Below are 144,179 nucleotides of genomic sequence, written 5' to 3' on the forward strand. Positions count from 1 at the left end.
ATACAATTGCACTCATCTCACACACAAGCAAAATAATGCTCAAAGTTCTCCAAGTCAGGCTTTGACAACACCTGAACCAAGAACTTCCACAGGTTCAAGCTGTATTTTAAAAAGGCAGAGGAACAAGAGATCAAATTGCCAATATCTGTGATCATAGAAAAAGCAAGAGAATTCTGCAAAAACATCCACTTCTCCTTCATTGACTATGCTAAAGCCTTTAACTGTGTGGATCACAACAAACTCTGGAAAATTCTTAAAAAATGGGAATGTCAGACCACCTTACCTGCCTCCTGAGAAACCTGTATGCAGGTCAAGAAGCAACAGTTAGAATTGGTCATGGCACAACGGACTGGTTCCAAATCAGGAAAGGAGTACATCAAAGCTGTATATCGTCACCCTGCTAATTTAACTTATATGCAGAGTAAGTAAGGCTGCTTAGAACCCAAAAGTCTCCAGTTCCTGGAGGAACCAGCCCCCCACCTCAAAAAAAAGGAAAACTGTTTCATTTTATTCACAGAGGGATAATTTACCAAATTGCTATAAGTCGTGAGTAACTTGAGGGGAAGGACTTCCCTATATCTGGAAAACAGATCAAAACCAATAACATTCCAGAAAAGAAAAAATAAATAAATAAATAAACATTATAACCACATTCACCAGTTTACTTGGTAATCAATACCTTTGTTAATTTCTTTAGAAGCCATCAAATTTTCCATTAGGATTTTTAATGTGGTACCAGTTCAGCAGTATCGTTTGAAATTTATAAGAGATGTGCACTTGTCAAAAAGCCCTATGAAGCTTCTTGAAGATGAAGCACTTTTTTGCTAAAGCATCAGAACTATCTATGAATAGCAGAGTTAAAAGGCACAGTTAAACACCTAATTATAATGTAATAACTAGAATTATGACTAGTAACATTTTATCAGGAGATACTCAAATTTTAGAACCTATATATAATTTCTGTTATGTTATATTTATATTTATATATTCATTAATTATATTTATCAATATTTATGCTTATATTAATATTTATATTGATTTATGTTTATATTAATATATTTATATTAATAATATTTTCCCATACTATATAATCTGAGGGGGTTAACATTCATCTGACAATGCTTCCTGTGTAATTTAACATACAAAGCGATCCTAGTTAAAATTTTTTTCTCTGAGATGGTTCAGAGGCTCTCTGAAGCAACCAAAAGTTAGCTGAAGTCAAAAGAACTTTGGAATTTGGTAGTAAGTTTGTAAAAAATATAAAAATGTTTTCAAAACATTTGGTCAGATAGAATCATAGTCCACTGTGCCCATCAATCCCACTACTGGATATGTACCCTGAGAAAACCATAACTGAAAAAGACACATGTATTCCAATGTTCATTGCAGCAGTCTTAACAATAGATAGGAAGTGGAAGCAACCTAAATGTCCATCGGCAGATGAATGGATAAAGAAGTTGTGGTACATATATGCAATGGAATATTACTCAGCCATAAAAAGGAACACATTTGAGGCTATTCTAATGAGGTGGATGAACCCAGAGCCTGTTATGTGGAGTGAAGTCAGAAGGAGGAAAACAAATATCATATTTTAATGCATATGTATATGGAATCTACAAAGATGGTACTGATGAACCTATTTGCAAGGCAGAAGTAGAGACACAGACATAGAGAACAAACTTGTGAACAAAGTGGGGGAAGGAGAGGATGGGACTAATTGAGAGAATAACATGGGAACAAATATATTACCACATGTAAAATAGATAACCAGTGGGAATTTACTGTATGACAACTCAGGGAGCTCAAACTGGTGCTCTGTGTCAACCTAGAGGGGTGGGATGCAGTGGGAGGTAGGAGAGAGGTTCAAGAGGAAGGAGACATATATATACCTATGGCTGATTCATGCTGATGTATGGCACAAACCAACATGATACTGTAAAGCAATTATCCTCCAATCAAAAGTAAATGATTTTTTTAAAAACAGAATCCTAGGTCACTGTGAATATTTACAAACAAATACAGATTGCTTAAAGGCAAGGAAGTTCACAAAATCTGTTATCAAAAGCAGTATTCTATGTAAAACTTATTTTCTTAGCAGAGTGGAAACAAGTCTCGTCCTGTACCAGCCTACTTTTAATAACAAAATCCACTTAATTAATTTTAACCTAACCTCAGCTCAACCATGTACAAAACTCCTTTTTCTACTCAAAATACATTACCTATTATATATTGAAATGTTTTTTTTATTATTTTTAGCAGCTTTAGTCACATATTTAAAATAGAATCCTCAACTCTTAAAAATCTTATTAATTCCTAGTGAAAACCAAGTGGCAAGTAATTGTGAACTGTTTGTCATACCAGCTCTTCCTGATTGGAAACCTATGGTTTAGTTTTCCTTTCCGAACAAGGCAAACAAAGGTAGGGAAACTTAGACCTGCCCAGCAACAAATGTTCCAATATTTTCTCCTATTTGAAATGGCACAGATAGTCAATGAATTCTTATCATTCAACATTAGTTTCAGGTTATCAAAATCTGGAGAGATTTGAGATGACAGCTTCAAAACATAAGTATTGCTATAGAGTTTGCCTTTTATCATATCAAGTTATTTTTCTTGTTGACAAGTGCCTATGTTAATCAAACTAACAAGCTTAAGTTAGCTTCAATAGTACATGATTCAGAACTAAATTTTCCCCAGATCATATGAACCTGCAATATATTTGGCCAATGTTTTAAAGATCTGCAAGTAGTATTTAACTTGTAAGGGTTTACTTCTAAGTCAATTAAGTAGAGCTCATTTATGAATTAATTTTTACATAAGCATGGAACCAGAGATCTCAAGTTTTTCTGCTTGAATTTAAAAAGGCCTTTCTGTCAAAACTTCCCTGGTATCCCAGGGTTAAGAATATGCCTGCGAGTGCAGGAAACAGGGGTTTGAACTAAAAGCTGGTTTTTTGAAAAGGTAAAGCTAAAAGATGGTTTTTTTGAAAAGGTAAATAAAATTTACAGACTATTAGCCAGACTCATCAAGAAACAAAGGGAGAAGAACCAAATCAACAAAATTAGAAATGAAAATGGAGAGATCACAACAGACAACTCTGAAATACAAAGGATCATAAGAGACTACTACCAGCATCTATATGCCAATAAAATGGACAACTTGGAAGAAATGGACAAATTCTTAGAAAAGTATAACTTTCCAAAACTGAACCTGGAAGAGATAGAAGATTTTAACAGACCCATCACAAGCACAGAAATCGAAACTGTAATCAGAAATCTTCCAGCAACCAAAAGCCCAGGACCAGATGGCTTCACAGCTGAATTCTACCAAAAATTTAGAGAAGAGCTAACACCTATCTTACTCAAACTCTTCCAGAAAACTGCAGAAGACGGTAAACTTCCAAACTCATTCTAGGAGGCCACCATCACCCTAACACCAAAACCAGACAAAGATGCCACAATGTCACTCATTATTAGAGAAATGCAAATCAAAACCACAATGAGGTATCATTACACGCCAGTCAGGATGGCTGCTATCCAAAAGTCTACAAGCAATAAATGCTGGAGAGGGTGTGGAGAAAAGGGAACCCTCTTACACTGTTGGTGGGAATGCAAACTAGTACAACCGCTATGGAAAACAGTGTGGAGATTTCTTAAAAAACTGGAAATAGAACTACCATATGACCCAGCAATCCCACTTCTGGGCATACACACCGAGGAAACCAGATCTGAAAGAGACACATGTACCCCAATGTTCATCGCAGCACTGTTTATAATAGCCAGGACATGGAAGCAACCGAGATGCCCATCAGCAGATGAATGGATAAGGAAGCTGTGGTACATATACACCATGGAATATTACTCAGCCGTTAAAAAGAATTCATTTTAACCAGTCCTAATGAGATGGATGAAACTGGAGCCCCTTATACAGAGTGAAGTAAGCCAGAAAGATAAAGAACATTACAGCATACTAACACATATATATGGAATTTAGAAAGGTGATAACGATAACCCTATATGCAAAACAGAAAAAGAGACACAGAAATACAGAACAGACTTTTGAACTTTGTGGGAGAATGTGAGGGTGGAATATTTCAAAAGAACAGCATGTATACTATCTATGGTGAAACAGATCACCAGCCCAGGTGGGATGCATGAGACAAGTGCTCGGGCCTGGTGCACTGGGAAGACCCAGAGGAATCGGGTGGAGAGGGAGGTGGGAGGGGGAATCGGGATGGGGAATACGTGTGAATCTATGGCTGATTCATATCAATGTATGACAAAACCCACTGAAATGTTGTGAAGTAATTAGCCTCCAACTAATAAAAAAAAAAAGAAAAGAAAAAACTACAGGCCAATATCACTGATGAACATAGATGCAAAAATCCTTAACAAAATTCTAGCAAACAGAATCCAACAACATATTAAAAAGATCATACATCATGACCAAGTGGACTTTATCCCAGGAATATAACTATTCTTAAATATCTGCAAATCAATCAATATAATACACCACATTAACAAATTGAAAGATAAAAACCGTATGATTATCTCAATAGATGCAGAAAAAGCCTTTGACAAAATTCAACATGCATTTATGATAAAAATTCTCCAGAAAGCAGGTATCGAAGGAACAGACCTCAACATAATAAAAGCTATATATGACAAACCCACAGCAAACATTATCCTCAATGGTGAAAAATTGAAAACATTTCCCTTAAAGTCAGGAATAAGACAAGGTTGCCTACTCTCACCACTACTATTCAACATAGTTTTGGAAGTGTTGGCCACAGCAATAAGAGCAGAAAAAGAAATAAAAGGAATCCAGATAGGAAAAGAAGAAGTAAAACTCTCACTGTTTGCAGATGACATGATCCTCTACATAGAAAATCCTAAAGACTCTACCATAAAATTACTAGAGCTAATCAATGAATACAGTAATGTTGCAGGATATAAAATTAACACACAGAAATCCCTTGCATTCCTATACACTAACAATGAGAAAATAGAAAGAGAAATTAAGGAAACAATACCATTCACCATCGCAACAAAAAGAATAAAATACTTAGGAGTATATCTACCTAAAGAAACAAAAGACCTATACAGAGAAAGCTATAAAACACTGATGAAAGAAATCAAAGAGGACACAAACAGATGGAGAAATATACCTTGTTCATGGATTGGAAGAATCAATGTTGTGAAAGTGAGTATACTACCCAAAGCAATCTATAGATTCAATGCAATCTCTATCAAGCTACCAACGGTATTTTCCAGAGAACTAGAACAAATAATTTCACAATTTGTATGGGAATACAAAAAACCTGGAATAGCCAAAACAATCTTGAGAAAGAAAAATGGAACTGGAGAAATCAACCTGCCTGACTTCAGGCTCTACTACAAAGTCACAGTTATCAAGACAGTATGCTACTGACACAAAGACAGAAATATAGATCAATGGAACAGAATAGAAAACCCAGAGATAAATCCATGTACCTGTGGACACCTTATCTTCAACAAAGGAAGCAAGGATATACAATGGAAAAAAGACAAACTCTTTAACAAGTGGTGCTGGGAAAACTGGTCAACCACTTGTAAAAGAATGAAACTAGAACACTTTCTAACACCATACACAAAAATAAACTCAAAATGATTCAAATGAATTCTTTTTAATGGCTGAGTAATATTCCATAGTGTATAAGTACCACAGCTTCCTTATCCATTTGTCTGCTGATGGGCATCTAGGTTGGGAGGGGGGATCGGGATGGGGAACACATGTAAATCCATGGCTGATTCATGTCAATATATGGCAAAAACCACTACAATATTGTAAAGTAATTAGCCTCCAATGAATAAAAATACAAGGGAAAAAAAACCTTTAAAAAAATAAATTTTAAAAATTTTTAAAAATTAAAAAAAAAACTCAAAATGGATTAAAGGTCTAAATGTAAGACCAGAAACTATAAAACTCCTAGAGGAGAACAGAGGCAAAACACTCTCCGACATAAATCACAGCAGGATCCTTTATGACCCGCCTCCCAGAATATTGGAAATAAAAGCAAAAATAAACAAATGGGACCTAATGAAACTTAAAAGCTTTTGCACAGCAAAGGAAACTATAAGTAAGGTGAAAAGACAGCCCTCAGATTGGGAGAAAATAATAGCAAACGAAGCAACAGACAAAGGATTAATCTCAAAAATATACAAGCAACTCCTGAAGCTCAATTCCATAAAAATAAATGACCCAATCAAAAAATGGGCCACATCAGCAGATGAATGGATAAGGAAGCTGTGGTACATATACACCATGGAATATTACTCAGCCATTAAAAAGAATTCATTTGAACCAGTCCTAATGAGATGGATGAAGCTGGAGCCCATTATACAGAGTGAAGTAAGCCAGAAAGATAAAAGAACATTACAGCATACTAACACATATATATATTTAGAAAGGTGTAACGATAACCCTATATGCAAAACAGAAAAAGAGACACAGAAATACAGAACAGACTTTTGAACTCTGTGGGAGAATGTGAGGGTGGGATATTTCAAAAGAACAGCATGTATACTATCTATGGTGAAACAGATCACCAGCCCAGGTGGGATGCATGAGACAAGTGCTCGGGCCTGGTGCACTGGGAAGACCCAGAGGAATCGGGTGGAGAGGGAGGTGGGAGGGGGGATCGGGATTGGGAATACATGTAAATCCATGGCTGATTCATATCAATGTATGACAAAACCCACTGGAAAAAAAAATTTTAAAAAAAAAAAAAATGGGCCAATGGGGGGGGTGTTATGAAGTGAGAGGGAGGGGTTATATGCATAGCCATGACTGATTTGTGTTGTTGTACCCCAGAAACTAACACAACATTGTAAAGCAATTATCCTCCAGTGAAAAAATAAATAAACTTTTTTAAAAGCCCAAAAAATAAATAAATAAATAAATTTTTAAAATTGGCCAAAGAACTAAACAGACATTTTTCCAAAGAAGACATACAGATGCCTAGCAAACACATGAAAACCTAGATGCTCATCCGCAGACGAATGGATAAGGGAGCTATGGTACATATACACCATGGAATATTACTCAGCCATTAAAAAGAATTCATTTGAATCAGTTCTAATGAGATGGATAAAACTGGAGCCCATTATACAGAGTGAAGTAAGCCAGAAAGATAAAGAACATTACAGCATACTAACACATATATATGGAATTTAGAAAGATGGTAATGATAACCCTATATGCAAAACAGAAAAAGAGACATAGATGTACAGAAAAGACTTTGGACTCTGTGGGAGAAGGCGAGGGTGGGATGTCCTGAGAGAATAGCATTGAAACAAGTATACTATCAAGGGTGAAACAGATCACCAGCCCAGGTTGGATGCATGAGACAAGTGCTCAGGGCTGGTGCACTGGGACGACCCAGAGGGATGGGATGGGGAGGGAGGTGGGAGGAGGGATCGGGATGGGGAACACATGTAAATCCATGGCTGATTCATGTCAATGTATGGCAAAAACCACTACAATATTGTAAAGTAATTACCCTCCAACTAATAAAAATAATTGGGGGGAAGAAAAGAAGAGATATCTAAATATAAAAGGTCAGGGTAGCTTTATCTTAGCTCTGTTGCCAGCTGAATATATTAATTATACTAATTTTCCCTAAAACATCTTTCAGTAGGTTTGATGTGTATCATTTATTATAAAATTATATAACTCATTAAAACATGTGGTTTACACACTAAAAACAAATAAATAAATGAGAAAAAAAGAAAAAAGAAAAGAAACAGGTGTTTGATCCCTAGTCCAGGAACTAAGATCCCAAATGCTGTGGGGCAACAAAGCCTGAGCATCACAACTACTGAGCCTGACTGCCACAACAACTCGCATGCCCAAGAACCTGCCTTCCACAAGAGGAGAAGGCACCTCCATGAGAAGCCCATGCACCACAGCTCAAAAGCAGCCCCTGCTCACTGCAATTAAAGAAAGCTCACATGCAGCAACAAGGACCCAGCACAGCCAAATAAATAAATAAATATAAATATCTTGCTTAAAAAATATATTTTAAAGGACTTTCTCTATTCTTTTCCCCTTGAGAGCCCAAGTAGATTATTTACCTCTCAAGGTGAGGTAGAAATAGCTAGGCAATCAGTGTAGGTCTGAGACCTCGGTTCCATGTTTTAATTGCAACTCTCTCAAATAAACATCTCACTCCATTAACCTAAAGCTATACTTGTTGTTCCAATTTCCAGGCATCCAAAAGAATGCCACCTCAGTCTGGTTGGTCATGAAATATCCAGACCCAAGACAGGACAATCATTAACTGCTGTCTAATTTATCAAGAAGAAAAATATCAGGTGGACCATTAACTCTTAACCCATACATCTTGTCCTTAAACAGTGGCCTGGGGTCATGAGAAAGAATCACAGGAATGGCAACTCAATGTCTGAAAAAAAACTGAAAAACTGGGGATCAATAAAAACCATAAAGATGACAAACTGTACATAGCGGCCTTCAAACTGATTGGTCAGAGATTACATATGTCAGGGACACGAGCCAACCAAAAAGGAACAGATCAATACTAATAAAGACATAAACTGCTATAATTCTCACCTTTTTGGGCACTTCACCCACCCTCTATGTGTCTATGCTGGGGCTTTGTACTTCTCTTTACCTTAAAATAAATCCTGCTTGTTTGCTACCGTGAGTGTTTGCATGTTCATGAAGTTCATTCTTGGGCTCCATGAACAAGAACTTAGATTCCCATTTCAAAGGTACAGGGAGAAATACAAATTCCTTTTATTAATGGAAACTGAAGAGTTCCCAGCTTTGCAGAAATACCCGCTAGGGGGATTATAAGATAGAACAGAGCTTTGATCATCCATACTTAATTATCCCAGCTAGTGTTATTACTGGAGAAGGCAATGGCAACCCACTCCAGTACTCTTGCCTGGAAAATCCCATGGACGGAGGAGCCTGGTAGGCTGTAGTTCATGGGATCATGAAGAGTCGGACATGACTGAGCAACTTCGCTTTCACTTTTCACTTTCATGCATTGGAGAAGGAAATGGCAACCCACTCCAGTGTTCTCGCCTGGAGAATCCCAGGGATGGGGGAGCCTGGTGGGCTGCCGTCTATGGGGTCACACAGAGTCAGACACAACTAAAGCAACTTAGCAGCAGCAGTGTTATTACTATTAAATATCAAACAAACAATTCAAAGAGGTCTCTCAGGGTCACAGTTTCCTAGTCCAAAATTAGAAGTCCTCACCTTCCCATTTCCAAGCACATGCACTTTGAAACTCACAAACAGAACATGCTTGGAGAGTTCCCTCCCTGCTATTGCAGCAAAAATACCAGCCCAGGTTGGATGCATGAGACAAGTGCTCGGGCCTGGTGCACTGGGAAGACCCAGAGGGATCAGGTAGAGAGGGAGGTGGGAGGCGGGATCGGGATGGGGAATACATGTAAATCCATGGCTGATTCATGTCAATATATGACAAAACTCACTACAATATTGTAAAGTAATTAGCCGCCAACTAATAAAAATAAATGAAAAAAAAAAAAAAATAGAAACGAAGTTTTTCCTCTCCTGAAAACAAGGGAAGTAAGAAGAACAGTGAAGAGTCTAGGGAAGAAATATGGACAGGCCTGAAAGAGTTAATCACTTCTAGTTTTACTTTAACTGTTACTAACCTGTAGTGTAACCAGAAGCTAACCTATCACCCTCTAATACTAGGTAAATTACACCCTGCACTTGGTATTTGCTCTCCCTGACCTCTCTTACAGAAAACTACCCTTTACAGTTGTTTACATTTCAGAAAGAAGACTGAAGGCCAAAAATCAGAGACAAGTGGACCCCAGTTACCATGCTGCCTAATGCCAGCTGCGACTGTTTTGAAATAATGCAGTAAGAAAAAAATGCAAAAACTTCATTGTGCTGTGTATGTTCAGTCATGTCCAACTCTTTGCAAACCCATGGACTATGGCCCACCAGGCTCCACTGTCCACGGAGTTTTCCAGGCAGGAATGTGGAGTGGGTTTCTATTTCCTACTCTAGGGGATCTTCCTGACCCAGGGATCAAACCCACCTGTCTTGCATCTCCTGCATTGGTAGGTGAATTCTTTACCACTGCGCCACCTTGGAAGCCCAAAAACATCATTACTTTGAACTTTATCATTTACCCTAAGACCACAAGAGCCAAGCTATATAAAGTCTCTTGGTTCCCCGGGGTGGGGGTACATAGTTCTTGAGGCATTAGCCTGCTGTGTTCTCCCCTCTGCTGGCTGATTTTTAAAGCCATCTTTCTATTCCCTCCAAACTCTGTCTCCATATTTTTTTATTTGGCATCAGTAGGCAGAAAAAGCCAAGATTTTGACTGTAGCACTGCCTGAAGTTAAGGAGACAGTTGCCTACTTTGTTACCATTTAAGGTAACTGCATCCATATTCCTTCCTCTAGGCCCCTCTTTCCTTAAGGGCCACCAAATGACCCAGAGAGGCAGCTACACAAACTGAACACCACAATGGAAAAAAGCATAAGAACTCCCATCCCCTTAACACTAAGACCTGAGGGGCCATTATGTATACTTTGAGCTATAGACATCCCTTTCCTGATCAACTTGTAGCAAAATCAATAGAATACAAAAGCTAAAATAAAAGAAACAGGTCTAACATGGAATCCATCTTAGGCCAACAGGTCTAACATGGATCCCCCTGGGGTCCCCTAGGTGGTCCCATAAAAAGGAAATATCAGAATATGTAGGAAAGATGAGAAGATTGTGTTCTCAGCACAAAAAATCTAATAATTACCAAAGTGTGATCAAAGCCCAAAGGCTGAGACCCACCTAGTTAATAGCCTCAGCTACTAGATGGAAAACCTGAAGTTTCAGGGACTTCCCTGGTGGTTCAATGGTTAAGAGTCTGAACTTCCACTGCAGGGAGTGTGGGTTCAATCCCTGGTTGGGGAACTAAAATCCCAGCAGGCCCTACAGCATGGCCTAAGAGAGTGGGAGAAGAGTTTCACCTCTGAGCCCTTTTTCATCTATGTTTCCTCCCAGCTCAAGGACCTTCAGTGCTTTCAAGAACAAAGGACTCCCGGGCAGGACCATAATAGTGAAGAAAAAATTGGATTTCATGTTAGACCTGTTTCTTTTATTTTAGCTTTTGTATTCTATTGATTTTGCTACAAGCTGATCAGGAAAGGGATGTCTATAGTTCAAAGTATACATAATGGCCCCTCAAGTCTTAATGTTAAATTAAAATACCTCTGTTTAGCTCACAGGAAACATCCTGACCCAGACCATCTATGAATGGCTGCAGGACAAAAGATATTAACACATCCCCTCTCAGAGGAAACTAGGAGATATTTGCAGTAACTTAGGACCTTTGGGGGTTTCCCAGGTGGCTCAGTGATAAGGAAACCACCTGCCAATGCAGGAGATGTGGGTTTGATCCCTGGGTGGGGAAGATCCTGTGGAGAAGGAAATGGCAACCCTCACCAGTATTCCTGACTGGGAAATCACATGGACAGAGGATCCTGGCGGGCTACAGTCCATGGGGTTACAAAAGAGTCAGACATGACTTAGCAACTCAACAACAAATGGCCTTTCTACTTTACCTCCTCACTTCCCTCCTTTTTGTTCTATAAAAGAAACTAGTGTACAGATCTTGGTAAGATGGTTTTCTAGGACATTAATCTGCAGTCTACTCAGACTTCTGACTTTCCAAATAAAGTGACTAACCCTTGCCCAAACAACCCCTCTCCCAATTTACTGGCCTGTCCTGGGGCAAGGAGAAGGAGGTCTAACTAGGTAGCAGGACCACCTGCTTCAAGACCATGTACCACTTCCCTAAAGGCTAGAGGTAAGACCCCACAGGCTTCAGGGACCCCATCCCCAGAGTTGTCCTCAAAGGAGAAAGCAGAACTACTAGCAATTAAGGAAATGCTCAGTCGCTCAGTAGTGTCCGACTCTTTGCGACCCTGTGGACTGGAGCCTGACAGCCATGGACAGGCTTCTCTGTCCATGGGATTCCCCAGGCAAGAACACTGGAGTGGGTTGCCATTTCCTACTCCAAATTAAGAAAAGGGGCTGGCCAAATAGATTCTTCAGTCGGGGCTGTGTGTCCCAGGCAAAGGCAAAATGTGTTCAAGAATACTGTTTGCATTAATTAAATACAAAATAACTGTTTTTCACCCACATGAAATTTGCCACAACCAAATACCGGGATGTACAGTAACAGGTGTACCGGGAGAGAGGGAGACATGGTCATAGACACAGGGAAGAAGGGGCCGGGTGAAGTTGGAACTCAGCTGTCACCTAAGGAATATGGGGAAAGGCGGGGACATTATTGGAAGATAACAACAGTCCAGGGCCCTAATTAGATAAAGGAAGCTGTTCATAAGCTGCTTGCTTGGAGGGTAAACGAGTGCAACTTTAGTTCAGAACTGCGAACTCCGGAGCTCTAACTGGGGAAGCCGGCTAAGGATGGAGTGTGGGGATCCAGTCCTCCAGCTGGGCGCTGACTCTCCCAGGGCAGCGTCCCAGACTCCCGCTCCCGGGCACTGGAGGCCAGCGGGGCTTCGAGTGAAATGAGATGCGCCCCAGACACCAGGGCCTTGGCACCCTCCCCACCTCCGTCAGGTTCCCGCCCGCCGCGCTCGCCCAGGCGCAGGCAGAAATCACGCAGCCGGCGTGGGAGGGCTCCACCAAAAGCAAGAAGGCGGGCAGTAGGAGCGCCAGCGGAAAGCGCTCCCTCGTCCCGACCCCCGGTCACGGGAAAAGCGCCTGCAGCTCAGGCAGTGCGCTCACCAGAATACCAGGCGTGAGCAGAGGTTCGCGTGCTGCAGCGGGTTGGGCTTCCCCTCCGGGAACACCTGCAACATCTTGCTGGCCGAGGGTGCGGCTGCGGGTCGTGGCGGTCCTTGCAGTCGCTGCCGCTGTTCCTGTAGGGCCCGACAGAGACGTTGGAGACCTGGCCGCCTCGCGGGTCTGCTTGGCGCGAACTGAGAACCACCTGCGTCTTTGGGAGCGGAGTGCCAGCTGCCTGTCCGTCCCCGCCCTCGCTCCAGGTCGCCCGCTACGCGCCTCTGCCACAGCTGAGGAGTGCCCGGGGCGGAAGCCATGGGGGCGCCCCCCAACCCCCACGCCCAGGCTAGGGAGGACACTGCAAGGAGCCACGCAGGTGGAAGGCAAGGCCATGAGGGCAGCTGATAGAGGTGGGTAAGTGAATTACCCGCCACACTGGGTCCTCCCAGACGCCCCAACCTACTCACCTGACTTCAGACTCTAGCAAAGTGCTTGCTGTGAGCCCAGGCACCCACCGAGGAGGGAGCACCCACAGAGGGAGCATAGACTTCGCCACCCCTAATGCTTAGAAACGCCCCCTTCAGCTGTGGATAAGACCTAGAGAAAGCTGGTAAAAGGAGATAGCAGCCTGACCTCTGGGCAAGCTGCCCTCATCAGTACCAAAAAAGGGCACTGTGGGAGAACTGTAGTGGAGCAGCCCCTTTCCCAGGGTGTGTGCGCCTCCCCACGCCCTTTTCCTCTGCTGTCTCTTGTAGAAAAGCTTTACTTTCCCAGGCCTCCCCTGAGCCACAAAGGCCAACTCAGGATTAATGATTAAAATAATATGAACATATTATCAAAACATATTTAAACAGTAGATCAGCCATGTAACAGTCTATAGTTCCTCCCTGAAGAACCTAGTAACAGTGTCTGATGCATATCTTGAGTTGTTTTGCTAAAAACCCCACCAGATTCAGTTAACAGCAAAAACCCTGACCGGCAGGAGCCTAAGGATTGGTGATGCTAAACCCTGTGACACTGGCTTTGTTAAATTAAAGAACAGAGCAGTAGCTGATCACACAGCCTGGACTCTCCCCCTCACTGTGCTTTTAAAGAGCCTCCTCTGAAATCCATCAGAGAGTTCAGATCTTTTGAGCATGAGCTGCCTGTACTCCTTGCCTTGGCTGTTACAGTAAATCTTTCTCTGCTCTGAACTCCTATGATTTGGTTTGTTTGGCCTCTCTTTGCCTCCAGCTTAGTCAGTTGGGTTATACACAATTTATGGCCAAGCGTTTGACCTCAAACAACAGTAGGGTTTAACACAGTTTGTTTGTTGAGCTACAAACACCTAAGGAAAGGCAACAGAAGATTAGAAAAGCTCAAATGATTTTGGAAGATGAATTCATGCAGTTATTGGGAAAAACATTTGGCATCTCACATGTTGTATTGTGTGGGGGAGATCTCTGTGAGTTTTTGCTGCCCTCTTGGATTGGGAAAGGAGAACATGGGAAGAGAGAGGCTGCCTTATGACTTCTTTCATCATGAGCTCAGGGTCTGGCAGAATAAGAGTGGCATATGTTATAGAGCACAGGCCGTATGCTTTTCTGGGGGCCTTACCTCATTCTTAACTCTAACAATGCCCTATTCAAGAAAGTAGTATCATCACTACTTTACAGATGAGAAAAGTGAGGCTCCAGGACAAGGTCTTCAAATCAGTGAATGATGAATCCTGATTTAGACTCAAGTGAGATTCTAGCATGGTCTGTCTCACTGGTGGGTGGACAGTGTGTGTGAAAAGTGTCTAGAATATGCTGTTTGAATGAGTGACTGTGGCTGTCTTACTAGCTCAGCAGCTTCCCTTCCCTTTCACCCTAAATGAAGAAAGATCAAAGTGTGTGGTGCTTATAACCAGATCACGTTATTATTCTTTGATAATTGCCCATCTATCTTGGCTAAAACATTGCTATTAATAATGGCTTTTACAATAAATGCTGGAGAGGGTGTGGAGAAAAGGGAACCCTCTTACACTGTTGGTGGGAATGCAAACTAGTACAACTGCTATGGAAAACAGTGTGGAGATTTCTTAAAAAACTGGAAATAGAACTACCATATGACCCAGCAATCCCACTTCTGGGCATACACACTGAGGAAACCAGATCTGAAAGAGACACGTGCACCCCAATGTTCATTGCAGCACTGTTTATAATAGCCAGGACATGGAAGCAACCGAGATGCCCATCAGCAGATGAATGGATAAGGAAGCTGTGGTACATATACACCATGGAATATTACTCAGCTGTTAAAAAGAATTCATTTGAACCAGTCCTAATGAGATGGATGAAACTGGAGCCCCTTATACAGAGTGAAGTAAGCCAGAAAGATAAAGAACATTACAGCATACTAACACATATATATGGAATTTAGAAAGATGGTAACGATAACCCTATATGCAAAACAGAAAAAGAGACACAGAAATACAGAACAGACTTTTGAACTCTGTGGGAGAATGTTAGGGTGGGATATTTCAAAAGAACAGCATGTATACTATTTATGGTGAAACAGATCACCAGCCCAGGTGGGATGCATGAGACAAGTGCTCGGGCCTGGTGCACTGGGAAGACCCAGAGGAATCGGGTGGAGAGGGAGGTGGGAGGGGGGATCGGGTTGGGGAATACGTGTAAATCTATGGCTGATTCATATCAATGTATGACAAAACCCACTGAAATGTTGTGAAGTAATTAGCCTCCAACTAATAAAAAATTAAAAAAAAATAATAATAATGGCTTTTAGCTTCAGTCATTCAAAAATGAATAAGTTCTACAGAACTGATGTACAGGAGTTAACAATACAGTACTGCATGCTTTTAATTTTCCAAGAGAGTATATCTTAAGTATTTTCAACATAAAAGAGAAAAAAAGGGAAAACGGATAAAATGTAAAGTATGCTTACATTTCACAACATATACATATATCTAGTCATCAGACTACAACTTAACTATATACAATTTTTGACTCTCAGTTGTACCTCAATAAAGCTTGGAGGAAAATGGCTTTTGAGGAAGGCCTTAATGTATTCAAATACTTTTTAAGTCAAATGTATAAGAATGGCAAAATGTTGATAATTTTAAATTAATGGGCATGATAGGGGTTTACTATACTATTTTCTTGATATTTCGTGCATGTTTGAAATTTTCTGTTACAAAAAGGAAGACAATGAGAGCTGAAATTTGTAATTTTTCAATTACTTGCTTTCTAATGCTAGTTCTTTCTAAGATAACACAATCTACAATCTTCATAGTCAGTCCTCACCTCTGATTTACAGTTCTCTTTGATGTTCTCTTTGACATTGCCTACATTTTCCAGCCCTGTAAATGTTACTAGTTCTACTTCAAAGATGAAGAAATTTCTTGCTGAAGTTGGAAGTTTAGTGACTTCCCTTGTCATACTGCCCCAGACTGTTGTCTCCAGTCCCCACTACTATCTCAGGATCATAATTAGCCCTCTCCAAACTGCTAAATACACTCAGTCCATTCTCTTGTCTTTTTTTAAATTAAGATCTTTTGACATGTCTTAGCATTTTTTCTGAACATTAACTAATATGCTTTTTAGTAGAGATATTGAGAAACAGTGTTGAATTGTACAGAGAAGACTGGATATGAAGCCAGGGACCAGAGATCTTGATGTTTTGCTTGTTACCTAAATTTCTCAGGTCTGAAATGAGAAGCCCTTAGTTTTCCTACTTCCTACAGGGTTATTGTAAGCCTTAGAAATTGTGAATACACTTTGTAAAAAATGTTAGGTGTTAAGGCAATATACAAGAAAATGTTTGTTTTCTTTTTCATTCATTGAACAAATGAAACCCTTCTAGGTACATGACCACTAGGCCAGGCACAAGCTTATAAAACATGGGGACGATGTCATCAGGCCTCTATCTGAACTTGTTTACTGACGTTAATGGACCAACTCAATGGATATGAGTTGGAGCAAGCTCCGGGAGATGGTGAAGGGCAGGGAAGCCTAGTGTGATGGAGTCGCAAAGAGTCAGACATGACTGAGCAAATGAACAATGACTGATCTTAAATGGCTCAGTACTATCACTAAAAAGACAATAGCAAGTGGACAGGATGTAGAGAAAATGGAACCCTCATACATCGCTGGTAAGAATGTAAAATAGTACAGCCACAAAGGTACCATGTAACCTAGGAATACTACTCCTAGTTTTCTACCCAAGATAAATGAAAATGTATGTCTATACAAAAACCTTGATACAAAGTCATAATAGCATTATTCAAAAAGAGTCAAAAAGTTAAAAAAAAAAAAAGAGTCAAAAAGTATATCAGGGGTGTGCAGAACCATGTGTACATCAACTGATGAGTGGATAAATAAGATATGATAATACATTCAATGGAATATTATTTGACAAGATAGACATCCTGATGTATACTACAACATAGATGAACACTGAAAACATTATGCTGAGTTAGTTAAGGCAAACACTGACTCTAGTGAGGATGATGAGACAGCTTCTAAGGAGAGATTCAATCTTGTTGGACTTGATAATTCATTCCCAAACAAACTTCAGGGACATGTGATACAAATTTGTATCTGTGCAATCTATCAATTATTAAATGGTCTGAAGGATCCTATCAAAAAGGCAAAAAAGCATGTTAAATCTAGAGTCAGTTTACAGTTGTGTCCAACTCTTTGCAACTACATGGACTGTAGCCTGTCAGGCTCCTCTGTTCATGGGATTTTCCAGGCAAGAACACTGGAGTGGGTTGTCATTTCCTTCTCCAGGGGATCTTCCCAACCCATGGACTGAACCCCTATCTCCTAAGTCTCCTAAGAGTGGCAAGCAGACTCTTTACCACCAAGCCACCTAGAAAGCCCAGGTATAAGAGTGGTACTATTAACAAAATGTTTCAGTTAAGACAGTGCTGGTCCTCAAGCATTTTTCTTCCAAGGCACATAGGAGAGATGACATTCAGAATTTAAATATACTCCAGTGAATTTCCACAATTCTGAATATGGTAACAATTTCTTTGTTACTGCAACTTCTATCAATCTATCCACCTCTGTAAGCTCAGGAGTCAGCCCTCAAATCAAATATAGCCAATCATAATACACCATGTTCTTGTCCAGAGGGTTTGGCACAGAAATAACCTCATGGCCCACACCAGATTAACTTGCTTTCCTCCTTGAGAATCTTTCTTTCTTTTCCTGAAGTTAGAAAGGGAAAGGCCTCTCTTTAATTTCTAATGAGGGAGTTATCAGGATATGACCAAACGATGCTGGTAGCCATGTGCCCCATTTATGTGGAGATGCCTGAAAGAATAAAGCAGGTATTCAAGGGAAAGTCATACATTCATGGCTATTTATTAAACACCTATTGTGTGCCCAAAACTGTACCAGGAGCTAGGGATATATAAGTGAACAGCACCTGTGGTGTAGCAGAGAGTCTTGGTGGCATCAAGTCTCTGGGACTCCTGATGCTAAGGGGATTCCTTGTTGGCTGGTGTGACCTGGAGCAGAAGAAGAACTTGGAGTGGAAACTATCACTTTCCAGCTCGTGTCCTCTGAGATTCATTCAAAATTTAGGCAACTCACTGCTTATCTGCAGCTCTCTGCTGAAGAGCCTTTTTCTGACTGTGGGAGCACACTGGGGACATATGCAAGATAAGCCAAAACCCCTGGATTCAGCCCTGAAAAAATGATGGATGGAGAGTGGGTAGATAAACACCCCAATGCCTTTGCCTGTTGGAACAATTCTGTCTCCCAGGGTGACCCCGTAGGAAGGAGTCCAGTAACCCAAACAGTAACTTCCTTGTTAACACACTTTTTATTGATTTAATATCATTCTCTGTCTCACTTCTCCACTTCCTACAAATGTTTCCTGGGATCACTTCTAAATTAACTACACTTACTCAAATCCTTGTCTCAGAGTTTATGGAAGGCCTAATTAAGACACCTAACAGAAATGTTCTTCTAAGAGCTGAAGAATATGGTCCTTCGCTTGCACTTATAAAAATCCTAACTATAATATAATAATTTACATTTTAAAAACTTACAAAATCGATACAATATATAATAATATAATTTATATTTCATAACTTATTGAATGCATTTAGGATACAATAAACTCTGCTTTATGGAACACAGGAGCACTACTCACAATAGGATGCTGACCACTTGAAGTATGTCTAGTCAAAACTGAGATGTGCAATAATGGTAAAAACACAAAGAGCTTTTGAAGACAGTGTGCAACATTTCCTTATCTCAGTGACGTTTACATTGAATACATGGAAAATAATATAATTTTTCACATGTTGGTTTAAACACTATTAAGTTTAAATTTTGTTTTTTTGTGTTTGAATATAGGTATTAACAATTTTTAACTTTCAGGTGTGGTTCAATTTATTTTTCACTACAAAATTCTAAAATATACAATTCTAAGTATATATTAAGGTTCTAACAACAAAACGAGTGTACCAACATTAGACAAGAAGCACCTGGGAAGGGTAACTGGCCTTGGGTCCCAGCATAGTAGTTCTAGTCAGAAAGTCTCAGGTCAAACTTCATCAAAGGAGCTGTTCTATAATGATACATTTAACCCCATGTTATGTATCCATACATTGTTCAGAATCCAACAAGGTAGTATAGCTTGCTTGTATCCCACAAGAGATGCCACTCTCTAGATTCATACCAAATTCTGGACCAAAAGTTTGCTCCCCTCTCACAAACAATGATGTGTGTATATGCACATCACTTAGCATTTTTCAGCAGTCATGAAACTTAGGTCTTCACTTGTTAATCAAAACAGTCAGGGAGGCTATTTCTACCACACCTCTGTATGTCCTAAAGGACTATAACCGTTACTCTGCTATCTTGAAACCACTTTTCTTATTTCACATTTAGAATTTCATCCTTCAGCTATCAAGCATTGCCACCCATCTCTGCCCATCAGTCTACCTGGTCAGTTTCCAGAAAACAGCCGTCTCTGCTTACAGCGGCACTTCATGGTAGATTCATGTGGGTGTTTGAATACATTTTCCTGGTTTTCTTAAAATAAACGAATAGAAGATGGATAAAATTAATGTGATGATATTACTGACCATGCAATTAACACAAGATGGACAGAGCATGAACTAGAAGAAAGGAGGTGCCTGTTCAGTCTGATTTGGATGTCCATGGGAAGTAAGCCTGTTGACTATATGTTTAATTTTGAAGGGAAAGAAACAGTTTCTTTCTGTTGTTGTTGTTGTTTTTTTTAATCCATGGACTGCCGATAGCACGTTTAATCATATTGAACAAAATTTGAAAGTGACCAAGATGATAGCCAGTAAGTAAATGAAGAAATAAACTGATCTATCCAGATATGGACTATTATTCCACACTAAAAGGAAACAAGCTATGAAGTCAGAAAACCAACAGGAGGAAACTTAAATGCAATTATCAAGTGAAGGAAGCCCATTTGATACAGCCACGTGGTATATGTAATTCTATCCGTGTGACATCGTCAATAAGCAAAACTGTGGAGACAATGAAAGGATGCATAGTTGCCAGCAGGTAGTGGTGGGGCTGAGAGATGAATACGTGGAAGACAGAGGATCCTTCTTCCTCTGGGACAAAGAAAATGTTCTGTATAATACCAAAATTATGGTAATGTCACTGTACATTTGTCCAGCCTCATAGAATGCACAACACCAACAGTGAACCCTAATGTAAACCATGGTGTTTGGGGGACATTGACGAGTCAGTGTAGATTCACTGGATGGAGCCGATCTCTCACTCCGGTGGGGGACGCTGGTAATTGGTGGCTGTGGCGTGTGGGGACATGGATTAGGGGAAAACTCTGCACAAGGCCCTCAAAGAAAAGAACACACAAAAGAAGGAAAAGTGAAAAAACAATCTATGAAATGCTGGTAATATACTGGTGAAGTTTATATATCCGAAATGTGAAGTGTTACATTATAGGATATGGAGAAGAAATTTTCTTAAGTTATAGACTGAGGGTCTATATTAACAAAATATCCCCCCATCGACCCCTTAGAGAATTTCACGGGCTTGTACAAGATCTGATTAGAGCCACAGCTTTCTTCAACACAATCAAGAAAACTAGAGGGCCAAACTTAACCTTGCTCTTGTCAATTTTTAAAAAGAATTTATAAAACATGACCAAAATTATCCTCATAATCTCCTTTCCATCCCTTGCAAATCATCCTCTGTGGGCCATTTCTCCCTCATCAAACTCTATTTCTGGGTTTATTAAATGTGACTTCCATGGAGCTAGGAGAAACTGAAGTTGAGCTAAGAAATACACAATAAGATTAATTTGCAGATTTCCCTGGAGGCACGGTGGATAGAAATCTACTTACCAGTGCAGAGGACACAAGTTCAATACCCGGACTGGGAAAATTGTACATGCCATCAAGAACTGCACCCTGCACCCTGCACCACAACCACTAAGCCCTCACTCTTGAGCCCGTGAGCCACAACTGCTGAGCCTGGGTAGTGCCAGAACTGAAGTCTGCATGCCTCCAGCCTGTGCTGCCCAGCAAGAAAAGCAACAAGAAGAGCCCCTGCAATGAGAAGCCTACACAAGGCAGCAAAGAGTAGCCCCCGGTCCCCACACGCAGAAAAGAGCCAGCACAAAGAAACATAGGCCCACTGTGGCCAAAAGTTAATGAACAAAGTTTTGGTTTCAATTCACTGGCAGTGCTTGAATATTAATATTTAGTCTCTGTTTTGGATATGCATAGATGTCTTATAGAACATTAAGGTCTTTAAAAGCTGAAGCACTCTTTCTCAACATAAAGAAATTTAGGATTCTTTTTTGTTTTCTGAAAACAGACTACCCTTCATTCCGCTTAGACAGTTCACTTGCAACTGCACTCTCAGGGAAGCTGTAGGTACAAAAGTAGCAAACTGCATCTAAATGAAATGTATGTGTCCTAGCTTCACAGAGCTTACAATGTGAACTGGGTCTGCAATTCCCATCCTTGGAGTCACACTTTGACCAAAGGGTTTCATTATAATGTGGACAACAGAAATGAAGTCCACTATGTCTTAATATTAACACAAAACTTGTTGACTTTTTGCTTGGCTTTTTTCTAAAATGTGTGACTGATGTACCTCCATTCTTAGAGTATGAAGAACATGACAATTGTTGATTATTTGGTATCCTTACCATCATAATGTATTGCACCATTTGGAACAATATTCTTGTTGGGGTCCTTTAATGGACCGGAACCTGGTGATCCAGAGTCGACGATAACTAAGTGAAAGAAGGAAAGAGGCTAAAATTCCCTGGGTTATGCAACTGGCCTTTGCACCCCAGGGAATCGGCCAGAAATAGAGAGATAGAGAAAGAGAGAGAGAAAGAAGTACACAGGGACCCAAGTCTCTGGTGGAGCAAGGGTGCTTTATTGAATTCTGTAAGAATATATACCCTATTACAAAGTAGCTTCTTCAGATACAGATCAAAAGACCTGACTTAACAAGTTACCAAGGAAACAAGGAGCAATAGAGGCCATAAGGCCAAAAGGCAATCCATATCAAAAGAGGGTTGTAAATAATCCCTATCACCAGAAGGAAAAGCTAATGAAGGAGATCCTACACAAGCATCCCACCTCTATGATCTCAGTCCTGGGAGCAGCTTGACAGCTCCTCTTGCCCCGATAGGGACTGAAGGAACAGAGGACTCAAGAGAGATAGGAAACAGCACACAGGAATCCTACTGTTAGACATTCTCTGACATATTCTAACAGCCTAATGTAGCACAGGTATAAGATTTATGGATTTACTTATTTACATTTGGTGCTGTTGTTGTTCAGTGGCTAAGTTCTGTTTGACTGCTTGTGACCCCATGGACTGCAGCACCCCAGCCTTCCCTGTCCTTCGCTATCTGCTGCATTTTGCTCAAACTCATGTCCATTGAGCAATGACATCATCCAACCATCTCATCCTCTGTCGCCACCTTCTCCTCCTGCCCTCAATCTTTCCTAGCATCTTTTCCCATACATACACTTATAGCAACCATTTATCCTTTAACACTTTCATGTCTGTACATTTCTTCTCTGCTTTTCTGCCAGCATTTTACTTTTTACTATTTTTAAGATGCTCTGTAAGTTAAGAATTAATAGATTTTAAATAAGGATCTGAAGGCCTCTACTAGGAATAATAAGGATGAGTTTGGACATATGATTTAGGCAACTTAGATGCCTCTTCTCCTCAGCTGTCTTCTGTGAGATTGAACTTGCCCAAAGGATGACAGCCGAAGACATGAATGTTTCTGTCAGTAGGTGCTTTGGTTTGCTAATGTCTTTAGACCTGTTCCGAAATGATTAGTAAAATTTCCCTCTCCTTTTAACATGAGATATTTCAAGAATGCTAAAGAGAAATTTTTTAAGTCCTAACTAATACTGGATACTGTGGGTAGACCAATTTGTGGTTGCTTTGGTTCAGTTGCTAAGCCACGTCTGACTCTTTGTGACCCACAGACTGCCCCACTCCAGGTCCTCTGTCCTCCATTAGCTCCAGGAGTTTGCTCGAGTTCATGGCCACTGGGCTGGTGATGGTGCCCGACCATCTCATCCTCAGCTGCTCCATTCTCCTCCTGCCCTCAACCTTTCCCAGCATCAGGGTCTTTTCCAGTGAGTCAGCTTTTCCTATCAGGTGGCCAAAGTATTAGAGCTTCAGCTTCAGCATCAGTCCTTCCAGTGAATATAAAGGGTTGATAATCTTAGGATTGACTGGTCTGACCTCCTTGCAGTCCAACAGACCATCAAGAGTCTTCTCCAGCACCACAGTTGGAAAGCATCAGTTCTTTGGCACTCAGCCTTCTTTATAGTTCAGCTTTTACAGTAGCATGATCCACATGTGGGTTTTGAAACTTGAAATGCATTCAGGTCCAAATGAGATGTCTTGTATGTGTAAAAGACACAATGGATTTCAAAGACAGTACAAAATATTTGTTGGTCTCACTAATAATACTTTATATTTGATTATGTGCTTAAGTAATATTATTTGGACATGAAGGTTTAAAAGCATCTTCTTAATATCAATTCCACTAGTTCCTTTTTCATTTTTAACATGGTAATTATAAAATTTAAAATGAGACATAGGGTTGGCTTTATAGCTCTGTGGACAGAAGATCGGGTGGTAACTCTAGATAAGAAGCAAGTGGGAAAAGGCGGCTGGCCTTTGGCCCAAAGATGACGGTTTTGGTCAGAAATCCTGAGGTGCCACCTCTTCAAAGAGCTGCTCTGTACCGATACATTTAACCCCATGTATGTATCCATACACAGTTCAGAATCCAACAAAGTAGTATAGCTTGCTTGTATCCCACAAGAGATGCCACTCTCTCTAGATTCATACCAAATTCTGGACCAAAAGTTTGCACCCCTCTCAACAACAATGACGGAGAAGGCAATGGCACCCCACTCCAGTATTCTTGCCTGGAAAATCCCATGGATGGAGGAGCCTGGTAGGCTGCAGTCCATGGCGTCTCGAAGAGTCGGACATGACTGTGTGACTTCACTTTCACTTTTCACTTTCATGCATTGGAGAAGGAAATGGCAACCCACTCCAGTGTTCTTGCCTGGATAATCCCAGGGATGGTGGAGCCTGGTGTGCTGCCGTCTATGGGGTCGCACAGAGTCAGACACGACTGAAGCAACTTAGCAACAGCAGCAGCAGCACCAAAAATGATGTGTGTATGTGCACATCACTTAGCATTTTTCAGCAGTCATGAAACTTAGGTCTTCACTTGTTAATTAAAACAGCCAGGGAGGCTATTTCTACCACACCTCTGTATGTCCTACAGGACGGTAACCATTACTCTGCTATCCTGAAACCACTTTTCTTATTTCACATTTAGAATTTCATCCTTCGGCTATCAAGCATTGCCACCCATCTCTGCCCATCAGTCTACTTGGTCAGTTTCCAGAAAACAGCCGTCTCTGCTTACAGTGGCACTTCTTGGTAGATTCATTTAGGTGTTTTAATACATTTTCCTGGTTTTCTTAAAATAAATGAATAGAAGATGGATAAAATTAGCATGATGATATTACTGACCATGCAATTAACACAAGATGGACAGAGCATGAAGTAGAAGAAAGGAGATTCCTGTTCAGTTTGGTTTGGATGCTCATGGGAAGTAAGTCTGTTGATTATATGTTTAATTTTGAAGGGAAAGACATAGTTTCTTTTTAGCTAATGGAATACCTATAGTACATTTAGATAAGTTATTATTGTTGCTCCTTAGTAAGTCATGTCCAGCTCTTTTGTGACTCCGTGAACTTCAAACTGCCAGCCTCCTCTGTCCTTGGGATTTTTGAGGCAAGGATACTGGAGTGGGTTGCCATTTCATTCTCCAACATTTAATCATATTTCACAACATCTGGAGTTCACCAAGTGATCTTCAGTAAATGAATGGATAAATAAATTAGTCCATCCAGATGTGGAATATTATTTAGCACTAAAAAGTAATGAGCTACCAAGTTAGGATACCACATGCAAGAAACTTAAATGCTTATCACTGAGGGAAAGAAGCCAGTCTGAGAAGGCTACATAGTGTGTAAGTCTCACTACATTATATCATCGCACAGGCAAAATCATGAAGACAATGAAAAGATCAGTAGTTGCTAGCAGGTGGTAGAAAGGTTGAGGGATGAATAGCTGGAGCACAGAGGATTTTTAAGGAGAAAGAAAATACTATGTATGATACCAAAATGATGGAAATGTCATTGTACATTTGTCCAACCTCACAGAATGTACAACACCAAGAGTGAACCCTAAGGTAAACTATGGAGCTTGGTAGACATGATGTGTCAGTGTAGATTCATTAGATGTTGCCAACACATCCCTCTGGTGGGGAATGCTGGTAATTGGCAGATGTGGAGCATGTGGATATGAGTTAGGGGAAATCTCTGTACATGCCCTTCAAAAAACAAAGAGGAAGAAAGGAAGAAAAAGGGAGAAAAAAATCTATGAAATTCTGGTAACATATTAGTGAATTTTATATATCCAAAATGTGGAATGTTATAATACAGGAAATGGAGAGAGTTTTTTTTTTAAGTTATAGACTGCTGCTGCTGCTAAGTCGCTTCAGTCGTGTCCGACTCTTTGAGGCCCCATGGACTGCAGCCCCCCAGGCTCCTCCATCCATGGGATTCTCCAGGCAAAAGTACTGGAGTGGGTTGCCATTGCCTTCTCCGGTTATAGACTGAGGGTCTATATTAACAAAATATCCCCCCATCGACCCCTTAGAGAATTGCACAGGTTTATACACCATCTAATAGAGACACAGCTTTCTTCAACACAATCAAGAAAAGCAGAGGGCCAAACTTAACCTTTCTCTTGTAAATTTTTAGGAAGTAATTTATAAAGCATTACCAAACTTATCATAATCTCCTTTCCATCCCTTTCAAATAACCATCAGTGGGCCATTTCCCCTTCATCAAAATATTTCTAATGTGACTTCTGTCAAACTAAGTGAAACAGAATTTGAGGTAAGAAATACATTTATAAAATTCATTTGCATTGCTTGCTATTAACATTTAATGTGTTTTGCATATGCATAGGTGCATTATTTAACATTCAGAGCTTTAAAAGCTGAAGTACTCTTTCTGAAAATAAAGAACATTAGAACTCTTTTTTGTTTTCTAATAAGATATTTCCCTTCATTCCCTTTAGACAATCTACTTGCAACTGCACTCTCAGGGAAACTGTGGGTATAAAAGTGGCAAATTGCATCTAAATGAAATGTATATTTCCTATGCTAACAGAGCTTACAACCTGTACTATGTCTGCGGTTCCCATCCTTAAAGACACTTTTGCATAAAGGATTTCATTATAATGTGGACAACAGAAATAGTGTCTATTATGTTTTGATATTAAAACAAAAAATAATGTTGACTTGTCTTTAATGGGCTTTTTTCTAAAATGTGTTACTGATGCACCCCCATTCTTAGAGTATTTGGAACAATCATTATTGTTGACATGTATGATAACAATCGTTATTGATTATTTGGTATTATTACCATCATAGAGTATTGTGCCATTTGGAACAATACTCTCAGAGCCCCATGAAACAGAGGTATAAGAATTTGTGGATTTACTTATATACATTTAATAGAAACCATTTGTCTTTTAAAACTTTCATGTCTTTTTTTTTTTTTTTTACAATTTTCTTCTCTTTGTTCTTCTGACAATATTTTACTTTGTACTAGTTTTAACATACCTTGTAAAGTTAAGATTTAACAGTCTTTAAGTAAAGATCTGAGGGTCTCTGTTAGGAATAAAAATAATGAGTTTGGACCCATGATTTTGGCAACTTGGATGCCTCTTGTTCTCAGTTCTCCTCTTTGAGACTGAAGTTGCCTAAAGAATGAGAGCTGGAGACGTGAACGTTTTCAGAAGGTACTTTGGTTTGCTAATGGCTTTATCAGTGTTCCTAACTGGTTAGCAAAATTTTCTTTTTTAACATGAAATATTTGAAGAATGCAAAAAGTATTCACAAATTTTATTTTTTAAATGTATATCTATCCCAAACAGATTATAAAATGTTGACATGTTCCTATACTTAAGAATTTTAATTAAGGGTATAAGACACATATAAACAAACCAAAAGGGTGAGAGAGGGAGGGAAACACTAAAGACTCAGTCATGAGGCCCTCCACCATTGGCAGGTAGAGAACCCACCCCAGGAGACTGAGGTGGGAGAATTGTGCAGTCACAGAAGTGAAGACAGTGTTTCTAGAAGGAAGACCTGGAATCAGTGCTTCTGAGAGGCTGGTTGATGACAAGCGTAACAAGTGTTTTTGGCAAAATGGAGGGTTGTGGCAAATTAATAAAAGTAGTGTTTTAAAGAGAGAGTGATATAAGCCTTATAAAACATGTTGAGCGGAGAACAGTGTGTGAAGATGTGGAAACAGTGGTTGTACATAACTCCTGTGAGAAATTTTGCTATGAGGAGGAACAGAAGATAGGAAAAGAAGTTACTGCAGGAGCGTAAATCTTGAGGAGGTACTCATCCACACTGAGGACTCTTCTACAGTCAGCTTTTAATAACACGGGTGAGTTAATGTTGTCAGTGTCTGCCCATAAACCCCGGTTCCTTCCATGTCACACTAGCCTGACTTCCTTCAACTCTGCCTGAGGGCTATGTCTGCCACCAGAGTCAGCTCTGCTAAAGTACAAGGCAGCCAGGAGTGCTGGGGAATTTAATGTCTTCTCCTGCTCTCCTCCCCTGGCAGCCTTCAGTCAACAGACAGACAGGAGCTGGTGTATAAATACCCCAACTCACTCACTCAGGGAAGTTAACCTTGAAGCTTGTGCTTCACACTGTCTCCTAAATTTTCCCAGCAGGACTATATTCCATAGTGCATCCTGGGAACTTGCTTGATAATATAATCTTTCCTGCCTTCATTCACTTTCTTATCTTACTTCCCCATTAACTGTATTTTCTGGGACCACCTCCCAAATAACCTACTGCATTTTTTTTAATTCATGTCTTAGAATTTAGTTTCAGGGAACCCAAACTAAGACAACAGAAAATATGTGTGTAGTGACGTTAAACCATTATATCAATTACGTACAAGAATTTATGAAACAAGAAACATCAGAAGAAAATATTCCAAAGTGATAGCAATGATTATTTACTTCTGTTTTATGAGATTGTGGGTGATTTAAAACCCAAACAAACTTTGTTTCCTCAAAAAAAAAAGTTCTTTTTAAGACATGCTTTAATTACAGTATACAGATATACAGTATACAGATTATAGTATACAGTATGCAGATTAATAGAGGTTTTCTGAAATTCAGAAGATAGTTTTGAGCGAATAAAAACTGCTACTAAATGAAACCATGGCTGATATTAGCTTTCTCAGCAGCAAATAGCAAGTGAAATACCAATATTCACATGAAAAATGTACCAATAATACAACATTTCAAGGAATTTAGAGTCAGTCTAAAATTATGCTTCAGACCAAATGCTATATCATTTAAGGCAATTGTTTCATAAAACACAACAGCTTTTATTCAGTAACAATAGCTGCCCTTTACTGAATGTGTAAATATACCCTTTTGTTATCTCACTAAATACTTGCAATACTACTATAAGGTATGTATTACTACCTTTTTATAGACAATAAAGTTTAGAGAAAAGTAAAGTGAATTCTCCAAAATGGGAAAAGCATAAGATTTGTGCCCAGGTATTGGCCTCAAACCCCATGAACTTTCTGCCACTTGGGGCTACCTCTTTCTGAACCTTCGGATATTATTTTAAAGTCACCAATCAAAAGTCAAAGAGTAATCATTGTGTCAACATTTCTGATGTGCTTGATGAAAGTTAGAACCAGAAGGAAAGATGTGTATAGGACAGTTTGGTTGCCTCAGAGTAAGTTAAAGTGGGGTTACCAGGGTCATGATTGGAACTCTGTGCTCTCCAGACCCTGGAACCAGGGCCAGTATGATCACAACAGCAGAAAAATCAACCTGTGCACCAGAGACGTGTATTTTTTTTAATTGCCCAGGCCAAGAAAACACAATTGTAAAGTATATCTTATATGTAAAGGCTAAAAATGGCACTGATTATATGATTACCTATTGTAGAATAGATTTTTGGTCATAATTAGATTATTTGGTCACACTTTACATGAGAACAGCTCTTACCTACCTACCAGCAGTATTTCTGAGTATCTGCTAGATGCCAGTCACTCACTACTTAATTACAAATAAAATGTAGACTAATCTTTAGGAGACAAGAGAGAAGGAATCCTGTTAATTCTGTTTTCGGTTAAAAAAAAAAGAAAGAAAGTTAAGAGTTATTGCCGAATCTGCACTGGTTCACCACACCTGGACCATGGACTTCTTAAAGCAGATGGAGAAGGACTGCTCCCTGGGACTCAAGTGCCCACTCAACACCCTGTCCATAGGAGGTCTTAGGAAACACATGCCATGACAAGGATACCCACACCCTGCCAGAAAGAAGAGGACACTACAACTTCTGAAAACATTTACTGTGACTCAAAAAAGTTTCTCTGTGTCTGTGGGGAATATTCTTCCTCCACTGCCTGAGATGCACAGAGCTAGTGGCCAATACTGGCCAGTGGAGGTGACCATAAATGACTGGCCACTTAAATGACAACCCCAGACTCCCTAGTGTCTATTATACTGCCAGGAATCCTGTCTTGATAAGAGAGGGAAGGTGAAAAACCAAAGCACATTCTTCTCCTGGCATGAAGGACAGTTACTCAGCAGTCAACTTACTATTCACAGAGAAAACTGCTGGAGATAGAAATAAATGTTATTTTGTTTAACCCTCAAATAAATATTTTAAAATAAGCTAATAAATGAATATCAGTACAAGAAAGAAATAGTTTCAGACTTTTTCCTTATATATGAAACCAATCTGAATATATATGTCAAGATGTAACTGAAGAAAATAAGTGCATTCAAAAGTATTATTTCTGAAAGGAAGAAACAAAGTGTGGTATAAACATAAAAGTGAAATATCATTCAGCCTTAGAAAGGAAGGAAATTCTGACACATACTGTAGCATGGAAAAACCTTGAAGACTGTGTAGTTGTGAATTTATAATTAGAAACATATATTTGATTTTCATGTTATTCCTGACACATGCGTGGGTATGCTAAGTCGCTTCAGTCGTGTCTAACTCTTATGCAACCTATGGACCACAGCCCGCCAGGCTCCTCTGTCCGTGGGATTATCCAGGCAAGAATACTGGAGTGGGTTGCTATGCTCTTCTCCAGGGTATCTTCCCAACCCGGGAATACAAACCCAGGTCTCCTGCATTGCAGGTAGATTCTTTTCCACTGAGCCACTGGGGAAACAGCTCCAAGAGTGGAGTAATAAGGTGCCTTTTGTTTTTATAACAAACCCCTTTCAACCACACCTGAGTTCTTGTGAATGAGTCTGCTTGTCAGAGAAACTAAACACCTGATTAAAGGGATGGAACTTTCAGCCCCACCTCCAGCTCCAGGGAGAAGACAGGCATACCAAAGCCAATGCTTTATTTAACTATGCCTAAGTAATGATCCAGGCTTTCCCTGTGGCTCAGTGGTAAAGAATCCGCCAGCAATGCAGGAGACACAGGAGATGTAGGTTTGATCCCTGGGCCAGGAAGATACCCTGGGGCAGGGCATGGCAACCCACTCCAGCAGTCTTGCCTAGAGAATCCCATGGACAGCGGAGCTTGTTGGGCTACAGTTCATAGGGTCACAAAGAGTTGGACACAACTGAAGCAACTAACCAGGCATGCACTCACATATGCAATAATGACCCATGCTATTAAAGTATTGCACTCGATATGTCAGCAAATTTGGAAAACTCAGCAGTGGCCACAGGACTGGAAAAGGTCAGTTTTCATTCCAATCCCAAATAAGGGCAAAGCCAAAGAATGTTTAAACTATCATACATTTACACTCTTTTTATTTACTAGTAAGTTTGCTGCTGCTGCTAAGTCGCTTCAGTCGTGTCCGACTCTGTGTGACGCCATTGACGGCAGCCCACCAGGCTCCCCTGTCCCTGGGATTCTCCAGGCAAGAGTACTGGAGTGGGTTGCCATTTCCTCCTCCAATGCATGAAAGTGAAAAGTGAAAGTGAAGTCGCTCAGTCGTGTCCGACTCGTAGCGACCCCATGGACTGCAGTCCACCAGGCTCCTCCATCCATGGGATTTTCCAGGCAAGAGTACTGGAGTAGGGTGCCATTGCCTTATCCAACTAGTAAGGTTATTTATGCTCAAAATCCTTCAAGCTAGGCTTCAGCAGTATGTGAACCAAGAACTTCCAGATGTTCAAGCTGGGTTTATAAAAGGCAGAGGAAACAGAGATAAAATTGCTAACATTCATTGGATCATGGAGAAAGCAAGGAAATTCTAGAAAAACATCTACTTCTGCTTCATTGACTACACTAAAACCTTTGACTGTGTGGATCACAACAAACTGTGGAAAATTCTTGAAGAGATGGGAGTATAAGACCACTTCACCTGTCTCCTGAAAAACCTGTGTGTAGGTCAAGAAGCAACAGTTAGAACATGGACACTGAACAACTGACGGGGTCAAAATTGGAAAGGAGACCAACAAGGCTGTATATTGTCACCCTGCTTATTTAACTTCTATGCAGAGTACATCATGTGAAATGCCAGGCTGAATGAATCACAAGCTGGAATCAAGATTGCCATGAGAAATATCAACAACTTCAGATATGCAGATGACACCACCCTTATGGCAGAAAGCCAAGCGGAAGTCAAGAGCCTCTTGATGAGGGTGAAGGAGAAGAGTGGAAAAGTTGGCTTAAAACTCAGCATTCAAAAAACAAAGATCATGTCATCTGGTCCCATCACTTCATGTCACATAGAAGGGGGAAAAGTAAAAGCAGTGACAGATTTTATTTTCTCAGGCTACATAATCTCTGCAGATGGTGACAGCAGCCATGAAATTTAAAAAGACACTTTCTCCTTAGAAAGAAAGCTATGGCAAACCTAGCAAGACATCACTTTGCCAACAGAGGTCTGTATAGTCAAAGCTACTATTTTTCCAGTTGTCATGTATGGATGTGAGAGTTGCACCATAGAAAAGACTAAGCACTGATTAATTGCTTTCGAATTGTGGGGCTGGAAGAGACTTGAGACTCCCTTGGACAGCAAGGAGATCAAACCAGTCAATCCTAAAGGAAATCAACACTGAATATTCTTTGGAAGGACTGATGCTGAAGCTAAAGCTTCAATACTTTGGCTACCTGATGTGAACAACTGACTCACTTGAAAAGACCTGATGCCGGGAAAGACTGAAGGTAGGCCAAGAGGGTGGCAGAGGATGTGATGGTTGGATGGCATCACTGACTCAATGGACATGAAACCGAGCAAACTCCAGAAGATGGTAGAGGACAGAGGAGCATGGCATGCTGCAGTCCACGGGGTCACAAAGAGCCAGACACAACAACAAAGTAATAAAGCCTCCATAAAAAACCCAAAAGGGTGGGATTCAGAGTGCTTCCGGGTTGGTGAACATGTGGAGGGCCTGAGAGGGTGACTCACCAAGAGTCTTAGAAACACCATGCTTCTTCCCCCATATCTTGCTCTATGCATGTCTTCCAGCTGATTGTTCCTGAGTTGACTCCTTCTATAATAAACTGTTTTCCTGAACTCTGTGAACCACTCTAGAAAACCAAACCTGAGGAGGGAGTTGTGGGAATCTCCATTTATAAGTAGTCAATGAGAAGCACAGGTAAACCACCTAAACTCATGACTGGCTTCAGAAGTTGGGAAGGCGGGCAGTCTTGAAGGACTAAGTCCTTAACCTATGAAATCTGACACTAACTCCAAGTAGACAGTGTCAGAATTGTCTTAAATTGAGGACGTAGTTGGTGTCTGGAGAGCTGGAGAATTGGTTAGTGTGGGAGAAAAGCCCATACATTTGGTGTCCAATAGTTTTGAGTTACCAAAAGTCAAAAACTGTGATTCCAGTTATATGCAGTGCCTAGAGTAGTCAAGTTCATAGAAAATGAAAGTGGAATGGTGTTTGCCAGGAGATAGGGAGGGGGAGTTGTTTAATGGATGCAGAGTTTCAGCTGGGGAAGATGAAAAATTTATGGAGATGGATGGTACTCACCACTGTACAATAATGTGAATGTTACTTAAAGTGACAGAACAGTACACTAAAAAAATTATTTAAATGGTACATTTCCATTATGTATATGTTACTATGTAGGAGAGGGGAAAATTCCTTTTTCTTCTACCTTTCCAGACTCTCTGGCTGGGGCTGTGGAAATTCAACTTACATAAGACAGATGAACAAGAGAAAGAGTATATCAAGCTCTGCAGCAGGCACGTGTACTTAGAAGAATGTCTTTTCTCATTTATAAACACTTCCTGTTGTACTCACACTGTTTATGGGGTTCATAAGGCAAGAATACTGAAGTGACTTGCCTTTCCCTTCCCCAGTGGGCCACATTTTGTCAGAACTCCCCACCGTGACCCGTCCCTCTTGGGTGGCCCTGCATGGCATAGCTCATAGTAAAGGACAGGAAAGCCTAGCATGCAGCAGTCCATGAAGTTGCAAAGAGTCAGACATGACTTAGTGACTGAACAACAACTTGTTATACTGGGGCTTCCCTGGTGGCTCAGTGGTAAAAACTCGCCTGCCAATGCAGGAGACAGAAGTTCTATCTCCGGGTCAGGAAGATTCCCTGAAGGAGGAAATGGCAACCCTCTCCAGTATTCTTTTTTTTTTTTTTTTTTTTTTTCCATTTATTTTTATTAGTTGGAGGCTAATTACTTTGCAATATTGTAGTGGTTTTTGTCATACATTGACATGAATCAGCCATGGATTTACAAGTATTCCCCATCCCGATCCCCCCTCCCACCTCCCTCTCCACCTGATTCCTCTGAGTCTTCCCAGTGCACCAGGATTCTTGATGGGGAAACCCCATGGACAGAGGAGCCTGGCAGGCTATTGTCCATGAGGTCACAAAGAGTCAGAGATGACTTAGTGACTAAAGAACAAAACAACAACATTGTTGTACTTGGTTGTTTTTGCAAAAGTGCTTCATCTTCAAGAGAATTCATAGGAAAGACTTTTGACAAGTACAGATTTCTGGTAAGTTTCAGACCATACTACTGAACTAGGTAAGCAATTAAAATAATAATTCTTAAAAGTCCAGATCCCTTCCGTAGTTTGCTATAGTCGCCCCATCTCAAGAAGATGTTGGTCTTGGGGTAAATCTGGTGAGAACTAACTTTCGAGAGCAAGGTTTAGGGCCTGCCCTCCACAGAGGACTTGATTTTCAGAACAGAAAGGACATTCTAGTATTGTGTTAACTTGAATATAGATGGCAAGGATGACAAATGACAGAATTACTATGACATCTGCTGGAAAGAGCCATATATGCTGCCCATTAGAAATATAATACAGGCTAATTTCCTAAGATTGTTAACTTCTTTCTAGGAAATTACAAGATGTGAACTCCAGTGGAAGACCTAACTGAGCAAAAAAACAGTATCTTGTTTGGCCATAGCAGAACTCAATAAACATTTGCTGATTATATTTAATGGACAGAAAAGAAGAGGATTAACTACACAATTTGGGTTTTCTGCAATTGAAATATTTGCATTATTTAATATTGCATCGGTATATAAAAGTAAAATATTTGAATGAAAATGAAATATTAATTATTAATCAGTAGTTAGATATTTTTAGTAGTTTGTGTTCATTGCAGGGTAGGGGTGAAGGGAAAAAGGGAAGATCATTGGCAGAAAGACGGCAAACTGCACAGAAAACCATCACATTATGGGGTGATTTCATACTGAGATTTCAGTCTGCTGTTAGCTGAGGGGGGCCTTAAAGATTCCATGGAAATCTCAGATCCTGATTCCTTGTTCTTCAGAACACACTTAGACCAAGTTTGGAAAAGAAACTGTTTCATTCAGAGGTAGGAACACAATACAATTCAGACAGTACATTTGTAATGGGTATTTAACACGTAGATCAATTATACAAATAGATCCTATTTGCTTTGTTCTTAAGCAGAAGAATATAAAAAACATAATGGCCTCCATTATTTAACACTAAATATGTTGAGCTATGAAAAGTAATCCTCAATACAGAGACAGGGGCTTCCCATGTTCCTTTTTTAACAAATGGAAATTTGACATCAAAAATTTTTCTTTTAAATTGGAATGTAGAGAAGTTTTATACATGTTACACAGAGTAAACAGCTTATTTTCAATTTTTGTGTTCATATATTCACCTATAATTGCAAATTGCATACAAACGATATTTTCTATAACTGTCAAAGGGAGTTAGCAAAGGTAAAGATTATAGTGCCATCTATTGGTGAAATGTAATATGACGTTTATGGGGGTGCAAGCCACTGAGTACTCTGTGGACAGGGGAGGGATAAAAGGACAGATCGGGATACAGTGATTATATATTAAGACTGTGGTGAATTATCTTCTATGAAAATTAGAAATTTTAACACTGAAAAGGTACTTGATAATATAAAGTGTTACTACTAATTGTGTTTATGTGTGATGTTGGTATTGTGGCTATGTTAAAACATCCTTATATTTTAGAAATTTGGGGCCACGACTGGCCCACTGTTTTAGTATGGCATGCCAGCTAAGAACATTTTTTATATTTGTATTTATTTTTAATCTTTTTGACCACACCACCCAGCTTGCAAGATATTCTGCAGCCAGGGATTGAACCCAGACCCCTGCAGTGAAAGTGCCAAGTCCTAACCACTAGACCACCAGGGAATCCCCAATTTTTACATTTTTAAATAGTTGGAAGAATGCACAGAAGAAGAATACTTTTTTGTCATAGGATAATTAAATGAAATTCAAAATTCAGTGTCTAAAAATAAGATTTCATTGGAGCACAGCCATGCTCATTCATTGACGTTTATCTGTGGCCACATTTGTGTTTTGCCAGCAGAGCTGAGGGCTTTGAGGCCAGCAGAGACCATGAGGCCAGCATAGCCTGGAAATGGACTTCCTGGTCCTTTACAGGAAAACTCCGCCCACCTTCCCTAGGACTCTGCTGTTCTAAGTGTGGCCTGTGGCAGCACTATTGGCTTGCCTGGGAGGCTGTTAGGAACATGGAATCTTGTCTCTACCTGAGACCTACTGACTCAGAATCTCCAGATCCCAGGAGAGTTCTGCTCATGCTGCAGTTAGAGAAGCGCTGGTTTAGAGGCCCTGCTCGGGTCATTCTGTGGTTGCACCCTCCCCCAGTTGCAGGCAGCCAGAGAGGACCAGGGGGTGTGGCCACCTGGAGCCTCTCCCCCTCCAGGCCGTGCTCTGAGCACCTGGACCCTAGCATCCCTGCTCCCAGCGCCAATGCAGGTCTCCTCCTGGGGACCCTCTCCCAGCCGGACAGGTGGTCAAGATGCAGCTGTTTATGGGTGGGAAGAGGGTGGTCTGAGTTTGAACTTGAAGGCTGGGGGTGTTCTTGCTTGAGCAGCAGATTCCTCAGGGCACAAAGAGGGTCAGAGCCAGAGGTGGGGAGAGCAGGAGGAGGGCTGGGGGCTGGGGCGGCCCCTCCCTCTGCTGTCCTGCCTTCTGGCTCCAAACTCCAGGGTCCAGGAATCCCAGCCTGCCAGGTGGTTACGAAGCTGTACTTGACAGTGTGTTAGCTTGATTTACAACTTTTAAATATTTAAACATGGGCTTTTTTTATACCCTTGACCTGGGGTCACAGATGTGAGTGGCAGTTCTGTTAAATGCTTTTCAAAATGTATTCAGAGTACTCCCTGCATCAGAATGTGGTGGGTTGTTTGGTAAAAATTCAAATTTCCAGGTCCCACTTGAGTGACCCCCTGGATCAGAATCTTCAGGACTGGAGCCTAGGAATCTACACTCTAACCCCTCCCCTGGAGACTCTGATCCACAGCAGAGCTACAGGAGCACTCATACTGTTGGCGGGGGGGGCGCGGTGGTGCTTGGAGAGGAGCTGATTTGAGTGGCGGGAAGCATCAGGGAGAAGAGAGGGAGGTCCCAGGTCAGAGGAAGGTGCTGACCACGAGCTCACACCTTCCTGCTTCTCTTCTGATTCTCCTCACAACCTGGCCTGACCCCACCCCAGAAGTTGGCTGCAGGGAGAAGCTACCAGAACGGGGCAAGGGTGTCCTCCTGCTGACCGTGGGGCTCTCGGGGGCTGCCCTGCAGAAGGGAGGACCCAAGTCAGGAGCAAAGGGGCTACAGGCGCCTTGAGGAACCACACAGGCCCACCCAGGAGTCAGGCTAAAGCCGCTGAGCAGGTGTTGGACAGGAAGACCGCCCGGTCCTGCCAGGACACAGGAGGAGCTGGGACAGACCATGTGGTCCCACCAGGGCTCAGAGGCTGCGTCTGTCAGTTAGGAGTTGTATAACCTTGAGCAAGGTCCTTAAGCTCTGTAGACTTGTTTCCTTGTCTGTGAAATGTGTGTCCTAACACATACCCTCTAGGCATGTGTTACAGTTAGACATGGTAATTAAGTAAATATATATCTTTATTATACAGAACAGAATAAAGGGCAGCTGCTGTTTTCTATGAAGCTTGTCACTTTCCACCTCTGCACTTCTTGATGCTTGATATCACAGGCACTTGTCACTGGCTGATAAGACCAATTTCCTCAAACCCCAGGCATGGGAAGTCACAGGCATGTGCCAGACCCATGCTTGGCCAGTGACCTAGAGCTCCCTGAGCTTCCCTGTGCAGCAGCGACTCCTGAAATTACTGCTAAGCTGCTCGTCATGTATAGCTCCCAGGATTTCCCTCCCAGCAAGCCACACCTTGGGATTCCTGTTCATAGGTTTGTGATTAACTGAGGCTGCGACCATCTGGCTGCGACGTATGGCACAGATGCTTGGAGGTGAGGAGCTACCCCTCGCCCAAGATCAGGGGTAGTGACTGAGAGCACCAGGCTGCGACAGCACAGGGGCAGCAGCTGAGAGGAGCTTCCCCAAGTCTGAGGTAAGGGGCGGAGGCCGAGAGGAACTACCCCACCCTGGAGGTCAGGGGCCCCGCCCGAGAGGAGCTACCCCACCTCCAAGGAGCAGCTGCTGCACTGGCGCAGAAGGGCTGAGAGGAACTACTCCACGTTCAAGGTCAGGAGGGGCGGCCCTGAGAAGATACCCCTCATCCAAGGTAAGGAGCAGAGGCTGCGCTTTGCTGGAGCAGCTGTGAAGAGATAACCCACATCCAAGGTAAGAGAAACCCAAGTAAGATGGTAGGTGTTGCGAGAGGGCATCAGAGGGCAGACACACTAAAACCATAATCACAGAAAACTAGCCAATCTGATCATGGGACCACAGTCTTGTCTAACTCAATGAAGCTAAGCCATGCTGTGTGGGGCCACCCAAGATGGTCGGGTCATGGTGGAGAGGTCTGACAGAATGTGGTCCAGTGGAGAAGGGAATGGCAAACCACTTCAGTATTCTTGCCTTGAGAACCCCACGAACAGTATGAGAAGGCAAAATGATAGGATACTAAAAGAGGAACTCCCCAGGTGGGTAGGTGCCCAATATTTTATTGGATATAATGGAGAAATAACTCCAGAAAGAATGAAGGGATGGAGCCAAAGCAAAAACAATACCCAGTTGTGGATGGGACTGGTCATAGAAGCAAGGTACGATGCTGCAAAGAGCAATATTGCATAGGAACCTGGAATGTTAGGTCCATGAATCAAGGAAAATTGGAAGTGGTCAAACAGGAGATGGCAAGAGTGAATGTCAACATTCTAGGAATCAGTGAACTAAAATGGACTGGAATGGGTGAATTTAACTCAGATGACCATTATATCTACTACTGTGGGCAGGAATCCCTTAGAAGAAATGAAGTAGCCATCATAGTCAACAAAAGAGTCTGAAATGCAGTACTTGGATGCAATCTCAAAAACTACAGAATGATCTCTGTTTGTTTCCAAGGCAAACCATTTAATATCACGGTAATCCAAGCCTATGCCCCAACCAGTAATGCTGAAGAAGCTGAAGTTGAACGGTTCTGTGAAGACCTACAGTACCTTTTAGAACTAACACCAAAAAAGATGTCCTTTTCATTATAGGGGACTGAAATGCAAAAGTAGCAAGTCAAGAAACACCTGGAGTAACAGGCAAATTTGGCCTTGGAGTACGGAATAAAGAAGGACAAACGCTAATAGAGTTTTGCCAAGAGAACACACTGGTCATAGCAAACACCCACTTCCAACAATATAAGAGGAGACTCTACACATGGACATCATCAGATGGTCAACACCAAAATCAGATTGATTATATTCTTGGCAGCCAAAGATGGAGAAGCTCTATACAGTCAGCAAAAACAAGACCGGGAGTTGACTGTGGCTCAGATCATGAACTCCTTATTGCCAAATTCAGACTGATATTGCCAGATTCAGACTTAAACTGAAGAAAGTAGGGATAACCACTAGATCATTCAGGTATGACCTAAATCAAATCCCTTATGAATATACAGTGAAAGTGATAAATAGATTTCAAGGACTAGATCTGATAGAGAGCCTGATGAACTATGGACGGAGGTTCATGACATTGTACAGGAGACAGGGATCAAGACCATCCCCATGGAAAAGAAATGCAAAAAGGCAAAATGGTTGTCTGAGCAGGCCTTACAAATAGCTGTGAAATGAAGAGAAGCCAAAAGCAAAGGAGAAAAGGAAAGATATTCCCATTTGAATGCAGAGTTCCAAAGAATAGCCAGGAGAGATAAGAAAGCCTTCCTCAGTGATCAATGCAAAGAAATAAAGGAAAACAACAGAATGGGAAAGACTAGAGATCTCTTCAAGAAAACTAGAGATACCAAGGGAACATTTCATGCAAAAATGGGCTCAATAAAGGACAGAAATGGTATGGACCTAACAGAAGCAGAAGATATTAAGAAGAGGTGGCAAGAATACACAGAAGAACTGTACAAAAAAGACCTTCACAACACAGATAATCACAATGGTGTGATCACTCACCTAGAGCCAGACATCCTGGAATGTGAAGTCAAGTGGGGCTTAGAAAGCATCACTACAAACAAAGCTAGTGGAGGTGATGGAATTCCAGTTGAGCTATTTCAAATCCTGAAAGATGATGCTGTGAAAGTGGTGCACTCAATATGCCAGCAAATATGGAAAACTCAGCAGTGGCCAGAGGACTGGAAAAGGTAAGTTTTCATTCCAATCCCCAAGAAAGGCAATCCCAAAGAATGCTCAAACTACTGCACAATTGCACTCATCTCACACGCTAGTAAAGTAATGCTCAAAATTTTCCAAGCCAGGCTTCAGCAATATGTGAACCAAGAACTTCCAGATGTTCAAGCTGGTTTTAGAAAAGGCAGAGGAACCAGAGATCAAATTGCCAATATCCACTGGATCATTGAAAAAGCAAGAGAGTTCCAGAAAAACATCTATTTCTGCTTTACTGGCTATGCCAAAGCCTTTGACTGTGTGGCTCACAGCAAACTGTGGAAAATTCTGAAAGAGATGGGAATACCAGACCACCTGACCTGCCTCTTGAGAAACCTGTATGCAGGTCAGGAAGCAACAGTTAGAACTGGACATGGAACAACAGAATGGTTCCAAATAGAAAAGGAGTACGTCAAGGCTGTATATTGTCACCGTGCTTATTTAACTTATATGCAGAGTACATCATGAGAAACGCTGGGCTGGAGGAAGCACAAGCTGGAATCAAGATTGCCGGGAGAAATATCAATCACCTCAGATATGCAGATGACACCACCCTTATGGCAAAAAGTCAAGAGGAACTAAAAAGCCTCTTGATGAAAGTGAAAGAGGAGAGTGAAAAAGTTGGCTTAAAGCTCAACATTCAGAAAACTAAGATCATGGCATCTGGTCCCATCACTTCAAGGTAAATAGATGGGGAAACAGTGGAAACAGTGACTGACTTTATTTTGGGGGCTCCAAAAATCACTGCAGATGGTGACTGCAGCCATGAAATTAAAAGAAAGCTTACTCCTTGGAAGGAAAGTTATGACCAACATAGACAGCATATTAAAAAGCAGAGACATTACTTTGCCAACAAAGGTCTGTCTAGTCAAGGCTATGGTTTTTCCAGTGGTCATGTATGGATGTGAGAGTTGGACTGTGAAGAAAGCTGAGTGCCAAAAAATTGATACTTTTGAACTGTGATGTTGGAGAAGACTCTTGAGAGTCCCTTGGACTGCAAGGAGATCCAACCAGTCCATCCTAAAGGAGATCAGTCCCGGGTATTCATTGGAAGGACTGATGCTGAAGCTGAAACTCCAATACTTTGGCCACCTCATGCGAAGAGTAGACTCACTGGAAAAGACCCTGATGCTGGGAGGGATTGGGGGCAGGAGGAGAAGGGGACGACAGAGGATGAGATGGCTGGATGGCATCACCGACTCGATGGGCATGAGTTTGAGTAAACTCCAGGAGTTTGTGATAGACAGGGAGGGCTGGCGTGCTGCGATTCATTGGGTCCCAAAGAGTTGGACTCGACTGAGCGACTGAAGTGAACTGAACTGAAGGTGGAGCTTGAATGAAACCTCCAGAGACAGCTGTGCCATACTGAAAATCACCACCAGGGGGGCAGGAGAATCCAGGCGTCCAGGTGAGGAGAGTGGCCAGGCCATGGAATGAGCAACCAGGAAAGTCACACAGAGGACAAGAGGGGTGGAGGGCCTCCGCCTCACCTTCCTCATTCACCCCACTCTCCACACACAGAAACACACACTTTGGGTCCTGCTGAATCACCTGATCTGTTTACTCTGTTTCTTCGTCCAGGAACAGTCCTTTATATCTTAAACATGGCAAAGGCAGTGGTTTGTAAAATCACCAGGGAAGCTCTGTGAAATCCCAGTGCTGAAGCCTCATCGCAGTTAAATCCGTGTCTCGGGGAAGGGGAGGCAGGAGTCAACACTTTTTAAAACCCCACAGGTGATTCCACCCTGCAGTCAAGTGAGAATCACTGATGGAGGCAGAAGATCTCATTTCTTCCTGAATGGCAGCAGCTTTCCTTGCTGCAGGCCTCCTCCAAGAAGCCTTCCTGACTAGTCACACTTCTCCCATGAGTTTGTCTGTAGTTGGGACCAGCACTTTCCATATTTGTACGTGCCTGTGGGTCCCCTGGGGACAGTGTTAGCATGAGGGTCGGCATCACTAGGAAGCTCCCAGGTGCTGCCCTCTGCTGGTGCGAGGCCCCACGTGCAGAGTCTGCAGGAGAGCCTCCTCTGTCTGTGCAGGCGCGTTTGCGATTGTTCTTGGGATGTTTAGGTTCCTTTTCTGCCTTCCCTGCACACCGGGAGAGAGGTTGGTCTCCAGCTCTTTCCTGTCCTGCCTCTCATCACACTCCAATCCCCACCACACTGCCCACGGTGTGAACACAGAGCTGCGCGCGCACACACACACACACACACACACACACACACGCACACGGAAAGCTCTCCAATGACTGTTGGATGAATAAGTGAACAAATGTGCTGAGGATCTCTAGGGTGCTGTTTAACATACACAAAGGTCTCGGGAGTGCCTTCAGGAATCTCAGCGCCCCAGGAGCCCTGGGTGCTAAGCACCATGGTCGATGCGGTCAGGCTCCACTCTGTGGTCATGGTGCCGACCTTCTCATTCACAGATTAAAACATTTTATCAGAAACAAACAGCGCTTCCCTGGTGCCTCAGTGGTAAAGAGTCCACCTGCCAATACAGGAGACATGGTTCCATCTCTGATCTGGGAAGATTCCACAGGCCAGGGAGTAACTAAGCCCTTGCGCCACAACTCCGGAAATCCAAGCGCCTCGAGCCCATTCTCTGCAACAAGAGAAACCACTGCAATGAGAAGCCCCAGCACTGTAACTAGAGAGCAGCCGCCGCTGGTGGCAACTGGAGAAGGCCCTCCAGTAGCAAAGAAGACCCAGCGCCACCATAAATAAAATCTGAAAATAATAATAAAAACTAAAAATAAAATTAAATTAAAACCTACCAAAACCAAACTCATAGATACAGAAAACAGACTGGTGGTTCCCAGAGGCAGAAGGCTGGGGATGGCTGAAATTGAGGAAGATGGTCAAAAGGCCCAAACTTGCTGTTAGTAAGATAAATGAGTCCTGGGCATGTAATGTACAGCACGGGGAGTATAGTTAACCACACTATACTGTATACTTGAAAGTTGCCAAGAGAGTAGATCTTAAAAGTTCTTATCACACACACAAATTTGTAACTGTATAGTCATGAATATCAGCCCAATTAGGGAGTTTGGGATGGACATGCACACACTATATTTAAAATGGATAACTGAGGGACTTCCCTGGGGGTCCAATGGCTAAGACTCCACCCTCGCAACACAGGGGGCTTGGGTTCCATCCCTGATCAGGGAACTGGACCCACATGCCATAACTTAGAGTCTACATGCCACAACTATTCATGAGATCCCACAAGCCACAATGAAGATGCAATGCAGCCAAATAAATAAATAAAAATAAATATTTTGAAAAATGGATAATCGACAAGGACCTACTGTATAGCACACAGAACTCTGCTCGGTGTTTTGTGGCAGCCTGAATCGGAGGGGAGTTTGGGGAAGAATGGATATGTGTATGACTGAGTCCCTTCACTGTTCACCTGCAACTATCACATTTGTTAATTGGCTATACTCCAATACAAAACAAAGTGTTGTTTTTTTTTTTTTTAAAGAGTGGCTTTTAGCATAAACTAAGGCCTTGAGAAGTGTCCTTCCCTCTGGAAACTGGAGTCATCTTCAGAGATGAGGAGGTGACTAGGAACCAGATCTGCCATCAGATGCCAGGTTTAAGGTACAGTCCTCCTCCAATAGTGGGCAAAAGCATAACTGACAATGATAGAGGTGGACAGGAAATGGGTACAGTGAAAGGCTACCTGAAGACAGAGGAGCAGCTGTGGGATGATGACCACGTAAGAAAGGCTGGAAAAGGAAGTGGTTTGTGGGAGAACATGATGAGTTTGGTTTGGGATGTATTTATGACCTAGTAGGGTCTCCATGTGTCTTATATTTATGTGTATCATCTCCATCTTTCTCCTGTTCCCCCTTCTGCTTCAGTCTTCCCTTCAAGTTTAAATCTCTCTTGAATAGAAACAATAACTTGATTTCCTTTGATCTGTCCTCACAAAACAAGCAAAATGCCTTACACATAGAAGATGGTTAATAGACAATTGTTGAGTGGATTGATGGATGGGTGGGTGGATGGATGGATGGACAGATGGATGGATGGATAGATGGATGGGAATGAGTGAGTGGACTGGTGGATGGATGGATGGCAGGGGATGAGTGGATGGATGGATGGATAGATGGATGAATGGGAATGGGCAGGTGGATGGATGGATGGATGGATGGATAGATAAATGGATTGGAAGGGGTGAGTGGATGGGTGGATGGATGGATGGGAGAGGATGGGTGGATGGATGGGTGGATAGGTGGATGAATGGATGGACAGTTGGATGGATGGATGGATGAATAGTCAAATGTTCTTGAGCTGATGTTTTGCCTTTGCTTCTTGAAGTTCCTTAGAGCAAAGTGGGACAGGGTAGAAGAGCAGAGGTTGGAAAAAGTTGGGATCTGTGTGGGGACAACAAACAGACAGATGTAAAAGATCAGAAAGAAGCGTTGACAGAACCTAAAAAGAAGTTGCATTTCCAGAAATAAGGAAAGAGAGTAAAGACTGCTAGACTGCCTACTTGATGTGCAAATAGCAAATGTTGTTTTATATTTTAAAAGTGTGAAATTAAAGTTCACCCCCAAAATAAATAAATAAAGTTCACCCCCAAATGACACAGAATGATATCGCTCCTGACATCACATTAAATAAGTCGTCCCAGCTTAGTTGGCTCTGTCTCTCATAGGCCTGGTGCAGGCATTGTTATTGCTCTAGATGGCATCTGGTTATCAAAGCACAGACTTTCTGCTAAGTCATCTTGAAGTCCAACTTAACCTGCATAACACGTTGTCTTATAATTAAATTAAAATTTCGGGATGTTGGATTAGAGGAATCTTCCTTCAACCAGACCCGAGGTTAGTGAGGGAGTGTGACCTGTCCAGGGTAGAATTCCCTCATCCAAAAACACACAGAACATTTCACTGGATTAATTGGCAACTCACTGGGAGATTCGGGGTCCAATTTGCTAAAAGATTTTCTGTTTCCATCTTTCTTTTCAAGTCAAGTCAATATGCATTTATTCAGATCTCTTATTGAAAATAATATGAAAAGTATTACTGAGTCCAAAGAATAAAGAAAATAGAGATAAAATGCAAGGAAAGGAAGAAAAGTAATGGGTGAATAAATAAGTTCATTCATGAGTAAACAATTTATTCATGAATAAATAAGTTCATTCATCCAACAAATGAACTTACAGAGCTCTTATTTGTACCAGGCACTGAACGAGGTAAGTGCTGTGCAATAGAGAAATATGAGCCATTGGTTCTGTCCCCAGGAGTTTAGGATTTGCTTTATTTTTTATAAATAAAATTCCCATTTTATAGTTTAAATTCAGTTTATATTGGTGTTTTAACTCAATCAAAAACTTCACAAAGACATAACAACAAACAGTCTGCTTGGACCTTTAAGGAGATGTTGAACATTCTCTGAGGGAAAAGGCTAACAAAACCACACTGAACCACTGAATAAAATGTGGGTGTTTTGGTTGGATTGAATCCTAGGGCCCCTGGCCAGTAGGCTTCAGGAAGAGAATTTTTAAAATCTATTTTTCCACTACAGGCTATAGAAAATAATCCTTGGTACAGTGTATCAGGCATATTTTCTTCACTGAACAGTCCCATGAACCTCTGCAGGCTTTAAAAGGAATGACCTTTAGCAAAAACTAATTGGCAAGCAGGACCAAATATTCTTATAGTTTTGAAACATACTGAGAAAATGATCATGTAAGCCATCAATGCCTCAACCTTGGTTCCTTGTTGGTTAAACTCTATTCTTCAAAATTCAATGAAAGAAGGTACTGAAAGCAAGAGAGGACTTCCCTGATGGCCGCCTGCCAATGCGGGGGACACTGGTTCAATCCCTGGTCTGGGAAGATCCCACATGCCCCACGGCAACTAAGCCTGCCCTACAGCTACTGATCCCCCTTGCTGCAAATACTGAAGCCCTCGAGCCTAGAGCCATGCTCCAAAACAAGAAAAACCACAGCAATGAACAGCCCATTCCCCACAACTAGAGAGTAGCCGCCACTCACAGCAACTAGACCCAGTGCAGCTGAAAATAAATATTTTTTTAAGAAAAGAAAGAAGGAGGATAACCCTATATGCAAAACAGAAAAAGAGACACAGATGTACAGAACAGACTTTTGGACTCTGTGGGAGAAGGCGAGGGTGGGATGTTTCGAGAGAACAGCATCAAAACATGTATATTATCTATGGTGAAACAGATCACCAGCCCAGGTTGGATGTATGAGACAAGTGCTTGGGCCTGGTGCACTGGGAAGACCCAGAGGGATCAGGTAGAGAGGGAGGTGGGAGGGGAGATCGGGATGGGGAATACATGTAACTCCATGGCTGATTCATGTCAATGTATGACAAAACCCACTACAATATTGTAAAGTAATTAGCCTCCAACTAATAAAAATAAATGAAAAAAAAGAAAAGAAAAGAAAGAAGGAAAGCAGCAGAAATGCCATAATAGAATGTTACTAAAAAAGTTTAGAGAGATGAGGCTGACGAACATTCATCCAGAAAGGATAGTTATAACATACATGGGATCTGAGAGCTGTTCCCCAAGTCCCCATCAGTTTGGGATGCTATGATAAAATACCACAGACTGGGGGCTTTTTAAAAACAGGAACATATTTCTCACAGTTCTAACAGCTGGAAGTCTGAGATCAGGGTGCCAGCATGGTCGCATTCTGGTGAGGACCCTTTTCTGGGTGGCAGAGGGCCAAACCCCCACTGTGTCCCCATGTGATAGAAAAAGAGAGGGAGAGAGCTCTCTGGTATCCTTCTATAAAGAAACTAAAAGTGAAAGAAAGTGAAGTCTGACTCTTTGCGACCTCATAGACTGTAGCCTACCAGGCTCCTCCCATCCATGGGATTTTTCAGGCAAGAATACTGGAGCGGGTTGCCATTTTCTTCTCCAGGGGATCTTCCCAACCCAGGGATCAAGTTCCTGCATTGCAGGCAGATGCTTTATCGTCTGAGCCACCAGGGAAGCCCTTATAAAGAAACTAATCACCTCCCAAAGGCCCCATCTCCTACCACCATCACATATGAGGTTAGAATTTTAACATATGAATATGGGGGAGACATTCAGTCAATTGAACCCCCTCATTTCCTCCTGTTCCCACTAAAACCTAAGCTGCATGAGGGCAAGGACTTTGTTTGCTGTGTTTTCTGTTGTTTCTCCAGTGCTAAACAATGAATAGTACTAAACAATGAAGAGTCCATGGAGGGACTCCACTAGTGTCTGTAGACTGAATAAACATCAGCTTCTGCAGACCCCCCACAATGACACATCCTGAGGACACTCAGGAAAAGAAAACCCAGGACACTGGCCCCAGATAGCTGAGGTGCGTGTCAAGGGAATGACTTCAGGGAGTCCAAACTCCTGTATCTTCCCCATACACAGAAAAGCACTAAATTCCTTAACTTGAGATGTCTGGTTTTCTTTAATTAGCAGTAATCTTTTGATGTTCCAACAACTTGTCTTTGTTGCAAAAACTCCTGTATCTGCTGGCTCCTCCCTTTCTCTTCGGAGCACTCTCTCAGAGTTATCTGAGAAGTTGTATACTGGGCTTAAGTGCTTAGGTTTTAGCCTCACTGCATGGCCTGCTGGATCTTAGTTCCCTGACTGGGGACCAAACACTGGCACCCTTGGAAATGAAAGCACCAAGTCCTAACTACTGGACCATCAGGGAATTCCCAAGTCCTCAGTTTTGCCCACCAAATAAAATATAATTCTCAGCTTTTAGGTTGTATACTGTTGTTTTTAGTCGACAGGGTCAAGTTTTCTGAGAGGCACTAGGACCCTGACATCATCTCCAGACCCTCTCCCACCCTTCCCACCACACACACACCACCCACCCTGCTATCATCTCCCCTGAACCACTAAGATGAGGCCAGAATGTAGAAAGGACAGCACTTCCCTTCCCACGTGGTCATCAAGCCCATAAAAGGGTGGGGAGAGTGGGCGAGGAGCCCGAACAGTGGTGGGGGCTCAACATCAGCCTTCTTTTTAAATCATTGGAGAGGAGGGCCAGGTCTTGGTCCAATGTGGCACCAACACTAAAACCTGTCCTGCCTTGGCCATCCCGGCTGTGGTTTCTCTGTGGGAAACACCTGCCCATAAAGTGTCACCGTCTTGGGGCCCTGGGACAGGTGTGTCTGCAGTTGACATAGGGAGGGAAGGAGAAGAGGCCAGGTGGACGCAGAGGCCAGCAGTGGTGGAACATGACCTTGAGGAGCAATGCGGGCACTGGATTTCTAGGTGGGAGGAGCTTGTGCGCAGTGATGTCATTGAGAGACGTATGCCTGGGGTCTTTTCTAGAAGCCATGTTGCGTGGAAAGCATAGTTTTTCCTCTACTTTGTATTTATTTAGAGGAAAGGCTGACGGAGTCTGAGGTGGAGCAGTGGTGGTTGGTGGTGGGACTTGCACCCTACTCAGTAGTAGCTGAGTTCTCCCCTGAGACAAGAGCAAGTAGGAGTTGAGATCATTACAAGCAATGCCAACGAGCTTGGAGATATTTAGGGCAGGGGTCCCTGGAAAAGTCTAGAGCTTCTGTCTGGATTCCATTTGAATGGGGGCAGAAATGTAAAGATTTAGCATTTGTTCCCATAGACTGATTTAATGTAGAGCATAACTTTTACACACAGGAAAAAAAAACAAAGTATGAGATATAAGACAGGTTGAAATGTTTAAGAACCACAAGCCAATTAAGGGAAGAATCAAGATTTGTAAGTAGGAAGAGAAGACCTGCCAATTAAGTTAATAATCAAAGATAATTACAAATATTTTAATAAGCTAAGGAAGCACAGTTGAGTTGTGGGGTGTGTATAGTCAGAGAACAGGGTAATGAAGAGAAAATCCTGACAAGAAAAAAATTCAGGAAGGAAATAACTTATTGTTGGAAAATGATTTCCTCTCCTTATCTCAACCATTTGAGTTAAAGTAAGACCCGTGAAAGAACCACTATTTCCAGAGAAGTTGTCTTTAGACATGTTTTATAACACAGATAACCCGAGTGGTAGCAGGCTATCTTGAAGAGGTGACGGCTTGTAATTTGGTCTGCTTGCAGCGAACAGCATTTATGTTTACCCTGCACTTTTTACCCAGTTGCTTGTAACATGCAGAAAGTAACCCTCACAGAAAGGGCCCCACAGTCCAGCCCCTCTTAAGAATTCAGCAGATGGGGAGCTGGGAAGCTCTTTTTTCTGCTGACAGTGGTCACACATGGCTGGATGATTTGTAAGACCAAAAACCACATCCATATCTCAGAGTCACTAATTACCAAGAGAAGGACGCAGCCCACAACCACTCAGAGGATAGAAAGTTCTCAGAGAGTGACTCTGTCCAAATAATCAACGCCATTTTTTAAAAATCACATCCTGATTCGTGTTGAGGTTTGACAGAAAACAGCAAAATTCTGGAAAGCAATTATCCTTCAATAAAAAATTAATTAATTTTAAAAAATCACATTCTGATTTCTCAGCTACCCCTTTCAAATATAAACTGTTCCCTATGGCCTAAAGGAAACACTGTGAATGGCGCCTGAGACTTTTCATAATGTTAACACGTGGATGAAAGGACCAGATGTGATCTTAGAATGAAGGCAATGACCAGGGAGAAGGGCAGGGGTCAAGGAAATGCCCCAAATTTCAAAAGGGTACATTTCAGAAATGGCCATAGGTAAGTTTGCTAGCAAGCCCCAGATAAATCCTTAGAATAGACAAACAGATGGTTTTAGAGCTCTGAGTAAAGCAAGAAGCTCCCAGTAGGAGCCAGTATGATTCTCTAAGAGCAAGAAACACTGTATTAGATGAGTTTTTTTCTCTTCTGATGAGTTTACTAGGATGCTTTGAAACTTCTATCATGCTGTGCTGTTGGACAAGGAGGAGAAACATGTGTCTGGTTACCATCCACACAGCCTCTATGATAGTACCAAGGGTGGTAGATCAGGCCCTGTGGTCCCTTCCTTGCTCCCATTCATTCATCTCAACAAGAACCTCCCAAATTCAACATACACCTTCTAGAGCATGGACTTAATGGATTTTTATCTTCTAGGCAAGAGATAGAAATTGTTCAACCCATGTCCTCACAGGGCCTATAACCTAGTGGTGGACAATCAGTACACAAGTAACCATAATCAAAGCCAGAAAAACAAAGTCACAAGAAGAAAAGTACAGAGCTCTGTGGGCATCAAGGAGACAAAGGTGCCATCTGGTTAGAAGATTAAGAAGACTTTGCATGGGAGGTGGCCTTGGAGCTGGAGTTTAAGGAGAGAGATGGGGATGAGGAAGGAAGATATTTGCCCCACATGGTGTGAGCACAGACACAGACTAGGGAAGGAAAGATTAAGCACAAAGTCAGTGGAAGCAGGGGGACAAGAAAGGCAAGTCAGGACAGTTGGAACGCATCCCTCTTGCTGAGAACCAGCCTTGGCGAGTCCTTCAATTGAGTGTTTGGGTTTGCAAGTCACACGGTCTGGAATGAATCTTGCCATGACTGCCACCTTCACATGAAAGTGAGCAAGTTATGTAATTTCTCCAAGCTTTCGTTACCTCACCTGTAAGACAGGCGTGGCTATAGCACCCAATGCAGATGAACTTATTCCAAGACCGCTCATCCTCCTAGTTATTCTCCTCTCGAATCAATGAATGTGGTTTATCTACATGTCTTTTAAAATACAATGCCCAATACTAGCCCTGTGCAATTTGACTATGGGTTAAGCAGGGTTGAGGGTATCACCCTCCCAGTTCAGACATCTTTATCCTATTAATGGTACTTCAAATTGCGTTAACCTGTTGGTTTTTACTAAACATCTAAGAAGAAGTTTGTTTTTTTTTTTTTTAATTCAGCCAAATTTTCTCTATCATCCTGGCCAATGGATTTTTTCCCCAAAGATATAATTAACTTTATTTTTCTTTGTAATGTTTGACTCTCCTCATTAAAGGTTTTTTTTTTTTTTTCAAACTTTTTACTCTGTGTTGGCGTGTATATAGCTGCACTTCCCAGGTGGTGCTAGTGGTAAAGAACCTCCCTGCCAGTGCAGAAGACATAAAGAGATGAGGGTTCCATCCCTGGGTCCGGAAGATCCCCTAGATGAGGGGATGGCAGCCCACTCCAGTATTCTTGCTTGGAAAAATCCCATGGACTGAGGAGCCTGATGGGCTAGAGTCCATGGGGTCGCAAAGAGTCGGACACGACTGAAGTGACTTAGCATGCACACACGCACACACACATAGCTAATTAACAATCTTGTGACTGCTTCAGGTACACAGCGAAAGGATCCAACCACACATATACATGTATCCATTCTCCCCAAACACTCCTCCCACCCAGGCTAGTGTCCAGAGGATTTTTAAAGCCAGACATTAAATTGAGGATCTGATAGGTTGAGATCTTGGCATGTATTGGACATCACTGTCCTGGGAGAAGGAATGGAGCTTAGGTTGGGACCCGCTCTGAGGCCAGCCTCCTCTTCCACTGCCCACAAGTCTCTGGGCAAGAACCTCAGCACATCCATGACCCCTTCATCACTCATGAGTCACCAAGTTACTTGCCCTTATCCATCGCACATCTAAGCGATGTGCGATCTAACACCCTCCTTGGCGGTTCCCACTGCTGCCCTCATGGTTCAGGTTCTCACATGAAATACTGCAGGATCTTTCTGAAAGGCAAGTTCCCATCAGAAACTCTCTGCTCAGAATGTTTCAATGGCTTTCCAGCTCCTCTAAGACAAAGTCTAAATCCCCTAATGGAGCTTAAAGATCTCTTCGCAAGTTCCCCTCTCTCTGCACCTGCGCCCCGTCTGAACCTCCTCCTGCACGTCCACGTGTCAGCCTTGCCAGTGTGCTCGCTGGTCCCTGATGCACTTGGCTCCTCCTGCCTTGAGGTCTTTCCTGGTAGGTGCTTCAGGCCCTGCTCTGAATTCTCTGCACAAATCAACTCACTTCCTCCTCACCGCCACCCTCTAAAGCAGATAATATTACTTCCATTTTACAGACGGGGGAGCTCACATGTTAAGCATTTTGCCTGGAGTCACGCAGCTAATAAATTGTAGAGCTGGATAAGTCCCCTGACCTGAAATGCCCTTCCTTCCTTTCCCTGGGCCAACTTCTATCCATCTTTCAAGTCAATTCAAGCGCCCACTTTGCTGGGAAGTCTGCCTATGACCTGAACTTAACCCCAGACAGCAAGCTAATCATTTGCTACATGATCATCTCCTCTAAGCAGTATATCCGCAGAGGATAGGCCTGTGTCCTGTCCTCACTTAGTCCCCACATTCTACACCGGGAATCTAACGAATGGAAAGGAACTCATTAATGAATAAGTGAATTAACTATTTCCAGGGTTCCTTTTGTAGTTGTAATATGATACCATAGTCATTAGCCAAATTGTAAAATTTTGGTCGTTGGTTTTTCCCATAATGTGTACAGAAATTTGGCCAAAGCTTACTTGCAGACCAGTTGTCTCCTGAAAATCAGCTCAACTATCTCAGGTTTATTCAAGAGCATTACTGCTTTGTGAAGTGTTCTGGAATCATCTCAAAATGCACAGCGACAGGAAATTAAAGCTACCAATCCCAGCATGTTCTTTGCCCAGATGCCCTTTGAGTTCACCCACTTGAGGATGTGAGTTAGCCTGCAGGTGAGTCAGGGAATCAGAGCAGAGGAGACTCAGGGGTGCCAGCTGGCCCCACAAGGGCTCAGATGGGCAATGAGCAAGAGGGGAGCAGTGGACCTGGTGAGAAACACACTTGAACCTTTTCTACACAAAACGCGCACCACGAGAAAGCAAATACTGACAATCAGATAACCACGTTGCGATTGTTCAGTCAATAAGGCATGCCTGACTCTGCAACCTCATGGACTGCACACGCCAGGCTTCCCTGTCCTTCACTATCTCCTGGAGTTTACTCAAACTCATGTCCATTGAGTCAGTGATGCCATCCAACCATCTGATCCTCTGTCGCCCCCTTCTCCTTCTGCCCTCAATCTTTCTCAGCATCAGGGTCTTTTCCAATGAGTCAGCTCTTCACATCAGGTGACCAAAGTATTAGCATGAGAAGCCATAAAGAGGAGTTGGAATAGTGAAGCATTTGCCTTCCTGACCTGCCTACACAAATATCACCAAAGGGTCTCGTATTCATACTGTATTCATTGTATTTTCTTATATTCTGCATTCTCTGTGTTCTGGCATCTAGTGCTTTGCTGTGGCAGGTGAGGGGACGGGGAGACTGCCCTCCCAGGGCCAGCAGATTCTTAGAGATAACACACACGTGCAGCTTTCAGAGACAAATCAACTAGTCCAAGTTCACATCCCAGTGGCCTCATTTCTCAAGCTTTTACACTTCAAGCTGATATTCCTCCACCTGTATCAATCAGGGGCCAGGAATGATTCCCACCCTTTATGGTGAGCAAGGGCTTCCCTGGTGGCTCAGGTGGTAAAGAATCTGCCAATGCAGGAGACACAGGTTCAATCCCTGGGTCTAGAAGATCCCCTGGAGAGGAAAATGGCAATCCGATTCAGTATTCTTGCCTGGAAAATTCCATGGACAGAGGAGCCTGGCAGGCTGCAGACCACGGGGTCGCAAAGAGTCAGACACGACTGAACAACTAAACGACAATGGTGAGTGGCTCTGTGTCTGGAATTGGAAAAGGCACTCATTTCATCACCATCTCACAGGTAAGAAAAACAAAACAAGACAAGAGACAGAACCTAGAGTGGATATTGCATCTAAAGACAGTGAAGTGTTTTTGAAATTGAATCAGGAAGCTTTTGGGCCACAACGAGGACTGAATCGCACATGTCCCTATGGTGATCTCCTGAAACTGATTCCACAGAACTGTAGTTGAAGGGGGCCTGTATTTTTCACAATAGCAATACATGCTTCTTGTCCAAAGAGGTGCTGTGCTATACTCAGTCGCTCAGTCCTGTCCAACTCTTTGTGACCCCAGGAATTATAGCCCGCCAGGCTCCTCTGTCCATGGCGATTCTCCAGGCATCAATACTGGAGTGGGTTGCTGTTCCCTTCTCCAGGGGATCTTCCCGACCCAGGAATAGAACCGGGGTCTCCTGCATTGCAGGTGGATTCTTTACCATCTGAGCCACCAGGGAAGGCCAAGAATACTGGAGTGGGTTGCCATGCCTTCCTCCAGGGGATCTTGCCAACACAGGAATCAAACCAGGGTCTCCCACATCGCAGGCGGGTTCTTTACCAGCTGAGGTACCAGGTGCTAGATTACATAAAGTCATCAGAGGACATAGTCACTATTAATCTAAATGATTTCCTAAAAGCCCATGGCTATACTGGGGCATCTAAGAGGGTTAGCAACAAGAAAGTATAACTTTAACAATGAAGTTATGCAACCAGTGAGGGAAAAAAAAAAATCTGGCAACTTAAAAAGGTTCTCTGTTTTTCTTTCTTACAGGAGGCTTAATCTGGCCCAAGCCAAGAAGATATGTCTCCAATTGTCAATGTAGGCTTAAATCACTTATTATATTAAAATGTGATATAACCATTTTCGTTCCACTTTGGCTTGTGAGTTCTTTTCTCAATTTGGAATTACTGTGACGTTTGAGAGCCTATTGGCATACAAAGCTTTCCCAATGCCCCACTGTTGTGTTTTCAAATAAGAATAAAGGAAAAGCGACCAGCACCATCAGCAATGACTCCGTGTGAATGAGGAAATCCAAATTGGGGAGTGTTCATTTCCTTTGGAAATATGAATCAGTGTTCCTGATCTGGAATATAGATTTCTGTAGTAACTTGTATCTTTGATAAAGATTTTTATTCAGGGTGAAGAAAATGGAGATATGTTAAATGGACTTTACAAATTCTAATCGAAGCATTGTCAGTGGACAAAGTTTTCCAAATTACCTCTTATGTGCAGGGTACACAGCAGATGTAGAATACATTATTTTTACTGTTGAGAAGCAAAATCAAGAGGATAAAAGTTTAGGGAATTCCCTGGAGGTCCACAGGTTAGGGCTCTGTGCTTTCTCTGACAAAGGCATGGGTTCAATTCCTGGTGGAGGAACTAAGATCCCACAAGCCTCATAGTATGGGGAAAAAAAAAAAGAGGATAAAGTTTTAAGAGTGGAAGATTATTTGGACCACCATCAACCCTATTTAGAAACAAAATTCCTAGCTCCATGTTTTCTAAGATGCATCTGGGAAAATTCCTGTTGAAATCCTAACAGAAATCTACCTTGGCTCTTTATCCCACTTTGGAGCTAAGGTCGAATGCCCAGCTTTCACCGTAACTGGGCTTCATTAAGGAATATAGGATGAAGAATAATAACACAAAATGCACATATTTTTAAAGAATCAACCCTGTAAGGAACAAAAAACTACACTTACCGACATGAGATATCTTCTACTTGCTGCCCAGATCTGTGGGATGACAACCACGTCCCCCACAACACTCTCCTTTTACAGTTTTCCCTGCACCTGGGGAAACCTTCCACAGTAGAAGGAGCAGTTTTGAAATATCCCAAGATAAGTTTAGTAGTTGGGAGTGAAGAGAGATGAGCACTGATTCCTCTAATGGGAGCTTAGGAAAGCCCATGTTATTTGGAGGCCTGTGTCCAAGCTTGAACAGTTCCCCTGATTGTCATTAGAATCTCCTGGATTTAACTAAATATCCTCTCTTTATCCCTTGGCATGCACTGTGGACTAATGATGTGAATACTTGACACCAAATCTCAGAAAATATTATATTTTATAACTTCCTAGTTAAATAATATCATTTTCGTTATTGGAGCCAAGGGCCAGTTTTGATATTTGATTGTGAAATGTCTGTATGTTATAAAATACCAGGAGCAATTTTTAATATAGTAAACCCACAACTTGTGGCTGATTTGTGAACATGATTATCAAATAGGCAGAAAGCATAGGCAGATAGTGATTATTATAATGACATACAAGCAAACAGCCAATAATTGTGACCCTGGAGGTATCCTGAGGTATGAAAATGCCTTCCCAGGAGGAGCTAGTGGCAAAGAATGCGCCTCCCAGTGCAGGAGACCTAAGAGACACAAATTTGATCTCTGAGTTGCAAAGATCCCCTGGAGAAGGAAATGGCAACCCACTCCAATATTCTTGCCTAGAGAATTCCATGGACAGAGGAGCCTGGTGGGCTACAGTCCATGGGGTCACAAAGAGTAGGACATGACTGAAGCGACTTAGCACACACACATAAGTAATTTACAATATTATGTTAGTTTCACATGTACAACCTAATGATTCAATATTCTCATAGATTATGCTGAAAATGGGAGAAGGCAATGGCACCCCACTCCAGTATTCTTGCCTGGAAAATCCCATGGACGGAGGAGCCTGGTAGGCTGCAGTCCATGGGGTCGCAAAGAGTCAGACACAACTGAGCGACTTCACTTTCACTTTTCACTTTCATGCATTGAAGAAGGAAATGGCAACCCACTCCAGTGTTCTTGCCTGGAGAATCCCAGGGACGGCCCACTCCAGTGTTCTTGCCTGGAGAATCCCAGGGACGGGGGAGCCTGGTGGGCTGCCGTCTATGGGGTCGCACAGAGTCAGACATGACTGAAGCAACTTAGCAACAGCAGCAGCTGAAAATGACCTTAAAATTTTCCTTCTTCAAGATACATATGCTTGTAATATTTTCTAATATGTAAAGCATTGAAAGCTTGTCTACATATATATTTTTTAATAAGACTGAGTAACAGGGGCTTCCCTGTTGGTCCAGCAGTTGAGAGTCCACCTTGCAATGCAAAGGACACTGGTTCGATGCCTGGGCCAGAAAGATCCCACATGCCATGGGGCAGCTAAGCCACAAATACTGGTTCTGCACTCTGGAGCCCACAAGCCCCAACCAGTGAACCCACATGCCACAGCCACTGAAGCCCGCACACCCTAGAGCCTGTACTCCACAACAAGAGGAGCCACTGCAACAAAAGAGAAGCCCTCGCTCTCTGCAACTAGAAAAAGCTCGCAGCAACAGAGGGCCAGCTCAGCCAAAAATAAATGAATAAATAAACTGAATAACAACAAGGGAAAACTCATGGGCATTTTCTCCCACTTAATTTTTTTTTTCATGCTCTGCTATTTTACCACTAAATATGGTGATTTGTGACTGTGAGCTCATGTTCCTTGCAAGTGCATTCATGGAAACGAAAGGGAAGGAATGGAGGGAGAGGAAAAACGATAAACATAGATTAGCTTGGAAGAGCAGTGTATTAAGACTTCAAGGGAGGCTGAAGTGGTTCATAGGATGGAGTTCGGAATACAGTGAGCAGGGTAGGAGTGTGCCCTCTGCTGGTAGCTGCTGAGTGGTGCAGAGAACGGCACGTCCGGATGGAGCCTCCGGCAGCCTCCTTCAGCGCATTGTGCTGACTTTCCTCCTAGAACAAGAAGTTCCTTCTCTTTTGCAGGCAATGTGATGGCAAGATAGGGTAGAAACAGGAGCTGCTGGCCATCTGACAGATTACCGTTTGACTGTGGGGAATAGGAATTCACTGACTTTCCTCCACCCTCCTCGACCCCAACAAAAAGCTGAAAACCTGGAGCTATTTGTGTCCTGGGGGTGAGCGGATTCATAGAACACAGGCAGGACGTGGGTGCTAAAGCACTTCTGCTGCTGCTCCTGCTAAGTCGCTTCAGTCGTGTCCGACTCTGTACGACCCCATAGACGGCAGCCCACCAGGCTCCTCTGTCCCTGGGATTCTCCAGGCAGGAATACTGGAGTGGGTTGCCGTTTCCTTCTCCGACTAAAGCGCTTCAGGCGTGTCCAAACTCTCCGTGACCCTGTGGACTGTAGCCCGCCAGGCTCCGCTGTCTATGGGATTCTTCCGGCAAAAATACTAGAGAGGACTGTCCAAAGGGGATCTTATGAGGGGACCTTCCCGACCCAGGGATGGACCCTGCGTCTCTTAAGTCTCCTGCATTGGCAGGCGGGTTCTTTACCACTAGTGCCACTGGGGACACAGGACATTCAGTGCTAAAACTTGGACCTCTGAGCAAACCAGAAGTGTTCGTCCCCCTGTTCTCAGTGTCCTTGTCTTTCTGGGAATAAAGATAACAATAGATGACATTTATTTAGCACTTTCTTTGTGCTCTATATGTCTTATGTCATAATCCTCACACCAGCTTAGGAGGGAGGTATTTCTGAGAAAATAAAATTTATGAGCCTGGAAGCCTTCCCAGATTTCCGTCCCCCACCCCATCCCGCCCCACTAAAGAAAAGTCTATAAAGACAGGTCTACTCAAAGCACCCCGCTGCCATCCCTGTAGGTGAGTGTTCCATCATTTACACTGGCTATTTCTAATGTTTCTGTCTTTGCAAACTTAATGCTTCCCCCCCTTTTTTTTCTATGATTAATTACAATGGATTCCTCCCTCCACCCGTAACATTTGCCTTTTGAATTTCAGGAAGCCTTGCAAAAGTAACTTTCAAAATGTTATATCTCTTAGTAATTTTGACAATGAGATAGAGAACAAAGTTTGGAAGAATTCCTACAGAGAAATCAGCTCTTCTCCATCCCCCTCCCTCACCTGCTGCAGGGGTGAGAACAGGCTTCTGCCCCCAAACATTTGTAGACTCACCCAGATAGTGTTTCTCTCAGTTTTCTTTCTCATGTTCTAAGCTTTATGTCAGAAAGGAGACTTTAACATGTATTTACATCTGAAAAAAAAATCAAAATGCCTAAGATTCTGGCAGGCAAATTTAGATATAATAATTATTTATAGACAGAATTGTTTACTTAATTTTTATTGCTGGTTACTAAGTATTTGGAAGAATCTTTTGGGGGGAGGGGGGAGAATCTTTGACAACACTCTAATTAAGCCCTGGAATTGAGATATTTTCCAAAAGAGGTAGATATTGATGTCTTTAAGTTTAAAAAAAAATCCAGTTTAAAATTTCTTTGACTAATTATAAGAAGATAAGTTGTTCACTTTAAATTGCTGGGTTTTAGGGGGTGGTCGGAGGAAGGCTCAAAAGGGAGGGGATATATGTATAATAATGACAGATTCACATTGTTGTATGGCAGAAACCAACACAACACTGTAAAGCAATTATCCTCTAATTAAAAATAAATAAATATAATTAAAAAACAATTAATTGCTGGATTTCCTTTTTTGGGGGGCCTTATCCCAAGGCCTGTGGGATTTTAGTTCCCTGACCAGGGATTGAACTTGGGCCCACGGCAGTGAGAGAACCAAGTGCCAACCACTAGACCACCAGGGAATCCCCTGGGTTTCTGTTTTAAATGTAGAACCAGGCACGTCTTTTCTGAGAATCCAACTCACAGCTTGATGAAGAAAAATATAATGTACTAAGAAAGGAGGTTATCAGACAACTTTTTTTTTCTTTCAAGGAGAGCTCTTTCCCCCAAACACATAAAATTAACTTCCAAGTGAAACTGGATTTGAATTGAGATTGGGCCGCACAGAAGAACTTGCAGAAATCTGACATTCCAGGATGCCCCTCATTTGGGACAAATTCATTTATTGTTACTTTCCTCCCTCCCTCTCTCTTATTCTTTCCGTCTTCTTATCTGTTTTTTCTGCTCCTTTCTTGCTTTCATTTCTGAATTTAGGTGCAGAAGGTTGGGTTCATCACACACCTCGGTTTATGACATAACATCCCATTTGCCGTGGTGAAGCTGCTCTCTTGTCTAATTGATTCCTTTTACCCCTCATCTCCATTTCCATGTTCCTGTCTTCCATAAAGAAACCACTGTCCTCTAGTGTATACTGTGCCTTCTTTTGTTCTGTATTCTTTTAAAAAGATTCATTTGTTTGGTATGCAGCTTTTTTTTTTTGGGGGGGGGGGATGCAGCTTTTAATTGACTCACTAAAATGGTGTATAAAATAGCTTGTTCTGTTGTTTTTTGATTGTTGACACTTTTAAGACTCTTCCGTGTTGCTCAGAGCACAGCTAATGACTCTAACCTAAGTCACAGTGTCAAAATATGGACAACTTACTTTCAGATGGCTCAGAAAAAACAAACAAAGGTGAATCTGCACGAAGGTGTCTGTGTTTTCTTTGTACTATACACTCAGCTTCTCTGGTTTAAAATTTTCAAAATAAAATGGGGGAGAAGAAAGAGGAAATCATAGAAACATTAACAATTCACATGGAGATCTGAGTGTGAAAAGGCCTACTTGTCCTTAGAAACGACCGTCAGTCTCCCAGGGCAGGAGTGGAGATGGCATCTGGTGACTTATGAACCGTTGTGTTGGAGAAGACTCTTGAGAGTCCCTTGGACTGCAAGGAGATCCAATCTGTCCATCCTAAATAAAATCAGTCCTGAATATTCATTGGAAGGACTGATGCTGAAGCTGAAACTCCAATACTTTGGCCACCTGGTGGGAAGAACTGATTCATTGGAAAAGACCCTGATGCTGGGAAAGATTGAAGGTGGGAGGAGAAGGGGATGACGACAGAGGGTGAGATGGTTGGATGCCATCACCAATTCGATGGACATGAGTGTGAGTTAACTCTGGGAGTTGGGTGATGAACAGGGAGGCACGGCCTGCTGCAGTCCATGGGTCACAAAGAGTCGGACACAACTGAGCGACTGAACTGAATTGAACTGAACTGACCACCAGGGGGCAGTCTCCTGCTTTCCTGAGGTGAGCAGAGCCCTGTGCTGGCTCACTCTCCTGAGAGGCTTGGCTCTTTCTCCAGTGTCTTCCAGGGCTGTTTCCCTCACACTTAGGGTTCTCTCCAGGGACTGGGCAGAACTTGACCTGCCAGGTTTGCAGCTCCCAGGTGTGCACAGTGAAGAAACTCAAGTTCAGTGCCCCCACAGTTCTCCAAGCCAGGCTTCAACAGGACATGAACCGTGAACTTCCAAATGTTCAAGCTGGATTTAGAAAAGGCAGAGGAACCAGAGATCAAATTGCCAACATCTGCTGGATCATCGAAAAAGCAAGAGAGTTCCAGAAAAACATCTATTTCTGCTTTATCGACTATGCCAAAGCCTTTGACTGTGTGCATCACAACAAACTGTGGAAAACTCTTCAAGAGATGGGGATACCAGACCACCTGACCTGCCTCCTGAGGAATCTGTACGCAGGTCAGGAAGCAAGTTAGAACTGGACATGGAACAACAGACTGGTTCCAGATCGGTAAAGGAGTATGTCAAGGCTGTATATTGTCACCCAGTTTATTTAATTTATATGCAGAGTACATCATGAGAAACGCTGGGCTGGAGGAAGCACAAGCTGGAATCAAGATTGCCTAGAGAAATATCAATAACCTCAGACATGCAGATGACACCACCCTTATGGCAAAAAGTCAAGAGGAACTAAACAGCCTATTGATGAAAGTGAATGAGGAGAGTGAAAAAGTTGGCTTAAAGCTCAACATTCAGAAAACTAAGATCATGGCATCTGCTTCCCATCACTTCATGGCAAATAGGTGGGGAAACAGTGGAAACAGTGACAGACTTTATTTTTCTGGGCTCCAAAATCACTGCAGATGGTGACTGCAGCCATGAAATTAAAAAATGCTTACTCTTTGGGAGAAAAGTTATGACCAACCCAGGAAGCATATTAAAAAGCAGAGACATTACTTTGCCAACAAAGTTCCGTCTAGTCAAAGCTATGATTTTTCCAATAGTAATGTATGGATGTGAGAGTTGGACTATAAAGAAAGCTGAGCACCGAGGAATTGATGCTTTTGAACTGTGATGTTGGAGAAGACTCTTGAGAGTCCCTTGGACTACAAGGAGATCCAACCAGACCATCCTAAAGGAAATCAGTCCTGAATATTCATTGGAGGGACTGATGCTGAAGCTGAAATACCAATAATTTGACCACCTGATGCGAAGAACTGACTTATTGGAAAAGACCCTGATGCTGGGAAAGATTGAAGGCAGGAGGAGAAGGGGATGACAGAGGATGAGATGGTTGGATAGCATCACCGACTCAATGGACATGAGTTTGAGTAAACTCTAGGAGTTGGAGATGGACAGGGAGGTCTGGAGTGCTGTAGTCCATGGGGTCGCAAAGAGTCAGACATGATTGAGTAACTGAACTGAACTGAACATTTTAGTAAGTTTATCAATTCTTCACAACATCACAGTATAATAAAATTTTAGTGTTTTTAGGCATCAGTAAGATAAAGGGGACCAAGCACACGGAAAGAATGTAAATCTCTAGACATAAACTTTCACTTTTAGGTCACCTGAAAAGAGTTATTCTCGTGATTATGTTTGGACTTAGGGAAAAACTGATCTCTTAAACTCTTTGCCCAGGATTCCACAACCATCAGCTATCTTGAGTGAGGAGGTGAGATATAGTGAGAAATAGTGAGATATTGACACTTGGCAGATAAAGGGAAGTAAAGAGGTGTTTACTGTGTTCCCACATCTCCGTTAGAGAAAGTCGTCATCAACAATAACTACTTCTTGTTCAGCATCATTAAAAATCGGGTAAATCAGGAGATTTATTGCTGTCTCACATCTGTTTTTCTGATGCTATACTAATGTAATCCCAAACCATGGTTGTGGTTTTGATGTAGGAAATTATAAATGTAGTGCTTTGCCAAATGGGTTTTCACTTTAGTGCATTCATTTATAAGTGGGTTTCAAAGCAAATATAATGAAGGACTCATTAAAGGAGGTAAATTGAATGCAGGTTTGCTTAAGCAATCAGTGCTGGGATAAATTAACACAGCAACCCAACCCAGGATTGTGGCGGTCAAAAAACGAGGGTCGTTGAATGATTTGTCACTTTCATTCAACAAATAACTTGATGCTGGGTATGACACACATAGGAAGAACCAGAAAGTTCAGATTTATAGATTTCAACTGAATGTTCTAGAAAGGCATTGTCTGCACCCAGTTCTTACTTCTTACTTTGAAGTTGGTCAAAGTGGTAAACAATCTGCCTGCCAATGCAGAAGACATGGGTTTGACCCCTGAGTTGGGAAGATCCCCTGAAGGAGAGCATGGCAACCCACTCCAGTATTCTTGCCTGGAGAATCCCATGAACAGAGGAGCCTGGTGGGCTACAGTCCATGGGTTCGCAAAGAGAGGACATGTCTGAGCTTATGAGCACACACGCATACATACATCTGCCTTCTAACTCCAAGTGTGTTTCCAAATTTTTCTTCATGGATGTGTCAGTTATCTGGGCAGTCTGACTATTTTGCTATATGGGTCTGCAATTAACTTTTTTTAAAAGCACACTCCAGTTCTTTTTCCTCTTTAATTGCCATCAGTTACTAACTTCACGCAGACTCCCCAGCTCAACCGAATAGCATGGTAGCCAAGAAAGATTACTCCGGAGCCTGCTATGTAGTGTCAACACCTCCCAGGACAGATGGAGAGTCTGTCTAACTCACATAAACAATGTGAGTTACGGCCTGCATTGCTGCCGGCTTGCTAACTCACAGAAAACCTCCCTAGCTTCCCTTCAGAATCTTTTTCCTGAGTTCTTTAGGGAGATTAAAGATCTTTGAATGCAAATGATTATGCTGGTTCAATATTTTGTACCACTGGACAGCTTCTTTCAAAATGAATCCTCATCTCCCAATTACCTGTCAAAACCTCATCCTCTCTCTGTAAATCTTTCTGAATTAATATGAATTTCCATAAATTCTGGACAGGATGTTTGATGATAATTTCATGACCATACTATCATTTGGTGCTGGAACTGCTTTTTCTTGATTATTTTGTAATGATTCAAACTCAACCTAGAGTTTCCAAACATCAATCTATTTTATTTGGAGATGGGTTCACATTCAAAGCTGGTCCCATCATCAAACCACGTCCAGCAATGGACTCTGAGCAAGAGGCTTGGGGACAGAGGGGTGAAGAGGAAGAAACAACACATTCAACCTTGTAAGCCTCTTCTCCTATTCATTATGACAGACATGAACTTTTAGGAGCAGGGCCTTGTGGTGGCAAGGAATGGATAGGGCTTTGGAGGCCAGTGAAGCTAGGCTGGCCTCACACTTACTAGCAGATGTGATTTAAGGCAAGTTTATTTATGTTTAGCTTTCAAAGAAAAGTGTGGTAAAATATAACTAACATAAACTTTCCCATTTTAACATTCTTAAGTGTACCATTAAGTACTTTCACATTGTGTTACAATCGTCACCACTATCCATCTCCAGAATTTTTTCATCTTCCCAACTGATACTCTGCACCCATTAAACAAGAACTCACCATCATCCAGGCCCTAACAACCACCCTTCTCCTTTCTATCTTGAATCTGACTACTCTAGGACCTCATTGAAGTGACATACACAATATTCACCCTCTTGTGACTTGCTTGTTTCACTCAGCGTAATGTCCTCAAGGTTCATTCATGTTGCGGCAGGTGTCAGAGCTTCCTTCCCTTTTAAGGCCCAATAAATACTACATTGTATGTAGTAAACGAAACCACATTTTGTTTATCCATCCATCTGTCAGGGGACAGTTGGCTGCTTTCACATTTTGGCCACTGTGAATATAGCTGCTATGAACACAGGTGTACAAATATCTGCTGGAGTCCCTGCTTTCAGTTCTTTGGAGTGTATTCCCAGAAGTAGAATTGCTGGATCATATGGTAGTTCCATGTGTGTTTAATTTTTGAAGGAAATTTTTAGCTTTTTATTTATCTTAGTACATATAATGTACTATTAGAAAGTGGGCATAAGTGTACTGTTTGAGTTTTCACAAGCTAAACACCATGTAACTAGGACACAAGGGTTGTCAGGATGATTTGTTTACTCATTCAGCAGATATTTCTGAAGTGCTTACTTTGTGCAAGGTACTATGAACAAGACAGGTAAAACCTCTCCTGCAGTGAAATTAGTAAATATGTGTGAAAAGCAAGCACGGGCGCTTGGCTCATAAGTGGTACCCCATAACTGCTCACAGTTTGCTCTCTCCCTTCCCCAACCTACTCCTAGTCACTGCTATCATATAAGCAGCCTCATCTCTACCTTCTTCAAGTGAGACCCCATCTGGCTGGTAGATCAGAGAGGGCACCAGCGTCAGATGAACACAGAGCAACGCAGGCAACGTCTCCTCTGATAAGCGTCGGAGCCGCAGACCGGTAGCATACGAGTTAATATTATTCGGTTAGAAAAGGAAAGGAAAGAAACAACTAGAGATCTCTGTCGTCACCTTAAATAAAGCGCTGATGTGTCCCAAACTGGGCTTCCCTAGCGGCTCAGCAGTAAAGAATCGCAGTCTGACACAACTGTAAATACATGTAAATCCATGGCTGATTCATGTCAATGTATGACAAAAACCACTACAATATTGTAAAGTAATTAGCCTCCAACTAATAAAAATAAATGAAAAAAAAAAAAAGAAAGAATCGCAGTCTGACACAACTGAGCAATTGAGCATACAGTAGATGCAGTGTTGATCCCGACAGTTGCCTAGTTTGGCCACCAGGTGGCGCCATGCACCAGTAAGAGGCCACGGCTACCGCGGCACAGGCTCTGCGGCAGGCTGGGATCCCAGGAAGGGCGGGTGAGCCGGAGAAGGGACCCAGAAAGAGGAACCGTAGGAAGTGAGTGAAGGCTAAGAACGTGGAGGAAGTGCAAAGTAGAGGCAGGAAATGTAGACTCTGGGATCAAATGGCTTGCTTCGGAGTCCCTGCTCCCCCACCTTCCTAGCCCCTGGCCTTGGACATCTTAGTTTTAGATTCTCATTGAAAAAGTGAGAAGCCATTCAGTGAGAAGAAAAATGGAATAATGTTGTGGAGCACCAAGCACAGCGTCCAGAACTTACCGAGCACGCAGCACTCACCTGGGGCTGCAACATGATAGAAATTCAAGACGGTGTTATCGTTGTTAAGGGGAAAACACTAACGAGACTTTGCATACACAAAAGATTTTTATATCAGTTATCTCTAGTGTTTCTCATTTTGCAAAATGGGGAAACGGGAGCCTAATCCACTGAAAGGATACATGCACACTTAGTTGCTCAGTCATATCCAACTCTTTGCGACCCCATGGACTGTAGCCCACCAGGCTCCCCTGTCCATGGGATTCTCCAGGCAAGAATACTGGAGTGGGTAGCCGTTTCCTTCTCCAGGATATCTTCCCGACCAAGGGATCGATCCTGCATCTTCTGCATCTCCTGCATTGCAGGCAGATTCTTTTCTGAGAAGGGTGGACAGGATGAAATGGTTGGATGGCATCACCAACACCATGCACATGAGTCTGAGCAAACTCCAAGAGATAATGAAAGATAAGGAAGTCTGGCGTGCTGCAGTCCATGGGGTTGCAAAGAGTCAGACATGACTGAGCTACTGAACAAGAACAACACGCTCTTGAAAGTACCCCCTCCCCTCCTTCCTCTCTGTCTCCTTCCATCCTCAGCAACACAGCTGGGAAAGTGCTGCCAGGGTGGGGTGTTTTATTTCCCAGGAGCAGACCCCAGTTTCTGAAGGCTGGGTTTCACTCCCCTCTCCCCAACCAACATGCTACTGATTAATCTCTTTTTAAAAAGAGTAAAGAATTGGTGGGGTAGTGTCTTGGGTTATCTGTTTAATGATTTATTTCTTTTGAAGAAGAGGAAAGAAAAGAACTAATAAAGTTCATGACACAACACTATTTTTTCTTTTCTTTCCTTCTTTCTATATGTATATAAAAGCAAACACGCAATCGCCTGCACAGCATGGATCATTAATAGATCCCTTTCCCATTTTAAAATTAAGTTTTCAATGCTTTAGTGCACCATTAACAATGGAACAATTGGGCAGAGATAAAGATTTTTAAGGAAAGCTAATGGTTGGACATTCTGCTGTTATTCATTTTGAATTAAAGCTGTGGTTTTGGAAAGACCTTTTTGTTCCCTCAAAAATAAAAATGTAGGGGACTTTCCTAGTGGTTCAGTGGTTAAGACTCCACACTTCCACTTCTAGGGGCATGGGTTGATCCCTGGTCAGGAAATTAAGATCCCACATGCCTCGAGGTGTGGGCAAAAAAATAGAAAGAAACAATGTTTATATTTCAAGATGCTTATTCCAGGGTAAGTTCAGTTCAGTTGATCAGTCCTTGTCTTGCTTTTTGCGACCCCATGGACTGCAGCACGCCAGGCCTCCCTGTCCATCACCAACACCCGGAGTTTACTCAAACTCATGTCCATTGAGTCAGTGATGCCATCCAACCATCTCATCCTCTGTCGTCCCCCTCTCCTCCTGCCTTCAATCTTTCCCAGCATTAGGATCTTTTCAAATGAGTCAATTCTTCACATCAGGTGGCCAAAGTATTGGGATTCCAGGGTAAAGTGATGAATAAATGTTCTTGGAATCTTTTTTTACTCAGTTAGAAATACTGCAGTGCCAGCTTGGATGCTAGACACTTTCTGGTGTGTCTGGTGGAGCCAGTAGAAAAGGGGTATAAAATTACAGTAATTTAAATGGAAACGAAAATAAATCTTCCATTCCACACTTTGCCATCATCTCCAAGGGGGCTCCGGGTTTTGCCCAAGAATCACCTGGAGGTCAGGGCACAGGTGGATGACAAGCCCTCTGTTCTCTAGTTTGCCCTGCAGCCTGGGGGTCACCTGGAGCCAGAACCCCAAGGCCCCTTCTGGGGGAGGTGTGCCCCCCCCACCAGATCACCTGGTAAAACCCCAAACCACTTCCTCTCCTTCCAGTCCAGCACACTCAGAGTCGTCTCTCTTACAGAGTTGGTTCAATGAAAATCACACCAGTAACAGCCAGTTGTGTGTGTGTGTTTTTGTGTGTCTTAGTATGTGTGTGTGCACTCAAAATATGTTTTTAAAGGAGATTAACTGAGAACCCTTGAATAAAGGAAAACTGTATTTAATCCTTCCTTCCTTCAAATCACAAATTCCAAATAATGATATTATTGTAAGGGCTTCAAATTCTGGCCAAAACAAATCTCTTGGGGTTTTCAAAATCCTCTTTCACTGGTAAGGAAATAAGCCTGTTTACAGAAGGCTGTTGTAGTTCTGTGGGCAGAAGGTGGCTGCCTAGATGGGTGGAGGCAACAGACAGTCAAGAAACTGTGGGCAGAATGTTTGGCCTTGGAAACCGGCTGGAGGAGATGGGGGAGAGTGCAGGCGGTGTCATAATATTAATAATTACAGGGTTTGGGGAATGCGTATCTGGGCGTGCGGCAGTGCCCTTACTGATGAGAGGGAAACGGCAGGGAACGAGTTTCCGGGGGAATTCAAGGGCTCAGATGAGAACCAAAGTGAGGAGAAGAGAGTGTCTCAGTGGACCCTGTAGGCGGTGGCATCAGATGCCATGGAGAGGCCAACGCGTGAGGACTGAAAATGTCTCCTGGACGTAGAACAGGGAGGTTCCTGGTGATCTCTACAAGCTTGAGTTTTATGGCATCGTGGAGGTGCAGGCAGACCAAGACAGGTTACTGAATGATTATATGTTGGAGCAGAAAGAGTAAGAGGACAAGATTTTTTAAAGATGCTTTTCTTGGAAAAGAAACAAAGGGCAGAAACCAAAGAGGGTTGAGAGTTTAAAAGAATTTTTTTTAATTCTTTTTGTTTGTTTTGCTTTTTGTTGAGATATAGTTGACATATAACACTGTATTAGTTTCAGGGGCTTCACTGATGGCTCAGTGGGAGAACTGAGAACCCGCCTGCCAATGCAGGAGACAGAAGTTTGATCCCTGATCCAGGAAGATCCCACATTCCCCGGAGCAACTAAGCCCTTGGGCCTCAACTACTGAGCCTGTGCTCTAGAGCTCAGGAAACACAGCGATTGAGCCCTCATGCCTAGAGTCTGTGCTCCACAGCAAGAGAAGCCCGTGCACCAAAGCTGGAGGGTAGCCCCCGCTCTCCGCAACCACAGAAGAGCCCAAACAGCAATGAAGATGCAGCATAGCCAAATAAATAAATAAAATTATTTTTTTTTAAATAAAGAAAAAAACCATTAGTTTCTGGATGCAGCATAATGATGTAATGTGTCTATATAAGGAAATCAGTCCTGAATATTCATCAGAAGGACTGATGCTGAAGCTGAAACTCCAAAACTTTGGCCACCCGATACAAAGAACTGACTCATTGGGAAAGACCCTGATGCTGGGAAAGATTAAGGGCAAGAGGAAAAGGAGGTGACAGAGGATGAGATGGTTGGATGGCATCACCAACTCAATGGACATGAGTCTGAGTAAATTCCAGGAGTTGGTGATGGACAGGGAGGCCTGGCGTGTTGCACTCCCATGGGGTCGCAAAGAGTTGGACATGACTGAGTGACTGAACTGAACTGAACTAACATCCATCACCACATAACTTCAATACTGTTTTCTTGTAATGAGAATTTTCAAGACTAAATCTCTTAGCAACTGTCAAATACAGCAATACAGTATTGTTAACTATGATCACCTTAACCATGTTTATTATATCCCCAGGGCTTATATATCTTATAACTGCAAGTCTGTACCTTTTGACCACCTTCACACCTTTCACTGAATTCCCACCCTCTCACTCCCTGCCTCAGGCCACCACCAATCTGTCCTCGGTGTCTATGAGCTTGATTTTCTGTTTGTTTTTTAGATTTCATGTGTAAGTGAAATCATATGATATTTGTCTTTCTCTGTCTGACTTCTTTCACTTAGCATAATGCCCTCAAGGTCCATGTTTTTGTTTTGAAGATGAGAAAAGCAGCTGCATTTATGTTTAAATGCTGATGGGAAAGATTCAGTAAAAAGGAAGCGTTTGATGATGCAGAGAGAGATTGGGAAAACTGCAGAAGCCAAGCTTTGAAAAGGCTCAAAGGAATGAGAATCCCAGTGGGCGCATACGTGGAGCCATCAGCCTTTGTCAGGGAGTCTGGGGTGCACAATTTGGGCTCTTTGGCTGGACAAGGGGAGCTGTCAAAGAATCTACATGCCCCACAGCCTCACTGCAAAGTCAGGGTTAAACCAGCTTCAGCCAGAGATATTTCTTAGGCCCAGTTACCAGCATAGAAGACACACCACCGTTCATGCAGCCAGGTCTGCAGGCTCAACCCACTGCTGGTTCTCCAGCCTCACAGGGCTAGCAGGTTGTATCTGTGTCCATGTTCCCTGACCCTGACCCAGCAACCTGGCGCCTGGCCATAATGCCCGGGCCAATGAAAGGTGGAGCTGGAGAAGACTCTTGAGAGTCCCTTGGACTGCAAGGAGATCAAACCAGTCAATCTAATCAACCCCGAATACTCATTGGAAGGACTGATACTAAAGCTGAAACTCCAACACTTTGGCCACCGGATGTGAAGAGCTGACTCATTGGAAAAGACCCTGATGCTGGGAAAGATTGAAGGCAGAAGAAGGGGAAGACAGAGGATGAGATGGCTGGAAGGCATCACCGACTCAATGGATATGAACTTGGGCAAACTCCAGGAGATGGTGACAGACAGGGAGGCCTGGTGTGCTGCAGTCCATGGGGTCGCAAAGAGCAAGACAGGACTTGGCGACTGAACAACAACAGTGACAGGGGAGTGGAAGTAATGTGTGTCACTTCCAAGTAGAAGCTGTAAGATCCTCCCCCTTGGTCCTACCATCATTCTCTGCCCCCTGCCTTAAGACCAGCAAATCCCATGAGGGGCTGCACCCTCAGCCTCACGGGATGAAGAAGACCATGGAGCAGGGCCTTAGCCGACCTTCAGCCAACATGCCGGGGGAATCAGGACACTGTTTGTTATTGTAGCACAAACCAGCTAAGGCTGACTGATACACAGGATCTCCAGCCTACTTGTGTGTGTGTGTGCGCTAAGTCACCTCAGTCGTGTCCGATTCTTTGCAACCACATGGACTGTAGCCTGCCAGGCTCCTCCATCCATGGAATTCTCCAGGCAAGAATACTGGAGTGGGTTCCCACTCTATAAAGGATTCACTTGGACATCTTTCCCAAGACAACATTCTGCACCCTCTTTCTGATACCAGGTGGTCAGAAATTTCTCTAGGAGAAGGAAATGGCAACCCACTCCAGTATTCTTGACTGAGAAATCCCATGGACAGAGGAGCCTGGCAGGCTTTAGTCCATGGGGTCTCAAAAGAGTCAGACATGACTCTACGACTAAACAGCAACCATGGTATGTCTTCCATGAATTATGTTATTCGATGTCTTCAAGTCCTCGCTAAAAGGTACTGAGTCTAACTGTTCTGTAATATTGTTGCCTACTTTATCTGGATGAGGAATGGATCTGTAACTCTCCCCCTGGGTTTCACGCTCATAACTGTGAGAAACGTTTGAACCAAGTGGTAGATATCAAGAAACCCCAAAAAGATTGTCAGCATCTCTAGAGAGTTACTGAGCAGTTTTGCCAAATCCTGCTCTTTTCATTCTCACTGAGCTCCAGCCAGTTTGAGATAATGTCAGATTCATCCTGGCAGCTTTCCACGGCTTCAGCTGAATAAGCAAAGATATGTCAATGGCAATGAGCAACACATCTCAGCCTTTGTAACGGACTAAGTTTGTGTTTCCTAAAAAGATGTGTTGAAGTCCAAACACCCATTATCTCAGAATGTGACTTTATTTGGAAACAAGGTAGTTGTGGGTGTAATTAAGGGTAAGATGAGGTCATCTTGGGTTTCCCAGGTGGCACAGTGGTACAGAATCCACCTGCCAATGCAAGAGACGCAGGAGATGTGGGTTAGATCCCTGAGTGGGGAAGATCCCCTGGAGGAGAAAATGGCAACCCACTCTACTATTCCTGCTTGAAAATTCCATGGCCAGTGGAGACTGGAGGGCCATAGTCCATGCAGTCAGAAAGAGTCAGACATGACTGAGTGCACACACACACACACACACACACAGTCTCACACAAAGGTGGTCATGTTGGAATTGAAGTGGAGAGCTTAACCCAAAATGACTGGTTTCCTCAAAGAGAGGAAACGTGGACATACACAAGCACAGAGGGAAGGTGAGGTAGAGGAACACAGGAAGAAGGGACCCTGTGAAGATGGAGGAGGGACCAGAGTGATGCATCTGCAAGTCAAGGAGTGTGGCGCTGCCAGAAACCAGATGAGGCAAGAGAGGAGACTTCCCACCAGGCTTCGGAGGGCTCGGGGCCTTGCCGTCACCTAGATTCCAGACTTCCAGCCTCCAGGGCCAGAAGAAAATAAATTTCCATTCTTTCTAGCCATCTGAATTTTCCATACAATTTTCAAGCATGCCTAGGAAATTGATGCCACTATCATTTATCTGCGAAGACTTTTTGGTCTCTGCTCTCTGTCGTTCCCCTAAACCTTCAAATCAGTAGGAAGCCCACTCAGAGGGATGCACAGAGTGGAGAGAGAGAGGATGGGGAGGTCCAAGGGTGAAAATCCTCCAGGAGATGGATGGATCCACCATAAACCTCAGGGACCCAAGGGGGATGCGAAGGCTCTGGAGGGGCTTTGAGGTCCTGAGGCTGTGCCTCCTCCCAGGGTACAACACGGTTGTGTATCTGCATGTGTCCCTCTGTCCACCTCACCCCACCTTCCCATGCCCATCTTGCAAGAGGACATGTTGTTAACTGTATTTAGAATGAAAGCTGAAACAGATAGGCATACAACTAAGATCACGCTAATTACACTGAAGTTTTAAAAAGTGAATTGCAGACACCATGATTGGGTAGGCAGGGTTATGTGTGTGTCTTGGAGCCCTATATCAAGGTCATGGGTGTGGAGCTCTGTGCTAATGTTATAGGATAAAAATCTCTGGAACGGAGCCAGCCCCATAGTAACTGTTGCCATGAGCCTCATGATCTAAACCAGCCATCTTACCCATCTTACCCATATTAGGTAAGATACCCACGCTAGTATCCACCCTATAGCATCCTAAGTGTTAATTATTCAGTCATGTCCCACTCTTTGCAACCCCATGGACTGTAGCCCGCCATGTTTCTCTCTCCGTGGAATTTTCCAGGCAAGAATACTGGAGTAGGTTGCCATTTCCTTCTCCAGGGAATCTTCCTGACTCAAGGATCGAACCTGGGTATCCCACATTGCAGGCAGATTCTTTACCATCTGAGCCACCAGGGGAGCCCGGAGAATGCCACCATTCAAGTAGAAATTTTCTCTGTCTTGAGACTATAAAAATTGATTACTAGCCTGCAAAGGGGTTCTGCTGTCCCTTGAGCCAGGCCCCTGTTCTAACAGCGTCTCCCACTCCAATAAACTTTATTCTCCTCTCATTTTGCCTCATGTCTGGAAATTCTTTTCCAACCCATGCATGGACCACGACGTGTGTGTGTGCGCGCGCACGTGTGTGTGTTTGAAGACTTGAGGGGAGAAGAAAAGGCCTGAGGGAGTTATTTTACAGAGTGGGGAAATGACCTTGTTAGTAAGATTTCTTGCTCCTTAAAGTCTATGTGAAATTTGTGATCACATCTCTAATAAGGTCAGTCTGCCCAGGGGGGTGATTCCTCAAGAGTGCCCAGCAGCAGGTGTGGAGCAGGTGGGGCTGCCATGATCTAGGACTTGGTTTTTTCCAGATGTTACAGCTGACGGAAAGAGGCAGCTTTGCAGGTGTTTACCAGAATTTATAATTCTGGGTCGTGGAATTCTGGCTGGACATGCGATGATGGCATCTGTGGGGAGGGGTCTCCAGGAGGCTAAAGAGTTGTTCCCATGGGGATCCTGGAGCTAATAAGCAGGAAGGGTGGGGGATGGTTTGGAGAAGAGGGTGTCTGAATGTGAGATTCCAGAGGTGTCACTCTTGCTGGTGATGACAAGATCCAGGGGTTGGGATTGGAATTGGGTGGTTGAGATGGATGGAGTGGAGGAAATGGTTCTTGTGAATGGATGGTTATGGAAAGAAGAGGCCAGCATATAAATGCTGATGGAGTTATAGTTGAAACTTAATTGCTAAGTCCAACTCTTTTGAATATGGAGTGAAAAGACTTCCTCTTAAGTGACTACAGGGCAGGGAGTAGGAAGTTGCTTGAAAGCAGAAAAAAGCGGTTGTGTGACTGGGGAGAGTGGGGTGGTCTCATGGTCTGGGTATCAGGGGAGCTGGGATCATTTGTTGTTGTTCAGTCACTCAGGTGTGTCTGACTCTTTGTGACCCCATAGGCTGCAGCATGCCAGGTTTCCCTGTCCTCCACCATCTCCCGGAGGTTGCTCAAACTCATGTCCATTGAATCGGTGATGCCATCCAGCCATCTCATCCTCTTCTTGGCAAGAAGGAAAAGGACTAAGGTCTGGAAGGCAAGGAGAAAGGCACAGAACCCAACTTGGGATCTGAGATAAGTAGTGTGTGTGTGTGTGTGTGTGTGAAAATGAAGGGAAACTGCAGAAGCCATTGGGGGAAGCCCCTGTTAGGGAAAGGAGGTGGGAGAAGAGATGGGACCATAGGGAGCTTCTCTGGACACAGAGCGGGTGTTCCTGGGAACTCAATGGATGTCTGGAGCCGTGAGCATGAAGAGCTGGATCACATTAGAGCACATACCGGGCAGTTTGGGGATGACACCGGCACATCCTGCTCGAGGACCTGCTCTAGGCTCTAGGATTGAAGTCCTGACTTCTTTCTAACCTGGTTGTTCAAAAGATTTTCCTAGAGCCACGGTGGCATCGAGGGGCAGGGATTCCATGCCATCCCAGGGCAGGTGATGAGGAAGACTCCTCCGAGTTTTCTGGGCCACATGATGGCCAGTGTCCCCTCCAGGTGTAGGGAGAGGCCAGTTCGGACCCCATGTTGGAAACTGTTTCTTTGACTTGCTTTTCATTGCTTTTGTTACTATGATTATACTTAAATAGCTTGTTTCAGAAGACCCTGCCCCTCTGCCTGACTGTAAACTAAAGCACGCTTAGAGCTCTTAGAGAGATAATCTGACCAGCCCACCTGTGAATAGAAGAGGTTAACACTCCCCTTCCAAAGGCTGGCCATCCCCTTGAAGATGTTTTACAAGACTGAAGACCCTTTCATTTCACTTCCCCACTGCCTCTTCCTCTCTATTCTGCCTTTTGACTTTAGTTCCTCATTGCTTCTTTCTCTCTGACTCTACAAAAGAACCTGGCATTCAGACCCCAACAAGATGGTTGTTTTGAGGTGCTAGCCTGCCATCTTCTGGGTCAGCCAGCTCCACGAAACAAGTCCCTTCCTCATCTTAACCCCTCGTCTCTCAGATTTATTGACCTGCCTCATGGCAAACAGTGAGCCTGGGCTCGTAACGCTGTCCCCCCCAATTCTACTGCTTTGCTGCTTTCTCTCCTTCCCATGGCTGCTGTTGATTGATTGCCGGGAGCCAACACACGAGACCCTACCCATGACAAGGCTATAAGGGAGAAAACCTGATGGGCAAGGCGGATCAGGTTTTCAGGGGTTTTGAAAAGGTCAGCTCACGAGACCCTACCCCTAACAAGGCCATAAGGGAGAAAACCTGACGGGCAAGGCGGATCAGGTTTTCAAGGGTTTCGAAAAGGCCAGCTCACGAGATCCCACCCGTGACAAGGTCACGAGGAGAAAGCCTGACAGGCAAGGCAGATCAGGTTTTCAGGGATTTCGAAAAGCTGCCCCCGGCGCTCACCTTAAAGATGATATCTGTCTTTCTGATGCCTGCCTCAATGGACTACTCCCTAATTTCTGTGACACAGGCAGAAGGCCTTCCCCATCTCTTCCCAAATAAGAATCAATTTAGAACTTTAATCAATAAGTTTCCCAGGTGGTAGTATTTTATGAGATTATCCAGGGTGAAAGGAGTGTTTTAATTTAAACTCCTTTGCTGGTAGTTTGTTAGCCAAATGCATTTATGCCCTTGGTACTAATATGCATGATTGCTTATAATATCCTAATTATAAAATAGCATAAAGAACCTGATTATATAAAAGCCCTAATAGACATAGAGCCTTTTTAAGGGGTAAAGGAGTCCTATTAGAAAACATAAAAAAAATTATTCTATAGGTGGTTATTGGGTTGATGTTTGCTTGCTGTGTTTTTGATTTTAATGTGCTAAGGTTGTGTTATAGAAACCATTGTTAATATAGTTTAAGATCTAGAGAAATAAGGACTTAGCCCTAGTGTTGTAACAATGAAATGGTTGTTAATTGTCAGCCAGGAGTGCTAGGCAGAAGCTGCCTCACCAAAGTTGCAGAGTCAGTATGGGGTAAACTTCTTAGATAAATGCAACTGACAACTTTTGCAGAAGGATTAATTTTTGTATTAACAAAGATATAATTCTACTCTGTACTATTGCCCTATGAGACTGCTACCTTTCAGTTAAGGTCACCATAAAAAACAGAAAATAGGTTTACATTCACTTGACCTGCATAAAATGTTAATAGCCTCAAGGCCAGAAGATCATGTGCTAAGAATTACTATAGAATTAGAAAGCAAAAAACATCCTGCTTTTCCTAAAAAACAAAATGATGTAATACTAATCCTGTGTAATCATGAGTAAGCATCTTGTACCTTGAAAACGTTCTGAGAAAGGGTATAAAACCGGTTGTCAAAAAGTAAAACACAGACTTGGCCCTATCAATGCTGGTCTCACGTGTCTTCTCTCTCTCCCTCCCCCCGACGCCGTTCATCCTGAGGGTATCCCCTGGATCCTGCCGAGGCTGGACCCCGGCAATTGATTATACAACAATGTGAATGTACTTCACACAACTGAACTGTATGCTTAGAAATGGTGTCGATGGTAAATCTTATGTATGTTTTACCATTATTAAAAAGATTAAAAAAATCTGTGGAGTTTCTCTCCAAAGCCTGGATTGGGTGATTTACACATGGCAGAGAAAATACCAAATAGCAGGAAGAAAATAAGTTATAGACTGCTATTCTGTTCACTCAAATCACCTCCATGTCCCACTTGGTAGTTCCTGGATCTGAGATTATTCATTTTGAAGCTAGGACACCCACAAAGCCAAATTCTAAGCCCAGAAAGACCAACATTCAACAGCAAGTATATTTCAAAGAAGTTATTAAGAGCACTAGCTTTTTTTTTTTTTTTTTTTGTCTTTTGCAAAGATGTCTTCTCTCCCCCTCTTGTTTTTCAGATCAGGAAAGCTTGCCAAGACAAAATAATCAGGTAATTAAGAACTGGTGTTGTTAACCAGCCACTTCTGTTTTCATTCATAATAAGAGACCTTCCAATTTCCCTATGGAAAAGAGGTCTTGATCGCAATGATAAACCCAGAACACGGAAAGGATAGGATTCACTGAAGTCCCCCTTTGGCCTTTGTCCAGGTTGGCTCTGGGAAATTTGGCAAGGCATGGGACATCACTTGGAAAACTCAGATTAGACAAAAAGCCACAGAGGAGAGCTCCCTGGGGAAGTGGATCAAATGGATGAAGAACTTGGCCTACAGGGCAAAGGGGAAACTGCCAGGGACATTGCCTGCAGATGCTTCCCAGGCCTAGAATGGCGAGGAGAGACTCCCTCCAGACCTCTCTAGGGGCTGTGTTTAACCTTGGGGGGGCTCATCGCTGTGCATTCATTTACAACTATGCTTTTTAAACAGGGATGTAGCAAATTCTTCACTCACCTACCCAAGCAGAGCGGGTCTGAGGCCAAGAGAAGGCTTGTCGTCTCCATCCCCAGCCCCCTGACTGGTAAGTGAGCCTGTGACTGAGAGGTGGGGAGGAGGGTGAGATGAATGAGCGTCCATCGGCCCCATAGCCAGTCCTCTCCCTGCCCTGGCCCCACCACCTCCTCCCTTCTGTTCCCTCTACCCTTGTACATGCCCTTGGATTTTCCCTCCTATCCTTTCAGGTCTTCCCAGAGTCCTATCTCAGAGCTGAAATCTTCCTTAAGCCAATCTCTCTATTGTTTAAAACCTTATCTCTTGATATTTGAGTGGTTTTACTCAGAAAGACAAGCAGGTGAGGGTGATAAAGGCAGGAGGGCCTGAGGCATTGATTAATTCTCTCAGCTTCTAAACTGGGGTATGGGGCATATAATACACAGGAAAGGCAAATATCACAGCATTTTCACCAGGTCCCCTACAACTGTGATGGGGAGGAAAATGTACTCTTGTGGGTCGTGACCTCCATGAGGCAACCTCTCCCACCACTCTGACTGTGTTAGTCGCTCAGCTGTGTCCAACTCTGCAACCCAATGGACTTTAGCCCGCCAGGCTCCTCTGTCCACGGAATTCTCCAGGCAAGAATACTGGAGTGGGTAGCCATTCCCTTCTCCAGGGGATCTTCTCGACCAGCGATCAAACCTGGGTCTCTGGCATTGCATGCAGATTTTTCACCATCTGAGCCACTAGGGAGCCACTGGCACCCTGCCTCAGAATCATATTTCTGATTTTGGGTGTTGAATGGAAAATTATCTCACTAGCTTATTACATCAGTTCAGTTCAGTTCAATTTAGTCACTCAGTCATGTCTGACTCTTTGCAACCCCATGGAATGCAGCACACCAGGCTTCTCTATCCGTCACCAACTCCCGGAGCTTGCTCAAACTCATGTCCATCAAGTCGGTGATGCCATCCAACCATCTCATCCTCTGTTGTCCCTTTCTCCTCCTGCCTTCAATCTTTTCCAGCATCAGGGTCTTTTCCAGTGAGTCAGTTCTTCACATCAGGTGGCCAAAGCATTGGAGTTTCAGCTTCAGCATCTGTCCTTCCAATCAGCGCTTATTGCATAGTCAGTGCTTATTGCATAATAATGACAAAAGAAAAGGAGTGGTGTCAAAATAAGACTGAAGATCTTTATCTAATGTTTCAAAGGAAAGAAATGAATCATTCTGGAAACTGCCATCATGTAAAATTCCAAAGTGCAGTATTAAACCAATGGCTTGTGATGGTTTTGAAAAGGAAGCAGTGATCATTGACCCGACCTCTCAGGTTCAATAAAGAAATAGAATGCCAAAGTAAATGCATATGCTTATAAAGACTGATGAATCTGAAGAAAACTGTAGGGAGATCCTGTTAAAGATTTCAGCAGGCATCTGACAAAGTTTCTTAAGATGTCCTTGATACATAGACATATACAGACATACACCCACACACACACATATAGATATTTGATTTAGTTAAGGTGATTATGTTAGGCAAAGAACACTGAATGAAACCAACCACCCTGGCCAGGTACCATACTAACCATTTTCATGAATTATTTTATGACAGGAGGTCCTGGTAATGAACACAAAACTCAGAAGCCACCACCAATGGGAAGAATTCAGGAAAGGTCAAAAGGTGATCCATGTGTCCTACCACCTCCCAGAATCCTTCTCGTTGGCATCCATCTTGGCTGAGCAAACCATGCACCACCAGGAAGGACCTTAAGTCATAATGATTGGCCAAAGACAACGGAGAAACTCACCCGATCACCATAAAATCCAAGACTGTGAGCCACATGGCCGAGCAGTTCTCCTGGGTTCCCTTAGCCTACTGCTCTCCACCCGGGCAACACTTCCCAGGAAAGTCTCTTGTTATGTCAGCATGCATGTCTCCTTGGACACAATTCATTTCCGAGTGTTAGACAAGAGCCCACTCTCGGGCCCTGGAAGGGGTCCCCCTTCCAGTAACAGTTAGCTGACTCAGCTGGTAAAGAACCCTCCTGCCAATTCAGGAGACACAAGAGATGCGGATTCAAACCCTTGGTCAGGAAGAGCCCTGGAAAAGGAAATGGCAACCCACTCCAGTATTCTTACCTGGGAAATCCCATGGACAGAGGAGACCAGTAGGCTACAGACCATGGGTTAGAAAACAGTTGGGCACGAATGAGCGACTGAACTGAACTGAGCACATGGCACAATGGCACAAATAGCAATCTCATATAAGTGGAATCATGTAGTATTTGTCTTTTGGGGACTGGCTTCTTTAGCATAATGTCCTCAGATTCACCCATGTTATAGCATTTGTGCGTATGTGTTTTTGCCTAAGAAGGTGTCACTGTCCTTCATACATGTAAAGATCCGTTCACTCTCTCCTCAAAAACAAAATAAATTTCCAACAGTCCTCATCTCTCTCTAGTTTATGTTAATATTTACCTAATTCAGTCACAATCACTCTGGACTAATCTGTTGCCTAAAGAATAAATCATAAATTTAAATACCATTGAAAATCCTCACATAAATAGCATGTACGGAACAACAAAGTAGAAAACATGCATAACTGTTGTAAATTTTTTCCTACTACCCACTCCATCTTGCCTTTCACCTCAGCCAGAAACTCAGCAGATTGGGATTCTTTACCTACTGCTACTACTGCTAAATCACTTCAGTCGTGTCCACTATTGTGACCTAAATCTTCATCCCTGAAGGATCAGAATCCTGCCTTAATTGGATTCATACAGTCATTCTCTTAAGCTTTACTACTGGACTTAAGGGTATGAAGAGGCATTCGAGGGAGCCCCTGGTTTGACCTAGTCTTACCTGCCATCCCCGCTGCCGCCCATGTAGTAGCAACCCTATATCCTCTTATAATAGGAATCAATTACTCCAGTCTGTAATTTACCTTCTTCTTTGCATATTGATTTAGTGGGGCAAGGGAAGCCTCCAAAACCAGTTCACCTGGAACCACTGATGTGTCTCCTGGTAGATGCATTCTCCCCTCAGAAATGAAGAAAGCCCACTAAAACTGCAGGAGTTAAAAATGGGAAGCAAATTTTAGGTTTATGAGAGCAGCTATTATAACTTCTGCCACTTGAATCCTGGACCAGTGTCTGACTGTGGGAGAAACATTAATTTCATTTCTGAACTAAAGCATACACCTTATCTTTTAGAATAGCACTCCAACTTAACAAGGTGCTTTCAACCAGGGAAAGGAATCTCTCTGGACACAAAGAGGGGGAATCCACTTGTAATGGTGACTTAGGGACCTTTGGTGTTTCAAAATCATTTATTTGTTCAAATCCACACAAATGTCCCCATTTCAATTCTCAGCATCCTAGTGCTTAATTAAGGCCCTATGGTTTATGACAGAAAAGTAGAGAGACTGCTGAATCAGTCTCTCTCAGTTCTGTGTCTACGAAGGATTAGTGATTTTTCTAGGGCCATCATCAAAGTTCTTGGGTTCTCTGGTGACCTTAAACAGTATTTAATGTTCTGGGTTTGTTGTTTTCTTTTTTTAATGCTCTTTGGTATAGTCATGAGCCGTTATCCAACCTCACAGTCTTTGCACCATCATTCCCAAAGAAACGTTAAATACCACATTTACTCAATGTCCCAAAGGCTTGTCTGTGAAAAGCAGTTTATCCTACGCAATCACAGGCTATAACTCAAATACCTCCTTTGCCGGTTATGCCACACCCTCGTCCTAGTTTTCATTGGCCATATGGTTGTCACTATACTCCAGCCCCAACAATTTGATGACCAATCTCAGATTTCCATCTTGAGGATCTGGTGTGTGTGTGTGTGTGATCCAGTCCTAGCACCACATATTGCAACAACCAGTCTCTGGTCCAGAGAAATACGACTCTCAAAAGCATTCTTCTGCACTGAGGAAGACTGAGTGAGACCCACGTTTCATAAATACAGCTGGAAGGGGAGCATATGAAGATGCTCCAAGGAGAGAGGGAAACGCTGAATTTTTATGAATAAGGCATGTGCGTACTTGAGTGTTTTGTTGGAAAAATGAAAATGTGGTGATTGTGCTTGTATTTGGACTAGACGAAGCAGGTCATACTGAAGGGCTTACATGACCTCTTTCTTAAACTGAAGGTCAGGGACTTCCCTCATGGTCCAGTGGCTAAGATTTTTGAGCTCCCAATGGAAGGGGCTGGAGTTCAATCCTTGGTCAGGGAACTAGATCCCACATGCTGCAACTAAGACCCAGCACAGTCAAATAAAAAAATAGGGAAGACCAGAGAGATGGCTCCTTCATGTAAATTTCCCCTGCTCTTTCCATCTCTTCCAGCCTTTGGTGCTTCACACATGATTATCTTTCTATGAACATATCCTATCACCCCAGTGAGATTTCAAGCTCCAATGACACAACCAAAAATTATTTCCTTTCCTAGATGTGTAACCTTAAAACACAGTGATGCCTGAAGAGACAGGAAGAGTTGAACTCATTCACCCTGTTAGCCATCCATTTGATCTCAGAGAACTAAAATTATCTATTAAAAACATATTAAGTGCTCGCTTCGGCAGCACATATACTAAAATTGGAATGATACAGAGAAGATTAGCATGGCCCCTGCGCAAGGATGACACGCAAATTCGTGAAGCGTTCCATATTTTAAAAGAAAAAAAGAAAAAAAAATATTAAGTAACAGAGGTCACAAAATAGTAAATGATTAGCAGAAAGTCTTAAATGTATTGCCAAAATCAAACCAGTCAAGGTTTTTTGTTTGAAAAGTGAAGTCTCAATTTTCATGTATTTTTGTATTTACTCAGTTTCCCAATTAATATTGCACAGTTGGTCTTCATGTACCCAGTTTCTATTTGCTAAACCAATACAAACATAACTTAACTCCTGTAATGGCAGAAACAATAAAAATGTTAAATATTAGAGGTGAGGGTATAGGGGGTCAGTGTCAATTCATTTGAAGATTACAGAGTAATGATTTCATTATTAGGGGGAAGAATGCAGATTTTAAGTTCCAACCCCTTTACATTTTATTCTCAAAGCAATTTAACTGAGCAGATTTGTGTTTGTAGCTAGAGATAGGAAAAAATGAAACCAGAAACATCAAGTGATTTGGCCAAGGTTTCCTCTGCCCACGTGAGAGTCTCTGTGATGTTACCTGGAGTGATTGGAATATTTTGATAGATAGATGCAACCACAGGTGCTTTCTGGGTGGGGCTGGTGAGTGGGCGTGGGAAAAGTCTTCTACCTCTGAAATGCATATATTGGAGAAGAAAATGGCAATCCACTCCACTATTCTTGCCTGGAAAATTCTACGGCCAGAGGAGCCTGGTGGGCTGCCGGGAGCCAGCACATGAGATCCTACCCATGACAAGGTCATCAGGGAGAAAACCTGATGGGCAAGGCGGATCAGGTTTTCAAGGATTCCGAAAAGGCTAGCTCACGAGATCCCAAGATCCCACCCATGACAAGGTCATGGGGAGAAAGCCTGACGGGCAAGGCGGATCAGGTTTTCAGGGATTCTGAAAAGCTGCCCCAAAGCTGCCCCCGGCACTCACCTTAAAGATGGTATCTTTTCTTCTGATGCTTGCTTTAATAGACTACTCCCTAATTTCTGTAACATAGGCAGAAGGCCTTCCCAGATTTCTTTCCAAATAAGAATCAATTTAGAACTTTATAAGTTTTTTGGGTGGTGGTATTTTATGAGATTATTTAGGGTGAAAGGAGTGTTTTAATTTAAACTCCTTTGCTGGTAGTTTGTTAGCCAAATGCATTTATGCCCTTGGTACTAATATGCATGATTGCTTATAATATTTTAATCATAAAATAGCATAAAGAACCTGATTATATAAAAGCCCTAATAGACATAGAGCATTTTTGAGGGGTGAAGGAGTTTTATTAGAAAATATAAGAAAAAATTATTATAAAAGTGGTTATTGGGTTAACGTTTGTTTTTGCTTTTAGTGTGCTAAGGCTGTGCTATGGAAACCATTGTTAATATAGTTACAGATTTAGAAAAAGAAGAGCTTAGCCCTAGTATTGTAACAATGAAATAGTTGTTAATTATTAGCCAGGAGTGCTAGGCAGAGGCTGCCTTATTAGAGCCGCAGAGTCTGTATGGGGTAAAACTTTTAGATAAATTTAACTGACAACTTTTGCAGAAGAACTGATGTTGGTATTAACAGGGTCATATTTTTATTATGTCGTGACACGCTGTACTGTTGCCCTATGAGACTGTAACTCTTCTGTTAAGGTCACCACAGAAACAGAAAACAGGTTTACATTCACCTGACTTACATAAAATGTTAATAAGCCCTAAGGCCAAAAGATAATGTACAAGACCCTCATAAACAAAGAAGTATGCAGAAAACACCCTGGTTTCGTGAAGGACAAGCTGACGTAATGTTAAACTATCTTCCCCTTAGAAATGTACTAACTTAGGGTATAAAAGCTATGGTAAAAAATAAAGCATTGCCAGACTCTTCCAGACTCTCTGCACCCCCGTCTGGTCATTCTCTCTCTCCCTCTCTTTTTCTCTCTCTCTCCCTCGCAGACTTGGCCCTATCAAGGCTCGTCTCACGTGTCTATCTCTCGCCGACGCCGTTCATCCTGAGGGTACCCCCTGGATCCTGCCGAAGCTGGACCCCGGCAGTGGGGCAGTGGGCTATGCAGTTCGTGGTGTTGCAAAAGGGTCACAACTTACCGAATAAACTGAGTAAACAACATCAAACAAATGCATATGTGTGCAATCTAGAAAAAAAATGATACTGATGAATCTATTTGCAGGGCAGGCCTAGAGAAACAGATGTCTAGAACAAACTTGTGGATACAGAAAGGGAGGAGAGAGTGGACGAATTGAGAAATTAGCACTGACATATATACACTACTATGTGTAAAAAAGAGAGTTAGTGGGAAGCTGCTCTATAGCACAAGGAACGCTGTGGTCTGTGATTTCCAAGAGGGCATGAGATGAGGGCTGGTGGGAGGAGGGTGCATGAAGAAAGGGATATATGTATACATATAGCTGACTAATGTTGTACAGCAAAAACTAAAAGAACAGTGTAAACCAATTATACTACAATTTTAATTAATTAATTTTTAAAAAAGAAATTAATCCTGCCAATACCTTAAGTTTGGATTTCTGGCATCCAGAACTGAGTAAATCAATTTTTGCGATTTAAGCTACCTAGTCTTAGGGTATTTTTATTATGGCAGCCTTAGAAAACTAAGAGAAGGGTCAATTTTAATATCTTATTGTATAAAATGTCACAAAAAGCAACTTGAAGTCATGACTATATATCTTATCATTGCAGCAATCTACCTTTTATACCAATGTTTTAGCATATTTGTCTCCTAAATAAAAGTGTGTCTGTGCCTTAAATATCCACAAAGGAATTATATATGAAAGTCTAATTATCCTAACAACTTTTTACTATGATAAAAAGACTGGAAGTTTGTACTGAATGTGTTGTGTAATAAAGAATAAAACAGAGTAATTTTAAAACATTTTTAAAAGCAGCTATATGTTCCCTATAAGAAACAAAATGCACTTTACATATAAAGATGCATACAGAATAAAAGTAAAAATATTAAAAAGATATACCACGCTAGTACTAGTCAAAAGAAAGTTAGAGTGAGTAGCTTTTTTATGTTAGAGCAAAGGATGTTACCAGGGATAAAGGCAAGAAGGTCAACTAATCAGAAGTGTTACCAAGTCCAAGCTCCCTCTGTTGTCCACATGACAGGCCAATGAATCCCAGAGATGAGATGTTGAGGTAAGGAAAACGACTTTACTCAGAAAGCCCACTGACTTTGGCAGCCTAGCACCTCAAAATAACCATCTTATCAGGGTCTGGATACCAGGTTCTTTTATAGCTCAGAGATGGGAGAAGGTGAGGAAGCAAGGTAAAAAGGCCATTAAATCTTGCAAACATCTCGTAGAATGGCAAGCCTCAGGCAGGTAGGGGATGTGTTAATTTCTTTCTTCCTGCTGGGAAGGAAGGGGACCCAGGTGGACCAGGTTCTGAACAAAGGCACTTTAACAGTCAGGCAGAGGGGCAGGACTGTGTGGATCACCACAAACTGTGGAAAATTCTGAAAGAGATGGAAATACCAGACCACCTGACCTGCCTCCTGAGAAATCTATATGCAGGTCAGGAAGCAATAGTTAGAACTGGACAAAGAACAACAGACTGGTTCCAAATAGGGAAAGGAGTACATCAAAGCTGTATATTGTCACCCTGCTTATTTAACTTATATGCAGAGTACATCATGAGAAATGCTCGGCTGGATGAAGCACAAGCTGGAATCAAGATTGCCAGGAGAAATATCAATAACCTCAGATATGCAGGTGACACCACCCTTACGGCAGAAGGAAAGAAAAATTAAAGAGTCTCTTGATGAAAGTGAAAGAGTAGAGTGAAAAAGTTGGCTTAAAGCTCAAGAGTCAGAAAACTAAGATCATGGCATCTGGTCCCATCACTTCATGGGAAATAGATGGGGAAACAGTGGCTGACTTTATTTTTATGGGCTCCAAAGTCACTGCAGATGGTGATTGCACCCATAAAATTAAAAGACGCCTACTCCTTGGAAGGAAAGTTATGACCAACCTAGACAGCATATTGAAAAGCAGAGAAATTACTTTGTCAACAAAGGGCCATCTAGTCAAGGCTATGGTTTTTCCAGTGGTCATGTATGGATGTGAGAGTTGGACTATAAAGAAAGCTGAGCACAGAAAAATTGATGCTTTTGAACTGTGGTGTTGGAGAAGACTCTTGAGAGTCCCTTGGACTGCAAGGAGATCCAACCAGTCCATCCTAAAGGAGATCAGTCCTGGGTGTTCATTGGAAGGACTGGTGCTGAAACTGAAACTCTAATACTTTGGCCACCTGATGCAAAGAGCTGACTCATTTGAAAAGACCCTGATGCTGGGAAAGATTGAGGGCAGGAGGAGAAGGGGACAACAGAGGATGAGATGGTTGGATGGCATCACCGACTCAGTGGACATGTGTTTGGGTGGGCTCCAGGAGCTGGTGATGGACAGGGAGGCCTGGCGTGCTGTGGTTCATGGGGTTGCAAAGAGTCGGACACAACTGAGCGACTGAACTGAACTGATAGAACGTTAACCAAGATAGACCATAAAATAAGTCTCAGTAAATTCAAAAGGATTCAAGTCATATCAGAAATATTCTCTGGCCACGATGGAATTGAATTAGAAATCAGTAATAAAAAGATATCATGAAAATCTTTAAATATTTGGAAATAAAAGAATATACTTTTAAATAACCCTTGGATCAGAGAGGAAATCAAGAGGAAATTAGAAAATATTTTGAGCTGATTCAAAGTGAGAACAGAATATGTTGGAATTTGTAGAATGCCAGCAAAGCAGCTCTTGAGAAGTTACAGCACTATATTAGAAAGGAATAAAAGGCCCCAAATAATCAGCCTCAAATTTTCCCGTAAGAAACTAGAAAAGGGGCCTTCCCTAGTGGTTCAATGGTTAAGAATTTGTGCTTCCACTGCCAGGGGCATAGGTTTGATCCTATGGTCAGGGAAGTAAGATCCCCCAAGCTGCAAAGTACACTAAGAAAAAAAAAACTAGAAAAGATAAAGTAGTCAAAGCCAAATTAAGAAAGGAAATAATTAAGATCAAAGAATAAGTTGATGAAATAGCAAACAGCAAAACAAGTTTGAAAATGAATCCAAAGCTGGCTCTTTGAGAAGATAAAAAAATTGTTAAACGTTTAGTGAAACATTCTTGTGTACCATTTCCAATATCTCATAAATTGTTTTGAGGTCTAGTGAGATAATTTTGTGGAAAATAATAACAAAATATAACTATAGAGAATTTCCTGATAGTCCAGTGATTAAGAATAGTGCCTTCACTGGCATGGGAGACCAGGTTCAAGCCCTGGTCACAGAACTAGGATCCCATGCAGAGTAGCCAAAAACACAGATATCTAGAGACTTCCCTGGTGTTCCTGTGGTTAGGAATTGCCCTTCCGATGCAAGGAATAAGGGTTCAATTCCTGGTCAGGGACTTAACATCCCACATAACTTGGGACAACTAAGCCCATGAACTGAAGACCCAGTACAGCCAAAAAAAAAAAAGTATGACTATAAGATTATAGGGCTTCCCAGGTGGCGCTAGTGGTAAAGAACCCACCTGCCAATGCAGGAGACGTAAGAGATGTGGGCTCAATCCCTGGGTCAGGAAGATTCCTCTGGAGAAGGGCATGGCAACCCACTCCAGTATTCTTGCCGGGATAATCCCGTGGACGGAGGAGCCTGGCAGGCTACATAGAGTCCATAGGGTTACACAGAGTTGGATATAGTGAAGCTACTTAGCATAGTATATAGCACAGCATAAGATTATAAGATCATTTCTAAATGTCTATTAGCCTATAGTGCTGCATTTAATTCTATAAATTGCTTAATGATTTGAAATTATAGAAACTTGATAATTAAGGCAACATGCATTCATTGGTCAATTCTGTGAGAATTCATAGAACTCGTTCAACAAGTAGAAAAATGGGATGTTTGGCCCCAAAATATGTCCATCTTGTCTCTGATGCCCGATCACCTCTCTGGAGATTTCAGAGAAGTCTGTTGCTTCCCATCCCAGAAAACTACAAATGGCAAAGCTAAAGCAAATATCCTACAATCCAAAATGGGATGAGCATTAAACATATCTATTAAGCTCATACTGCATGACACCATGTGATTGATAGAACGGATTCTGAAACTAGAGTTCTGTGTTCAAAATCTAGCTCTGTTCTTTACTTGAAAAACTTTACTCAACCTTCAGTGCTTCAGTTTCATTATCTGAATAGTTTAGATAACACTGGATCACAATGCAAAATATATTTCTAACAATGGGTCCCAGTCAGTCCAATACGTTGAAAGCCATTGATGTAGTAGCTAAGAGCCTAAGATCTACAGTCAGGTCTTCCACCTACATCTGAATACTCCCTTTGCAGTTCATGCCATAAAAGTTTGGGGAATTTACTCAAGTTCTCCGTGCTCAATTTTTTAATCTGTATAAAGGGAAGAATCATAATAACTGACTCAAAGGTTGTGAGCTATATTTATAATACAAATTACTTTTTATTAATCTCTTAGGTCATTACCTGAGATAGAGTAAATAAGCTCTAACAGGAATTTTTTGGCCTTGGTTGATTGGTTGGTTGGTTTTAGTGGGTATTTACTTCTTTGAGGAAAGACTTGAGGATCACAGGGAGTATCCCATCAAAGCACTGATCAGCAAAAATATTTCAAACAAGCACACAAATTTTTTTTTTATTTTTAAGGCAATATATTCAATATCTATTCTATAGAAACTATATAGCTTTCCCCATCTTTATGTTTTGCCCAAAATACACAAGGATAACTTGCTGACAAGGATTAAATCTTATATTTGCTTTTATCTCTGTAGCTAGCATGAGGTTCGTATATAGACTGTTAGTTAAATCCAACTTCAAGAGCTTAAAATACAGGAGTGTCCAGGGAACAGGAAAAGAGTTGGATGTAAAGACTTGCAAGTGTCTGCCTCTTTGCGACCCCATGGACTGTATAGTCCATGGAATTCTCCAGGCCAGAATACTGAAGTGGGTAGCCTTTCCCTTCTCCAGGGGATCTTCCTGACCCAGGAAGACCGGGGGTCTCCTGCATTACAGGCAGATTCTTTACCAACTGAGTTATCAGGGAAGCCCAAACACTTGCAAAGGGGGAAATAAAAAGAGTACTTGCTTAACTAAATTAGGGAGAAGGGAGAAGCATATGTCAAAGATGACTTCTGTAGAATTAGGAGAGCAGCTCAGCAATGGATAGAAAAAGGGAGAGAGAGGAAGAGAGACAGAGGGAAGGAAAGGTAGAGGGAAAGAGAGGAGAGAAAGACAAAACAAGTTTTTTAAGAATGCCAGCAGGGACTTCCTGGCAGTCCAGTGGTTAAGACTCCCTGTTCCCAATGCCGGGGGCACGGGTTTGATCCCTGGTCAGGGAATTAAGATCCCTAATGCCACATGATGCAGCTAAAAATTGAAAAGAAAAAATTTTTTTAAGAAATGCCTGCAATACTAATGAGGACAGGCAATGCTACTCAGTACTCTGGAATGGTCTATATGGGGAAATGAATCTTAAAAAGAGTAGGTATATGTATACACATAACTGAATCACTTTGCTATACAACTAAAAATAGCATAGCATTATAAATCAACTATACTCCAATAAAAAATTAGAACATTTAAATAATTAAAAAGAATGGCCTGCATTTTTGTGGTAGGAAAACCAGTTCAAACGTTTAAGATGTCTACAACTGGGAGGGGTATGCCTGATTTTCTCCTCACAGTGTGAATTGTAAAGTTCAAAAGAAATGACACCTTCTAGCAAGTTAACCACATGGTCTTGCTCTCACAGTTAGGATTCTTACAGGTATCCTGGAGTTTAGAGATAAGCCATTGCCTGATGCCAGCACCTGCTTTGAAAGTATGTTCTCTTGTAAACTTCCGAGAACTTTGGTACTGGCTCCTCCAGCACCAAAGGCTGGGATCACTGGGCACCATTATAGAGACAGATAATGAAGCTACGAGACGGGAGAGGGTGCAGCGAACCCAAGGCTCACTTAGCTGAGTAAACTTTCCAGCCATGTTGACTCAGGGATAAAGTAAGAGCATGGAAACCTGGCAGCAGTGCCCAGCCCAGCCCCTAATTGTGAAATCAATGGAGCCTCCCCACGCCAAGTTTCAGCAGGTGCCCCTGGGCAGCCTCTCTTGCATTCATGAGCAGCCGTAGCTCTCTTCATGTGGTTAAGAGGTAAGCTGAAAACAACACACGTCTCTCAGGGGTGTGGTATTTGTTGTTCTTCCAGGACAACAGCTCTAGGGAAATCTCACTCAAGGGTGGGGAGAACCACTGTCCTGTCAGTGCACTGGGCACTGTGAGAAGTCACTCCAGAGGGGGTTTCCTGGTACTTCCAGGCAGTTCAGTTCAGTTCAGTTCAGTTGCTCAGTCCTGTCTGACTCTTTGCGACCCCACGCCAGGCAACCTGCCAGGCCTCCCTGTCCATCACCAGCTCCCAGAGTTTACTCAAACTCATGTCTATTGAGTCAGTGATGCCATCCAACCATCTCACCTTCTGTTGTCCCCTTCTCCTTCCGCCTTCAATCTTTCCCAGCATCAGGGTCTTTTTCAATGAGTCAACTCTTCGCATGAGGTGGCCAAAGTACTGGAGTTTCAGCTTCAACATCAGTCCTTCTAATGAACACCCAGGACTGATCTCCTTTAGGATGGACTGGTTGGATCTCCTTGCAGTCCAAGGGACTCTCAAGAGTCTTCTCCAATACCACAGTTCAAAAGCATCAATTCTTCGGCACTCAGCTTTCTTTATAGTCCAACTCTCACATCCATACATGACCACTGGAAAAACCATAGCCTTGACCAGATGGACCTTTGTTGCAGTGTGGCCCTCTGATTCCCGTGTCAGTGCAGCCTTCCAGGAACCAGACCAAGGTACTAATCATTGGGCTGGAGTACTTCCTGCACTTCACACCCCTCTCAAATTGCCTTCTTGTGAAGTCTTGGTGTTTCTGGGATGGTCCTTCATGTCACCAAGTAGAGGTGATAGAAAGGCAAACACATAACACAGCTAGGATGGCAGGTCTTTGAACCTTCCCACAGAAGGGTGAGGACTGGGGTCTTTTCAGTCAACAGGAGGAGTCAGGTTTACTCTGTGGCCCAAGGTTACTCCCAGCCCTGGAGACCTCTCCTGGGCCCCTTTAGTGACTCAGAAATACCTGGCTGTATTTCCAGGTATTTAAGAATTCACAGTTCATGGAACCTGTAAGACAGTCTTGCTAACATCTTAGCAATGCTGCTTGTAGTTTACATCCCTATTTATACACTTGATATCAGGCCACAGCTTGTTTTCTGCCTATACTTTGTAGAGGACACTGATTTAAATCTATAACTAAATCAGTAAATTTGCATCACTCGTACTAAAAAAAAAGAAGTTTCATCAAAACATTTTTGCTAAGTCATCCTTACCATTGAATTCTGAAAGGGAACACAAACCACATCTTGACTCAACTTGGTTGTTTCCAAATTCCAAGTCAGATGAGCTCCAGGGCAAAGTATGCACTCTTGTAGCTCAGGGAGTGACGGCTTGGCCCAGGCTAAAGCCTAACTATTGAGATTCCAATGTACATCTACAATGGTCACGGGCGCTATTCAATATACCCCTCTTAGCAAGATTTTGAGGCTTATCATTTAAAGTCAGACCTCCTTGTTTTTCTCAATTCAGTTTGCAGTCCAAGTTAATGATTGTGTCATATTATGCTGAGGACTAATGTGGTATATATAACAACTGGGATAGGAACTGGCTTGAAGGTTTCCCATGACTCTAAGAAATGCCCAAGTGACCTGACTAGACAAGAGAAATTGGGGCACTGGTCTCGAGCAGAGTTCCTGAAACTTGTGCTGTTCCCAGGTGGAGAGGGCTTGATTTCAGCAGCAACACCTAGAGTCGAGGATGTGCTAAAAGGCAATATCTGGAAGGAAACTGAAGTGGAAGACAGACAGTGCCAACCAAGATATCAATCAAAGGGAATAAGAGAAAAGCAGAAAGTGCAGGCTCAGTATGAGGTCAGAAGCATTCAGAATCAGGCTCAAATAAGAGAGTTCAGGGACTTCCCTGGCGGTCCAGCAGTTTCAACTAAAAAAAAAAAAAAAAACACCAAAATCAAAAACAGAGATAGAATGTAGACTGAGTGATGGTCCATGCCTTGCCTTGCATTGTTCCCATGGTATTGAGAACTACCCAGGCAGCTGCCTGTGCACAGCTATTAGAGTCTTTTTGGTAGATTCTATAGCTGCCAAAAGTTGTTAAAAAAAAAAAGGCTAACTATTCCCCAACAATTTTGCTATAGAATTTTTTTCTTGCTATAGAATTTTAATGAGAGCTGATTTCAGATGGAATTCTGCCACGAGTAGATTCAGTTATTAACAAACATTTATGAGCAAGCAAGGGATCCCGAGGTGGCACAGTGGAAAAGAATCCGCCTGCCAATGCAGGAGACACAAAAGACACAAATTCAATCCCCGGCTCAGGAAGGTCCTTTGGAGTAGGAAATGGTAACCCACTTCAGTATTTTTGCCTGGAGAATTCCATGGACAGAGAAGCCTGTGGGCTACAGTCATGAGGTCACAAAAAGTCACACATGACTGATTGACTGACCACACACACACACACGAGCATAAAAACAGTTCACATAACTTGTTCTGTAAACTCTGTGAAGTCCGGGCTCCCTGTCCTTATATGTGCTCTAACTACCCTTATGAGAGGTTTGATTTGAGACTGATATACAGTCTAGAGATAAGCAGTAGTTAACCCACTGGTAGTCAAAATTCTCTGAAGTCATAGCTGGGCACACAAGACCATTTTGGAAACATGCCTTGAGATCTAGTCCAAAAGAAGAGTGAGGGAAGTCTCTCAAAGTCTTATTTCTACCTTGTTCATGTAAGGTGTGGTTGACATGATGCTGTCTAAAATATTTTAGTATACTCATGTCATTTGAGTGCCACTGAATCACCAGTGAGGGTCTACTTCTGCACCCATAAGTTTATTATGAAACATTCATTTCACCAGTCCAGTAGTTAGAACTCAGTGCTTTCACTGAGGTGGGAACTAAGATCCCACAAGCCATTCTGCATGGCCAAAAAAATAAAATATAAGTATAATCAAGGTCATACTTGACTAGTGTGGGCCCTAAATCAATCACTGGTATCCTTAAAAGGAAACCTCTAATTGCTGTATATATTGCAGAGCTCTCCCTATTATCTGAAGTTATTGTTTGTTTTTTCACTTCTGTATATGTTGTCCTCTACTAAGCTGGAAAGGACCCTATTTATCTGTTTTTTTTCAACCCTGTATTCCTTTGTGTCTTTAAGAATGTTTGGTGAATGGTAGAGAGGACCAATAAATATTTCTGAAATCAATGAATGAATATGGCTATAGTTTCCTAGGGTTGTTATAATAAATTACCACAAACTGGGTGCAACAACCACACATATAAGAAATTAATTATTTCACAGTTCTGGAAGCTAGAAGCAGCAGCAGTTCTCAACATGGGGGGCAGGGGTAGAAATATAGATGGAGGTGCTCCCTTTAGGAAGAAGCAAAACCACCAAGTGAAAAAAAGTCTGTTCTGGTTGATGATGGAATAAAACTGGAAGAAAGTCCATATTGAGGAGGTCAGGACCCTGGGCTCATTAGACCTAATCTAGTGAAACTGATGTAGAGAATTTGCAGCCCCATAGCTCATGCAGAGGGCAATGGCACCCCACTCCAGTACTCTTGCCTGGAAAATCCCATGGACAGAGGAGCCTGGTAGGCTGTGGTCTATGGGGTCGCTAAGAGTCAGACACGACTGAGCGACTTCACTCCCAATTTTCACTTTCATGCATTGGAGAAGGAAATGGCAACCCACTCCAGTGTTCTTGCCTGGAGAATCCCAGGGATGCGGGAGCCTGATGGGCTGCCGTCTATGGGGTCACACAGAATTGGACATAACTGAAATGACTTAGCAGCAGCAACAGCAGCAGCTCATGCACATGGTTAAGTAACCTTGATCAGAATCAACTTTGGAGCAGAATGCATGACTTTGTAAAAGGCATTCAGTTAATGCCATAGATGGTGGGGCTGGCACTAACATGGCTCACAGGGAAACCAATTCCAAATTCAGAATGAGTCTATCCCACTACAGACAAGCTGCCCTAGCTACACTGGAAGGGCCCAAGACATCATATTCCAGGAGACAGCTCGGGTGGCTTTGTATCCTTTGGTGGTATTATTAGGTAGTTAGAATAGAAAAAAGGAGTCCAGAATGGCCATGGCTAAATAAGGAAGGGAAAAGCCCACAAAAATAGAACAAAGGAAGGTCCGAGGACCAGAGTAAGGACCTCAGGTAAAACAAACAGCACTCCTGGTTAGCCCAGTTTACATAGGGCAGGCCCAGGAGGAGGAGAAAAAAACATATAAAAAGAGAAGCCAAAAAAAAAAGAGAAGCCAAAATTGGGCTGGGGGCCTCTCTTCTCTTCATGTCTTTTGGGTCGGCATTCCCTTATGACTCGAGGAAGTATTTTCCTTTACTTTCTAAACAAAACTGAGTTGTAAGATGGAACTGTAACACTGGCCTGTCCAAGAGCTGTAACGCTGGTCCATCTGTCGCTTCAAATTTTTGTTGCGACGAGAAAGAACTAAGGAAATTACACACTCCCCTGACAGTATGGAATCATATTGAGGTTTTGGGGTTGGTTGCTACAGATGTGGGCAAACTGGACACTCCATAGTGATAGCAGCCAAGCTAACTTGACGAGAAGGAATCTGTGTTATGGAGTCTAGGCATGGCTTCCATCCCCAGCACCTGTGCCACTTTGTTCATGAGCTCGTTAAGCAGGTCTTAAGGAGATGGAGATCCAACCAGTCCATCCTAAAGGAGATCAGTCCTGGGTGTTCTTTGGAAGGACTGATGTTGAAGCTGAAATACCAATAATTTGACCATCTGATGCGAAGAGCTGACTCATTTGAAAAGACCCTGATGCTGGGAAAGATTGAGGGCAGGAGGAGAAGGGGACGACAGAGGATGAGATGGTTGGATGGCACCATCAACTGGATGGACATGGGTTTGGGTGGACTCCAGGAGATGGTGATGGACAGGGAGGCCTGGCGTGCTGCAGTCCATGGGATCGCAAAGAGTCAGACATGACTGAGTGACTGAACTGAACTGAAGGAGACTGAGCAAAGAGCCGTTGTAGAGTGGAAATACCTGATTTGAAAACACACTCAGCAGTGAGGGACTCCCAGTGAGCAATCACATGGGACAGTGTGATGATGTCATAGGTCCATCCATTCATTCATTCATATGTCTCTTCTCTTGAATTTGTTACAAATCTTCCAACCAGGGACTTCCCTGGTGGCTCAGTGGTAAAGAATCTGCCTGCCAATGCAGGACACATGGGTTTGATCTCTGGGGAAGATCCCACATATCACAGAGCAACTAAGCCTGTTTGCCACAATTATTGTGCTTGTTCTCTCAAGCCCAGAAACTGCAACTAGTGATCCCACGTGCTGCAACCACTGAAGCCCAAGCACCCTAGAGCTTGTGATCCAAAATAAGAGGAGTCACTGCAATGAGAAGTCCCCACTTACCACAACTAGAGAAAAGCCTGCACAGGAAGGAAGACTGCACACAGCCAAAAATAAATAAATAATTAAAAATCTTCCAACCATTAATTCCTACAATCTGGCTAAAACTGCAGCCATGATAGATGGATAGATAGATAGACAGATATGTTAGGTATTTAGAATAGGAAAAAGGAATCTATAATGGTGGTGGCTAAAAGACAAAGAAAGGGAAAGCCCTCAAAAATAGAACAAAGGAAGGTCAGAGGACTGGAGTAAGAACATCAGGTAAAGCAAACAGCTCTCCTGGCTAGCCCAGTTTACATAGGGCAGGCTCGGGGGGAGGAGAAAAAAACACATAAAAAGAGGAGCCAAAATTGAGCCCCTGGCCTCTCTTCTCTTCTTTCTTTTGGGTCACCCGCCCTCATGCCTGGAGGATATATTTTTCTTTGCTTGCCAAATAAAACAACTGTAACACTGGTCCGTCTGTTGCTTCAAATTTTTGCTGTAGCAAGACAGAACCAAGGAAATTATACACTCCCCCGACATATAGATAGATAGATAGACAGGAAGGAAGGAGGAAGGGAGGTTAGAAGGAAGGGAGGAAGGGGATATACATTCATGTCTGTTCATCTTTTTCAACCTATGCCTTCTAGGCAAGGTGGGTAATGAAGTGTACAGACCACTCAAAATTTTGCTAACAGGGAATATCTCACATCAACTTATATAGTTCTATCCCTGAATGTGGCTGATACACTACAGCAGGTCACTTCTCCCGAGATAAGCATTTGGTGCAAAGACTGCTACTTCCTACTCTGCAGGCGCTATCAACAGAGCCTTATCAAAGCAGTGGACCAGACTGCTACCCTCTGCAATAAGGAGGTGATAAAAGTCACTGCAGACTATTGTGGCAAAATGCCTTCTGTCATTTCATGTCATTCTACATCAAGATAAGTCAACTGCCTATTATGCTCCCTGTTTATTTGGTGAGAGCAAAGAAACTGTCCCCTCAATAGCTACATATCAGGTAGCAGGTGCTATGTCGATTTTCTCTAGGAAAGAATTTAATCTAGAACAGCAGCTATTATTAGAGCTACCATATGATTAATTTTTACTTCCCTGGTGGTTCAGATGGTAAAGAATCTGCCTGCATTGCAGGAGACCACGGTTCGATCCCTGGGTTGGGAATCTCCCCTGGAGAAGGAAATGGCAACCCACTTCAGTATTCTTGCCTGGAGAAACCCCATGGATAGAAGAGCCTGGCAGGCTACAGTCCACGGAGTCATAAAGAGTCAGATGCAACTGAATGACTAACACGTCACTTTCACTTTCTGATTAATTTTATAATAAGCCACTTGCTTTATTCTAGATCTATCTGACTTCTGCACTGTCTAAACTAGAGGAGTGATAAGATTTGCCACCTATAGAAGAGTTATTAATTTTCCAATGGTTGTTCTTCTCTTATTTCATAATAATAGAACTCTTGTTTCCAGCTTGGCACATGGCCCTTCCAGCTAAGAGTGGCCATGAGACTAAATCCCGGCTGATGGAATATAAGTGGAGTTCTGTGCTTATAAGATTTAAGGGTATTTGTTGGGGGACCTTATCTCGCCCTCCTTTATTGCTGCTGCCTAGAAAGTGTGTGTAATCACTGGTCTTCCTACAGCTGAGAGGCCGTGGGAGTGAATGAGATCATTGTGGGTGTCAGTACAGAGGATGAAAGGAAAAGTTAGGATGATGAAAAGAAATCAGAAGAGGTGACTAACTATAAGGGAGTCAGAGAACTGAAAGAGTTATGCCCCAGAGAGCAAAAGAAGAAAGTGATTCAAAGGCAGCTGTTCAACAATATTACATAATGCTTACAGGTTGAGTAAAACTTGGGATGAGAAATGGTCATTGAATGTGGCAACAGGAAGGTTCCTGGTGACTTTGGGGCTTGTCTACTGTCTTCTCATGATTAAATTCAGGTTATACATTTTTGGCAAGAACACCACAGAAATGATGTTGTGCCCTTCCAGAGAAAAAGAACTAACAGAAGATGAAATAAGATTCATATTTTTTGACAAGACAAGAAAAAAATTTTTTTTAATTTTTTTTTTTTAAGACAAGAAAAATTTTAATTTCTCTCTGCATGTTTGAGCCACCTCCTTCCCCTTTAGTGTGTATCATGCAGAACTCCTTAGGAGATAACCAGCCTTCTTAACCTTGTAAAGAGTCAGGATGACCCACAACTTTGTACCAGCAGATTTGAATTGTATAACTGTCAATATGTCGTCTGACAAATTGCCCTTCGCCTCAAAAACACACATAACTGTGCATTGATCTCTAATGCAACAGAAGAGTTCTCATTGCTTTCTAGAAAACTATCTTCTGGGGTTATAATACCCAAGTTGGCATCAATAGAATTTTCCAGTTCTTTCTTAAATCAACTACTGATCTATGTTTCATCAGCATATACCTATATGTATATAGACCCTTACAAAGAAGATTCATTATCAAGAGTTGGCTTACATGATTATGAGGGCTGAGAAGTCCCACTATCTGCCATCTGCAAACTGGAGACCCAAGAAAGCCAGTAGCGTGATTCAGTCCAAGTTCCAACAAGGCCTGAGAACCAGGGGAGGCAAAGGTGTAAATATCAGTCCAAGGACTGAGAAGATGAGATGAGACATCCACTCAAGTGGTGAGGCAGGAAAAAAAAAAGGGAGGGAATTCCTTTGTCTTCTGCCCTGCTTCTATTCAGGCCCTTAACAGGTTGGATAATGGCAACCCACACTGGGGAGGGTAATCTACTTTACAGAGTTCACTGATTCAAATGCTGATCATCCAGAAGTCCTTCACAGACTCACCCAGAAATGTGTTATTTGGGCACTCTGTAGCCAGTCGAGCTGACATCTTATTGGAGACACATGATATAGATGTTTCAACACGGTGATGTTAACTCGATCACAGGTTTCTCCACTGTAAATGTCCTATTTCCCTTTCAACTTTCTTAGGGTCTTGTGGGGCTGTGTTAATGCTTTAAGACTCTGCAGATATCCTGTTTCTCATCTGTTTTTTTGCCTATTAATTTTAGCATTTATTCTTACTTGTAACCATTATTACTGTGATGCTTACCACATGGTAATTTTTTAAATTTCTGCCAACCCATCTAATTTATTGTAATTAATATAATGTAATTTATTAATGTAATTAAAGAGTCTTCTGCTCACTTCTAAAGTGAGAATTGGTAGGACTGTGTCCTGACTTCCGGCTCTATGGTTTGTGGTGATAGTTCATGGTCTCCTTTGTCCAGGAGAAAAATTGGGGGGTAGAAGGAAAGGCACCAGCCTTCTGACCATGAAGAAAAGAATTGACTTTCAGTTCTTCATATTGTTCTCTAAATTTTATGTGATTATATTTTCATGAATTTAATAATCACACTTTACAGTAAAATACACCATAACATGACTGATTACCTTCTGGGTGACTACATTCATTAAGTCAGAAAGAAAAGAGTGGGAAGAGGGTAGAAATGAAATAAAAATTTCTCATTCAATTTCCTCTGCATGTGAGAAGCAGAGAAAGGACAGACTTCTCAAGCTCAGCATGAATGATATGATGACCTTTATGAACCCTGGATGCTTTAGATAATCTAACAAAGCCTTTTCATGGACTTGGCTGGAGGCTCAGGAGGCGCTATTGACTCAAGAAAAATACTTTGATTTGAAAGGGGTTTTGGTTTCTATTTTTCCTTACAAGAGCAGAAAACACAACCTTTCATCTCCTACAGAAAACTGTACTTTCTTGGTAGAAAAATCAGGGCAGGGTCTTTTATCAGATGAATTCCAAGTGTTTTAGGGTTGGCAACTCACCATTCCTCACAAAGCTTCCTTACAAACAGGCACAGGATAGAGAATTATTAGCCTTTGTGTAAAAACCAAGGGGAGGAGGACACTGCTGTAATAAAAAAGGACACACTGGCCTCTGCAGACAGGTGGGCTGATGGCTGAAACACTGGACAACTGCATCTCTCACTGCTGAGGTTTGCTGCCAGCGCCTCACGCAAGTTCATTTCAGAGTCCTCTCTCCACTGTCTCATGGTTTGCTCTCCAAATATCTAAACTCCCCTCATTCAGAATAAGCCTGGAAACGCCCTACCTTCCTGATCTTCAATCAATTCCTTGATCAGACTTTGACCCTACATAAGTCTTGTATCCACAAATGACAAAGGAGTGAAAATGAATTTTATATCTCACATGTTATCCTTTTGCCCTCTGACTATGAGTATTTCCCGACACAAACAAGACCAGATTCTGCGGGAGCCGGCCTGACTGCTCAGGCCCCTTCTCGGCCCTGAGAGAGATCTAAGAGGTCCCTCTCTGTCCCGCCACCCCTGATTTATTAAAGTGCAAATTGGCCTTTCTCACCTCCCTCAAGGAAATCGCTGCAGCCACCATTTGCCCATTTTCCTGACTGTGATAAGATTATCCGGCTCCTGTGAATGGTTTATGTCTAGGTAGTCTTTAAGTGATTGTAAGACGCTGGTGCCATGCTCTGCGAGAGTTAAGATAAAACTCCTGAGCTAAAACTAGTGTCTGCAGTTCTGCACGTATGCAAGTCTTTGATCTAAAATTTGGTGAATCCTGTTAGCATATATATGTATGTTACCCCTCAATAAAGTCGTCAGAATCAGTCACAAGCTGACTCCGTCCCTCTCAACCCCATCTTTCCGAGTCTTTTATTTCTCAGGTGCTCTGGTGATTGCGTCCTCGACCTGTTCCTTTTGCCGGCAGGCCCGGCAAGATTCTTTTCTCAGAGCAGCTAGAACGTTGAAGGAGGCAAATAGAGAGGAGATTGAGGACTAGTTCACTAAAAAAAAAGGCGGGGGCGGGGGGGTTTGAAGTCTGTCCACCCAAATACTAATGCGTTGATCTTCTTGAATCTCTAATCCCATCTGCTCATCTCAGCTCCACCTCCACCACCCAAGCCCAGGTGATAAGTATTTCTCTCTCAGAAGACACAGAAATAGTGAGCAAAAAAGCCCTGAATTCACTCCAGCCCAGTGATTCTCAATAAGAAGTTGGCTTCCCCAAGGACATCTGGCAAAATCTGGACACATTTTTAGTTGTCACAACTAAGCGGCAGGTGGGCAAAGACTGGTGGCATCTAGTGAGTAGAGGTTAAAGACACGGCTACACACCTTACAATGTATAGGACAGCTCCCACCACTGATAATGAATTATCTAATCCAAAATGTCAGTGGTGCTGAGGTTGAGAAAGCCTGCATTCAGTCTCCCTGCAAAACCTCCAAAACTTAACCATGCTCATTCTTTAAGAGGCAACTTGTAACATGTCATGCCATTCCTTAAAACTATTTAATCTTTCCCATTTTTTCTGTTAAGATTAACCAAAAAATCCTCCACTCCTTGAACCTGCGTGACCTGGCACCCACCCTCTCTCCTTTCTTGTGTTCCATGCAGTAACCAAACTAACTTTATTCCTATTTTTCTAGAAAGTGTCGTGTTTCTTCTTACCTCACAGGGTCTTGGCACCTGCTATTCCCTCATATATTGTTTCCTCCCTCTTACCAGCCCCTCCCCCCTTTCCCTGCTCACTGATGCCTTCTAATCCTTTAGGAGACCTCAGCTCACAGGTGACTCCATCAGAGACTCCCTCCCTGACCATCGAGCTGTCAGCAATCTGAGGTGAGAGGCCATGTGGGGAGAGAAACCAGGCCACCCCATGTCCTCCAGCCATCCCAGCTCAGCCTACGGTGGAAATGAGGCCCGTATGGACACCCAGTGCCAGAGGGGCTCCCAGCTGCAGGCAGGCCTGTGAGTGAGCCCAGGAGGCCAACAACAACCCTGCCTCATCAGACCTCACAACTGTACTGAGTAATGAATAAGTGATCACAGCTTTAGGCCGCTTATGTCTCAGGTGGTTTATGCAGTGACAGACAGCAGATTCATTCTCCCTGCTGTTCCTGACTGTGCACTAAGAAAAGCTCCCTGCTACTGTGGGGAATTCCCCCCTCACCTCCTACTCTGTCCCCTTCACAGGACTGCTGATACTGTGGGGAATTCTCCCCTCATCTCCTGCTCTGCCCCTTTACAGGACTGCTCTCAGGACCTGAGTTTCTGAGTCACGGTCCACTTGACAGGATGACGCTCTCTCCCCAGTAGGTCAGTGAGTGGAAGCAGGGAGACTGTTCCCCTTTCCATCTCACCATCCTGTCCGTCAGCCTCCCTGGAACTGCAGCCCTGCGCTGGGCAGGGGTGTTCTCATTTTGTTAACTCAAGAGCTGGAATAAAGTCAAAAGGGTATTTATTTCACTGCAGAAGGGAAATGGCTGAAGTTTTTCACAACTTGTCTTTTCCCAGGTTCTAAAAGGGAAATCACATGAACACTTGGTCATTTAGCAAAAAAGAACCCCTTCATGGGAACTCCCCAGGGCAACACCACCTCTCTTGCCCTTGGTTTTTTACTGAAAGCCCCCTTCCACTCTGTTCACATGAATCTCTACCTGTCTCCTGCAGGAGACCAAGCCTCATAGGAAAAACCTCATCCCCATGAAGGTCTCATCTCCTGAATCAGGCTCCATTCCCCTGCCCAGTCACCAAGTCTTGAGTCTAAATACTCAGTTGAGTGACAGGGGTGTTTCCTGGGGCTCAGGTCAGCAGGGTGGGAGTGTCTGAAGGAGAAAACACTCTGATACAGTTGGCTCCTGGCTCTACTGTGAGCCTGGGTCTCCCAGACAATGGATTTCCTTCCAAGAATTCCACCTCTAAAAAACAAAAAACAAACAAAAAAAGAATCCTACCTCCGAGAGGTCCCTGAGTGTCAGGTTCTTGATAGAAGGTCTATAATCCTCACCTGGCTTCTATCAGGAGGGGAGGCATGAATTTTCCAAAGTAAATATCACTTTTAAAGGGGCCAATGCAGACCACGCTTGTATCAAGAAATAATTTTCTTAGCCATTCCAGTGCATTTCCCTTCTCTATAGGAGACTAACACACCATTACGGGGCAGAAGAGGGTTTGATTTCTTTTTGTTCTGTTACTGACCCTCCTGAGTCAGACATCAACAGAGGTCCTTCCACTGGTGCGCAGAAAAGGATCAGATGAGATGCACAGGAAAGTTTCAGTCATTGATAAGAAAAGGAGGGGGAAAAAATTAAAAAAGAAAGAAAGAAAGAAAAGGAGGGGGAGAGCTTAACCTTTAGCACACACTCCCCCTGAAGGCAGACTTTCCTGGTGGCTCAGACAGTAAAGAATCCACCTACAATGCAGGAGACCCTAGTTCAATCCCTAGGTCAGGAAGATACTCTGGAGAAGGGAATGGTCAGCCCACTCCAATATTCCTACCTGGAGAATCTCATGGACAGAGAAGCCCGGAAGGCGATATATAGTCCGGGTTGCAAAGAGTCGGACTGGACTGAACAACTCATGCTTTCACTTTCATTCCCCCTGAAGGCACTTGGCCTCGCTGCTTTATTTGGTTCCAATCCACCAAGAGGCAGTTGCAGCTCTTGTGGGTCAAGTACACATGTGCACCGGCGACTCCCCATGACTCCAAATCGCAGTGCCAGGCGCAGCATCTTTGCAAACGCCCCCCGGACACCATCTTGAATCACAGTGCAAGTACAGTGACACTGACATGGCCCCCTCGCTGCCCTATTGAATTACAGCGATGGGTACAACACCTCTGCACACACTTGGCATCCTTGGATGCCAATTTGAATTACAGTGCAGGACACAATGTTTCTGCAAACAGTCCGCCAAGCCAAGGTGCAAGTATTTCACACCAGGGACTCTGGTCTGAAGGGCTAGGTGCAAAGCCTCTGCTTTGAACAGGAACCTCCTCAAAGCACAAAGCGAAAGAAAAAAGTCTAGATTTTATTTATGACCAGCATCTATGTTTCCTCCCTGGGAACTGTTGATGGGCTTTGCGGGTAACACGTCCCTCCTGTGTCTCCCACCCTGAGGTCGCTGATGGGGAAGGTCTGGCTCCTGCAGCTTCCTGCTGAGTGTGGGGTAGTCAGGGCCCTGGGGAGGGGCAGGACTTCTCCCACCTTCTGGAGACGGGTCTGGTGGCCATGGTCATGGTGGCGGTTACTGTTTTTATGGCGACAGTGCTATATATGGTTCCCCCAGCCAAGATCACTAGCCGCCCTCTGAGCACAATGATTCCTACAATTAGTCTGCTCTTTCAGGCAACACTCTTGTTGCTTTTTGAAAGAGAGGCTTCAGGTCAGAGAGTGGTTCACACCAGTACTCAAGAGGATCCGTTTGCCCAGGTTGTCTCCCCACAGGTTGGGGATCAGGGCCCCTTCACTCGAGTGTGATGTCCCCACAGAGTGACCCCCTGCAGCTTCAGGGCAGATGGGTGGTTGGCCTCAAGTGAGATACCTTCCTCCTAGGAATAACTCGCCTTGCAGGCTCCAGGTTTTCCATGTTTCTAAGATATTTCTGGTCTCCTGGCCAAAAGGAGTGGAGGGCAGGTTGAGGGAGGGTAGCACATGGTTACCATGGCTTCTCCTATCTGGAGGGCATATTTCAAGGGGGTTAAAGTGTCCCTTCTCTTGGGCTTGGGGAGTGGGTTTAACCATACATGAGCTCACATACTGCTTAATTTATCCCTTGGGGCTAACCATATGCTGAGTAGTGTGTGTGTGTGCACTCAGCCATTCAGTTATGTCTGACTATTTTGGGACCCCACGAACTGTAGCCTGCCAGGCTCCTCTGTCTGTGGGATTTCCCAGGCAAGAATACTGGATTGGGTTGCCATTTCCTTCTCCAGGGGATCTTTCTGACCCAGGGTTTGAACCCTCTTCTCCTCCATTGGCGGGCAGATTGTTTACTACTGAGCCACCAGGGAAGTTCTTGTTGTTGTTGTTGTTCAGTCGCTCAGTGGTGTCCTACTCTTTGCAACCCCATGGACTACAGCATGCCAGGCCTCCCTCTCTTCCACTATCTCCCAGAGATTTCTCAAACTCATGTCCATGGAGTAAGTGATGCCATCCAACCATCTCATCCTCTATTGCCCCCCATCTCCTCTTGCCCTTAATCTTTCCCATCATCAGGGTCTTTTCAAATAAGTCGGCTCTTCGAATCAGGTGGCCAAAGTATTGGCACTTCAGCTTCAGCATCAGTCCTTCCAGTGAATATTCAGGACTGATCTCCTTTAGGATGGACTGGTTGGATTTCCTTGCAGTCCAAGGGACTCTCAAGAGTCTTCTCCAACACCACACTTAAAAATCACCAATTCTTTGGCGCTCAGCTTTCCTTATAATCCAACTCTCATATCCATACATGACTACTGGAAAAACCATAGCTTTGACTAGATGGACCTTTGTTAGCAAAGTAATGTCTCTGCTGTTTAATATGCAGTCTAGGTTGGTCATAACTTTTCTCGCAAGGAGTAAGAGTCTTTTAATTTGATGGCTGCAGTCACCATCTACAGTGATTTTGGAGCCCCATAAAATAAAGTCTGTCACTGTTTCCACTGTTTTCCCATCTATTTGCCATGAAGTTATGGGACCAGATGCCATGATCTTAGTTTTCTGAACGCTGAGTTTTAAGCCAACTTTTTCACTCTCCTCTTTTACTTTCATCAAGAGGCTCTTTAGTTCTTCATTGCTTTCTGCCATAAGGGTGTTGTCATCTGCAAATCTGAGGTGATTGATATTTCTCTTGGCAATCTTGATTCCAGCTTGTGCTTCCTCCAGCCCAGTGTTTCTCATGATGTACTCTGCATATAAGTTAAATAAGCAGGGTGACAATATACTGCCTTGATGTACTTTTTTCCCCGATTTGGAGCTAGTCTATAGTTCCATGTCCAGTTCTAACTGCTGCTTCCTGACCTGCATACAGATTTCCCAGGAGGCATGTCAGGTGGTCTGGTATTCCCATCTCTTGAATAGTTTTCCACAGTTTATTGTGATCCACACAGTCAAATGCTTTGGCATAGTCAATAAAGCAGAAATAGATGTCTTTCTGGAACGCTTTTGCTTTTTTGATGATCCAGTGGTGGAGAAGGTAACTTCAGGCTGAACACTAGATTCCCAGGGCACCGCCCTGTTGCCTTACCACCAACCAATCAGAAGAAACCCACACACCCTGCAGCCCTCCCCCCAGATTTTGCCTACAGAAAATTTCCCCTAAAGAAACCATCCAGAAGTTAGGGGTTTTAGAGTACCAGTCACCTGTCCTTCTTGTATCGGTATCTTTATGAGAAAGCTGCTGTCAACTAGAAAGATGCCCAACCTGGGGAGTTGTCAGCTAAGTTTTCTTTGGGTCAAAATGAGGACTGCAGCCTGGGAGACAGCACCTCAGATAGCTCTGAGAGGCTGCTCCAAAGAGGCAGTGAGGGATTTCCTTCAGGGAATGTCAAAGTCCAGTAGGCAGCAGCCCAGGGCAAATGCTCTTGGCAAGTGCTAATTTGTAGTTGACAACAGAAATCCCTCCGCTCCTCAGGAAAATGGAGCTGGGATGAAAAACAGGGATGCTGACCTCCAAACTCCTCCTTCCTCAGTGAATGTTTTGCCCCTTATTTGTTTGCCCCTCAGATCCAGCTTGCCAAAGACCCAGAGCCACAGCTCCTCACCTGTCTGCCTGCTCTCAGCATATCTTTGCTTAAATAAGCTTTCACTTTACTTTCTTAACCTCTTTGCTTTATCTCAGAATTCTTTTGGGGCTAAGAAAGAACCTCAAATGCGCTGGCAACACTACCAACCTCCCAGAATCCTCCTCACTGGAATCCGTCTTAGCTGAGTGATGTGTGCACCAGCAGGAAGGAACCTGAGTCAGAATGATTGGCCAGAGACAACCCAGAAACTAATCCCCTCACCATAAAACCCAAGACTGTAAGCCATGTGGCAGAGCAGTTCTCCTGGGTTCACTTACCTGCCTGCTCTCCACCTGGGCGCCCCTTCCCAGTAAAGTCTCTTGCATTATCAGCATGTGTGTCTCTTTGGACAGTTCATTTCCGAGTGTTAGACAAGAGTTTGGACCCTGGAAGGGGTTCCTACAACAGTTTCACTTTCTGATTTTTCCCAAGTGGGAAGTGAGGGTTTTCTACTTCACTGGTAACACAGGCTGATGGCATGGGAGTCTCCTCTACAAAGTTGCCAACTCACCTGGCTTCTAGCAGGAGGTAAGGCACGAGCCATACTTGAAGGGGTTTCTACCATATCCTGTATCCTCTCTATTTTGAGGATGGTGACCACTGGGGACAGAGATCTCCAACTCTCTGCCTCTTGTTTCCAGACCTTTGCTCTCCTCTGACTTGCATTTCAGTCTCTCTTCTGTGGAGGATAACTTGGTTGGCTAAGTCTTCCTGCAGACTGTACTCCTTATGCCAGCACCAGTGCCCTTCACGCTGAAAACTACAAGAATTTCATTCCTTCATTCTGAAGAAGGAATTCATAGGGCCTGGACTCCATCTCAGGCCTGTCCGCACTGATCGTGCTCAGCCACCTCTCCAGTGGGCTCTGAACTCTCGGCTTAGTGCCTGTGGGAACGACAATGGAAGGATAAGACCCCCTCCGGACAGGGGAACCTTGAAGATCATATCCAGGTTACTCATCACCTAAGAGAAAACATACCGTAATCACCCCTGCCTCCGGACAGGTCATAAATTTTTTTCCCGTATCTATCGGGATGTAATCACAGGCTTATCCATTATTAACTGGTTGGAACGTGACCACAAGCTTATTGATTATTAACTGTTTGGAATGTAACTGCGGGCTTATTGATTATTAACTCTTTGAACACATAACACATGAATGATGGGGTTATTGTAGTTGTATTTACCCTTCCTTTGTTTATGTAAGTCTCAAGGAAATTGGGGTGGTGGGTTTGGACACGTACACATGGGGTATAAAAGATTTTCACAAATGCTGGTCGGGGCCCTTGGCTAAGAGGAGACTCTGCCTTGGGCCCGCCGGTGTAATAAACTGCACTCCACTATCTGCATTGTCCTTCTGAGTGAGTTTGTTTCCCGTAACGCGTGGCTATAACATTTGGTGCATTGGCCAAGAAATTCCTCACTTTGAGGAGACAGGTCTCATTTGAGGCCACCCCAAATGAATCTCCTAGAGGGGGCAAGGCGCCTCGCCCCTCTGGAAGAATTTGGCCTTTCAACGCCCGGTTTCTTAGCTTTGGCAGGTCGTGGACGGCAGCAGGGGATCTGAGCACTCAGGAGAGGAGGAACCCACCCAGCAGGGTGGAAGAGGGGGCCTGATCACCCCCCTGGGAGGGACTAGAAGGAGCGGGGACCCACAGGAGCCTGGAATAGGCAGGCGGTGATTGCTTGGTACACAGGTCGATGAGCGTGCTCGGGTTTAGGAAGGAAATTTGTGAAGGTCATTTAGGAGGTGTGTCCACGCTGTCTCCGGGAAAATTATTACCAAGCGATCGCCAGGGGATTTTTAGGATAGGAAACTGGTCCTTGTATGCTCATATTCTGCCCTCCCCCAGGAGGTGTCCCATCTGCTGTGGAATTCTTGACCCCCTTGGAATTGTTAGGCTAGAAGGAGGGGGTATACAGAAGTGAATGTGAATTGGCTTTTCTGGAGATGGCCTGGGACATGGGATATTTAACCCATCTGTGTTTTCATCCGTACCTGATCAAGGCCACCAAGGCAGAACAGACTTTCAGGGAGAAACAGTCTTGCACCATGTGATGTTCTGGTTCAGCTGTGCTGACTGGCAGGTGAAGACACGCTGATCCCCCTTCTCCCCCTGGGATCTGGCAAGTAAGGCTCTTCTCACCCCAATTAGGAAGGAGGCAGAATGGCAATTTAAGTGTCATTGAGTAGAAATATCAGAAGTACATAGGGTACTGAGAACTTTGTAGACAGAATGAAAAGAAAAAGTAGAAGGTCTGAGAAGGTAAGCAAGATGGGGGGAAATGAATCTAAGGCAACTATATTGGAATGCATGATTAAAAATTTAAAGAAGGGATTAGGAGGAGACTATGGGGTGAAGATGAAGCCTAACTGCCTCCACATACTCTGTGAGGTCGAATGGACCCCTATGGCAGTAGGATGGCCACCAGAGAACACCCTGAACTCAAAAATAGTGGAAGCAGTCTATACAGTAGTCACAGGCGAGCCAGGACACCTGGATCAATATCCATCTATTGACTCATGGCTAGGATTAGCTAAAGACCCTCCTACTTGGACAAGGTTCTATATCCAGAAGGGAAAGGGAAAAATATTAATGACACAAAAATTGACTGATGATAAAAAAGAAAATTCTACAGGATTTGGACGGGGATGACCTGACCCCTCCCCCATGCTGGATAATGACGCTCCTGCCTCCCAGTGCTCCACCAGGACCGGAGGCCGCCTTGATGCCCAATCCAGGGCCAGGTGAAGTTCTTGCAGCAGCCACTGCTCCTCTGCCAGCTTTCCCGGAGTTCGTAGAGCCGCCGTTTGGGCAGGCTCCGATCCCGGTGACAAAAGCCTCTGGCCAGCACTTCCAGGATCCAGCTCCAGCCGAACCGCCAAGCTATACGCCCCTCTACCGGTGAGTACTGACAAGAAGGGGAGGGAGACGCTGGAATTAAGCAGAGACTGCGCTCTGCCAGAGAGCCGGAGGGGACGAAAGACAACAGACAAAAGATTTGCAGTGCAAGCTGCTGCTTGGGGGAAGTCTATCTCGGGCCCTCTGGAAAACCTCCTCTGCCGCAGGGACAGGACAGTCCTTCAACCAGTCCCAATAGAGGCCCCAGGCCCGTTACAGCCAAACCAGTGTGCCCGGTGCTGAACTTTTGGCCACTGGAAGAATGAATGCCCTAAGGCAAGGAAGGAAGAGGAAGCCCCTGCAGTTGTGGGGCTTGCTGACTTGGAAATTAACTAGGGCTGCCGGGGCTCAGAGATATCAGGTCCCTGAGAGCCCATGGTAACCTTAAAAGGGGGGGCCAAAACATTGACTTCATGGTGGATACAGGAGCAGAACTGTCGGTAGTAACGAAACCTATGACTCCACTGTCCAGAAAGACTACCGCTGTAACTGGGGTATCTCGAGAAGAGATGATTAAATAGTTTTGCCAGCCCAGAAAATGTCAGATGGGGGGCACCAAGTGATTCATGAATTCCTCTACATTCCTGAGTGCCCAGTACCCCTGCTGGGAAGAGACTTGCTCTCCAAACTAGGAGCACAAGGGAGTTTCTCCCCTGAGGAGAGGCCCACCTTCTGGAAGGACTCTATGACTTATTTGCTCTCTCTCTCTCAATACCACCCCAAGATGAATGGAGGTTGCATGAGCCTCCGAAGGAAGAACTGGGTGGGCCAGAAGAGCATGAGAGAGAGCTAACTCAATTATTCCCTGAGGTCTGGGCGGAAGACAGCCCCCTCCCTCCTTCTAGGCTGGCTAAACATCAAGCCCCAGTGACAATAGAGCTCAAACCAGGCACCATCCCGGTCAGAAAGCACCAGTACCCACTACCGATAGAGGCCTGGGCCAGCATACTGCCCCACATCAATAGATCAAAACAAATGGGCATTCTGACAGAGTGCCAGTCGGCTTGGAATACACCAATCCTGCCAGTCAAAAAGGAAAGAGGACAGGACTATAGGCCTGTACAAGCTCTCAGGCTAGTCAACAAGACTATTGTGACTTTACACCCCACTGTTCCAAACCCCTATACCTTACTCAGCCTCCTCCCACCAAAGACTAAAGTTTACACTTGCCTAGATCTCAAGGATGCCTTCTTCTGCATACACCTCACCCCAGCGTCACAGCCCATCTTTGCCTTTGAATGAGAAGATCCAGTCGGGGGCACCAAACAACAAGGCACAACCTTGTGGACCCCCCCCCACAAGGGTGTAAAAAACGCCCCAGCCATCTTTGGGGAAGCCTTGGCTTCCGACCTGGACTCATTCCATCCGGAAGAGTATGGATGTTGGCTCCTACGGTACATAGATGACCTGCTGCTGGCTGCGGATACCAAGGAAAAAAGCTGGAAAGGGACAAATGTACTGCTGCAGCTGTTGATAGAAGCAGGTTACCAGGTGTTGAAAAAGAAGGCACAGATCTACAAAGAAGAGGTAAGGTATCTGGGGTTTGTTTTAAAGAATCCAGACCCTAATTGTGTCCTATATACTGATGGCACTAGCCTGATAAAACAACGGCAACTGCTGTCAGGTTAGCCAAAGCGGAAGGGGCCACCAAGACTGAAAACGGATGGTGAGAATTGCCAAGTGGGCAAATTATTGGTACCGGAGGGGCTGGCACACACTCTGGTAAGCCAAACACACCAAGCGACCTATCTAGGCCATGCTGCCTGCTCACAGGTTAATGCTGCCTCTTGGGTATTCAGACAAAAACCTCTGGGTATTCAGCTGAAAGGCACGCTGCCCCTTTAACACCTGGGAATAGACTTCACTCAAATGAAACCTCACCGACACTACCATTACCTGCTGGTAATGGTATGTACGTTCTCAAGATGGGTAAAAGCTTTTCCTACCTGGACTGAAAGAACATCAAAAATAGCCCGGTGCCTGCTTAGGGAAATAGTTCCCAGATTTGAATTTCCTACTAGCATTGGATCGGACAATGGCCCGGCTTTTGTAGCTGATTTAGTACAACAGGTAAGCAAAACTTTAAACATCAAATAGAAACTGCACACTGAATATAGGCCCAGAGTTCTGAGATGGTGGAATGAACCAACCGGACACTAAAAGAGACTCTCCAAATGGATCATAGAGACTGACTGCTCCTGGATGGACTTGCTTCTGACAGCTCTGCTCAGACTCAGGATGACCCCACAGTCCCAAGGCTATTCTCCATACGAAATTGTGTATGGGAGGCCTCCTCCCATAATAAAACAGGTGTCAACAAATTTGCCTCAGGTAAGGGGGGATAAGATTTCACAGCAGATGGAACTGGGTAAGGTAATAAATTGGGTAACTAAGTTTGTACAAAAAAGGGTGCCGTTCCCCTTTGGGGAACAGATTCATGAGTTTACACTTGGTGCCCAAGTATGGGTCAAAGATTGGAAACTTGATTTACTAGCCCCTTGGTGAAAGGGCCCTTAGGTTATTCTAACTACCCCTGCTGCAGTTAAAGTTGCAGGTATTGTCCCTTGATCCATCATACGAGGGTGAAGAGAGCATACCATGCAGACCCAGAAAACGCTGAGTGGACTGCACAGAGGGACCCCGCTGACCCTCGAGAGACTAAGACCATCCTTAAAAAGAAAGAAAAGAAGATCCCGGACGAGCCCTCCCTCAGGATGAAGCTGCACAATCAACTCCTGCTGCTTGGCCTCATCAATGTGATTTTGAATTTAACTTTCGACAATGTTTTCATCTCATGGGCACATTCCTACGCGGACTTCCACAACACCTACAACTGCTGGGTATGTGGGGCTATGCCTCTGTCTGTGATGGATGGACTATCTTGGTGGGTGTCACCGCTCTGCCAAGGAGATTTTAAACCACTCTGCTCTTTTCTGGAATGACAAAAAGAGACTTTCCTCTCTCTTGTCAATCATAACCTCTCCTTGCTCTCTTGGTGTAAGACCTACAGTCAATAGACTCAGGTCATGGGGTTACATTTGATATAAATGCCAGTGTAACGAAAGCCTAACTTACAACAAGCCCCAGTAAATCTACCTTATTTACATGCTAGATGGACAAGATCTGTATTTCAATGGTATGAGTATGTTGCAGGAGAACTGCTCTGCCAAGTGGCTCGCAGTCTTGGGTTTTATGGTGATGGGATAGTTTCCGGGTGGTCTTTGGCCAATCATTCTAATTCAGAGTCTTTCCTGGTGGCGCACGCATCGCTCAGCCAAGATGGATGCTAGCAAGAGGGGTTCTGGGAAGTGGACGGACAGGCAGTGTCTCCTCTCAACCTTTCCCAAACTCTTCCGGCTGGTGGTGGCTTATTAGTTCCGGACTCCTTATCAGGATCTCCTGTCATAAAACAACTCATGCAAATGGTTATTATGGTGCCTGGCCAGGGTGGGCGGTTTCAATCAGGGTGCCTCCCCTAACAACTATATTGCTGCCTTATTTGTACCCTCTATAGGGACAACAGATATTATGATTAAAGTAGAGGCCTTGACTAATTTCACAAAACAGGCCCTCCTAGATAGACCAAAAGCCATCCAAGCCTTAAATGAAGAGCAAATCCAAATGAAGAAAGCGGTAATTCATAATAAAATGGCTTTGGGCATACTCACAGCTGCTCAAGGAGGGACCTGTGCTATAATTAAGGTTGAATGTTGTGTATACATTCCTGACTTATCTGACAATGTATCAACTGCTTTAGATAACATGAAAAACCAGGTAACAGCAATGTCAAATGAAAACATTCCTTTCTGGACTTCAGGTCCTATCTTGGGTGAAGAGTGATTGATGAAAAACTATATTTACCACTGTTATAGTTGCCTTGATAGTTCTACTTTGTAGACCCTGAATTTTACAATGTATTATGAACTTTGTAACCCAAAGGTTGATGTCATTCTCCCTAATTGGCAGTTGGAGAGCCAGGGTGCAATATATCCCTATAAATGATGCTCATAATATGAGTTAAGAGCATCAAGAGGGGGGAATGAAGAAGGAATTCATAGGGCCTGGACTCCATCTCAGGCCTGTCCGTGCTGATCATGCTCAGCCACCTCTCCAGTGGACTCTGAACTCTCGGCTTAGTGCCTGTGGGAATGACAATGGAAGGATAAGACCCCCTCCGGACAGGGGAACCTTGAAGATCATATCCAGGTTACTCATCACCTAAGAGAAAACATACCGTAATCACCCCTGCCTCTGGACAGGTCATAAATTTTTTTCCCGTATCTATCGGGATGTAATCACAGGCTTATCCATTATTAACTGGTTGGAACGTGACCACAAGCTTATTGATTATTAACTGTTTGGAATGTAACTGCGGGCTTATTGATTATTAACTCTTTGAACACATAACACATGAATGATGGGGTTATTGTAGTTGTATTTACCCTTCCTTTGTTTATGTAAGTCTCAAGGAAATTGGGGTGGTGGGTTTGGACACGTACACATGGGGTATAAAAGATTTTCACAAATGCTGGTCGGGGCCCTTGGCTAAGAGGAGACTCTGCCTTGGGCCCGCCGGTGTAATAAACTGCACTCCACTATATTTGTTACAATGCAGATAGTGGAGTGCAGTTTATTACACCGGCGGGCCCAAGGCAGAGTCTCCTCTTAGCCAAGGACCGCGATAAGCCTGTGGTTACATTCCGATAGATAGTGTCCGGAGGCAGGGGTGATTAGTGTCTTCCCTGCCCAGAGGGGGGTCTTATCCTTCCATTGTCATTCCCACAGGCACTCTTCAAGATTCCCCTGCCCAGAGGGGGGTCTTATCCTTCCATTGTCATTCCCACAGGCGCTGAGCACAGAGTTCAGAGTCCACTGGAGAGGTGGCCTTGCACGACCAGCACGGACAGGCCTGAGATGGAGTCCAGGCCCTAGGAATTCCTTCTTCAGTTTCCCAGAACGCGTGGCTATAACAATTCCTTTTGTACTTTGTGTGGTCTCTTATTTCTTCCATGCCAAGTGTTAAAGGAGGAAGGGCTACACTATAACAAAGGCATTGCTAAGTCACTTCAGTCATGTCCGACTCTGTGCGACCCCATCCCTGGGATTCTCCAGGCAAGAACACTGGAGTGGGTTGCCATTTCCTTCTCCAATGCATAAAAGTGAACAGTGAAAGTGAAGTCTCTCAGTCCTGTCTGACTCTTCGCGACCCCCAGGCTCCTCCATGAGATTTTCCAGGCAAGAGTACTGGAGTGGGGTGCCATTACCTTCTCCATATAACAAAGGCATTACAGGGGTGCAAAAATGACATCGTGCTGTTATGTAAGATTTCCAACACCAGACCATTCCCACTGTTACTCCAGAAGACAAGAGGGATTATAAAGATGAGCGTGTGACACACGGAATCGGACAACAGGCCCCAAGGACTTCACAAGCTGTTCAAGGAGGCAGAAGATCTCATCTGAAACCATTGAAGGGGAAGAGGAATCCTCGGATACAACAGGCACATAATAGGGAGGAGTTAAGAAGCTGCCAAACAGGATTTAACTCACAAAGAGCTTAAAAGTCCACCTCCGGAGTTTTCCTATCCTACGTAGCAGCAAAAGAGGCCTAGCTCTGAAATTACCATGGGAACCTAATTTTGCTTTACAAATGCTGGCTTCTGGCCTGATTTCTGAAGATCAACTAAACAAAGGTTTTCTTTATCAGTCAAAGTTCTCAGATTCCTATGCTAATAAGTACTATCAATCTAAGCAGGAGACTGATAACCATAGAAAGAGAAAGAGATTTTAAAAATGTGTTGAATATATTCTAAACAAACTAAGACATCCTAGTGGCAAGAAGAAAATGTTGTCACTCTTACTTTTTGGAGGATTCTTTTAAAATGCAATTGAAATACTGATTCAAGGCAAATTGAATGCTCTATATGCTGTGTGGCCCATGAATCAACAGCAGCAGCAACACATGGGAGAATAGAAGAAATACAAGTTCTCAGGAGTCCCCTGGCAGTCCAGTGGTTAAGACTCAGGGCTCTCACTGCCAAAGGCCTAGGTTCAATCCTTGGTCAAGGAACTAAGATCTCACAAGCCATGCAGCATGGTTAACAAAACAAAGGAGAGAGAGAGAAAAAAATACAAGTTCTCAGGCTTCAACCCAAACCTGTTGAACTGGAATCAACATTTTAACAAGATTCCCAGGTCATGTGAACATTAAAGCTTGTGAAGCACTATGTATGTAACTTTTAAATTATTATACATAATAAAGGCACATATCTGTTCCTGACAGTGTCTTTGGAACAATGCAATTAATATGTTAAAATAATACTTATTTCATATAAGATACAACTGATACTGTTAATATAACAAAATTGTTCTCCTTAGATCTTGCATAACTTAGATTTTTTAGATACACATTTACTTTGCTTTGAAATCATTTGTGTTATGTGTTAGGAAAATTAGCAAAAACAAGTCACTCTGAATTTTCAGATCTTCAGTTTGAAGGAAGATTTAAAAGCTTTTTTTGGCCTCACCGTTGGTTTGTGGGGTCTTATGTCCTTGACCAGGGATCGAACCTTGGTCCTTGGCAGTGAGAGCCTGGAGTCCTAACTACTGGACTGACTAACAGAGTAAAATCAAGGATCCTGAGGGTCTTGAAGTTCAATGGGCAACACCAAGAGCATCATGGTAGCCATTTTTAGGCATTAGGTAGAGATCTGTTTTTAGCTGAAACCTAATTTGGAAATAACTCTTCCTGAGGAATGAACAAGATTCTGTACCCAATTCCATTGTAACTATGGGAGAAGGGCAGCAGGCTGTGAAGATGAGGTCTGGGGCAAACAGTCTGCATGAACATGAGGCCAACACATTGCATTCCCGGGTGAGATACAAAAAACGTAAGGGCAGACTTGTTAGCAAAGTGTTGGACAGAAGGAAACCCTCCCTAAGAGTCCACTAAGTCAAAGTTTGTTCTTAGTACCACCCTTGAGCAATTGTACACAAGACCCAAGAAATCATTCTGCTGTGAATAAGGATGAATCTGAAAGAAAGAAATAAAACCCTAGTGATCAGCACAAGATCCAGAGTAGAATCAACAGAACCCCAAATACAAAAGAAAAATGGGTTCTCTTCACCTCTTTGTCCAGATTAACCCCTGTTTTTGCGGGCTGACCTCTTTTATCCCATCGCCTCCCCCGAAATTAACCTCTTCCAGCTCTTTTCGTGTCCCGGGCTAACCCGTTTCCTTACCAGGCTAACTCAGGCTAGCAAACCTGTCCCTGTCCCGGCCTAACTCTCCCAGTATCTTAGCCAACCTTGCTTTCTCATTTTACCGCCTTCCCTTGACTTCTCCCCTCACACGCAAACTTTTATTTGCTAATTTCTCCCCGCATTTCATTCTAATTCCCTTTCTAGAAAGTCCATAGTCCCATCTGCTTACTCAGGGTCGTTAATCTATTTCTGTGCTCTCTTTTGTGTTTTCAATCTTTTTATTTCTCCTGATGCCTCTCCCATCAGTACCTAAAATGCTTTTGTTTTTATCATCCAAATTCTATCCTGGTGCTTCAGGGTATGTGGGGTGAGTTGCGGTTAGGAGGTTGGTTGAAACATCACAGGCCAAGAACTGGCCATTGTTGAAGCTGGATAATGAGTATATTTGGGTGGGGGGTGGGGGGAGGTCATTGTACTACTTCTGTGCATGTTTGAAATATTCCATAATAATAAAAAAGTTTTAACCTAAAAAGCTATCCTTTGATTCCATGCTGCCTTCCAGATATCATTTAATCTTCTCCAAAGAGTCGTTTACATTTGTCTCCTCTTCCCACCCACTGCTGTCTGGCTTTTACCTTCAGGAAAAAAAAGAAAAAGAAAAATGGTCCATATCTGCCTAGTCTCCAGTTTGCTTAGTAAAGAACAAGAAGTCACTATCAGAATCTCCTCTATGTGCACGGATAGTTTGCTGTAACAACATTCCTTAGAGGTCCAGTGGTTAAGAAGACATGCTTCGACTGCAGGGGGCATGGGTTCCATTCCTGTTGGGGGAACTAAGTTTCTGCCAGTTGTGTGGATCCTCCCCAAAAAAGAGTTGGGGCAACTCCAAACTTTTCTATCACATTCTTTGACAAAGAGAACAAACTCACAGCAATATTGCAGATCTCAGCATGCACAGTGATGTTAGAGCTATTTACAGCGACTTTAATCTCGCAATGGTATTATATGATTCTTGTTTGGTCCAGGCTTCTGAGTTGGTTCCATGAGCAATGAGGACATTTCTGGCACTCAAAGCTCCACATGAGTCTTTGCCAGATGTCCGTGCCTGACAGCAACTCTAAACAGTTTATTCAAGGAGTGGTCTTGTGACTTCCACAGTGTTAGGAACTATTAATATGTTTTTCCATATGGTTCCTCTAGAGCAGAATGAATAAAGGGAATTGGGGGTGGAGGAGGGGCAAATAGAGCAGAAGGAGAACTGAAACAAGGAGATACACTGCTCTGATTACCAGGATTGACCACAATAGCAAAATGATGATGGAGTAAATGGATTTGAGCTGTAGGTAACTTCAAAGGAAAGTCTACCTCCTGGCAGCACCGATAGGGGTCTGAGCCCAGGAAGGAGTTGCAGGAGGGATCTTCAGACCCACAACCCTACTCCTGTAGCATATGTGGGCATCCTTGCCTCCTCACCACACTCCAACTCATAAAGGTCTCCAGGTGTCTGAAGGCTTTCAGATGCGCCCCCATGACCATTCCGCGTGGGTATTTCTGCTCAGGTGTATGGGTGCCTCATACCCTTAAGGAAGTTCACTCAAGAGGACCTGAGGATGCCAAGGCAGGACTGCAACCCATAATACTCACACATGAATACCAATGGCCAGCAGAGACCTCTATCCTCTTCTATTCTGAGTATGTTATATGTAGTCTTGCATATACTGTACCATGTTCGTCGACAGCATCCAAACAGATTCATCATATCCCTGAGATGTCCCCCAATAACCCATGTGTTAGTACCAGGCAACCACGTCTTTGCTGAATGGGTGGATGTGATGATGGAACTTGACTTGATTATGAAATAGGAAAAGCCTGTCTTTCATCCATTGTGGAACTATCTCTTTCAGCATGGAGCACAGAACGTCCAGTAGGGATAAGAACTAGGATTGAAAGCTATGTCCGGAAAAAAAAAAAAAAAAGAAAGCTATGTCTGTCAACAGGAAAAATATGTCTGAAATCCTGCCACCAAGCTAGGCTTGTGAGGATGCCCTTGCTACTGCCACTGGCCACACTTGCTCTAGACCTTGGACCTTGTTGTTAGAACCATGACCCCCACATCTCTGGAAACTGACTGTAGTAGAACTACCCAAGCCAGGTAGATTCCATTTAGGTTGCTCTCTTGGCATTAGTAGTTCCCTGGTCAAACTCTTGTGTGGGTAAGTTCAATTGACAGAGATTAGGTATCTGGCCAAGTGGGTAGGAGATAGGGCATTGTTGGGCATGATCCCTTTCCCCTTCTAATCCAGACCAAATATTTTTCTGATGTCTATACTCCATGCCATCCTGTGATTCAGAAAAAGATGAATTCAACCACCTCAGGAGTTGAATCTAGACCTTTTAGGAATTGCATTGCCTTACCAGTGGACTTGTGATCCAGTTTTAACCAGTAAGATGTGAGGGTAAGTCTGTTACAGGTACCAAGACACTCAGTTCTAACTTTAGGTGAACAAGAGAAAGTCCTCTGTACCAGAGAGAGCCTCATAATCTTACTGTGTTTTGTTGGTGCCCTTTACTCTTTGTGTGTGTGTGTGTGTGTGTGTGTGTGATGTATCAGGAGAGAGCTGACCTGCTCTCACGAGGGGGCATGAATAGGGGTGGGATCAGAATAGGGGTGGGATCCTTAGCACCATTTCCCCCCATTAAGTTCTTTAGTCATAGTACATGGAGTCTTGAGTGTTTCCGGGACACATGCCAATATTTGGGTCTAAAAAACAGTCATCAGCTTCAAAACATCAAAAGAAAACTATAATATTGAGACAGTTATTTAATTAAATATTCATAGAACACAACTAAAAATGTTAGTGAAAGTGATTTGAAAGGCCTGATTTTCTCACCACACAGGAATTTCTAAACATATACACTGTTTGTAAGGATATCTATGGATAGAGACAGAGTCAATCAAGGAAATGTTTTGCTTGTAGCCACAAAACTTCACTTCCCTGGTGGCTCAGACGGTAGAGAATCTGTCTGCAATGCAGGAGACCTGGATTCGATTCCTAGGTTCGGAAGATCCCCTGGAGGGGGAAATGGCAATCCACTCCAGTATTCTTTTTTTTTTTCATTTATTTTTATTAGTTGGAGGCTAATTACTTTACAATATTGTAGTGGTTTTTGCCATACATTGACATCAATCAGCCATGGATTTACATGTGTTCCCCATCCTCCAGTATTCTTGTCTGGAGAATCCCAAGGACAGAGGAGCCTGGTGGGCTACAGTCCATGGGGCCGCAAAGAGTCAGGCATGACTGAGCGACTTTCACGTATATACAAAATTTCAAAGCAAAATCCTTTCCCAAATGATTCCAACATTAAATTCCTTCAGTAGGATGTGAGTGCATTTTGACTTGGAAACTAATGTGGGGTGGGACTTAACCAGAAATGGTAAGGCCAGTTCTGTGGACATGCAACCAGGGCAATAGCACAGGGCCCCTATGTTTAGAAGGTGCTTCCCAGGTGGCACTAGTGACAAAAGATCCACCTGTCAATGCAGGAGACTCAAGAGACTTGGGTTTGATCCCTGGGTCAGGAAGATCCCTTGGAGTGGGAAATAACAACCCACTCCAGTATTCTTGCCTGGAAAATCCCATGGATAGAGGAGCGTGGTGGGCTACAATCCATGGGGCTTCAAAGAGTCAGATCTGACTGAGCACACCTATTTAGAAGGGCCTTGAGATTGGTTTAATGATTTGCTATTGTTATCTTCGAAGTTTTGATAATTTTTAAAAAATGAACCTAGCATTTTCACTTGTCACTAGGACCTACAAACGGTATAGCTGGTCCAGTCCAGAACTTAATAAGATTTCAAAACAGCCCTGGGTGGAGCTATGTATCATTCTAAAACAATAAGGCTATTGCTTCCTTTGCTTGCTATTTTTAAGTACTGTGTTTAATTCATTTGAAAAATGTATGAGATTTTATAGATTTTAAAAGTTAGGAAAATATTAAACTACATGAAAAGACAAAACTCCCATTAACCAGAGACATGGACCAACATCAGAAGGCATTACAAACAGCGCCAAGAATTTACAAAAAAATAACGGGTGCCTCAAAATTAAATTCAGACTAAGCACTTCAAAAGGGATTGGCGGCCAAATCGCATCTAGGCTGGGAACCAAGAGTGAACAAACATTTACCTCCACAGATTAAATTTTAAGTTGGCTGCAGGACATTTTCAGCTAGTTCAGATAAAGTTGTGATATAGTTGTGTTCACAATCCATCAAAGTGCTGTCTAGACAGAGGATGGCATTTTCTGTTTGGGGAAATCAGGGGAGGAAAAACCTCAGGGCCACATCCTGCTGATATTCAAGGGGAGTCAATGGCAGGATAAGGCCATGAGCATTCACTTCACCCTCCCCTTTCCTCCCACGCCCTGAGGAGTCAAGGGCCAGGTGAGGACACTGCCACTTGTAGACATAAAAGGAAAACTCAATCCAGGGGCTGGTGAATGGAGACACACACTCCCCAAGAATCCCCAGAGCTCTCCAGACAGGATGAGGGGAGGAGAACCAGCGAGAATGGAGTGGTTCCTCAGCTTTCTCGTCAGTTTAATTCATTAAATAAAATGTATATTAATTTGCTGGCCAATTTTTTTTACCCTAAAAATATCATGCAACATTTAGAAAACAGAAAAAAATAGAAGAAATCATCTATAATTTCACTTCTTTAAGACAAACTATTACATCATTAATACTTAGATATCTTTCCTTCTGGTCTCCCACAGTAATGTATATTTTTACATTTATTGTTTAAAATATATATTCATATTGTACATAAATAATTTTGTTTCCTTTTTCCTCTTAAATGGCCCAACACAATCAGGATAAATAATGTAGAAACTAAGATGATTCAAATTAAGTCCAAATATATCAGTTATTATAGTAAGTTAATAATGATTAGTTTTACAAAATAAGGGAAAGAAAATATCATGTTGGAGGAATAACAAAAGCCAGACCTATACTGTTTACCAAAAATGAAACTAAACCAGAAAATCTATCAAGTTGAAAGAAAAAAAAAAAAGAACATTATCAGATACCAGCTAATACTAGCTAAAAATAAGTGGTAGCCATAGTCATATTATACAAAATATCTTTTATCCATAGCATAAGATCTGAATAAAAATGAAAATATTGCCTATTAAATCTCATAGGATGCAGATAAACTGTACTTATCAAGAGTTACATGTTATCTGTATCTGGGGCACCTGTATTTGGTTATCTGTGTCTATTTTACAACATAGTCGTTCCAAATTCCTTTGTTGTCTTGGCATATTTTTTTTAATATATTTTAAAATTTTAGACATTTTTTTTGAAGTATAGTTGATGTACAGTGATGTTATATGTTACAGGTGTGCAATATACTGATACACAGTCTTTAAAGGTTATACTTTATTTACAGTTATCATAAAATATTAATAGGATATAAAATAGGGATAGGATACCCACTCCAGTGTTCTTTGGCTTCCCTGGTGCCTCAGACAGTAAGAATCCACCTGCAATGTGGGAGACCTGGGTTCAATCCCTGGGTTGGGAAGATCCCCTGAAGGATGACATGGCAACCCACTCCAGTATTCTCGCCTGGAGGATCCCCATGGACAGAGGAGCCTGGCGGCTACAGTCCATGGGGTCACAAAGAGTTGGAAACAACTGAGCAGCTAAGCATAGAACAGCTTATTTTTTACCTTTTTTTTTTTATTTTTAATTTTTTTAATTTTTTTTCAATTTTTTACCTTTTTACCTTACCTTATTTTTACCTTTATTTTCAGCTTATTTGTACGTCTTAATTTCTTATTCCTGTGCCCCTATATTGTCCCCCTTTCCCTCTCCCCACTGGTAACCACTGGTTTGTTCTCTATATCTGTGAGTCTGCTTTTGTTGTTGTTGTTGTTGTTATTGTTGTATTCACAAGTTTGTTGCATTTTTTAGGTTCCACATATAGGTGATATCATGCAGTATTTGTCTTTGTCTGACTAATTTCACTTAGCATAACTGGGCATATGTTCTTTTTGGGGGGGTGTGTCGGGGAGCATATGCTCTTCCTGCATCCCATCTCACTGGCCCCAGCCCTCTCCACACACATATTTTTGATACAGACAGGCATGATCAAAATACTTATATTTGGGGGAGTTGCTACAAGATGGTTTCAGAAAAACATATTCCCATTTTTTTTCTAGGTTAAAGAGATTATTCACTTTAGGCCTTTTGTGTGCTTCAAAAGACACTATTGAAGGAAAGGTAAGTTTCCAGTCATCCTAGACTCCTTGGTAACCCTCTCCAGAGCGGACACTATTAAGTATCCGCACACATGCAGGGATGATGTATGCTACTGTTTGAGGTTTTCCACAAAGTGGACATATAACAGTACTCTTTTCTGTCCTGCAGTTTTCATCTCAGGATACATTTTGGATAATCTTTGATATCAGATAGAGCAGAGAGAGCTCTACCTCATTCTTTTTGTTTCCGTGGTATTCCACTGTATTAATATAACCAGTCCTCCACTGATGAGCACACATATTGTTGCGGCCCTTGCTTTTATAATCAGTTTTGTGATAATGTCTTTCTTCAGAGATGTCAAAACACAGGCATGATCATATCTTCAGGATGTGTCCCTGAAATACATGGCTGTGTTGAAACACATGACCGTCAAAATTTTTACAGATTTCTTTTTTCATAAAATGTCACCGAGATGTGTAAAGATGCCTGTTTTGACACTCTGGTCAACTCATTTTTTGATCTTTTGCACTCTGTAAGGTGAAAAACTGCATCTCATTGTTTTGAGTTTCCCTAATTCTGAGCAAGATATTGAGCATCTTATCTGTGGTTCATAAGAAATTTGCATTGTTCCCCTATGGTCAGCCTTGATCTTTTGTTCAATTTCCAGTTGGGTTGTTAGTATTCTTCTTACTGGTTTGTCCGATATCATTGTAAATGAAAGGAACAATCTCCTTTATCTCCAGCATAGTGATTACAATTATCTTGTTTTCCTAGCTTGTCATTTTCATGTATGTGATTTTTGCCATACAACAAACTTCTATTTTTATTTATTTTTTAATTTATTTTTCAAACTTCTATTTTTAATAAATCCATTTTAACAGTCTTGTTCTTCATGGTGTCTTGGTGTCTGTGCTTATGATTTTCTTTTTTAAAAAACTACTTATTTTTATTTATTTATTTGGCTGCTCTGGGTCTTAGTTGTGGCATGCAGACTCTTTTAGTTGTAGCTTGTGGGATCTAGTTGCCTGACTAGGGATTGAACCAGGCCCCCTGAGTTGGGAGCATGGATTCTTAGTCCCTGGACCACCAGGGAAGTCCCTGAGTTTATGACTTTTAAAGAAAGCTTTCTCTGAGTCAAGATTATTAGAAAGAGATCACCTATGTTTATTTCTATAACTGTTATAAATTCTGTTTTTAAAATATCTAAATCTTTGACTCATATATATTATATATATATGGTATAAGGTATGACTTATGTACCAAATTTTATCTTTTCCAAATAGCCTATTACTTTAATACTATGTATTATTGCTTCTTTTTTTTTCCTTTTTAAAAAAGTTTAAAAATATTTTTGGCCTTGCCTTGTGGGATCTTATTTCCCTAACTAGGGATTGAATCCTGATCCTCAGCAGTGAAAGCATTGAGTCCTATCCACTGGACTGCCAGGGAATTCCAATTTAATGCTATTTATTGAGTCCAGTCTGTTGTATTTTATTATTGTGCTGGTGCTAAACTTCAATTATTTTGCACTTATTTTCTAAGTTGTATTTTTTTTTTTGTTTTTTAACATTTATTTATTTATTTGGCTGTGCTGGGTCTTAGTTGTGGCATGTGGGATCTAGTTCCCTGACCAGGGATCAAACCCAGGCCCCCTTCATTGGGAGTGTGGAGTCTTAGCCACTGGACCACCAGGGAAGTCCTTCAACTTGTATTTAGTTCCTTTCTACTACGTTTATCCTTATCCTTATCCTTACGTACATTTATTCCTTAAGTCCTTAGATTTCTTCCTGGAGCTTTTGTTTCAGACAAGTCACAGTTGTTTTAATGGATTAATATTTCCCCCAAATTTCTTTTCGGATTCCTGACATGTGCTGTCAGAGATTTCTGATGGAGACTTGGATCTGCAGGGCAAGCCTACTGCTTAGGTAAACAGGTAGGCTCCATTGTCCAGGGGGAAAGATTATTTACCTTGGACTTATCTCCACTGTTTGGGGGAGAGTCACAATGATGTCAGTGTATGGTGAGTAGGCCTCTTGTAACGTGAGTTCTCTTGCTGTTACCTTGACTGTTCAGTTTGGAGCCATATAAATTGCTTTGTAATGTGACTAGTCCCATGTGAGGGAATAAATGTTAACTGGACCTTCTCTTTTGAGTGGCTGCAGACCTCTATTGTGAAGGAAATGGGGGAAGATGGGTATGATCTGAGAGGCAAGAGACTAGGACATATCAGACATAGTCCTTCAGAAGCTGGACAGTATTTTGGAAAGTGATGGGGGACTTTCCTGGTGGTACAGCGAATGGAAATCTGCCTGCCAATGCAGGGGAGACTGGTTTGATTCCTGGCTCAGGAAGATCCCACTTGCTGTGGAGCAACAAAGCCAGCATGCCACAACAACTACTGAGTCCATGAGCTTCAACTACTGAGTCCTCCTGCCTTCAGTCTTTCCCAGAATCAGGGTCTTTTCTAATGAGTCAGTTCTTTGCATCAGGTGGCCAAAGTATTGGAGCTTCAGCTTCAGCAGCAGTCCTTCCAATGAATATTCAGGACTGATTTCCTTTAGAATTGACTAGTTTGATCTCCTGTAGTCCAAGGGACTCTCAGGAGTCTTCTCCAACACCACAGTTCAAAAACACCAATTCTTCAGTGCTCTGCTTTCTTTATGGTCCAACTCTCACATCCATACATGACTACTGGAAAAACCATAGCTTTGACTAGATGGACCTTTGTCAGCAAAGTAATGTCTCTGCTTTTTAATATGCTGTCTAGGTTGGTCATAGCTTTTCTTCCAAGGAGCAAGTGTCTTTTAATTTCATGGCTGCAGTCACCATCTGCAGTTGTTTTGGAGCCCAAGAAAGTAAAGTCTGTCACTGTTTCCATTGTTTCCCCATCTATTTGCCATGAAGTGATGGGACCAGATGCCATGCTCTTTGTTTTGTGAATGTTGAGTTTTAAGCCAGCTTTTGCACTCTCCTCTTTCACTTTCATCACGAGTCTCCTGAGTTCCTTTTTGCCATAAGGGTGGTGTCATCTGCGTATCTGAGGTTATTGATATTTCTCCCGGCAATCTTGATTTCAGCTTGTGCTTCATCGAGTTCAGCATTTCACTTGATGTACTCTGCATAGAAGTTACATAAGCAGGGTGACAATATACAGCCTTGTCGTAATCCTTTCCCAATTTGGAACCAGTCTATTGTTCCATGTCTAGTTCTAACTGTTACTTCTTGACCTGCATACAGGTTTCTCAGGAGGCAGATCAGGTGGTCTGGTAGTCCCATCTCTTAAAGAATTTTCCACAGCTTGTTGTGATTCTCCACAGTTAAAAGCTTTAGTGCAGTCAATGAAGCAGAAATAGATGTTTTTCTGGAACTCTCTTGCTTTTTCTATGATCCAATGGATGTTGGCAACTTGATCTCTGGTTCCTTTGCCTTTTCTAAATCCATCTTCCAGTATTTTCTCCAATGTATTTACCTCCCCACAGTTTGCATTTCTGAAAAACAACAACAACAACAAAACAAAACGTAATCTCCTTTTCCTTTGTCTTGTAACTTCTCCATGTATCTATGTTTCTTTGTTAAGATGCTATACTTACCCTAAGTTCTAAGGAACCATTTGAGTCAACACTGCATTTCTCTCACATGCATGCATGCTGCACATGTCAATAAAACTGTCTTTCTCTTGTTCATCTGTCTTCTATGAGTTGACCTTCCAGGGCCCCAGTATTCTGGAAGGGTAGAAGAAAAAGGAATTTTGCCCTCCTCAAATTGGTAAAATGTAAATAACATTGAAATTTACCTTACCAGTTTTTAAGTGTGCTGTTCTGTGGCATTGAATACATTCACATTGTTATACAATGTCATCACCATCCATCTCCAGAACTTTCTCATCTTCCCAAACTGAAACCCTGTACCGATTAAAACAACTCTCCACTCATCCCAAATCCCCATCCCCTGGCAAATACCATTCTATTTCCTGTCTCAAAAACTGGAGTGGGTTGCCTTTCCCTTCTCCAGGGGATCTTCCCGACCCAGCGATCGAACCCAGGTCTCCCATGTTGCAGGCAGATTCTTTACCATCTGAATCACCAGGGAAGCCCATTGATATACATGAAATTATTGCCAAAGATGAGTTCACGTGCCCAATGCACAGTGAGGCTAAGCAAATGCAAACGTCAGAGGTTGGAGCAGAGAAAGTTTTACTGCAGGACCAAGAAACAAGAAGATGGCTTGTGCTGAAAAAACATAAAGTCCCTGATGCATTTCAGGGAGAAGTTTTTGTAGGCAAAATTTGAGGTGAGGGCTGCAGGTGGTATGACTTTCTTCTGATTGGTTGGTGGTGAGGTAACAGGAAGGTGCTCCAGGGATCTTGGCTTCAGCCAGAAGCAGCCATCCTCCACTTGGATGGGGGCCCTAATTCCCCTAGAAGAACTCAAAGATATCTTTATGTATATTCCTTGAGGAGGAACCAGGCTTCTGCTTTAATCTCTGCATTATGGTTTCTTGATTGTTCCTTCTGTGTTTTTGCATTCCCTTACTTCCCGGAATAATAACTGTTGGCACCTGCTCTTTGGTATTGAGGAAGGTCTAGGTGGCTGAAGTCTTTTTTCTGCAAACAACAAATGAGGGACATGGAAAGGGTCCCACAACATCCTCTCCATTTCAGAGTATTTGTCATTTGGTGACTTTCAATACTTCTGGCCACCAAATGGTGGATTTTTTCCCCACACTAACCAATTCTCCAGAAACCAACAGTGTCCTCCAATTTAACACAGTCTACCTGGAGTTAGTGTCAGACCTGGTAGTTAAGGGCTCGGTCCACAAGTCTGCCCCTTCTTTCCAAATTCTGAAACCAATCCTTACTCCAGGTTGTTGATTGTTTCTTATGGACTTGTTATAAATCAGGGTTCCCACACCACCTCCACAGGGTTTGTAATTTTCTAGAGTGCCTTACACATGGGCTTCCCTGGTGGCTCAGTGGTAAAGAGTCTGCCTGCCAATGCAGGAGCTGCAAGAGGTGTGGGTATAGTCCCTGGGTCAGGAAGATCCTCTGGAGAAGGAAATGGCAACTCACTCCAGTATTCCATGGACAGAGGATCCCAGCAGGCTATTAGTCCATGGGACTGCAAAGAGTCAGACACAACTGGGTGCGCGCACACACACACACGCAGGACTTATGGGCAGATGCTGACAACATCAACTCACTCATGTTACTTAAAAGTTGGCTATAGAACAGTCTATAGTGTGGATGGGTGCCTCTCCAAAGGTTGCACTCCTATAATTACCTCTTTTTCTTTTTTTAAATTTATTTTTTAATTGAAGGATAATTACTTTACAGAATTTTGTTGTCTTCTGTCAAACATCAACATGAATCAGCCATAGGTGTACATATGTCCCTTCCCTCTTGAATCTCCCTCCCATCTCCCTGCCCATCCTACCCCTCTAGGTTGATACAGAGTCCCCGTTTGAGTTCCCTGAGACATACAGCAAATTCCCATTAGTGATCTATTTTATATCAGTTCAGTCATTCAGCACTGTCTGACTCTTTGCTATCCCATGGATTGCAGCACACCAGGCTTTCCTGATACATCACCAACTCCCAGAGCTTGCTCAAACTCATGTCCATTGAGTTGGTGATACCATCCAATCATCTCATCCTCTGTCGTCCTCTTCTCCTCCTGCTTCAGTCTTTCCCAGCATCAGGGTCTTTTCCAATAAGCTATTTTTTCGCATCAGGTGGCCAAATTATTGGAGTTTCAGCTTCAGCATCAGTCCTTCCAATGAATATTCAGGACTGATTTCCTTTGGGACTGACTGGTTTGATCTCCTTGCAGTCCAAGGGACTCTCAAGAGTCTTCTCCAACACTTTTACATATGGTAATGTAAATTTCCATGTTACTCTCTCCACACATCTCACCCACTCCTCCCTCTCCCCATGTCCATAAGTCTGTAGTTACTTCTTCTATTTTCTGTTCCTCCTTAGAGCAAAATTTCTCACAGGAGCTATGTACAACCATTGTCTCCACACTTTCACACACCATTCTCTGCTCCACACATCTTATAGGGTTTCTACCACTCTCTTTAAAATACTGCTTTTGCTAAGTCAACAAATACCTCATCTTTGCCAGATGTAATTGTTACTCTTCTGTCTTCAAATTACTAACCTCTCAGAAGCCTCTCTCAAGCCAAAATAAGGATTGCAGAGAGACATATCAACAACCTCAGATATGCAGATGATACACTCAAATGGCAGAAACTGAAGAGGAACTAAAGAACCTCTTGATGAGGGTGAAAGAGGAAAGTGAAAAAGCTGGCTTGAAACTCAATATTAAAAAAATTAAGATCTTGGCATCCAGTTCCATCACTTCATGGAAAATAGAAGGGAAAAAGGGGAAGCAGTGACAGATTTTATTTTTTTGGGCTCCAAAGTCACTGTGGACGGTGACTGCAGTCATGAAATTAAAAGATGCTTGCTGCTTAGAAGAAAATCTACGACAAACTTAGTGAATTAAAAAGCAGGTATCACTTTGCCAACAACATTTTTTTGTTTTAATATTGGAACACAGTGAACTTTATTTCCATTATTTACATTGTAATGAAAGTCTTCACTCAAAGTTTGGACTCTAAGGATGGAAATTGCTCAGTTGTAAGCTCTATGAGAGAGCTGGACTATAAAGAAAGCTAAGCACCGAAGAATTGATGTTTTTCAACTGTGGTGTTGAAGAAGACTCTTCAGAGTCCCTTGGACTGCAAGGAGATCCAACCAGTCCATCCTAAAAGAGATCAGTCCTGGGTGTTCATTGGAAGGACTGATGTTGAAGCTGAAACTTCCACTGATGCGAAGAACTGACTCACTGGAAAAGACCCTGATGCTAGGAAAGATTGAAGGCAGAAGGAGAAGGGGATGACAGAGGATGAGATGGTTGGATGGCATCACCAACTTGATGGACATGAGTTTGAGCAAACTCTGGGAGTTGGTAATGGACAAGGAAGCCTGGCATGCTGCAATCCATGGGGTAGCAAGACTCAGACATGACTGAATGACTGAACTGACTGACTGAAGCTGTATGAGGGTATGAAATATACAATTCTTTTTATTTATTTATTTGGCTGTGGTCAGTCTTAGTTGTGGCACGGGGGATAGTTACCTGACCAGGGATCAACCTTGGTCTGCTGCATTGGGAGCTCAGAGTCCCAGCCACTGGGCTACCAGGGAACAATATACATTTCATTTAGATGCAATTTGCTACTTTTACACTTACAGCTTCCCTGAGAGCTCATATCTAAAAGGAATGAAAGGAAGTCTGTTCAGAAAACAAAAATAATTGTTCAGTTTATTATGTTTGGGAAGAGTGCTTCTGCTTTTAAATCCCTGAATGTTATATATCTGTGCTGTGCTTAGTCTCCCAGTTGTGTCTGATTCTTTGTGATCCCATGGACTGGAGCTGACCAGGCTCCTCTGTGCATGGGATTCTCCAGGCAAGAATACTAGAGTGGGTTGCCATGCACTCCTCCAGGGGATCTTCCCGACCCAGGGAGGGAATCCAGGTCTTCTGCATTGCAGGCAGATTCTTTACTGTCTGAGCCTATCTATGACTATTGAAAACAAAGATTAAACATTAACACTATACAATACCAATTAATTTTATAAATATCTTTCTTACCTCAAGTTGTATTTATTCTGGCTTAATATTTAATAGATCAAATAATTTTTAATGAAGAAAAAATGAAACTGATGATAATTTTAAACCAGATTATGATGATAACTTTGGTAATGTTATATACTGTATTTTAAACAGTTGACATGAGAAAAGATAAATCTGCCCTTCTAATTTTCTTGATTGGTTTCGGAAAAATATATAATGACATTTTCATCATTATTGAATGATACAAGGTATTTTTATTGTCCAAAATTCCTCTGTGCATCACCATTCATCCCTCATTGCCATCTCGAACCTCTGGCAACCATTGATCTTTTTATTATATCCGCGGTTTGCTTTTTTGGTCATATGCCGGGCCTGCCGGCTAGATGAACAGGTCAAGGACGCAATCACCAGTGCACCTGAGAAATAAAAGACTAAGAAAGATGGGGTTGAGAGGGACGGAGTCAGCTTGTGACTGATTCCGACGACTTTATTGAGGCGTAACATACATATATATACTAACAGGATTCACCAAATTTTAGATCAAAGACTTGTATACGTGCAGAACTGCAGATACTAGTTTTAGGAGTTTATCTTAACTCCAGCAGGGCATGGCACCAGCGTCTTACAATCAGGTAAAGACTACCTAGACATAAGCCATTCACAGGAGCCCGATAATCTTATCAGAGTCAGGAAAATGGGCAAATGGTGGCTGCAGCGATTTCCTTGAGGGAGGTGAGAAAGGCCAATTTGCACTTTAACAAATCAGGGGTGGCGGGACAGAGAGGGACCTTTTGATCTCTCTCAGGGCCGAGAAGGGGCCTGAGCAGTCAGGCCGGCTCCCCGCAGTCATATAGTTAGCATTACACAGTATGTAGCCTTTTCAGATTGAATTTTCACTTAACAAGTCGTTTCAGCCATGTCTTACTCTTTGGGCCCTATGGACTGTAGCCCACCAGGTTCCTCTGTCCATGGGATTCTCCAGACAAGAATACTGTAGTGGGTTGCCTTGCTCTCCTCCAGGGGATCTTCCTGATCCAGGGATCGAACTTACATCTCTTATGTCTCCTGCATTGGCAGGGGGTTATCTGCCACTTGCGCCTCTTTCACTTAGTAGTAAGCATTGTTATCCTCCCTTGCCTTCATGGTTTGGTACATGCATGTTCTTTTTGTGTCAAATAATATTCCATTGTCTGGCTGGGCCAATTTATTTATCCATTCATTTACTGAAGGGCATCTTGGTTATTTCCAAATTTTGGGAGTTACGAATAAAGCTGTTATAGACATTTCACAAATTCAAAAAAATTCCTTTTTTGTTTAAAATTAAGCATATAATGAACCAGCTCACTTCCAATATGCATCCAAACCAGACTGAAGAGGCATCTCCTTCCTTCTATTTCACGCTCTATGTTTGCATTAACTGCATTGTTAATGTTAATGTAGCATACTATTTTCTCCATTTTCCATTCATTTATTTTAGACAATGCAGGAAAACACAAGAAAAACCCCCAAATGGATCAAGAAGTGTCACTATGGCAGAGAGATGGTTGTTTCATGAAAACCGAAAAACTGACATAGACAGAGATGGACGGCTCACACTCAAAAACCCCAAACTCCCAGATGATTTTGGGGTTGACATTTCTATAGGCAAAATTTGGGGTGAGGGCTGCAGGATGAGTGACTTTCTTCTGATTGGTTGCTGGTGACCTAACAGAGCAGTGCTCCAGGAATCCTGTGCTCAGCCTAAAGTAACCATCTTCATGGGTGGGTGGGGGGTGGGGGCTTAGTTCTTATGGAAGAACTCAAAGATATTGTTATGTTTATTCCTTGAGGAGGAACCAGGATCCTGCTTTAACCACTGCACTTTGGTTTCCTCCTTTGTTTCTATCAGCAACTATTTGAATTTGCTTTTTGGAACAGGGAGGTTTAGAAGTCTGAAGTTTGTTATCTAACAAATTAGAAATGGGGGATAAAAAAAAGAAAGGCTTTTGTGCTCAGGAGGCCCCTGCAGCAGTTTTGCTGGGTTACAAACTTATTCAACCTGAATAACTGAAGCTAAAAGCTGTTGTTGTTGTTGTTGTTGTTGTTTTTAAATTGAAGTATGGGACCCAACTGAAGCGACTTAGCACACGTGCACACATTGTTGGTTTACAAAGTTGTGCTAAGTCATTATTAATAACAAACATGATTTTAGTCAAAGTACGTGGGAAATTATCAAAGTGATCTTGTTATAAGTACCAAGAACTTTGATCTTTCTTCATTTAGGGTGGAAGGGACCAGAAACTGCTGAGCTGGTAAGAAGGTCACACAAATAACTAAACACTTAGTGGGAGTCAAAGTTTTTGTTCATTCGGTCCAAATTATTCATTCAGTGTATTCTAGATACCTGTCCACACACACTGTCCATCCACCAGACCAGGCTGAACTATGCATCCAAATCAGAATTCATCATTTATTGATTTTTAAGACCTTGGACAAGTTCTGTCCTTAAGCCTCATCTGTGAAATAGGGATGATAATATGTACTTAATTAGGGCATCCTTATAGTTAGAAGATGGCTTTCCAGGTGACTCAGTGGTAAAGAATCGGCCTGCCAATGCAGGAGACCGGGATCCTGACGATCCCCTGAAGGGAATGGCAACTCACTCCAGTAATCTTGCCAGGGTAAAGCCCATTGACAGAGGAGTTTCTGGAGGGCTGGCTACAGTCTAGGAAGCACAAGAGTCAGACCCAACTTTGCGACTAAACAACAACATAGTTAAAAGTTAGGTCAGGTCCCCAGAAATGCGAACCAACTTGATGTTTCGTGACATATGTCACTGTTAGTCCACCAGGAACTGGTACAGGATGAAAGAAATCATAAGTGACCCTCTCTCTCTGCAGATTCCCTTTCCCAATATAAGCGTGTGCTTCAGTCCTGTCCGACCGTGTACGACGGTAAGGCCTGTAGCCCCCCAGGCTCCTCTGTCCGTGGGGATTCTCCAGGCAAGAATACTGGCGAATTGGGAGCACCTGGGTTGCTATGCCCGCCACCAGAGGATCTCCCCCACCCAGGGATCGAACTCCCATCCCCCGCCCGGTCTCTTAGGTTTCCTGCTTTGGCAGGCGGGTTCTTCACCAATAGGGCCATCTGGGAATCCCTCCCAATCTAAAAGGGCAGCAAAACGCTCGCAGAGGTCCCTACACAATGCAGCAACACGAGATGCCAACAGCCTGTCCCCAGTGGCAACATTTACTCATCTTCCAAAATCGTTTTGAGCTCTTCGAATCCTGTTACTTTTCTTTGGCTCTTGACGCTCTGCAAACACAATCTGTGCTAAACCCTGCAGTTGTCCGACGTCAAAGGCTTGGCCGTACGTCGGAGGACTTCCCAGAGGACCGTAGTTTGGTCCCAAGAGGACAGGATGCCTGGAGCGCCAACTGTACACTCCTTCTGCCAGCTTTTTTCAGGATATTTGCAAAAACTGCAGCCGAGGGGGCGTTTCCGAGCAGCGGGGGCGGGCAGATACCGCACCTCCCCTCTCCACGTTCTTGGGGGAGGGGGCGGTGCCCGGGCAGGGAGCAATAACTAAGGCCGCGTTCGCAGCCAGGTGCGAGCACGTGGACGCCTAGGCTCTGAGCCCCGAGTGCCGGGCGGTCCGTTTACCCTCCCTTCGCCTCGCACCTTCGGCCGCCTCCGGGCAACCTCAGCCCCGGCCAACGTTTCGCGTCGCCGCCGCCCCGGCTCGCGGCCTGTGGCTCTGGGCTCCCGGCGATCCGGCTGCGGAGCGTTGCCGGCGTCCTCCAGGCGGGCCCGGGAGGCGGCGCGGCCTCCGGAGGCGGGGACCCGGCGGGCCGCAGGCGCTCGGCTTCCGGAAGCCGGTGGTTCTCCGGCTGCCGCTGTGCGGACCGCCGCGGCGGCCTGAAATCCAGCATCCCGGCCAACACCTCCCGGAGCAGCAGGCGGCACCAACGCCCCAGCGGTTGGATCCCAAATCGCGCTCGCCTTGGCCGGCAAGATGCAACCGGTGTACCCGGAGGTGAAACCCAACCCGCTGCGGAACGCGAACCTCTGCTCGCGCGTGTTCTTCTGGTGAGCGCCCCGCCTGGGCTGGGATACCCCCGCCGCCGTGGGGCGGGTACCTGATGCCGCCTTCGCCTTTCGGGGGCAGAGGCGCTTTCCGCTCTCCCCCAGGCCGCCCGGCTTCTTGCCGCCGGTGGGGCCGGCCGCGTGGTCCGCGCCGGCTTGGCGGCTTGCGGGAGTAGGGGGAGCAGGCCGAGGAGGGGGACGTGGTCGCGGGGTCGCCGGCTGTCCCAGTATATTTGCTGGCCGCTCCGGCAGCCTCCGGTTCCCGGAGCCGGGGGGAGCAGCTGGAGCCGGAGGCGGGGAGGCGGAGAACGGAGGCTGCCCAAGGGGAGTCACCGCCCAGCCGGAGAAAGGAGCGGACCACCCCCCTCCTCCCCGCTGGGAATTCGCTCCTTTGAACTAGAACTGCACTTTTTTTTTCCGTTTTTTTTTCTCCTTAAGCAAGCAGCTTATGAGCAGCTTTCTTTATGTAATTAAAGCCCTGGACCAATTGCCGGCTTCCAATAATGTCCCCACTTTTAACCATGTTCCTTATGTGACATCTGCCGGCTAGTTGCACCCGGCTCTCTCTCTCTCTCTGTGACCCTGTCTCTATCCCTCCCTCCCTCTGTCTGTGTGCGTCTGGTACCTAATTAAGGCAAATTTGTAGTGGGTAAAGAAACAATTTTTATGTAATGAATGGGGACACTATTCTTGAACATGTTTTGCTTTTGCCTGGGACACAGCGACGACCGGCGTAGGTATTTTGACCAACCGCTTTCCCTGTTGTTAATATTTATTTACCCTTCCATCTTTGAGGACCACTCTGGGCTTGGGGGCCCTGAAGCCTGTGGGGTCTTGTCCAGATCTCTAGCCTTCAGAGAAGTGGTATGTGGTTGTTCCTATAACTTCAGGCAGGGCAGGCAGGGCAAGGAACTCTCCAAGACCGTTTTTGTGGATTTTAAAAATATATGCATGGAAATGGAAGGTGAGGACCTCTCATTGATTGTGGTAGGCACCCATTTCCAGTTTTCCTGTGGGAGCAGATGGAGCTATTATCTTTTACAGCTGAAGGTACTGAAGCAGAGGTTGAGGAAGTTGCCTACATCACATGGTGAGTAAGTGGTGAAGTGGGATCCTGGACTAGGCAGTCTGACTTCTGAGCCTGTGATTCCTGTGTGGGTAACTGCAGTTCTGTTAACTGTTATAACTGTTTAACCTGTAACTGTTGTAAGCTGTGTGTAACTGTTTCTGTTGGTATGCTTACTTGTTCCAAAATGCATAAAGAAGGTGATTCCAAACACACCTTTGTTCTTGTAGACAATTCAGGTTCTTGCTGTGGGAAATGATGCATGTGAAACATGTATAATCAAGCTTTAGGGAGGCTGTTCTCAAAGTACAGCTCTCAGACCTGCAGCGTCCTCCTCACCTGGGAGCCTGTTGTTCATTCGCTCAGTTGTGTCCGACTCTGTGACCCCATGAACTGCAGCACACCAGGCTTCCCTGTCCTTCATCATCTCCCGCAGTTTGCTCAAACTCCTGTCCATCAGGGCCGTGATGCCATCCAACCATCTCATCCTCTGTCGTCCCTGTCTCCTCCTGCCTTCCATCTTTCCCAGCATCAGGGTCTTTTCTGATGAGTCAGCTCTTCACATCAGGTGGCCACCAGAGTATTGGAGCTTCAGTTTCACCATCAGTCCTTCCAGAGAATATTCAGGATTGATTTCCTTTAGGATGGATTGGTTTGATCTTCCTTGCAGTCCAAGGGACTCTGAAGAGTCTTCTTCAACACCACAGTTCAAAAGCATCAATTCTTCGGTGCTCAGCCTTCTTCATGGTCCAACTCTCATAACCATACATGACTGCTGGAAAAACCATAGCTTTGACTGTATGGACCTGGGAGCCTGTTAGAAATGCACTTTTCCTGCACTCATTCTAGATCAGTTCTGTAAAATTGGAAGCCCTGGGGATGAGGTTTAAAGAAGCGTTCCAGGTGATTCTGGTGGCAGGTTGATGCTGGCAACTGCTTTTTAAATTTTTTTCTGGCAACTGCTTTAAGCCACCCCTCACACTGGCATTGTTACTTCAGTATAATCTTTTAAAAAGGGGTCCAGACTTCTGGCAGACCAGTGGTTAAGACTCTGCTCTTGTAGTTCAGGGCGGGGCGGGTTCCATCCTTGGTGAGGAATGATGATCCCGAGGAGAGGGGGTTCAGAGTTGGCAGACTTAGTTGTTGACCATAATAGCCGTCTTTTGTTCAAAGCCTGAGGTACCTTAGTGATTTCCTTCTGTACCCAACTTCGCTACCAAGGGAATGATGAACTGAGCCCAGCTAGGAAGTTTTGCCCAGAGAGAAGGCCCACCTTGCAGAGAAAAATCGAGTTTTCATGTTCTTATTGGGTATATACATTAAATTTCATCTGTGGTTTAGTGTTTCTTAGCAGTTTGCAGGTAGGGTATAAGGATGTGGATATTGGTGACGTTTACCAATATGGGTGTTGGTAATTGTTGTGGATTTTGTAGAATATACTTTTTTTTCTATTTGTAAGAAATTTAAAACTATAAAGCAAGAAAAGAGGAATAAGGATTTGTTTTTATTAGCCAAGCACACTTACTGATATTTTGATTCTTAGTCTTTCCCCTAGAAATTTTTATGCACACCTGCTTATCCATATTCATCTTTTGTATAAAACAAAATAGTTTTGAATCTTGAAGCCTTTTTAATTTTCTATGGTTAACATTTAATACAAATCTTTAAAACATGGTATTTAATTGCAATTTATGCAGTCTTTCACTTTTGTTTATCACAGTTTATTGCTGATTATGATGTGATGAATATCCATGACCTTGTATTGTGGTGCATCTTTTGTTTTTCTATATTCTCAGATGTAAAATGACCAGTGAAAGGCCAAATTGTTTTCCATAAGGTTCAAACCAATTTGCCCTCTTCACAGCTGTTTGTGAGCTTATTTAAGTATCAACTTTGAATACCTAAATTAATTCTTTTAGGTCTAAGGTTAATATCAAACAGTTTTTGGTTTTTGGCCCCTGCCATGAGGCATCCAGGATCTTAGTTCCCTGGCTGGGGATGGAACCTGTGCCCCTTGGCAGTGGAAGAGTAGTGTCTTAACCACTGCACCCCCAGGAAGTCCGATAATATCAAACACTTTTAATTTCAATTTGTTTGATTTGTAAAAATGGAACATTTTTTTGGTGCCTATTGACTTTTTTTTTTGAATTGTGTATTAATAAATAGATTTTTTTTTTAAATAACTTGTAACAGCACTTATAATTTTACAAATTTTCATTTCTCTGAATTTAGAGGTTTTAAATTATATGTTATTAAGAATATCAAGCTTTTCTTTTTGGTTTCTCCTGTTGCTTTTATAATATGTCTTTGTAAAATCCCAGCCATCATTTAAATCTCTGTAAGCATTTTATTTTAATCTTGTTTCATTTCTAACAATAAAGCCAGCTAGAATTTCATTTTTTCCCGAAACAGCCCATTTTCCATGGTTTATTGAATAATTCTTGCTCATCCCCATTATTGGAAATAAGGAGCACTTGTTAATGAACCATGTCCAGCTGGGGACTGGATTGTCCAGTCTGCTGAGACTCCCTGGTGATGTCCCTGCTGTCCTGCAATTCAGCCCTCTGGGTGTGCTCTGCATTTCTCTACCACCTTCATCCCAGAGGCCAGCAGGTTGAGGGTTAGTACAGGACCTATCCACAGAGATGAGGGTTGAGTAGGATCTTGGACCAGATGCACTTGTCCCATCAGTCAGTTCAATTGCTCAGTTGTGTCTGACTCTTTGCGACCCCATGGACTGTAGCACACCAGGCTTCCCTGTCCATCATATCGCAGAGTTTGCTCAAACTCATGTCTATTGAGTCAGGAATGCCATTGAACCATCTCATCCTCTGTCGTCCCCTTCTCCTGCCTTCAGTCTTTCCCAGCATCAGGGTCTTTTCTAATGAGTTGACTCTTCACATCAGGTGGCTAAAGTGTTAGAGCTTCAGCTTCAACATCAGTCCTTTCAATGAATATTCAGTACTGATTTCTTTTTGGATTGACTGTTTGATCTCCGTGCTGTCCAAGGGACTCTGAAGAGTCTTCTCTAATACCACAGTTCAACAGCATCAGTTCTTTGGTGCTCAGTTTTCTTTATGGTCCAACTCTCACATCCAAACATGACTACTGAAAAAAACCATAGCTTTGACTATATGGACCTTTGTCAGCAAAGTAACGTCTCTGCTTTTTAATATGCTGTCTAGGTTGGTCATAGCTCTTCTTCTAAGGAGTAAGCATCTTTTAATGTCATGGCTGCAGTCACTATCTTAAGTGATTTTTGAGCCCCCAAAAATAAAGTCTGCCACTGTTTCCACTGTTTCTCCATCTATTTGCCATGAAGTGATGGGACCAGATGCCATGATCTCTTTTTTGAATGTTGAGTTTTAAGCCAGCTTTTTCACTCTCCTTTTTCACTTTCATCAAGAGGCTCTTTAGTTCCTCTTTGCTTTCTGCCGGGGTCCAGCCCCAGCAGGATCCAGGGGGTACCCTCAGGCGTGAGAGAGAGAGAGAGACACCAGACGGGGGTGCAGCGAGTCTGGAAGAGTCTGGCAATGCTTTATTTTTTACCATAGCTTTTATACCCTAAGTTAGTACATTTCTAAGGGGAAGATAGTTTAACATTACGTCAGCTTGTCCTTCACGAAACCAGGGTGTTTTCTGCATACTTCTTTGTTTATGAGGGTCTTGTACATTATCTTCTGGCCTGGGGGCCTATTAACATTTTATGCAAGTCAGGTGAATGTAAACCTATTTTCTGCTCCTATGGTGACCTTCACTGAAAGGTAGCGGTCTCATAGGGCAACAGCACAGAGTAGAAGTATAACCTTGTTAACACAAAAATTAATCCTTCTGCAGAAGTTGTCAGTTGCGTTTATTTAAGAAGTGTACCCCACACTGACTCTGCGGCTTCAGTGAGGCAGCTTCTGCCTAGCACTCCTGACTGACAATTAACAACCATCTCATTGTTACCACACTAGGGCTAAGTCCTTATTTCTCTAGATCTTTAACTATATTAACAATGGTTTTTATAACACAACTTTAGCACATTAAAGGCAAAAATACAGCAAGCAAAACACAGCAAACAAATCACAACCCAATAACCACCTATAGAATAATTTTCTTATGTTTTCTAATAGGACTCCTTTACCCCTTAAAAGGGCTCTATGTCTATTAGGGCTTTTTATATAATCAGGTTCTTTATGCTATTTTATGATTAGGATATTATAAGCAATCATGCATATTAGTACCAAGGGCATAAATGCATTTGGCTAACAAACTACCAGCAAAGGAGTTTAAATTAAAACACTCCTTTCACCCTGAATAATCTCATAAAATACCACCACCTGGGAAACTTATTGATTAAAGTTCTAAATTGATTCTTATTTGGGAAGAGATCGGGGAAGGCCTTCCTGCCTGTGTCAGAGAAATTAGGGAGTAGTCCATTGAGGCATGCATCAGAAAGATTATCTTTAAGGTGAGAGCCGGGGGCAGCTTTTCGAAATCCCTGAAAACCTGATCTGCCTTGCCTGCCAGGCTTTCTCCTTGTGACCTTGTCATGGGTGGGATCTCGTGAGCTGGCCTTTTCAAAAACCCCTGAAAACCTGATCCGCCTTGCCCGTCAGGTTTTCTCCCTTATGGCCTTGTTAGGGGTAGGGTCCCGGCAGCTTTCTGCCATAAGGGTGGTGTCATCTGCATATCTGAGGTTATTGATATCTCTCCTGGTAGTCTTGTTTCCAGCTTGTGCTTCATCCAGCTTAGCATTTTGCATGATGTACTCTGCATATAAGTGACAATATATAGCCTTGTCATGATCCTTTTCTAATTTGGAACCAGTCAATTGTTCCATGTCTGGTTCTAACTGTTGCTTCCTGACCTGCATACAGATTTCTCAAGAGGCAGGTCAGGTGGTCTGGTAGTCCCATCTCTTGAAGAACTTTCCACAGTTTGTTGTGAAAAGGTTTTGGTGTAGTCAGTGAAACAGAAGTAGGTGTTCTTCTGGAACTCTTGCTTTTTTGATGATCCAACGGATGTTGGCAACTTTATCTCTGGTTCCTCTGCGTTTTCTAAATCCAACTTGAACACCTGGAAGTTCTCGGTTCGTGTACTGTTCAAGCCTGGCTTGGAGAATTTTGAGCATTACTTTGCAGCGGGAGAGATGAGTGCAGTTGTGCGGTAGTTTGAACATTCTTTGACATTGCCTTTCTTTGGGATTGGAATGAAAACTGACTTCTTCCACTTCTTTAAGGTCCATACTGCTTTTGTCCTTTATTGAGCCCATCTTTGCATGAAATGTTCCCTTAGTATCTCTAATTTTCTTGAAGAGATCTCTAGTCTTTCCCAGTCTATTGTTTTTCCTCTATTTTTTGCAATTGATCACTTAGGAATGTTTTCTTATCTCTCCCTGATATTCTGTGGAACTCTGCCTTCAGATGGACATATATCTTTCCTTTTCTCCTTTGCCTTTCGCTTCTCTTTTCTCAGCTATTTGTAAGTCATCCTCAGACAACCATTTTGCCTTGAATTGTAACTCCCCTGACACTGACCACGCCTCATCAGTGAACTCTCTGCTTGCAAAGGGAGTGTGGATGTGGAAACTGCCATTGGTGTCAAGACAGACTCTCCAGAGACTCTTGTCAGAGAAGCTGATGTCATGAGGGGGATGTGAACTAGCTGAGTGCTGAGATGGTTTAAGGAGGTTGGTTCTGTTAGGTCCTCAGTAACTATCAATTGTGAATACATAGAAATGTTTAATTTCAAACTAGGATTCTTTGCACCATTTTCAGAATACCACTTGTATGAATCTTGTTGTTCTTCATTAACAGTCAAAAATCCACATGTTGTTGATGGAGTCTGGGTAAGCTCTCCAGGGCTCTTTCTCTGGCTTTGTTCTGTTCCCCCCTTTTAGACACATATCTAATTTTTTTTAATTAATTAATTTGGCTAAGTTGGATCTTAGTTGGGGCATACAAACTCTTCGTTTGGGTAGATGGGATCTAATTTACTGACCAGGGCTTGAACCTGGGTCCCCTGCATTGGGAGTGTGGCATCTTAGCCACTGAACCCCAAGGAAGTACTCTCAGGCATTTAGTTTGATTACTTTTGGTGATTTTATACGATAACTCCAGCTCCTAGGAAGATGCAGAAGGATCACCCTAAAGGTGTATTAAATTTTACTACTTAGTCCTTGGGCTTCCCTTATAGCTCAGTCGGTAAAGAATCTGCCTGCAATGCAGGAGACCTGGGTTTGATTCCTGGGTTGGGAAGATCCCCTGGAGAAGGAAATGGCAACCTACTCCAGTATTCATGCCTGGAGAATTCCATGGCCAGAGGAGCCTGGCAGGCTACAGTCCATGGGGTTGCAAAAGTCGGACACGACTTAGCGACTAAACTACTACTGCTACTAAGTCCTTATAGTGAAATAAACAGTGTAACAGATTTAACTCCTGTAGTTTATTCTTGATATTGGTTTATCTTGATATTGTTTTTATACTCCACATCTGGTCAGCCTGAGAGATGTCGACTAGTGTCCATTCAGATGTGTCAAGTGAATAATTTGCTTTTCTGAGTCATCCATGGGTCCCCCAATGTGTTGACTCCGTTCCTTTTGTTGACCTGAAAGAGACTGTCAAGATATTTCTCCCGCAAAGATGGGTTTATGTGGGAACAGCAGAGAATTGCAATTCAGTGTCTGCAGCCATGGGAATCCACCTCCAAGTCTCCAGAGGAGGAGGAAGGAGAACTCTTATAGAGGGAAAGGAGACTTTGGAGAGCTATTGTAGTAAACAGCGTCTATGGCTTTTCATTGGCTGAATCCTTGCCAGGAAGGAAAGATTGTTACTTCTTACCACTGGTCTCTGATACTGTTGCAGGCATGAGAGCTCCCCCTCCTGGTCTCCCAACTATGTAATTGAGGTTTCTCTGTGTTAATTTTTTACACCTGTGTGTCTTTCTCCCAGGCTATGTCTGCTCTGTGATGTGTGGAACATTTTCACCCTAAGTCTTGCCTGTAACTTTTCTTTCGATGGAGCCAGAGAACACTGTCCTCCTTACCATGAGGCTGTTACTGTGGGTTTCCTCTTTGAGTAAGATAAACCCCTTTTAGTGTTTTCCGTAATGAGTTCGATGCCCAGGTCAGGAAGATCTCCTGGAGAAGAGAATGGCTATCCACTTTACTAGTCTTGCCTGGAGAAGTCCATGGACAGAGGAGCCTGGCGGGCTATAGTCCATGGGGTGGCCAAGAGTCGGACCCAACTGAGCAACTAAAATTATCTGTTAAACTTGCCAGTGCTCTTCTTACCAATATGATTGACTCACCTTGTTGGCCCTAAAATTTGAGTACCTGGTCCCTCCCACTTTATTTACTTTTTAAGTAGATAAATTAAGATCTTTTTGTTGGAGTTTTCAATGTCAAACTCTCAAAAACTAATAGAATGAATAGACAGAAAAGTAGGATATAGCAGACCCGAAAAGCACTATGAACCAGTTCAACATGGTTAAGATTTATACAATTTTCACACAACAGCAGGATGCAAATTCTGCTCAAGTTCCCATAGATGATAAATCTCTCCAATGTCGAGGAGACGCTGATACATATCCAGGGTCATGAAACAAGGTGCAGAAGTTTCATGGTCTAAAGGTATTGAAATCATAGAGTCTGTTCTCTTATTACTGTGGAATTATGTTAGAAACCAATATCAAATGATACTTGAAAATAACCTACATATTTTCAAGATCTACACCCTGTTTTTAAGTTCCTCTCAAAGCATGAGAACAACTGGCTTGTTCACTCTTGTTGGGATTCAACAAGGTACTGGGGAGGAAGGGGGCTTCCTGTGTGCGGAGACAGGTATACTTGGTCCTTGAATCCTTATAGTAAACCCTTGTTGTACCTGGTTTTGTCTTCCTTTTACCAAAGTAGGACATTGAGGAGCTCAGAGTTGAGTCAAGGTGACTGGGTCCAGAGTATGGGCTATGACCTCTGTGTTGCTGTGTATATTTCCTCATCCGGAGCACGTAGAATGCCTGGATTGACTGAATTTATAAGGGTGATTGAGTGGAAATCTCACATTTGTCAACAGAAAGCTCATGAACATAAAGTTGCTCACCCAATAAATTGCTTTTATTTTTCAGACCCTCGTTGGTGAGGATGTGACAGATTATGTGATAAACCCAACTGGCTACTACTTTAAACTTCTACTGAAGGGATTTTTCTTTTTCTGTAAAGAGAGAAAGTTGTCTGTCCTGTTTTGTTTTTTTCTGTTCAGAGAGGAGGTTTAACAATTCCATTTCCAATTACAGTATTTCCCATCAGTTTTAAAAAGTTATTTACAAGAAGCGTTATTACACTACTTCTACTTTTAAATGCATTAAACACTTCTAAATATCTAGAAAGACTAGATATTTCATTTAAGAACTTACTTGTCCACTATGTACGCAGTA

The 144,179-nt window shown here is 43.0% G+C and overlaps 2 protein-coding genes, 1 non-coding gene and 1 pseudogene across 5 annotated transcripts in view; 3 read left to right on the plus strand and 1 right to left on the minus strand.

Annotated features, from left to right (window-relative positions):
* Window positions 1-12,886, minus strand: part of LOC122447588 (ATP-binding cassette sub-family C member 4-like) — a 337,265-nt gene extending 324,379 nt beyond the window's left edge. Inside the window, exon 1 of the mRNA XM_043478283.1 lies at window positions 12,807-12,886. Within this exon, the coding sequence (XP_043334218.1) occupies window positions 12,807-12,880 (74 nt within the window). The 5' untranslated portion in view covers window positions 12,881-12,886. The remainder of the gene's footprint in view (window positions 1-12,806) is intronic.
* Window positions 12,887-36,404: 23,518 nt separating this feature from the next.
* Window positions 36,405-113,539, plus strand: LOC122447242 (annotated as a pseudogene).
* Window positions 82,379-82,485, plus strand: LOC122447724. Its single transcript, XR_006271373.1, has one exon. It is a non-coding gene; the product is annotated as a U6 spliceosomal RNA (small nuclear RNA).
* Window positions 113,540-134,482: 20,943 nt separating the features above from the next.
* The window catches only part of ABCC4 (ATP binding cassette subfamily C member 4), a 210,803-nt gene continuing 201,106 nt past the window's right edge, over window positions 134,483-144,179 (plus strand). For 2 of the 3 annotated variants that reach the window (XM_043477571.1, XM_043477572.1), the window contains exon 1: window positions 134,483-134,695. In XM_043477571.1, coding sequence (XP_043333506.1) covers window positions 134,622-134,695 — 74 coding nt within the window. In that variant the 5' untranslated portion in view covers window positions 134,483-134,621. Of the gene's footprint in view, window positions 134,696-135,211; window positions 135,783-144,179 lie in introns of those variants that run through there. The other variant, XM_043477570.1, reaches the window with a different exon arrangement.

Source organism: Cervus canadensis, chromosome 9, assembly GCF_019320065.1.
Source record: "Cervus canadensis isolate Bull #8, Minnesota chromosome 9, ASM1932006v1, whole genome shotgun sequence".
NCBI classification, from domain to species: domain Eukaryota; kingdom Metazoa; phylum Chordata; class Mammalia; order Artiodactyla; family Cervidae; genus Cervus; species Cervus canadensis.